Source organism: Lathyrus oleraceus, chromosome 4 (assembly GCF_024323335.1).
Source record: "Lathyrus oleraceus cultivar Zhongwan6 chromosome 4, CAAS_Psat_ZW6_1.0, whole genome shotgun sequence".
NCBI classification, from domain to species: Eukaryota; Viridiplantae; Streptophyta; class Magnoliopsida; order Fabales; family Fabaceae; genus Lathyrus; species Lathyrus oleraceus.
The window spans coordinates 16,237,837-16,382,015 of NC_066582.1; the positions used below are offsets into that span (position 1 = coordinate 16,237,837).

Genomic DNA, 144,179 nt, shown 5'->3' on the forward strand with positions numbered 1-144,179 from the left:
GGAGAGGGCATGATGTCATTGTGTTCAACGGGTTTAAGTAACCTGTACAAACAATTGTTTTTAGAGGACTGACCATGCCATGCAAAAATGTGTTCTTTTTAAGGTTTTTTTGTGTTACCATTTTCCGAAAAAGCTGAAAAGATAAAAGGACACAAGTGTATAGGAACACAAAAGATCTTTTTCATGGATAGTACGTTTTTGACAAAAGTGCCCCTTTTACAAAATTAATGCTTCGCGCTTTGGGCTAAAGCGGAAGGTTTTTGAAAACTGAAAAGCTTAATTACTTTGATATGTGGACACAATGTGGGATGTCAACTGCGGTCCAGTTCTTCATAACTACTCCAGTCGCCATTCTGTCTTTCCCTCGAATAACTTTTATCTCTTTTTGTAATTCCGCAAACTGATCCTGGAATTCATCCATTCTATCATTGAGACCAGGATCCTCACTTGGGGTAGGGCCGTGATAGACAGGTTCTCCTAGGTGAGGAGTATAGTGAACAACGGGAGGCACATTAGTGAAGACAGGAGCATTTGGTGGAACGAACTCTTGTTGATATCTATCTTGATTAAGATCCCTGGGTATTGCCCAAGGACGGGATGCTGTGATGGTAACAGAAGTGACTGGGACAACGTTGATTTCTGAAGCGATGACTGTAGTGACGGGTGCTGCTGTTGTCTGATTCTGAAATTGAGGTTGATTTTGTGCCGAAGTCTGTCCTGAATTATGAACTTGAGCCCTAGCCTGGGCTTCCTCTGCTTGTAGACGGGCGGTTAACATTTGGTTGCGCATCTCTGTTGCCTGTGCTTGCGCCTGGATCTGTGCATCTTGTGCTTCGGCAACCCGAGCTTGTGCTGTTTGAAGTTGAGCAGCTTGGGCTGCTTGGTTTGCTATTAATGTCTCGACCATAGCAGAAAGGCGGTCAACCTGAGCTTTAATTCTCGGTTCTCGTTATCTGTCATCTCCATTCTTCTTTTGTAGTTGGCTCTTGTGTTGTAATTATGCGTCAGCTTGAAATGGATCTGCTGGCGGGAAGCAACTGTTAGAAGATTGGACCAAGACAGACAACCTGTATGCACGTGATGCATGGATATGCAAAATGAATGATTTTCCAAGGAACTCTAAGTGAAGGAAAAGATAGAATTGCAAACACTTTTGATAACATAACAAAAATTTTCATTTTAAGCATTTTTATCAAAATATACAAAGTTATCAACCCAAAATACAACCAAGAAAACCATTTAAGGACATGTGTCATCAGGACGAGCATAAACAAGTAGGAGTTGTCCTTCAAGTCTCTCAATTCTTTCTTCATAGGCCTTCTGCATAAAAGCTTTCTCCTTCACCAAACTGTCTACAAGACCTTTCCATGCACCTGAGGACTGTGGAATCTGGGAGTAATCTGTTGTGCCTGAGGAAAATAAATCCTCTTGCACCCTTGGACGTTTACCTGCACGATCTTCTCCACTCTGCTCCTTTAACTGTCTCTGAAGTTCTTCATTTTCCGTTTCGAGCACCTGGGCCTTATCCTTCCAAGCGTCTCTCTCTTTCTTGACCCTCTCCAAGGTGGCTTGGAGTTCTTCTTTGTCATCTAGCGGAAGGTAGGGGGTCTTCAACGGAGCGGGTTTGATAGGATCATGATGTGGGTATGGCATTTTCAACTGTATAGCTCTGGCTCTGATCCACTGGAGGTACGGCTCATAGGAGGTACAATCTTTCTTACCCAATTCAAGTCTCCCTTTGTGACAAACACGATGCCAAGCTCTTACTACTCTCTCTTTCAGGGTAGGGTCCTCCTCGTTATCCCTCAAGAAAATACCTTCTAAAAGAATGTTAGGAGGCTTGTCCTTCATAGGGTAACCGAGTTGTCTCCTAGCAAGTACTGGATTATAAGAAATGATTCCCTTTGTGCCCATGAGGGGCACATTGGGGAACTCCCCGCAACTATCAATGATCTTCACATCGTCTAAAACTCTACTATACCATGCAATATCTGACTGGGTAAGAGACATAATCCTCTGTGACCACTGAAGTCCTGACTTGCGATCCCAAAAAGTAGTTGACTTAGGAAGATGAGAGACAAACCATTTGTAGAGTAACGGTATACAGCAGACTATGGTTCCTCCTCCTTTCAAAGTACGGTAATGGATGGAATGATAGGTGTCTCCGAGCAAAGTTGGAACAGGATTACCACTTAGGAAGATGCGTATAGCATATGAATCCACAAAACCTTCAATATTAGGAAATAGTAACAAACCATAGATCAACAAGGCGAACAGATGCTACACAATAATATCACAACCTTGACTGGCAAAATAAGAAACCTTCCCCATTAAGAACTTGGCAGTGAAACCTGGAAGTCCTCCTTTGGTGGTGAAGTTATTCTTGAATTCTGACTTCTTCATGTACAACACTTTTGCAAGAGAACTGTGCTCGGGTAACTTTTCTGAACCAGAGAAAGGTACTGTATCAGCAACTGGGATGTGAAGCAACTGGGCATACTCTTCCAATGTAGGCATGAGTTGATAGTCTGGGAATGTGAAACAGTGATAGACTGGATCATAGAACTGTACTAATGTCTGCAATAACCCTTCTTCCATCCTAAGTGTCAATAAAGACATAAGTGCCCCATATCTGTCTCTGAAACCAATAGGATCTGCGATCAAAGAAACCAGTTTCTTTAGTTCATCTATCTTTGGATTGATGAGATTGTACTTTTTCACACTTCTCCGTCCAAAATCCATGTTTCCTGCAATATTTGCAATCCTCACTTTAAGTTCCTTGGAAAAGGTTGAAATGATGGGAATGAATGCATGTCATGCATGAATGCAACAAACACAAACATGGTCAAACAATACAAGGCTCAAAGTTCATCACCAGCATGGAGTTTAGGACAAAGCCCCAAGATAAGTTCTAAGGTTCACCTGCCAAACGGGTTCTAAAAGTTCCCAAGGTTATGGATCCTTCTTCGGATAATACCGGGTTAAGCAACTGCTCGCTTTCCAATATTATTCTCAAAAGAATCTCGCTTGAGTGTGATATCGCGTATCAACCAAACCAGACTTTTGGTCCGAAGTGGTCACCGCATCACATCCTAAGTAAGGCCAAGATGGGGTAAAGGTAAACTAAGGTCCTTGGCTTCACGGGTCCGTCGAAAGCAACAATGCCTCACAAATGACTTGTTTTAGCACTATCACCCTCAAAGAGGCCTCCACCAAGCGGACAAAGGCTCAAGTCAACTCGGTAAGGATTGTCTCCTATCAAGTCAACCTGAATTATCATCCATCCTATCTCAAATGTGCCCCAAATCCGGGTATAGGATTTATCACAAGTATCCCCCAAAACCCAAAATAACAAACATTACAAACAATACAATTTAGCAAATATTCACAAAGCAAACATATAAACAAGCAAAGGTAGGCTAAACCCTCAAATAAGTTTAAGCATTGTTATCCCCAGCAGAGTCGCCATTCTGTCGCGGCGGGATTTTTCACGAGATTAAGTATTGATTGAACTTAACCCGTTTGAAAAATATTTTAAATGCAAGAGTCGCCACCGTCTTTTATTTTATCCAAAAAGAGGAAGGGAAAAATAAAGATAAATCCCTTTAGAGTTACGGGTTCGGGGGTTGGTTATGCAAAGGGAAGGTATTAGCACCCTCTACATCTGTGGTACTCCACAGGAACCTTTTTGCTTATGTTTATGTGAATGCTTTGCTTTTTTCGCTTTGATCGTTTGATTGGGGAGATGAGAAAAGAACTTGATTTTATTGTTTTTGGACTCGATAAAGTCGTAGACTTCATGCCTATGTATCTCCAAGGCGCAATGGAGAAATCAGAATCCACGTAGTTCTCCCAAAAGAAAAGGGGAAAGTCTGTTTTGTTGATTTTAGATTGGCGTGTCTTGCCATCTCTTGCTCGACCTAGGCGGGAGGCTTCGAGACTGACACGTCCTTTTGAAAATGTTTTTAAACTGAAAAGCCAAAGCTGGCAAAAGATTTGAATGAGCCTAAAACCTGAAACAATACATAAATGGGCTCATTATAAGGAAGCCCAAGAGTAAGCTTGTGAGTGTGTGAAAAGGGTTTCTTAAACGGCGACCGTTGGAATCGCATCGGGTTTCTCTTTTTTGGATTTTTCGATTTTTTAACATAAAACGTGAACAATACGATTAAACACACAATACAGAACATAAAAATGCGAGAAAGTAAATTATTACAACACAGTTAGCTATGAATAGTTAGTATTACGAATAGTTAGCGGAGTTAATCGAGCTGAAACTTGTGTGAAGAGGATGAACTTCTGATCGTCCAAATGAACGACCGAAAGCTGGAAACCGTCACCGACGCAGTGCTGGCTGCCTTCGTGAGTACCTGACTTCAACGTCGCTTTTGATCGGTGAAACGACGCCGGAATGAAATAAACCTTGGATATTTGTGACCTGGACTCAACGAACTTCAAAGATATGAAATCGGTTTTGTGTTTCGGTGAATAATCGGGACGATTTTGGGTTACCGAAAATGAAGAACAAGTGAAATATGGTAATACTTTTGGAAAAATATTTCTTTTCAATTCTCTGTTTCTCTCACCACACGTTTTTCCTTACTGATACACTTCCTTCCTCTTCTTACTAACCACACATATATATATATATATATATATATATATATATATATATATATAATATATATATATATTATATATATATATATATATATATATATATATATATATATATATATATATATTTAGATTACTTAAACAATAAGAAACCTAAAAAATATCTAACATAAATTAACAATATATATTTAGATTACTTAAACAATAAGAAACCTAAAAAATATCTAACATAAATTAATAATATATATTTAGATTACTTAAACAATAAGAAACCTAAAAAATATCTAACATAAATTAATAATATATATTTAGATTACTTAAACAATAAGAAACCTAAAAAAATATCTAACATAAATTAATAATATAATTTATATATTATATAATAATAATAATAATAAACTAATATAATATTAATCCTAATTAAATAAACTAATTAACAACTAAACACAATTAATATTAAGCACAAATAATATTAAACGGCACACGATTAAAATACGATAAAATCGAGCGACACGAACGCGATAAAAACGATGACAATTTGCACAACAAAACAGACAAATTGATAAAACCAATAAACCAGTAAAATCAACAACACGACTCAAACAGACTCGATTAAATCACACGGCACAACACGTAATTAAATAAACAACCCTAGGCAATAATAAAATCAACACGACATCACGAAAACGCTGACAAACACAACCACAAATAATCGGACAATACGAAAACTCTAATGTATTCGAAATACAGTCAAAATACCGACAAACAAACAATTAAATAGATAAAAACGCACAAAACCTAATCGAAGCGATGCCACGCACAACAGAGATAAGCGAGATAAATACGAGGCAACGATATCGGCCAGGTTTTGCTAAAACAACGAAATACAACACGGTAAGCAACGAAAACACACAAAACCTAATCAAACCAGTTGTCACGCGAAGTTTAAGAAATTGAGATGAATACGAGACAACGAGATTAATCAAGATGTGGTCAACAAAGCCAAAGTCAAATTTTGAGGTGCGACACACACCAAGGACCCAAAGCACTATAAGCAAGCTCCATATCCATTTATCCAAAGTGGCTAGACTAACCATCTGGAGATCCCTAACTCCTACCCACCCCCCCCCCCCCCCCCCCACCCCAATTTAATATTAGGCTTACAAATATTTTCCCATTTAATCAAGGAAATCTTAGATTTCCCATTCACCCTCCCCTAAAGAAACCTTCTCTGTAACATAACAAGCTTCTTCCATACCTTTATATGCACCTTCAAAAAGGACTAAAAGAAAACAAGAATATCATTAAGCATTAAATTAAGATGAACAACCCTACCTCCTAAAATAACATATTTATGCCTTCAAGAATGGAGTCTTATAGCCATCAAATTGACTAAAGGTCCCAAGTAGACTAAAACCTAAGAATATCCCTTGTCGGAAATCACTTGTGTAGGTTAAAAAGACAGGTCCATGTTAACTCCTATACAAGTGCTCTTATGGAAACTTACCTGAAACCCCGAAGTAAGCTCAAATCTCTTAGAATTGCCTTAATACTCAACGTATTTACTAAAGTAGGATCCGCCACTAGGAATGTATCATTTGCGCACTGAAGATAAGATAACACCAAGTTAGACGATCCTTCCCTAAACCTAGAGTAAAGACCAATCTCCTTGGCCCTAGGTTTAATAAAAAGTTGAATGACGCGCTTGTTCAATTTTATAGTAAAACCCCTAAATAATTTTACCATGGTTGTTAAGGGAAATCATGGTAATATGTATAATATATCACTATGGTTAATTTTGTCAACCATGGTAAAAAGTGTTTCTAAAAAATTAAAACATAACATGTTTTAGTTTATTTCATTCATAACACAAGTGCCTTAACGAAATAACAGAAGAAAGTGATAGTAAAGACCAAGCAGACTCCATAATTTTAGGTTCGAATCAAGAAGTGGAAAGACGAAACTTCAAGAAGCGTACATGAAAATAATTTCTATGCCTCTTACTCTTATCCACAATTATGGTACGTTATCTACTTCATCACCATTCATGTTGAGTTTTAGGTTTTTTCTATTTGTTGAGATGATTATAGATTTTTGCTCTTTAATGTTATATGTTGTTGTGATTGAGTGAGATTGAGATCGTTTTTGTGTTATTGAGAATGTTATATATTATTGTTGTAGTTGTTTCATTCTTATTGTATTGTTGTATTGAGTTTGCTAAGGTGTTTTTGACAATGTTGTTGTTGTATTGTTGTATTATGGTATATATTGTTGTTGTAGTTGTTGACATTTTATTTAGTGAGTTGTTCTATTGAGAATGTTTTCCTTGTGTTGTTGTATTGTAAATAATTTTACAAGCTTTTGATATAAAATTTATAATTTATTATGTATCATAGTTGCATGAAAGCTGATAGATTATGTATGGTGTATGAGAAATGAGTTATTGAATTCCTTGAATACACGGAACAAAATCTTCCTGAGAATAATGGTATCTTTTGTTGTCCTTGTGTTATATGCGGAAACATTAAAAAAAATTCAAAGAATAAAATATTCCATCACCTATCTTGTGATGGAATTTGTCAAAATTATATAATATGGATGTGGCATGGTGAAGTAGATAAAAAAAACTGCGACATCGGAAAGACATGAAGTTGATGTATAGATATGGGTGATTGACTAGAAGATATGATATGTGATATTGGAGAATCTTATTTTAGGAAAACTTATATTTATGATACTTTATGTAGTGACAAGGATGCACCGTTATATAAGGGGTGCACAAGTTTTACATGATTGCCTGCATTGTTAAAATTGTTTAATGTGAAGGAAAAAAGCGGGTGGACGGATAAATATTTTAAGAAATTGCTTGAGTTACTGAAACAAATACTACCAGAAGATAACAATTTGTCAAACCATAGTTATAAGGGCAAGAAGATATTGTATCCAATGGATTTGGAGTATATAAAAATATATGTGTGCTATAATGATTGCATATTATACAGGAAAGAATATGAAAAATTGAATCAATGTCCAAAATATGGTGAGTTATGCTACAAGGTGAAAGACAAAATTGGTGATGACGATGACGATGATAGAAAAAAGCGTCTTCCTGCCAAAGTGTTATGGTACCTACCAATAATACCAAGGTTCAAGATATATTTTGATAATGCAAATAACGCAAAGAACATTAGATGACATGCAAACGAACAAAAATGCGATGGAAAAATTTGCCATGAAGTTGATTATTTGCAATGAAAAAAAAATGATTCGTTGTTTCCAGATTTTGGCCATGAGCTAAGAAACTTTAGGCTTTGACTTGGTACAATTAAATGTAACCCTTTGATAATCTGAGTAATAACCATATTTCATATTTTTTTTCTTCTCACGATTTACAACCTATCTCCTAGGTTGTTCATGAACACAAATATATGTTGTTATCTATGATGATTTCGTGGCCAAAAAACCTGGAAACGACATAAATAGTCATCTATGTCCATTAATTGAATATTTAAAAGTTTGGTGGGAGGAAGGCGTTGACGTTGATGATGCGTATTCAGGTAAAAAATTTAAGATATATGCAATGTTATTTTGTACAATCAATTACTTTCAAGCATATGGTAATTTGGATGGATACAATGTCAAGGGCATAAAGTGTGTCCTGTATGTGAATATAATACGTGTTTCCACCAACTTCAATTTGGAAAAAAGAATGTTTACCTTGTGCATCAAAAATTTCTAAAACTAAATAATCCATATTGTAGATTGTGGAAGGCTTCTAACAGAGAGTAAAAGTTTGCTATCGCTCCTAAGCCTTTAACTAGTGATGGAGTTTATAAACGATAAGAACGCATTAGTTTTGTCTTTGGAAAGAATCAAAAAGGTCCCGTTGTGAAAAATATTTGAAAAAAGAGGCTAGTGTTCTTTGATCTTCCATATTGGTCTAGCATCGATGTAAGACATTATCTTAATGTGGTACATGTAGAGAAAAATGTGTGTGATAGTTTGATTGGAACACTTCTAACTATTCAAGGAAAGACTAAAGATAGTAAGAATTCTTGTGTAGATATGGTAGAAATGGGTATACAATAACAGTTGGCTCTAGAAGAATTAGGAAAAATAACTTATTTTCCTTCGGCATGTCACACTTTATCTAAAAAGTAAAAAAAGTTTTTGCGAGTATTTTCATAGTATCAAAGTTTCCCAAGAGTACTTATCAAACATCAGGAAACTTGTATCAACGAAAGATCTCAAGTTAATTGACTTAAAATCTCATGATTTTCATGTCTTGATTCAACAACTTGTATCAGTGCCTATCTGTGACAACTTACCCAAAAATGTAAGGGTAACTATAACTAGATTGTCCTTATTCTTTAATGCAATGTGTAATAAATTATTTGATTTCAAAAAATTAGATGAATTGAAAGATGGGGCTACAATAATCTTGTGTCGATTGAAGATGTATTTTCCTACATCATTTTTTAACATTATGGTTTCACTTAATTGTTCATCTAGTCAAAGAAATCAAATTTTGTGGTCTAGTTTATTTAATGTGGATGTATCTAATAAAGTAATACATGAAGATCTTTAAAGGATGTATGAAGAATCATCATTGTCTGAATGCTTCGATTATTGAAAGGTACATCACAAAAGAGATTGTTGAGTTCAATTATTGCCAGAAGCAGAATCTATGGGAATTCCAAAGTCTCGTCATGATGACATATATGAAAGTAAAGGTACCTTAAGGTTTAAATGTTAATTCAATGGCTCGGAATACAGTTCTTCAAGTACATTTGTATATATTGATTAATGTTTATGAAGTCCAATCTTATTTATCTACTCAAAAAAGACTTATCAAGAAAAAAAATCTCCGAATGAGTGACAAGTGGTTGTTGAAAGAGCATAACAAGAATGTCATAAGTTGGTCTAATGAAAAGATTTCTAATGATGGTAGTGCATCCGAGATAATTAAATGGATGTCATACATGCATAAATTTAATGTTGTAACTTGGACTGCATACGACATTAGTAAGTTTTTCATTGATACAAAATCAAAAGATGATTGTAGTAATAGTGGGGTTATGGTTGAGGCTGAATCCATGTACTTCTCTAGTTCAAAAGATAAGAATCCTATAATAGCATTTAGTGTGTACTTTGGGATCATTGAGGAGATTTGAGAGATTGATTATGTTTTATTCATAATTCCTTTATTTAAATTCAAGTGGGTTGACAATAACATTGGTGTACAAACTGATGGGTTATGATTCACGCAGATTGACCTTGGCAATGTAACTTATATGACCGAACTAGTCATCATGGCATCCCAAACAAAATAAGTGTTTTATGTCACTGACCTTTCTGGCAAAAGATAGTCAATTATTCTCTAAGGAAAACACATTCCTCATAGTGATGAAAACCATGATTTAAATTTTGATATTACTAGGACTCATTCTTACGTAACACATGTGCCTACTTCATATGAAGAAGTTGATACAAATGATGTGCATATGATCATGAATAAGGCATATAAAAAAATTAATAAGTAAATATTTTTTATTGGTTATTCATAATTTATTGTATGCTATAATTTCCAAGTATTATATGCTAACAAGTATTATTATTTGAATTTATAAATGTTTAAAGACAAGACACCAAAAGACATCCCCACTCACGTTATGGATCTTATTTGATGAATCTATTGCATAATGAATGTATTGCATAATATTTATATATGTTGATTAGTTTCTTATTTGATGTAATAATGTGTAAATTATATGTTGTTTTGGTGTCATTTTAATATTGATGTAATATAATTTTTCATTTTTAATAGTTGTATTTTTTATGCACAAATATATTGTATTACTATTTTTTATTCATAAATATATATATTAAAAAATTGAGAATTCTATAAAATAAAAACTATATATATTTAAAGAAAAAAAGTATTTCACAATGGCGGTTGATAATGCATGAGAGTCACTTGGCAATTAGAGTTTTTTTATTGAAAGAGTCACTTGGCAATTTGGAGCAAGTGAGCAACAAAATGTTTTGGTGAAGTGGTGAGCCATAACCATCATCATGCATTACTTTTAAGCAAATTAAGCAAATTTCACCTTTTCGTATTCCTTTGAATGTAACAACTTATACTCAATTGGAAACAAAATTAACTTACACTTTTTTGTAGGTTATATTCATAATCAGTTCAGTTAATATAAAATTTCACCATGTCCAAAACAATTAGAGGATATATTATACATATATCCCTTCATTTTTCTCAGAAGTTAAAAAAATTAGAGGATATATTATACGTATATCCATTCATTTTCTCAGAAGTTACTCTTGCTACAAAAGGGCCACCTGCATATATTATTGAAATCTTAATTTATTTTTTTATTCAATATAGTATTAATACTTAAAGAAAAGAATCTTATAATTTTTCTTAAATTTATTCATGAAATGCTTTCATCATTCTTAATGTATTGCATGTGCTAAGAAGCTTTTTTGATTAAAGATTCAATTCATTGGAATTCATAAAAATAGTCTATACTAAAACTTTGTTGATAAATAACTCTAAAAGAGGATTCTGACATTGGTAAGAGCATTGTGCAATTTATTTGAGTTATTTTGTGGGTTTCATTAAAGTATATAACTTAATCAGTTTTAATTTTAATAATGTAACTCAAAAAAGTTCACATCGTTGACACTTTTACTTTATTACTTATATAGTTAATAATGTAACTCAAACATTAAAGTATATAACTTGAAAAGAATCAGTTTTAATTTATTTCTTATATAGTTACTCAATCTATTTTAAAATAAATATTATAGTAGACACTTTTACACAAATTAAAAAAATATGATAAATAAAATTAAGAAAGATAATTTTATTAAATTATTCTTATTTGTTATTAATGTATTCTTCTTATAATTAATGCAATATAAGAGAAATAATAAATTAAAAGTATTAATTAGATAATAAAATTAAGAGATAAAAAGTAAAATTGCACTTGAGACAAATAATTTTTGCAAATGTAACAATTAGAAAATAATATTTTATTTAAAACACATTAAATTAAATTTAGTAAATATTAGTATATTTTATTCAAGGACTCATTAAATTGGATGTCTTATTGAAGTAACCGTAATGATGTTGAATTGTAATTCCTTGTGTCGAAGTAGGTTGCTCGACAGAATAAGGAATGTCGAATCACCTAGTGTGTCGAGTTGTATTAGTGTGTCGAAGTGTCGAACTATGTTGTTTTACAGAGGATTTCGACTTAAGTCTATTTTAGTAGTATTATCTATTTTGTGCTTTTATAGTTTTGGGTTTTGGCTTAGTGAGTAAGCTAACCCAAATCTATAAATAGAGGGAGTAACCTTTATTCTTGTATGAAGAGAAGAAAGAACTCATAACACTGTATTCACATAATTTTGCAGTTACAAAGTGAATAAAGAAGTTTTCCACAGGTTGTGGACAGAGAGAAAACTCAGCAAAAATATTCTTCTTCCTGTTCAACGCTTTTTCTTTTCTTTCTCAATTATTCTTTTCTTTTCATTGTCATTGTGTGGTTGATAACAATCTTGTTCATCAAGATTGATAGGAATTCTCCATAGATTGTGGTGGATTTCCAACATCTGGTATCAGAGCCTAGTTTAAGCGATTCGTGGGAAGAAAATCATGATGGCAATGAATCATCAAAACACGTATTTTCCTGAGAATCTACCGATTCTCAAGAACAATAATTATGAGAATTGATGCAAGTAAATGAAGGTTGTGTTCGTTATCAAGATCTTTGAGATCTTGTGAAGGAAAGAGTAACAACGCTTGCAGAAAACGCGACGAATCAAGAAAGGGTTGCACATAAAGAATTGAAAAAGAAAGATTATAAAGCTCTCTTTATAATCCATCAATGTGTTGATTCAGATAACTTTGAAAAGGTTAGTGATGTAGAGTTAGCGAAAGAAGCATGGAAAATTATGGAGAAGTCGTTTGGAGACACGAAGAAGGTTAAAGATGTGAGGTTATAAACTCACAAAAGGACGTATGAATTACTTTATACGGAAGACAATGGAAGCATAATTGATTTCTTCACTAAGGTTACGAAAATGGTGAATCAAATCAAGGTATATGGAGAAGTGTTGACATCAAGATCTGTTGTTCGAAAGATCTTGAGGTCGTTGACTCCAAAGTTCGACCACGTGGTAGTAGCCATAAAATAGTCAAAAGATTTGTCAAAATTGACAAAAGAAGAGCTTCAAGGGACGCTTGAATCTCATGAACAAAGAATGGCTGAAAGAGTTATAGGAAAGTCGAAGAGTGATATGGCTTTGCAAGTGCAATCAACAAAAGAAAGGAAAGGCAAAGGAAGATGGAATGGCAACAAAGGCAGAGGAGGCTACAACAATTCGACCGGTTGAAATCATCAAGAAGGAAACTGGTCGAATAAGAGAAAACTCTGGAACCAAGGAAACCAAAGAGGTGGTGGTTAAAATCCAAACAAGAGTCACATGCAGTGTTACAATTGTCAAAAGCATGGTCATTATTCTAGTGATTGTCCAGAAAAACAGAAGAATTAAGAAACTTATGCAAAGCTGGTGAAACATGAAGAAGAAAAGATGGTACAGATGGTTACAATGAGAGATAAAGAGAGATTCAAGGACCAGTGATACTTGGACTCAGGATACTCATCACACATGTCTGAAAGGAAAGATTGGTTTGTCAACATAAAGCCCACAATGAAGAACATGGTGAAATTTTCAAATGACAATACTCTAGAAGTTAAAGGTGTTGGTGATGTTCTGATTATGAGAAAAGATGGCAAGAGGTCACTAATTTCAAATATGTTGTACATACCAGCCATGAAGAGCAATTTCCTCAACATAGGGCAGTTAGTCGAAAAGAACTATTAGGTGTCGATCAAAGACAAGATGATGAGAGTTCTCGACTCAAATGGAAGATTGATCTTGAAGGCTTCAATGTCTCAGAATAGAACCTTCAAGATTGAGCTTAATGTGATGGAGCATAAGTGCCTTGCAACAGCGGCCAGTAGAGATGAATGAATATGGCATTATAGAATTGGCCATCTCAATTTCAAAGACATCAGAGATTTGAAGAGAAGAAATATGGTTTTAGGGTTACCAAAAATCGACATTTCAAATGAGGTGTGTGAAGAATGTGTGCAAGCGAAGCAGCACAACAACAACTTCAGTAAGGATGCAAGAAGTAGGTTGAAGGCAATTCTTGAAGTCATATACTCTGATGTATGTGGGCCTATCTAGGTGGATTCTATTGGAGGTAACATATACTTTGTTACATTCATAGATGATTTCAGTCAAAAATTATGGACTTACCTGATCAAGAAGAAAAGTGAAGTGATCGAGGTATTTGCCAAGTTTAAATCTATGGTCAAAAGGTAAAACGGTTGAAAGATCAGGATTCTAAGGACTGATGATGGTGAAGAATATGTGTCTAAAGACTTTGATGCATTATGTGTGAAATAAGGGATTATGCATGAGATGGTGCCACCCTACACTCCACAGTAGAATTGAGCTGCAGAAAGGAAGAATATAACCATCATGAATACGGTGAGAAGTATGTTGAAAGGAAACTATCTATCCAAAGAATTATGGGGAGAAGATGTATAGACTGCAACATATATCCTGAACAGATGTCCGGAAAAGAAGCTAGAAGGAATAACGCCAGAAGAATGTTCCAGATCAGTAGCACATAAACATGTTCCAGATCAGTTGAGAAGAAAACTTGATGACAAGTCGAGTCAGATGATCCTGATAGAATATCATTCGACTGGAGGATACAAGTTGTTCGACCTAGTGAACAAGTAAGTGGTGATCAGGAGGGACGTGATGATAGATGAGCTTAAGGAATGGGATTGGACTGAGAATGTTATGAAGGATTCAATGAGAATCTTATGTGATTAACCAGTTAGCGAAGTTGAAAGAGAAGTTCGAACAAGACATGTTGCTGCAAGGTTGCAAGAATGTGTGATTACATCAGATGATGTGGTCAATGAAGAAGGTGAGCTGGTAGACTATGCTTTCTACACAGATGTTGAACCAGTCAATGCAACTGGGGCATTGAAAGATTTGAAGTGGGTGAAAGTAATGAATGAAGAACTGAAGTCAATCGAAGTCAATAACACTTGGTCACTTATCTAATTACCCCAAGACAAGAAGGCAATCGATGTGAAGTGGGTATACAAAGATGAAGTTGAATCCCAAAGGATAAGTGTCTCGACACAAGGCGAGACTTGTGGCGAAAGGATTTCTTCAAAAAGAAGGAATCGACTTCGACGAAGTTTTTGCACCTGCTGCTAGGATCGAAACAATCCGGTTGGTTGTTGGTCTAGCAAACATGAACAACTAGCAGATGTGTCAGATGAATGTGAAATGTGCATTCCTGAATGGCCCATTAGAAGAAGAAGTTTATGTTGCATAACCAGCTGGGTTTGTGAAACAAGGCGAAGATAGAAAGGTGTACAGGCTGCATAAAGCCCTGTACGGACTTAAACAAGCTCAACAAGAAGATATATGGATTTCTAAGGGAGAAGGAATTTATAAAGTACAAAACTGAACATGGAGTATATGCAAGAAGAAGAAAGACTAAATTGATTATATTATGTCTCTATGCCAATGGCTTGTTGATAACAGGTAGCTGCAAGAAGGAGATCGAAGACTTCAAAGATGGTCTCAACAAGGAATTCGAAATGTCAGATCTGGGTGACATTTCATATTTCCTTGGAATCTAATTCTACAAGAGTAGTAGAGGTTTGATGATGCATCAAAGAAGGTATGCATGCGAAATACTCAAGAGATTTGAGATGCAAGATTGCAACCTAACTTCGACTCCAACTGAGCCCAGATTACAACTATCGAAAGATTCAGATGAAGATGATGTCGACCCAATCCAATATAGAAGACTTATTGGATCAATTTGATACCTTTGTCACATAAGGCCTGACTTAGCATACAGTGTAGGTATGGTGAGTAGATTCATGTAGAAGCCAAAGGTATCACATCTAGTAGCGGCGAAGAGGATACTAAGATATTTGAAAGGAACTTTCGACTATGGCATTTTGTTTCCTGCAACTGATGAAGGAAAAGAATGCAAACTAGTAGGATACACCGACTCAAGTTGGTGTATCCCACTAGCTTGCATTCTTTTCCTTCATCAACTATAGGAAACAAAATGCCATAATCGAGAGTTCCTTTCAAATACCTTAGTATCCTCTTCATCGTTGTTAGGTGTGATACATTTGGCTTCTGCATGAATCTACTCACCATGCCTACAATGTATGCTAGATCAGTAATTGTGTGACAAAGGTATCGAAGTGATCTAATGGGTCTTTTGTATTGCATTGGATCGACATCATCTTCATATGTGTCTTTCGACAGTTGCAATTTGGGCTCAATTGGAGTCAAAATTAGGTTATAATCTTGCATATCAAATATCTTGAGTATTTCGCCTGCGTATCTTCTTTGGTGCATCATCAAGCCTCTACTACTCTTGCAGAATTCGATGCCAAGGAAATATGAGAGATTTCCCAAGTCTAATATTTCAAACTCCTCACTTTGATCATGTTTGAAATCTTCGATCTCCTTCTTGTAACTTCCTGTTATCAACATATCATTGACATAGAGACATAGTATAAGCAAATCACTATTGCTTCTTCTTACATATACTTCATGCTCAGTTGTGTACTTCACAAATTCATTCTCCCTTAGGAAACTGTCTATCTTTTTATTCCAAGCTCTTGGAGCTTGCTTAAGTCCATACAGGGCTTTATGCATCCTATATACCATGCTTTATTCGCCATGTTTTACAAACCCAACTGATTGTACAACAAAAACTTCTTCATCTAATGGGCCATTCAGGAATGCACATTTCACATCCATCTGACATGTGTCAGTTGTTCATGTTTGCTAGACCAACAACCAACCTAATTGTTTCGATTCTAGCAACATGTGTGAAAACTTCATCGAAGTCGATTCCTTCCTTCTGATGAAATTCTTTTTCCACAAGCCTTGCCTTATGTCGAGTTACTTCACCTTTGATGCAAGTTCACCTTGTATACCCATTTCACATTGATTTTCTTCTTACTTTAAGGAAATTCGACAAATGGCCAAGTGTTGTTCTCTTCGATGGACTTCAGTTCCTTTTTCATTCCTTTCACCGACTTTGAATCCTGCAATGTTTCAGCTACATTGACTGGTTCAACATCTGCATAGAAAGCATAGTGTACCAGACCACCTTTATCATCAACTACATTATCTGATGTAATCACATATTCTTGCAACCTTGCAGCCGTGTATCTGGTCTTTTGAGGTCTGCTTGTGCTTGTTTGACCTCTGACTTCTTGTCGAACTTCTCTTTCGACTTCACTTATTGATTCTTCACATAAGATTCTCACTGAGCCCTTATTGACATTCTCAGTCCAACCCCATTCCTTAAGCTTATCTATGATCATGTCCCTATTGATCATAACTTGCTTGTTCACTGGGTCGAACAACTTGTAACCTCCAATCGAATGATATCCTATTAGGATCATCTGACTCGACTTGTCATCAAGTTTTCTTCTCAACTGATATGGCATATGTTTGTGTGATATATATCCAAATACTCTCAGATGACTCAAGCTAGGCTTGACACCAAACCAATATTCTTCTGGCATGGTTCCATTTAGTTTCTTCATTGTACATCTATTCAAAATATATGTTGCAGTCGATATAGCTTCTCCCCATAATTATATGTGTAGATGCTTACCTTTCAACATACTTCTCACCATATTTACGATGGTTCTATTCTTTCTTTCTGCAATTCTATTCTGCTGTGGAGTGTAGCGTGGCACCAGCTCATGTATAATCCCTTCTTTCTCGTATAACATGTCGAAGTCTTTCGACACATATTCTCCTCCACCAACAACCCTCAGAATCTTGAGCTTTTGATCACTTTGTCTTTCGACCATAGATTTAAACTTTCCTCGATCACTTCACTTTTCTTCTTGATCAAGTAGCTCCACAATTTTCGACTGAAATCATCTATTAACGTGAAAAAGTATATGTTACCTCCAATTGAGTCTACCTGGATATGACCATACACATCAGAGTATATGACTTCAAGGATTGCTTTTGACTTGCTTCCTGCATCATTGTTGAAGTTGTTCTTGTGTTGCTTCGCCTGCACACACTCCTCACATACTTCATTTGGAATGTCAATTTCTGGTAACCGGAAACCATATTTCTTCTCTTCAAGTATATGATGTCTTTGTGGTTGAGATGGCTAAGTCTATAGTTCCATATCCATTCATCCCTACTAGTTGTAGTGACAAGGTCCTAGTGCTCCATCACATTAAGTTCAATCCTGAAGGTTCTATTCTGACACATAGGTGCCTTCAAGATTAACCTTCCACCTGAGTCGAGAACTCTCATCATCTTGTCTTTAATCGACACTTTATAGTTCTTTTTGACCAACAACCCTATACTGAGAAAATTACTTTTCATGCATGGTATATACAATACATTGGAAATTACTGACCTCTTGCCATCAACTGGTAGAGTATTATCATTTTCAAATTTTACAATGTTCTTCATTGAGGTTTTCATGTTAGCAAAGCAATCTTTCCTACCAGTCATGTGTGATGAGCATCCTGAGTCAAAGTACCATTGGTCCTATAATCGTTCTTCATATCTTATTGTGACCATCAACAACATCTCTTCTTCTTCATACTTTGCAAACGTTGCATCATTGTCTTGACTTTTTTGTTTTTCAGGACAATTACTAGAGTAGTGACTGCACTTCTAATAGTTAAAACACTGAATGTGACTTTTGTCAGGTTTTGTACCACTACCTCTTCCTCTACCTGCAGTGTCACCTTTTTGGTTACTTTGGTATAAGGGCTTTCTCTGATTCAACCAACCTCCTTCTTGCTGATTTTGATCAGTCAAGTTATTATAGCCTCCGCAACCTTTGTTGTCAAACCACTTCACTTTACCTTTCTTTTCTCTTGTTGATTGTGCCTACAAAGCCACATCACTCTTCGACTTGCCTGCAGCTCTTTCAACCATTCTTTGTTCATGAGATTCAAGCGTCCCTTAAAGCTCTTCCTTTGTCAATATTGATAAATATTTCAACTCTTCTATGGCTACTACCATGTGGTCGAACTTTGGAGTCAACGACCTCAAGATCTTTCCAACAACAGATCTTGATGTCAACACTTATCCATATACCTTGATTTGATTCACCATTTTCATAACCTTAGTGAAGAAATCAATTAAGCTTCCATTGTCTTCCGTCTAAAGTAATTCATACGTCCTTTTGTGAGTTTATAACCTTACTTCTTTCACTTTTTCTGCGCCTCCAAATGATTTTTCCAGAATTTCCCATGCTTCTTTCACTGATTCAACATCACTAACCTTTTCGAAATTGTCTGCATCAACACATTGATGGATTATAAAGAGAGATTTATAGTCTTTCTTCTTCCATTATTTGTGTGCATTTTTTTATTCATTCGACGCGGTTGCTGAAAGTGATGTCACTCCCTCCTTCACAAGATCCCAAAGATCTTGATAGAAAAAGACAACCTTTATCTGCTTGGACCGATTCTCATAATTTTTATTCTTCAGAATTGGGAGACTCACTGGAAAATGCATGTTCAGATGATTCACCATCATCTTGTTTTGCTTCCCACGAATCGCTCAGTCAGTGCTCTATATACCATATGTTGGAAATTCACCAATTTCCCATCAAGAAATTGACAAAAACCTATGGAGAATTCCGAACCAAATATTGATAAGCAAGAATCAATTTTTCTGATTGATTACTCCTCTTGTTCTTCATTCTTCAGTAGAGTGAATCAACCAACCTTAGTTGCAAGATTTTGGTTCACAATGGTAATGAAAAGAAACAAAATTGAATTGGGGAAGAAAAAAAGATTAGGGTTTTCGAATAAGGAAGAAGAAGAAGAAGAATAAATTTTTGCAGAGTAACTTTCTGCTCTGAAATTGAGAATTTTATTTTTTGCAACTACAATTATGTGTTATATTACAATGATATGGATTACTCCTTATTTATAGATTTTTGGCTTGCTTGCTCCTCAAGCAAAACCCAAATACCTAATTCTGTTAACACTGCAAATTTGGGCCTAAGTAAATGTAGGAGAAGAGCGATCCAAAATGCAGCGGAATTTAAAAATATCTCCTTTAGTGATCCTTACGAATGGGCATGACCAGTGATAGAATCGTTACCTCTTGTGGAGATTGTAACCTTTGATGCAGATCTATGGAGGGATCACGAACATTGAACGATGACAACGCCTCTACTCAGTCCATACGAACGAATTCCTTCAATCTCAGTGTTAGCTTCTATGAATGAAGGCTTTGAGTGAGAGAGAGAGAGAGAGAGAGAGAGAGAGAGAGAGAAACGAAATTGTAACTGCACAAATGCTTTTCCACAATGGTTCTATTTATTGAACCACTTGCGTGGGCTACAAACTAAAAAGCCCACTTAAGTGTATGTGGCCCATATCTTATAATATGCCAAAATCATTTAAGCGCGTGGTACCTTACCATATTTCGTATTCTACTTAAGTACACCGTACCTTACGATGCTCTACAATTCACTTAAGTGCACCGTACCTTACGATGTTCCTTAGTTACTCTATCTCTCATCAATTCGTCATTTTGTGTATGACCCTGTAGGTTTTCGCGACATTGGCAATTATATTAAATCACGTATTTAACATAATAAATAGTGAGCGGTATCTAGCAACACATCACTCCTACCCAAGACACGAAAATGTCATGTGATCTGACAAATCCTTTTGTGATAATACTTATGTGTACAATTACCCTTTTGCCCTTATGTCTATATTGAACACAAGGCATAGACCGTGTCATCCTTGTCCAGTTCAATATTCGGCCCATAGACATTTATCTTGTTACGCAGGATGGGAAAATTCCATCTAGGTCACTCATGTCCCTTAGCATGCTTCGTGGAGTACCCATCAACTGTCTTTATGGTCATCCAGTTACGAATAACGTTTGATCAGCAATAAGGCACTCGACTCTACATCTAGGGTCCATAGTGGTTTCAGGTCGAAGGGTGGTATACACCATTATCACCATGAGAATAACTTATGACACTTTGCATAACATTCTATATAGTATTCTCATGGCGGGTCAATCTAGTATAAATATTACTCTTAATATTCATACCTATGTTTAAGACTTGATAACTCCTTATCCATGATCCATGAGATGTGATCATCAGTCTATATATATAATAGTCTTAATGCTTTAATGTTATCCCACTTCACAATAAATCTCGACTACGGATACTTAAAGAATATTGTCTTTATGTTTAATGTGATCTCATGATTAAGTCACACTTAAATACATTAAATGGACTAGCTATTCTAGGGACTTTATTAAACAAACATAATAAAGAAAAATCCTTTTATTATTAATAAATAATTCAATACAAGTACCAAAAGTATTGGCCTCTAGGGCTTACACCAACAGTAAAAACCCATGTTTAGGTTAACTTCCCAACACTTCGACACCTAGGTGTTTCGACAGCAACATGCTTCAACACCATGAATTACATTCTCAACAATTTGTACATGTAAGATACACTAATCGATAATTTTGCTAGCACGGAGTCAGTCAAAATTGCAAGTATAAGTCTAAGTCGTATAAAATATGTGTTTCTCTTTCCTTTGATGGTTGCTAGTCTATATATGATCCAACATATTGTGTCTATAAAACCAATTGATTGGCCATTCAAACTTATGTGTCCTTGTCTTCATGAGACTAATTAATGGGACTTAAGTCCCACACTTCTTTGTATGAAACTCCTCACTTATAACTATTAATACACCTTGAATGATCTTTCAGCGTGTTAGAGTGCATTAGTCAGTAGTAAGATATGTTGGCTTTGGGCCGACCTGCTCAACTTGACCCATTAAGTTGAACTAGCTTATCTTTCCTCGTGGGATAACTTAAGATTAGGGCGGGATTTGTGAGTCTGGGTTTGAATCCGACTCAACTTATTGAATATGTACACACTCTCTCAAGCATGAGGCGTGTAAGAGAAAAATGCGTTAAATGAGAGACAATATTCTACTTGGAGACTTGAATGTACATATTCCTTGAAGCATGAGGTCTGTAATATCAAACTACTTTAGGCGGGATACCAGAATGTACATAGACTCTCAAGTATGAGGTTTGTAAGAGTGATATGTTTATTCTTATACGAGGGTGAGATGTTTAGTGTGGCTACTTTCTTGTCAGCAACTTGTGTCTTTAAATAGACAAAACCCTTTCTTCTTCAAAATCATTTCAACTTCCACTCCTCGATAGAAGTCTTATACGCTCTCTGCTCAATTCTCTTACTCTTCTCTCATTCTCCAATTTATAAAAATCACAGGTAATACCTCAAACCTTTTTACTTTTCTTTTATCATTTTATTAGTTTATTTTGGTGGTGTAATGCGTTCGAGGGAGCCATAGAACCCCAAACCATTTGTGAGAAATATAAGTTGTGGAATCAATGTTTGCAAGCTTCAAAACATGGAATGGCGAAAGTGGAATGTAAATTTATAAGGGGAATATGTTCATGTTTTTCAATATCTGTCTAGTGATAGTGACACTGATTTGGTGTCTTCTTCCTCAAGTTCTGGTGAACTATGGCATGCGTCAATCGTTCAATTATTTGAGGAGTAGTGAGGAAAACGCCTCCCTTTCCCTTTTCGTCCAATTTGATATTTTAAATTTTTTTGCGGAAGACAAATATTCGCGGTAGTGACGCAAACGCCTCCCACTTGCTTATTCAAGGAATAATGTGGCGTACGCCACCCTTTTCTTTATCCAAGTTTATTTATAGTGTTTTAATCGGGAGACGAAAATTCGAGCAATATGGTGAGCGTCATTCATTCAATTATTTGAGGAATAGTGAGGTGAATGCCTCCCTTGCCTTTTTAATTAAGGTTTAATTAAGAAAAATAAAAGAAAGATTTACATCGATTCGGGGAAATGCAATCGATGTTGATCTAGGTTTGACTCTTATTTTTCAAAAAAAGGTACTTGACATCGGATCAAGCACTCTTGTTGGTTAAATGGTTTGATTTGTGAAAATTGCTATACGTTGGATCAAGCTTATTTTTGTTCTCATTTTTTGAAATAGTTCATTTTACGTTATTCATGATTAATTCTAAATTGATAGATGATAAGAGAAAGTGATAACATTATGTACACGTCATGGGAACGGAGGTATATTTTGTTGAATGGGGATATAACAAGATGATTAAAATACAATCCCATTAAACAAGTAAATGTAAACAACAAGTAGCTCATTGTAAGAAGGCTCAAGAGAAAGTCAAGGGACCAAAAGTAAATCAAAATCGAGAGCAATGAATTTAGCTCTAAACTAACTTAAAGTGGATTCATGTAGCAATCACTCTATAAGAAGCCGAGCAAAAATGATATTACAAAATTGAATTTGCCACTCAATGAGAAATCCAACAACCTGATAAATTATATACAATATTTACAACAGCAAAGTAAACGGACACTTAAAGTATTGAATTTAGCTTTAAGATAACTTAAGATGGATTCATGTAGGAATCCCTTTATAAGAAGCCGAGCAAAGGAATTTATGCGTCCAAATGATGTTCAAAAACTAAATTAAATTTAAACTTTGAAATTATAACGCAATAAAATCGATGCAATCATTAATCAAATTAACAATTAAAAGAGTAATTAATTCATTAACATCTAATTAACTAATCAATTAAACAGCTAATCAATTAGTTAATTAATAGTTTAAACTAAACAACAACAAAAAATAAAAATAGAAATTAAAAGAATAAAACTAAAAAAAACATGAGAGGATTGCATATATAAATATGGGGGTGTAAAAAAATCAACCATGGGCCTAAAGTCCAATTCTATAAATAAAAAACAAACCTAATTTGATAAAATAGGAAAACTAAATAGCAAATTAGGGATAATGGCAGCACATCTCTTTCATGTTCATCAATCTATTTTTCTTTTAAAAAATTAGCACCTAATTGTATAATGACACATGGCATGGCTATAGACAATAGGAAAACAATAATTAACAAGCCAAAACTAAAAAAGGAGAAGCATAGATAGGAGAAGACCAGGCCAGGCTACAGGGGTCTATAAGACCTGACCTGACCTAGCTTATTTAATTAAAAGGCTATGTTTAGCCTTTTTAAAAAGCCTATTTAGTTAAATATGTCAGGCTTAGACTATTAAAAAAGCATATAAAGCTTGATAGGCCGACCTGATATACATTAATAAATACTAATATTATTTGTGATTATTATTAAATTAATGAATAATATTAATTAATTAATTAATTAATTAATATTTTTAAACTTAAAAGTAAATATTTATAGATTAATGTTTAAGAAAAAGGCCCAGAAAAGGTTACGATTTTGGGAGATTGAAACACGATTTTGAGGGCACAAATGGAGATTTTTGGAGCATTTGAAGTCATTGGAGTCCACCTCTTCAAGGGGCTTCTTATGTTATCTTTGTCTATCAATTATTATATTTTTAATTGTATTATGAGTATCTAAATTCTTCTAGGTTAGGTTGTGTTAGGATGAACCTAATTCTTTATTGTTGGACTTTATGTTGATTTGACCATTATATGAACCTATTGATCTATAATCTTATTTAGTTGCTTCTTATTCGTAATTCTTTTTATGTGAGATACTATTTTAATCTGATTTTGGGTACATATGGAATACTGACCATTAGTCTATGTGTTGGACTTATGGTAATTGTTGTACTTACATTGGTTGAATAGGGATATGAGACCCTGAGTAGTGGCATAGAGGATTAGCATTACATACACCGCCTAACCCTACTTACGCTGGCGAACTAGGGATAGAAAGTTCCGAGTAGTGGCTAGTGAGTTATTTCGTGAGGGATCAACTATAACGGTTTTGTTAATTTGCCGTGAGGTTATAGTGATTAGATCATTCATACAGGGCATCAAACATCAACAATAGAGGAAAGGGGAATTCTAGAACATAACCTGGCCGCTTTTGTGACATTGTTTACTCATTTATTTACTTTTTGCACTAAAACTTGAAACCTCCCCCCCCCCCTACTAGTTTTTATACGTTGCACACATTTTATCTTACTTGGAGGCAGTCCCCGTGGATTCGATCTTTTTATTACTTCGACATTATCAGTACACTTGTCGAGAAGTCATCAGAAGGAATTATGACGAACGCATGCAAAATAAGTTGCATAAGTCTACCGAAAAGAGACAAATTACCATTTCGTTTAAGCCTTCAAATTCAGGTAGTCCCTTTCTTACTCCCGGTGCTAGATACTCTAACGAAAAGTTGAGGGAAATAATTGTAACTGCTATCATGTTTCATGAATATCCTTTTATTATTGTTGATGATGATGTTTGGGTGTGGGGTTTCCAATATGCAAACCCAGATTTTCATAAGGTTGAGTATATGGTTATCAAGTAGTTGAGTATATGGTTATCACATGACATTTTATTGATGCATAATGGAATCTTCAAAAAAGAGTTTTGAATTTTGTGAAAGTCCCCGCACCAAGGCGTGGTATTGATGTGGCTGATTCTATTTATAAATGTTTGAAAACTTTGGGAATTAAAAATAAGATTTTTTCAGTATCTGTCGATAATGCTTCTTATAATGATTCATGTTTAAGATATCTCAAAGATGATTTGTCTCTAAGTAGTGAGTTAATCCTTGATGGCTCTTTGTTTCATGTAAGATGTTGTGCTCATATATTGAATTTGTTGGTGCAAGACGATCTTAGTAAAATTAAGGACATCATTTTCAATATCCGTGAAAGGTTTAAATATGTTAACCATAATGATGCAAGACTAAAGGCATTTTGTGATGTGGTTGAGCAGAAAGGTTCAAAAGAAAGAAAACTCATTGTTGATTGTTCAACAAGATGGAATTCGACCTTTAATATGTTGTCAATTGATTTGTACTTTAAGCTTGCATTTGCATCCTACAAAAAAAAAGAGAATAATCATGATTATGCCCATTCACTTAAAGAATGGAACAAAGTTGAGAAAGTTGGTAAATTTATAGAAGTGTTTTATCATGCTACTCATGTGACCTCAGGTAGTTTATAAACTTTTTTGTACTTTATTATTCTTATAATTGTTTACTATAACTACTATTATAAATGTAGATAGTGAGTATCCGACTACAAATTTATATTTATCAGAAGTTTGGAAGGTGGAAGAAATATTTGATAAGGCGAATGAAGATGAAGATCTCTTTATGAGAGAAATGGCAAGTCCAATGAAAATAAAATTTGACAAATATTGGGGGGATGTAATATGTTGATGGCTGTAGCTAGTGTTTTGGATCCTAGGTGAAAAGTTCATATGGTGGGTATATGTTTTCCCAAAATATATAAGTCTAAAGAAGTTGTTGCTGAGAATATAAAGAAGGTCAAGTGTTCATTGGAAAAGTTATATGATGAGTATGTAGTTCTATCTTTTGTAGAGTTTTCTTCTTCTTCTATTGTTAATTTGGATAATAATAATCCATCATCATCCCAAATGAATGTTGCACGTATCAGAACTGGATTTAATGGAATTATGAGCATTACTCAGGAAAATGAAGTCATTCCTCTTATAAAATAAGAATTGAAATATTATCTTGAAGAAGGTATTTACATTCCTAAGAGTGCCTCTTTTTGTGTTTTGGACTGGGGGAGGAACAATAGCATGAAATATAAGATCTTGTTTAAGATGGTTGCTGATATACTAGTTATTTCAATCTCAATTGTGGCATCTGAGCCCACATTCAGTGCTTGAGGTAGAGTTATATATGATTTCTCTCTAAACTAAATGAAGAATCTGTTGAAGCTCTCATTTATGGTGGAGATTGGTCCCGTCATAAGTATAACGTGAAGAAGAAAATCAAAGGTTAATATTCTTTATTTGATATGATATGATATGTTATTAAGTAATCTTTATTCATTTTTATAATATTTCATTCATTTATATATATAGTATTTATATTTTTTTCTTCTTATTTTGAAGGTTGAAAAAGAGGAGATACATATCACCTTGAAGATCTGATATCACTTTTGTTTAGATACTAGAATGAAAGAGTTTGTGTTTGAGAAATTATTCTACTCAATATATAAGTTATCAACCTTTTTAGAGTTTTGGTTTTTTTTTAATGTTCTTTTAGTAACTTTGTAATGTTGAAGTGTAACATATATATTATTATCTTGCTACAATGGTACGAAGGTCTACAATTTTTAAGTGTTGGGTTGTTTATTTATCATGTCAATTATATTGTTGCAATGTTATGTTTAGTCTTGCTTCTAATTGCAAGGTGGTGGACTTGTAATCTTAATTTGTTTAGTGGTATATCTTTAAGTAAAGGAATGTTGTTAGTAATTTTTTTTTCTCTTTTTAAGAGATTTTTTATAAAATAAAGTAGGTCATGTAGCCTATTTAAAAACATGTAAAATACAATATTTGAATAGGCTTTTAACTAGCCTTTAAGGCCATGTTTGACTTTCAAAAAGGCCTGGCCATGCCAAAAAAAAGGCCTATAATAAGCCATAGGCCAGGCTCAGGCCTTAAAAATTTATCATAGGCCTGACTTAGGCATTCTAAAGTCTGGTCTGGCCTGACCTGACCTATTTGCATCCCTAGAAGCAACAAAAACATCACCTTTTCTTGCTTTAGCTTTTTTTCATTTTTCATTTTTTTCAGATTCTCTTATTTCTCTCAGGCTTGAATGCAACAAAAAAACTCAACTTTACTAACATGGAAAAAGTAAACAAATTGTTGCTTTAAAATGTGTAACATGCAAATATACATGTATGTTTAAAAGTGGCAAGTGATAAAAAGTAAGGATATCATACCCATAGGGAGCGAATGTTACTTAGGTTGATTTTGTAATAAACTATCTTTTTAACTTAAGCATGAGCAAAGATAAAAAAAAATATATGAATGTCACAAGTTCAGTTTTTCTCCTTTAGATAAGATCTCATTCGTGCAAGATGAGAGTGAAAAGATATCAAGAGAGTATATGTTGAGGTAAGGTCAATTAATGTTAAAGAAGTACCTATTTGTTCATGATGTGCAGTGTTGTGCCAAGAAAGGTCAGAGTGATCTGAAGGTGTATTTCTACAACATCAAAGCATGTATTTTTAGGGTAAGAAAATGAATCTCTAAGTCACACTTATAACCCTAAAATAGGTCTGTTATATTCTGAAATCCCTTATAGTTGTAGTTCCTTATTTCTAAGTGAAATAGTCAAATGAATATCTCTATCCTACTCTTTTCAACTACTTCTATTATGAAATCCACTTGTTGTTAGATATCTCATAACAACAAGCTTTTATATTTTTCTAAGTTGATCACTCAAATAATTAGATTTGTAAACAAGTTAACACATAATAAAACAAGGCACTAAATAACACATCACTTAACATAAAATTATCATAACATTAACTTCCCATTGCTCAATATACAAAAGGTTTAGCTCGTGATGAGCTGAGTAAAAACTACATACATAGTTCTCAAAAGATACATTCTTAAACAAGTACTGAAGAAGAAATGTAAACCTAAGAGTAACATGAAGACTTCTTGAGATGGACAATTAGCAAGAGATATGTGATTGTGAGTAATGTTGAACTCTCTTCTCAATCTTCAGCATGATCTATTTATAAGCCTTCATTATGGTTTCCTGCGATGTCTTGGATCATGGGCCAAAAATAAGGAAATCAAATCAAGCCCATTACATGAATCAGCGCCTTCTCATTATTATATTTGCTTAGTAAGCAATGAATCAGGTACAAGGGAACAATTGTGAGAGACAAGGCGTCTTATGACAGACTACCACAACAGGGTGCAGGCGGCGCTGTCCTTTCTTGCATAGCGTGCAGAGTAGTGGTTGTACTATTGTACCATATTTTGTCTTCTAGCATCCATTGATCTTATCCACTTGATTCAAATTAATTTCCTTCAATACATAGCAGAGACTCCCTCAAATACATCAAACCTTCTGCATTTTCCCTAGGAACTCAACTACTTTTTCCATTTTCCCTCTTTGGATAAGTTTATCTTTTTGTTTCAGCTTACGTTCCCAGTTGCTGATCAATGTAGGCTTGCCTTAGCTCGACAATGTTAACCTTATATTAAGCAACAAACATATCAAACCAACAAAAGGGAGCACTTATTATGCTCAACGCTAATTACTATAAAACAACCAAAATAAACTAAAAGTAACAACTTAAGATGCAATAAACTAGCAATAAAGAAAAATTAAGGTATGTAGTAACTCACAATTTATGGGTTATCACAAATAGAAATAACATACAAGCTCATCTCTCTCATCTTTTATCTCAAACTCAAAGAAACAACAAAGAACAATACTCTCTCTCAATCCCATAAATAATCAACACAACAAGCAAAATGATGGAAAACGAATATAAAGCAATTTGGAGAAAGCAATATACCAACTGCAATATGGTGGTTATGACGGTAGAGTTACGAACACTTTTCCGGCGGTGCGGAGAGATGTTTGACAGCAACGCAGTGGTTGTTGAAGTGGTGGCTGCATTAGGTGATGTCATATGGCATTCGATTTCAGTTCATCCTCGTCTTCACCTTGTCCAGATTTTGTTTCCTCTTCTCTTTTATTTTATTTTTACAGATCTTGATTATTGTGGTTGAGAGAGTTATGTTTTGTTATGATGGTCTTTTGTTATGAGTTGAAGGAGGTTTAAGGGGTGGTTTATATGGAAGATCGACGGAGGGAGTTTGAGAGTTAAGAACAAGGTGGTGACGCTGATAGATCTCTAGAAAGGGGGGTTACAGCTAAAGCATTCCTGTGATGATAAAAGGTGACAATATGTGTTTGGTTGTGGTGAGCTCATAGTGAAGAAGGTTTGGTTTTTGTTCAGTGGAGAGCTAGATGGAGTGGTGTTGATTTTGAATTGGAGTGTATTTTTATAGTGGTTTTGGGGTTAATGAGTAATGAAGGTTAAAGGTTTTTGTGTGAGGTGGTTGTAAGTAGTGTCCCGGCAGGTGTATGGGTGGCGCAGCCGAAGTCGTTTGGTGAAGGAGGGATGAATGAGTGGCAATGTATATGAGAGGAAGAGTGGTAGAGTGGGTTTTGTTTGTGTATTGTAGTAAGTTTTTGTTATAGAAGGAGGAGGAATATATGTATTAAGATCTTTTGGGTGAGAGTCGCATTATTTTGATGAAAGAATATTATAGGTTGTGACACCCTATTGGCTGAGAGAGAGGAATCTTATTTTTGTCAAGCCCACTGTCAGTTCACATGAATCCACCCTTTCCATTATTTGCTGAATTTTGGAATTGGAGAGAGAGAGAGAGAGAGAGAGAGAGAGAATCTATTAGCAAATGACGTGAGGGATTTAGGGGACGTGTGACGCCTTCTTGTTGGAGGGTGATTATTATTTTTCGTTGCAGCAAATCAATGGAATGAGATAAGAGAGGGTAGTTGTTGTACTAGCTGTTCGCCTGACATATAGGAGTATTTTTTTCAACAATTCTTTTTCTCTCTTTTTATTTTTTTTATTTTTTTATTGGTGGATAGAAATACACATAGGTTGCAGATGTGAATTATTGATCAATCTCGATTTAGTAGTCAGGATTAAAATAAAGAAACACACATTGACCAATTAAAATTAAAATGTCCATAATACCCCTTCTAGATGCTTTAAGAGATTTAAATGAAATTAAATCAATTAAACTAAATAAAATTCAAATATTTCTATATAAACACAATAAAATGAAAATGAAAATATGGGTAATTCTAATTAATTTTACCGATTAGTTTGATAAAAAGACAAAAACAAAAGGGATTGAAATGAATAAAAATTGGGCGTCAAAATACCCAAAAAATTAAACTGAATGCACCAAAATGATCATCTTGAAATAAACTTCTCGGAAACATACATGTTTTGATCAAATTTTGAAGTAAAAAATAAACGGTTAAAAAGGTTCGGGATGATCAAAATGCAACTAAAAAAGTAGTCAAAAAATAAAAAGAGCACGTCAAGTTAAACTACGCGAACCGAAGATTAATAACATTGACGTCTATAGCTCGATTTTAAAAATTTGCACCCATTAATTTTATGAGCATTTAAAAATTGATTCAATCGGTCTATCTGTACATTCGAAAATTTATTATGGCCGACTTTTTAAGCATTATGCGTGGTGAAAAGCATGGTATGCTAAGTTGATGATGCAAAGTAAAGTAAATTCAGATGTATAAAAGTTTTAAAATGCTCGAACAAAATTGGGGTATGATAGTACCCACATATTTTTAGGTCATTTCTGGTTAGTTCTCTCGAGTTCTTTGCGAACATGGGTCTTTGTGCAGAATAATCATTTTGTGTATGTGCACAAGAGAAATGGGAATAAAGAGCTTTTGGTTTTGCCTTTTATTTTAAAAAATGTTTTTCTTTAGGCACATAATCAATTACTCTTCTTCCATTTTCACTAACTCCATAGATCATTGAAGCCATTTTACTTCTATCTATGTTTCTAGCCAAAAATGTCTGAAAAGATTTGTCATATTTCTTTATGACATTTTCAGAACCCATAGAATTCTTACTTTGAAAGAATCCTCAAGTTTAGAACTCTTACTTTGAAGGGCAGAGTTATCATTTTCAAGAATAAAATTTTCTTCCTTCAGAGTGGAGAATTCTTTCTTAAGCTTTTTATGTGCTTCATATTCATATACACGGGCTTGTTTCATATCCTTGTATTTGTTCTAAAGCTTCTGATACTTTTCTAAAATTTCAGATAAGCAAGATTCTACTTCAGAACAAGATAGATCAGGAAATACCTCTTTAGAGTATGGCTCAGATTTTGATTTTGAATGTGTCTTAATATCAGATGCTTTTATGCATTCCATCAGCGCCACATTTTCTTTTTATCCCTCTTAGTCATCTTCTGACGATTCAGAGTCATCCCAAGTAGCCATCATATCTTTCTTCTTCCTTTTCAAGACTTTCTTATTTGGTTTGTCTTTTCTCAGCTCGGGGCATTCATTTTTGTAGTCACCTGGATCCTTGCACTTAAAATAGGTAATTTCTTTGCTAGCATATGACTTCTTTAATCCAGATGTAGACTATAAGCGACCACATGTCCTTCTTGATCTTCTGAACTTGCTTTTTCTATTCTTCTAGAGTTGGTTAATTCTTCTGGAAAGAAGAGATAACTCATCTTCTTCTTCAGATTCCTCTTCTTCTTCAGCTTGAAAGGCTTTAGTCTTTTCAGACTTTCCCATAGATTTCAAAGCCACAAACTTAACTTTTCTTTGAGGCTCATCCTCTTCAAGCTCTATCTCGTGACTTCTTAAAGAACTTACAAGTTCTTCAAGAATGGTGTTTTTTAGATCATTAGACAGCTTCAACATAGTTACCATATGCCTTCAACTCTTGGGTAAGCTTCTGATAATCTTCTTAACATGATCTGCAGTAGAGTAAGATTTATTTAGAACCTTCAGTCTTGCAACTAGAGTCTGAAACCTTGAGAACATGTTCTCAACTATTTCACCATCCTCCATTTTAAAGGCTTCATATTTTTGTATCAAGGCAAGCGCATTGGTTTCTTTCAATTGAGAATTTCCTTCATGTGTCATCTTTAAGGAGTTAAATATAGACTTAGTTGTGTCTCTATTTGTGATATTCTCATACTCAGAATATGATATAGCATTCAATAGAATGGTTCTAGCTTTCTGATGATTTCTATAATTTTTCTTTTGTTGATCAGTCATCACTCTTGTTTCTAACTTGTTGCCACTATCATCAATAGAATGAATGTAGCCATGAACTACCATATCCCATAGATCCACATCATGAGCAGGAAGAAACTTTCAATTCTATTTTTCCAATAGTTAAAATTTTCTCCATCAAAAACCCGGGGGGGGGGGGGGGGGGGGGGGGGGCACTATAGTGATCTTTGTCATTGTCAGCAACGCGTGCAGCTGGTGGAGGAACTCCTGCCATTTTATTTCAAAAATCTAGACCTTTATCTGGCACGGTGAAGTGTTTAATAAACAATCAATACTAGAACCGGAGCTCTAATGCCAATTGAAGGTTACACAAACACAAGAAGAGGGGTTTGAATTGGGTTTCTAGAATGAAAATCTTTTGCTACCCAAAACAACAAGGAGAGAACTTAGAATAAAAATAATGAACACAAATATCATTATCCTGGTTCACTGTTAACGAAGTTACCCCTAGTCCACCCGCCAAGATGATTTCGCCTTATCACAAGGACTTAATCCACTGTAACTAAACTTGATTACAACCACAAAGACAAATTGTCAATGTTTTCTTGAGAAATTCTGACTATACCCTAGTCTCTCAAGGAAATACAACTCAAAAGTTTAGAAACAAAGTGTGTTACAATGATGATTCTATGAAAGCAGATTACACAAATGTATTACAAAGATTTACACACACAAAATGTTTTCTATGAAAGTGTATGAACAAAAGTTCCTTGTGTGTATGCTTTTCTTTCTCTCAAAATTTTCACATTATTGCAATGTTCACATAGTTATGGTTATTTTTTTTTGTTCCATTCTTCCAAGACTCTTTTATATAAGCAATAGAAAGATTTATTGGAGGGCATACATGTAATTCCATAAGTAGTTGTATCCTTGCATAACGGTTTGTTAAAATGGGAGATATGATGGTACAATAGTACAGTCATTTTCCCATGATATCATTGTAGTGGAAAAAATATTGATCTTGTGTTGTGTAATATTTTCTCACATAATTTTTTTATCTTATCTTCTAATATTCAGATGCTTCAGAAAGAGAGTTGATGAAGCATGCATAGAAGAATCAAAGTCTGTATGAGAGAGTCTTTAGAACCTGGTCTTCAAAGTCTTGATCCAGAGTCTTGTGACACAGTTCATCAGAGTTATTGAGCGTAAGACTTCAGAGCTTGATAAAGTTAGAGGTTTCTCTATCAGAGTCATAAACCGAAGCTTTCTGGATGAGTGACAATCAGAAGCTTTAAGCAGAGTAATCCATAGGTTGATTATCTTTGTAGAACACACATAGTTTTACTTCTTTGAATCAGAGTGCACTAGGTTCAGAGTTTGACAATATCACATATCACTTTCACATAGTCAAAACTTGTTTCTAGTAGTTGCACACTTAACAAAGCCATTAGGGTACAAAATTGGTCTTTAAGAACTTGTGTATTGTTATCATCAAAACTTAAGGCCAGATGTAGAACCAAATCTTATTCTTACACAAGAAAATACTAGTCTCTAAGAAGTTAGAGAACTTGGAATAATGGTTTCAGCGGTTCCAAAGTCTTGACGACGTACAAGATGTTGAAACAAGAGGTGCATATATTTGAATGACGTGTCAATTTCTATATATGTAAATTGTCGAAGGTAGTTATTCCTAGTTTAGTGTATATAGAAGACTCATATATTGTAAAAATGATTCCCAAATTTTCACATACATTCTCTATAGAACTGGAGTACCTAAGTCAAAGAGTGAAACAGTTTGTGAGCAATTATGTGAGTCTGCGTCCCTTTTTCTTTGTACCTTTTGATGTTTCCTTAATTGACACACCTTTTTATTCTTGTCATTTACTGCATTTTATTTAATGTTGTTTATTTCAAGTTCTTTTAATTTAATTTAAGAATTGTTGTCTTTAAAGTCTACTTTCACACTGTCTGCAACCAGACATTTGTAGTTACGTCTTACACTTACGTCATAGTAAAAGTTTTCGCACAAAACCGATCCCTAGATTTTTTGAGTTAATCTCAAAAACTTTCAAACTCGAGAAAATCATCATACGACTATTCTCTATGCTATAATCATCACATCTAGATTTGGAGGGAAAATTAGTACTCCCTTAGTTTCAAACTGACTGTCATTTTAAAGAAAAAAAAATTGTTTCAAAATGAATGTCATTCTCACTTTTCAATGTAGAAATGATTTTTATTTTTCCAATTTTGTCATTTAATTATTATTCTATACACTGCTTCCAACACATTAATAAGTCTAATTGAATAAAAGTGAAATATCTTATGATAACATTATTATATTCCTTAATATGTGTACAAAAATCTTAAACGACTGTGATTTTGAAACGGAGAGTATTTACGCTCTAAACCTAGAATTTCTAGCTCCATACCTATTAATCGTGTGGTGACGCAAAAGGACACCAAGACTCAAAACAAGATTGATGGTATGCCTTTTGTTGCAGCATGAGACATAAGGTACGTGACGACTATCTCGCTAAAGTAAAACATCAACCAGCCTATCTAATCCTCTAAGAAATCTGGCAAAATCAATTGACTAAAGCTCACTAGTACTGGAAATAAATCACATTAAGTTCACAACCCTATAGGTGGTCCAATCCTAAAAAGACTCAAAACAAACCATGACTAGAGAAATTTGATCCACAAATGATATGAGACCTAATAGGAACATGGGATGAAGGTCGTCATATCTATTTAATGGACCCTATAAGGATCTTCTAGAAATATCTCCAACCTTTGCCAACTAAGAAAATCTAGGGATCTTGATATGATCCAATTCCAGTAACACTCATGAGCAATATCGTCTAAGGTCCTATGAACCGTTATGTTGGAAGTAGCAGATTAATTGCATCCTCCCACTGATGACTGGTCAATGTCATCATTCCTTTGGATTAATTATTCACAAAGAGTGTTCTAGTACTGTAAATCTAAGACGAGACTTACCCTTGAAGGATACATGATCAGAGTTATTAAACAGCTTAGAACCGTTTATCTCATTTCACTATTACAAAATATATCTTTGGTAACGCCATCTTACAACGGCCGTGTAAAAAACTATAGTAATATCTCATTTTCGCTTGCCTGAATTTTTTATTATTTTATTGAAAGACATTTCATCACAGTCCATAATAACAGTTGTTGAGATATATGAAATGCTACTTTCTTCGATTCCCAACACCAACATTTGTTATATTTTTCTTTACAAAAAGGGCTTGTTCGTATAATCTAATAAATATATTAAAATAGTACTTAAATTTTACTACGGATTTTTTCAACAGTCGTGGTGATAAGTTTTACACACATATATAACCTTTTGCACATGATAGTCGTCATGTCAAAACAAAACCCTAACATCTCTCTCTTCCACATGCAAAGAATTCGTCCTCATAGGCTTCTTCCTCTAAACATGAATCAAAATTCTGAAGATTTATCTAACCAATCTAGTGGAAATGTGCCTATCAAAGAAATTAAGGTTCCTAAGGATGTTGGTGATATGATTGAGTATAGGTTAAATAAGGCCAAGGAAGCAGAAGATGTTAGGAATAACATCACCATTGTTAAACCATCTAGTAGGACACCTGTAACTAAGAAGATAAGGATCACCAATTTGAATCCTAAGAAGATAAGAAATATAGAAGTTTCTATTGAAGAGAAAATGGAATCAAGTGACTCTGAGTCAGATGAAGATTGGGATAACTTCTTGGATTCAATTGGGCATGAAGTTTGAAGGCATTATTGGTAAAGGGAGCTTTTGATCTTGAAGATTTTAGTTTTTCTTTCAGTTTAATTACCCTTGTATCTGGGGATATTTTATTTCTATTTATAAAGGCTTTATAGCCTCATTCAACTTATGTACAATAACATATCTAATACTAGTTGTTCTTCTCATGTTTTGGTTATGTATGTGTTAAGATACAAAGGACTTGATAACAATTGTCTGAATTTTTTTTATTAAAAGACATTTCATCACGGTTCTTTATAACAACCATTGTGAAATACATTTTTTATACGTTATTGAAATATATTAATATTGAAATACCTATTACCACGGTTATTACAAGAAATGGTTGTGAATAGTACTTACATGTTATTAGGGGTTTTGTTAACAATTGTGGTGATATGTTTTACGCACACACACATATGTGTGTGTGCGTGTGTGTCTGTGTGTCTGTGTGTCTGTGTGTCTATATATATATATATATATATATATATATATATATATATATATATATATATATATATATATATATATATATATATATATATATATATAGGGTCTAAATCAAATGACATCAATGTGTCAATCTTAGTAAAATGACATCTCTGATAACTCTTCACCACACATTTGTATAATAAAATCTATCGTTAAATTGAAAGGTATTATCATATAGATAATCTTTATAAAACTTAACATCAATAAAAAATAATTTTATATGCTAAAGAGAAGGATCAACATTAACGGTTTTGTTAAAATTTTGTAAGACGTTAATTTTTATGCATTTCGTTGACATATCAAATGATTTTCGATTGGTGTTAAATTTTATATAGTTGATTTATTTGATAATAGTTTTAAATCCAATGGTGGATTTTGTTATACACATTTATGGTGAAGAGTTATGAGAGGTGTTAAGTTGCTAAGTTTGACACCTTGGTATCATTTGATCCTGACTCTCATATATATATATATATATATATATATATATATATATAAGCAAAGTTATTAAACTTTCGCACAAAGTAGTTGTCACTCTCAAAACAAAACCCTAGCATCTCTCTCTTTCACATGCAGCGAACTCGCCCTCAAAAGCTTTTTCATACTAAAAGGTAGTCAACTTCATATGCTTTATCATTCTTCTTATTCTTCATAAGTTTAGGGTTTAGGATTTTCATTTGGCATGATTTTCGTGTTTTTTGGGTTATCTCTACTTGAACTCTGTTATTGAAATGGATCATGAAGCTAGCGAAAATATACCTGAATGCATCGCACGCTCAAAGGTACAACAGAGTCGACATCGAACTTTATTCATTCCCGAAGAAAAGGGAAAACATCAGTAAAACTCGGGGGAATAGAAACTGGGTAAGGAAGTCGATTATGCAAGGGAGAGGTATTAGCACCCCTCACATTCGTTGTACTCAACGGGAACCGTTTTTATTGTTCTATGCTCATATGGGTGTTACATCTAAGGTTTACTCACGAAAGAATAAAGGGAAAAATAATGGAATAGTTAAAGTGTTCGGTGAGGATTAGGGCTCTCATTCTTATGTATCCTTATAGTGCAATAAGGAATTCAGAGCTCCGTAGTTGATAGAACTAAAGGTGGGAGATGAAAGAAGATGTGAATGAGATGGAAATGAAAGTGGAGAAAGGTGCTCGCCAAGGATTCGCATCCTCGTGCCTACGTGCTTTCATAGTGCAATGAGAAAGTCAGAGCTTTGTAGTTCATGAAACTAATGCGGAACAAAGAAAAGAGATTTGATGGGGTTGCCAAGAGGCAAAGCAAATTGCTTGAATGATTGGAGTGTGGCATTAACCAATGAGTGGTGTTTAGCCAAGGTGACAAAAGAGATATGATTGGCTTAAACACGAGAGGGTTTACAAGGCAACAGGGATTCGTCTAAGCACGAGAGGTCTTATAAAATGAATAAGAGATGATTTGTTAACACACTTGAGGGTTTATAAGGCAAAGGAATTTGTCTAAGCACGAGAGGTCTTATAAGACGAACAATGAATAAGAGATGATTTGCCAAGACACGATAGGGTTTAAAAGGAAAGGGGATTTGTCTATGCACGAGAGGTCTTATAAAAAGAACAATGAATAAGAGATGATTTGCCAAGACACGACAGGGTTTACAAGGCAAAGGAGCTCAAAGGGGTTAGCCTAAGCACGAGAGGTCTTAAAAGGAGAATGGTGATTGAATAGAGTGGCCCTAAGAACAAGAGGGTTGATAAGGCTCGTAATGAATAAGGGTTTGCCAAAGTACAAAAGGACTGACAGGGCAGACAACTAATGATTGATTGATTAGGATTCAAAGACTTGACCACAAGGGGATTAATCCAAAGGATATTTGCATGTCAAAGAGAGTATGATTAGTGATCCAAAGAGGAGAGAGTGATTGATGCTTAAATAATACCTTATCAATTACTAGATTCAACTTACACTAAAGTCTATGAACAAAGGTGAATGCTTTTAGTAGCTAAGGCATACGCCCCGTACACAAAGGCACTCTAGAAAAGGGTAGGAGAAAGTACATTTCATCATTCTTCATTACTTAAGGCTCATGGTGTGTAACTTTCATCATGATTAACAAGTGTTGATAGAAGATCCTGATTGTTGATTCTGATGATGCAGTGTTGCTTGTTGTTGGAGGAGACTTGACAATCATTTGACTCAAATTGTGCTAAAGTATATGAATAGAGTTGAATACGATGAGCAACTTGATCATTTGTCCCGTACCCAAAGATATTCAGAATGAGGATAGAAATTCTCCACTCTCACCCTTTCTCTATTGCTTAAGGCTCATGGCACACAACTTGAATTAGGATTGACAAGTATTGACCTTTGTTGTGCTTGAACAATGTTCCAGCCTCCATGTCCAGAGTCTTCAGAGTCTTGAATGTGAAACTTGACTTGACTATGACTTGAAGAATCAAGTGCAGGTGTAAAGGTCTCAATTCAATCAAGTGATCAAGGGACTTATGATCACTCAATTGAATATGAGTTATAAGGGGATCAGGAAATTTTTCAGGACAAAGTCTAATATCAATTGTAATTAATTGATCAAGGGTGAACTTGATCAACTAATCAAGGGGAAAAGATCATGTTAAAAACATATTAAGCACATGGAATTATGGAAAAGAAGTAAGAGATTAAAAATTGAAATTTAATCATGTCAATTATAATGTCTAAGTAAACATGAAATGGAATTAAAAAGAAATTAGCAATTAAACTTAATTAAAAGCTAATCCTAATTAATTAAATTCTACCAAAATTAAATCCAATTAAAATGAAATTTATCTATTAAAATTTTCTATTTAAATGTGTATTTTTAATATTAGAAAAAATAGAGATTAAAAGAGAAAATTAGAAACAAAGCAACATATGTCTATTTAAATTCTGCATTTTCATTTTCTTCATTTTACATTCCCAACCGATCATGTTCAAAGCATCATAAAATGCTCATTTCTTAATGAAAATGGACAAATAAATATGCGTTGAAAATGTCACATGGCATACCAAAAGATTCTATCAAGAAAAAACTAAAACAGACAAAAAAACCATGCTAAACAGAGCCATAACGTTTACGAAAAAAACGGTGTTCTTCATTTTCTGCATTTTGCATTTCCAACTAGTCATCTTTAGAGCATCATACAATGCTCATTTCTTAACAAAAATGGACAAATAAATATGTGTTGGAAAGGTCGCATGGCATAGAACAAGGTGCAATCAAGAAAAAAAAACTCAAACAGAAACAAAATCCATGCTAAACAGAGCCATAAAGTTTACGAAAAAAATGGTTTTCTTCATTTTCTACATTTTGTATTTCCAACTAGCCCTCTTTAGAGCATTATAAAACGTTCATTTCTTAACGAAAATGGATAAATAAATATGTGTTAGAAAAGTCTCATGACATACAACAAGATGATATTAAGAAAAAACACAAAAAGAAAAAAATGCATGCTAAACAGAGTCATAAAATTTACGGAAAAAAACAGTGTTCTTCATTTTCTGCATTTTCCATTTTCAACTAGCCATCTTTAGAGCATCATAAAATACTCATTTCTTAACGAAAATGGACAAATAAATATGAGTTGTAAAGGTCTCATGACATACAACAAGATGATATTAAGAAAAAACACAAACATAAATAAAATTCATGATAAATAGAGCCATAATGTTTATGAAAAAAAAGTGTTGTATTTTCTACTTTTTTGCGGTTTCGGCATAATTACGGTTTGTATTGTGGTTTGATTATAACTCAACTTTGGTACAAGTTTTGAGTTAAATTACAACTAAAATAAGCACATCACATCAAAGAATAATAATGGATGAAAGATTGTTGATAAAAGTGAAGAAAAATGTGGAATTCGCTATTGCATGCAAGGTGCTCGATAAAATATTTCAACCAAGTTTCTTTTCTTTTTGGCTTCAAATAAGTGATTATCCTATCAAGTTATTCATAACAGTGGCTTAAATTAATCAACAAGAAAATATACAATAATTCATTGCAAGACTGTGGAAAAGATGAAGAATCACCGACAAAGCGGAGGTTTGCTCCGGTTAGTATTGAAATTCGGAATATCAAGAGAAACCTGGAATACTTCAAGAATAAGCTCATTTAATCCAATTAAATTTCAAGTTTGATGATTATTTTTTATGATAAATGAATGTAAAAGATGAATCTTGAATGTAGAATATTGATGAGTAAGCTTAAATTGATGAGCTTTGCATGATGATTGTGGTTGAATCTTGATAAACTTTAGATGATCATTATTGATGATAATATAGAAATTATTGATTGATGATTTGTGGAAATTGAATTGTGGCTAAGTTCCACCATTTTAGAACTTCAATATGAAGTTCTAAATGGTGATGAATATGACCTTTGGTGATGGTGGGAGAGAAGATGAGTTGAGAGAGAGAATTTGAGAAAAAATAGTGGGAAAAAAGATGGTTTAATTAGTTATGTTAGTTAACCCCTAAAATTGTGAGAAATAACATGTTTATATAGACTTTGCAAGTGAATGAACGCCATTAGATTGTGATCCATATAATGGTTTTATCAATGGTTGGAAGTTAATTTAGGTCTAAGTTACGGATCACTAATTTCAACCATATGATTAATTGTTAAGAGTGGCTAGGATTGAATGAAAAAAATAGAAGTTGAAATTTGTGTTTGTTTGGAAGTTTTGTGTTAGTTTGGAGGTTAAGGTAGTTAAGGGTTAATTGGGTAATTGAATGATTGTGACAAATGAGGTAGTTAAAGATCATTGGTGATGGAGTTTAGCAAAAGGACCAAGTTAGGATGTAAGGCAAATGGTCACTATTAAATAACTTGGATTTTAATGTCTTTGCCTTTGGTTTTTCACCACTTTTGTCTTGAATTTTGAGTGACTTTATCCATGACTTTTAGTGCATTTAATAAATGATTTTGTGTTAAAAATAAGCACCCTTGAATCAAATTTTGAATTTTTGGGCTTGAAATAATGTTGGAAAGTGTTGAAAAACAAGTGTAGAATTTGCTGGAAATTAACATTTGACATAATCATGACACAAGTCATTTGTAATGATTGATGGTGAATCCCTTGATCAAATGCTTGTAGACAGTTAACCAAAAGTCAACAGTTGACCAAAAAGTCAATTGTGCCAAGAAGATGTAGTTTTTTTATCCTTTTTTCTTGTAATCCATTATTTTTCAATAAATGAATGAAATCTTCTTTTTATTTCAACTTTGTCATTTTCTTTGAATTCAAGCAATCTTTCGAATTGAGTAATAATCATTTTAACCCCCCAGTTAACCATGAATCTCAAATAAATACATGATCTGCACCACGAGTAATACGGGAAATAAGCCCGAATAATCATCAAATAATATTCACCTCGAAAATCCACTTAAACCGATTAAATCCATTATCATCGATCATTTGGCCTAAATTTGTTACCATATGCAAATGTCGATGAATGCATGATCAAATAGGAAAAAGCATGCAAATGAACAAAACCATAAGTCAGACGAATTGAATAAAAAAAGCAGGGCAAATTTTGGGGGATGACAGATCCCACTTACCATGTTTGTTCCATGTATGAAACTAGTTCTTAAATCTATGTTATTGAAATGGATCTCACTTGAATCTTTGTTATTGAAATGGATCTCACTTCAATATAGTTCTTCTTACCATATTTTGTTTATGTTAACATGTTATTAATGTCATGCTAGTTTATGTTTCCAAATCTAGTTATCATGTTGTTTGTAGGACTATAATATCATACTAGTTTATGTTTCCAAATCAGGCTGATAATATACATTTTGATTTGTAGGTGTGGTTCACAAATTGTTTGTGATACAATGAAGAAAAAATACAAGGAGGATGAAGCTAATGTGAAAGCGGCATGCTTGAGCTTCATCCTCCTTTCAAGGAGCACAAGTTTGTCGCTCAGCTTCATCTTCCTTTCATTGTGGATTCTTTTCTGAGACAAGTAGGTCATTGCTTCATCTTCATTCGCCGCGAATATTTTCAATAAAATATACGTTTCTAAAAAAATTTATGAGTTGGTGTGTTATTTGTTGTTCAAAATGTTTGTGTCTTTTTTAATTTCAATTGAGTTTATTATATCGTATGTAGTTTGTTTGTTTCACTAACCCCTCACTAAACATGCATTCATTTAAATTGATTTAGAAAATGATAATCTGAAAATTAGGTTATATTTGAAATTCAACTTAGATGAACCAATGTTTTTCGAATTACATTCATCTTGTAATTCATCCCTGATTCATTAATATATATAGTTTAGTTCAATGCCCCAAGTTCTTTCAAAGTAACGGATCATTTTCTTCTATTTTATATTGCAAAACTTCAAATTTCTTGAGAAATTTTGAATCATCTTCATCGTTGTCGTCATAATAATCATAATCATTGATTAAAATAATGATAATGATAGTGATGATGATGACTCGAAATTAGTCAACAAATTGATGTTTTTCAAAATAAGCTATAAGAGAATGAACTTTGCTTTGAAGAACTTGGGACAATGAACCAAATACTATATGTTAAAGAGAGAGATACAAATTACAAGATGCATGCAATTTGTAAAATAGTGGAGCGTTTTATGTTGTTTTTCAATAACAATTTAATTTTTTAGATTATTATATTATAAATCAATTTGAATTGCTGTATATGTTTATTGAGGGGTAAGAAAAATAAGCAATCCACATATCTTATAACAAACTCATATATATACCACAACGGTTGAATATATAACCATCGTGAAATATTAAATTTATTCACGCTTCAATTAAATTATTGTTGTTAGGTTTCGAACCCATGACCTATATATATCACAATGTTTATTTAATATAACTGTTGTGATAGGTAGCGAGTTACCTAGTTTATCACAGTGGTCAGACGCCTGTGATGGAAAGACCATACATAGAACCACCCATTACCTCACAATGATTGGTAAGGCATGGTGGTATCATTTTTCCAACAGCTGTGAGAGGGTTTTTCGTAGTAGTGTTTGTAAGGATCTTCTGACAATTATCTACTCGTAGAAGGGTAAAAATAGGAATGTTTCAAGTCTTTGAAATCCTTAGAAACCTTAATATAAAAGGCTAACGAATATCACATTCGAGTACACGCTATTCTAATTCTAAATACATTTTAATTTCAATTGTCGTTGACTTGAATGTCGAAGTGTTTGTAGCTACCTCCATTGTCGAACTGAAATATCAAGACATTAAGTTAGCAAAATTTGTCATCTAATCAGGGACGGAGCTATTTGTCTCAAAGAGTGGGTTCATTCCCCACCATAATTACCATAATTTTAGTAGTATAAGTAATAATAATATATTTATATATTAAATGTGATAAAAATTAGGAAGAAGTTTCTCTAATAGCCTCCACTTAATTAATAAATATTAAATAATTTAATTTCTCCCACATCATCCCATTACATTTAAAATGTAATCACTAGGTACACCTTTTTTTTAAATGATTAGTTTTGTATATTAAATAAAATAAAAACTAAAAAAATATTGACTCTTCATTTCCTATTTCTATTAACTTTCTTTGACTCTTTCCAACCACACAGAGGAATCAATTTCGTATTCCTCTTTCTCTCACTTCAAAGTGCTTATCTGTTATTAGTTTTTTCTCAATTGTTAATCTTTTAAAAAGTAGATTTTTTAATTTTAATCTTATGAATTTATAATTTATTTCTATTATTGTAATAAGAGTAAAAATATATTATTATTTTATTATTATTATTATTTATTTATTTATTTGAAAATTAAATATTATATTTATTTATTAATATATATAATCTATACCCCTCCATCCCAAAATATAAGAGAAAAAATCAAAATCACATTTATTAAAAAAGGTAAAAAAACATAATAAATTGGCTAAAATTTTGTTGAAATAAATTGCTTTGAAATATGTAAAAACAATTTTAATTGACGGTTGGTTATAGAATTTTTAGCTTCGTCCATGCATATAATCATGGACGGACCTATTCATAGGTTGGGCACACCAGATTTTTCATTTTTACTTTCTTTTATATATATACATATATATATATATATATATATATATATATATATATATATATATATATATATATATATATATATATATATATATATATATATATATATAAAAGGATTAATTACTATGCACTATCAGTGTAAAAAGATTTACATTGTCGATACATCACCATCATCCATTTGTATTATTTATAGGTTTTCAAAATAAAAGTCAAACTTATTTTAATATTCAACGTCTAAGATTAACTGACGGTGTAAAATCATTTTGCATCGTTAGTGTATATATATATATATATATATATATATATATATATATATATATATATATATATATATATATATATATATATATATAATTTTATTATTATAATTTTATTATTATTAACTCAATTAATAAATAAAAAATCACCAACCGCCACTCATTTTTCTTTCTCTTACAATATCTTTTCCTTTCACTTTTTTTTCTCTCTATCTCTTACAACACATTAACTTCTTTTTCTCTTCTTCTCAAACTCCACCACCATCTCTTGCTCTCATTTTTATTAATTCAATAATCTCTCATTTTTTCTCCAATTTTTCATTTATCTTGGTTGCGTTTATTTGTGGAAGATTGAAAATCAAAGGTAAAGTGAGTATTTATATTTTCTAATTCTTTTCTCCTTTTTGAGTTGAACCCTAAAATCCAAATTTATTAAAAATATCAACAAAAACTTAATTTTTTATAAATTGTTTTCTTTATAATCAATTCGTTTCACTGTTCTCTTTATAGGACGAAGAAATTTTTTTCGGTACTTTTTAGAGACAAAGCTACTTCTTCGGCTAATCTAGGAGTATCGGAAACTCAACATCAAAGTGGGAGTAGCAAAGTTGTTGATTATGAATTGTTGGAAACAGATCCAGGAATTAGGCCTCGAATTTCAAGTTATCACCCTAACATCTAAAATGAGGTAAGAAAAGCTTATTTAAAATGGGTTGTCATCGACCTCCTCACAATTTTGTTTACCCTTGGTTTGTTCAAGGTAAACAAAAACGTCGATTTTGTAAAAATTGGTTTGATTTATATGATTGGATTGATTATGGTGAATCTAAGGACCTAGCATTTTGTTTGCCATGTTTTTTGTTTTAAAATGTCTCTAAATATGGGGGATCACTTTGTGGGAGACGGTTTTGGTGATTGGAAGAATGCCCAAATATTGGCTAATCATGTTACTTCTTCCAATAGTCATGTTGATTGTGTGCATATGGATTATGTCATTTAGAGGGAGTGACGAGTCCCTTAACTATTTACTTAAGGGGTCATTTCTTGAGTTGGTGGACACTTTAAAGGAACTTAACTCAGAGATAGCTAGTGCAATAGATTGTCCTCCGAGAAATAACCTTATGATTGCCTCTAAGATTCAAAGGAATATTGTTGTTGCTTGTGATTGTGAAATAACTCAACAAATTATATGTGATATTGCAGATGATGTGTTTTGTGTTTTGATTGATGAATCTGGTGATGTTGCTGGTAAAGAACAAATGGCTATTGTTATTCGCTATGTTAATAATGAAGGTTGGATAAAGGAAAGATTTATTGACATTGAAAATGTTAAAAAAACAAGTGGTAAGTCACTTAAGAAGGCACTTGAGAAGTTGTTGTCTATTAATAGTTTGAGTATATCTAGCATTGTGAGACAGGGGTATGACGGAGCTAGCAATATGAGAGGTAAGTTTGGTGGTTTGAGAACTTTAATCCAAAATGAGAATCCATCTGCATATTATGGGCATTATTTTGCCCATCAATTTCAACTGGCACTTGTTGCATGTGCTAAGACTCACAAAGATATTAGTGATTTTTTCGATAAGGTCAATATGTTCGTTGACTCCATACGATCTTCTAACAAGAGAGAACAATTACTTCTGGACAAACAAGTAACTCAGTTTGCTAAATTGATTGAAGAGGATGGTTGAACTTTATCCAAATAATTTTATAGATGTGTCGAAAGTGGTGTTAAGACATCAACTTCAGATTTATGTTAGAAATGTTCGATGTGACCCAAAATTTAAAAAGTTAAAAGGACTTTCAGATCTTTGTGCAAAACTTGTGGAAACAAATAAGTGCAACACATTTGATATGGTTTATAAGCTTATGAAATTGGCTTTAGTCTTACCGGTAGCAACTGCAAGTGTGAAACATGTTTTTTCAACTATGAAATTTGTGAAGAGTCAATTATGTAACAAGATGAGTGATCACTGATTAAATGATTCTTGTAACTTTTTTAGAAAGAGATATTTTTGGAACAATTAACGATGATGTTATTTTAACTCATTTTCATTATAACGTATTGCATTAAACAATATTATTTTTTATTTTTAATATGATTTAATTTATAATTTTAACCACATCAAAATATAATTTCTAGTTCCGCCCTTGGATATAATCACTATTCATCGTTCATTCACATCTACTAGATATGTCTTTTCCATACAAATACTTTTTTGTTAGTAATTTTGTCTTTTGTGTGTCAAATTATTATATCCACTGTTGTGAAAATCTTTCTTATTATTTGGTTTTTCACTCAATGTTTTCGATATTTTATTAATCTTCGGGGTGCTAGTAGAAAGACTTTTGATTTACTCTAGTGAAAATTTGTTAGTGTATTAGTTCACGAAATTGTTATCATCTTATATTGAAAAGTAGTTTTCCACTTCAAAATTTGATGCGTCCTTCCACGAGAAAGAGAATTAAACTAGGTTAATGTTTCGTTAACATATATGGTCATCAAAAGTTGAAAACATAAAAACAAAATAAGAGTGTAACTGACCTTCACCACACACACAAAACTAACAACAACCTTTTATTGTCCATAAAAATAAAAATGAAGGAAACTTAAACACAAAATAAGACTGTAATTGACCTTCACCACACACACAAAAATTGCATATGTTTGTTTATGTATGTAGTCACAAAGCTTCTATAGCCAAATTAAGAACATCAACATAGGTAACGAAGCTCCCAACCACACGATGAATCCATGGCCAGCCGCAGCGCCGGACAAACTCGGTGCCGGTGCGGGTGAAGGTGACAGTGGCAATGTAATAAGAGGTGGAAGAACCAGAGGCCTCTTTGTAACAACGAAATCACCACCTAGCTTGGAACGAATCTCTGTATTACAGTCATCCTCATCCACTACATCTACATGCATGCATGCATACATACATTACACATTATCCAATAGTAATCAAATTTTTAAGTAAAATAATTATTACTTACCGATAGTATCGTGGATTGTGAGTTGGTGTCTAGTGACCCAACGGTTGAGTGCATCTCGTGATGGAAAATTAACCTTCCATGAATTCTCACTATCTCTAACAAGATATTCTGTGGATTCTGAGTAGGAAAATAGAAGCCACATTGAGAAAATGATCATCAAAAATATTGGAGAAGAAGAAGAAGCCATATTGATGACTTTGTTAGAATTGAGGAGCTTTTGGTAATAAATATAGTAAATAGATTTGAAGTTTTAGTAATTATATTATTATTATTATAGCTGTTGATTTTCTGAGAGGTTAACTGTTTCTTCATTCTAGAGTAGAGGCAGGGCATTACATCTCATCTTTGTCACACCAGTTCAATCATTTGTGAGTTTCTTTATGTGACTTATGGCAATTGTAAATGGCGCATTTTTTTGTTTAATATTTGACATGTTATAGATTCTTAGTATAATAATCTTTTGGTCCTCTAAATGTTTAAATTAGTAAGATTCTTAATTACGTTATGTGAGTTGCGTTTACGTACTTGTTATAATCTTGTTAATATTTAAAGTAAAGAATCTAAGTGATTTGTATTTTTATTTTTTCAATAACTTAGAACTACAACTCAAGTAAAAACCATTATCTGATTATATTAGAATGAGAACTTTTCATTTCAAACTACAGCCACGTTTTGTTTTGTCTTTTTTTAAATAATTTTTATACTATTAACATGATTTTAAATAAATGAAATTTATAAAAAAACTTTTTGTAAAATTTTTGAATGAGATTTAATTTAAATAATTATTCTTAAAATATTATTTAAATATTTATCATTTTATTAAAAATATTTAGACATCAAAATTTTAAAAAATTATTTAATTTAAAAACTATTTCATATAGTTTTTTATAAAAATTACTTTTGAGAATGCAACTTTTTGAGAAATGTGATTCCGACATCTTCAATGTCTTATAATGTCAAAATTAACCTTTCAATTTTAAAAAAATAAATTTAAAAAAAATTATAATATTATGAAACTATTATAAAATCCACTTATCAAATTAAATATTAAAAATAAAAGAAAAAATTGAAACAAACATTTGTTTCAGCTATAAAAAAATAGATTTTTTTATATTTTCAAAAATAAATTTTATAAACTCATTTTTTAAAATATTACAATTTATTTTATATTCGTTTATTCTAAATTAAAAGATTAATTTTGACATCCTATATGATAAACCTATTGATGGTCAAAAGATAGTCGAAATTAAATTTTTTTTAAAAAAATCAATAAAATATCCAAATTAGAATTTAAAAAATATATATTCAAACCAAAATTTTATTTAAAATTTTTATAAATTGTTTCTAAACAAAATTATGTTAATTATAAAAATCATTTTAAAAAAGTTTACCCAGAAGTGCAATTCAAAGACTTAATTGAGTCATGAGAGAAGCGCAACCCAAGGACGTTGGGTTGCCCAAATTAGACTCATGATTTATATCATATATTTTCGCCCCACTATCGTATCCCTATTTATTAACTTTTATTAACTTTCATTTTATGTAATCATTTTTTTAATTATAATTAATAAAAAAATTTAGTAAATATATTAGTTTTATCATCAAAACCAACACATAAAATCATTTCTGTAAGAACCATTAATGATGATCGCCCAAATTAGACTCATAATTTACATTATAACATTAATGATAGCCCAAATTAGACTCATGATTTACATTATAACATTAATGATGTAGCACCAATTGAAAATTTGTGATTACAATTAATTTTTTTTAATTATTATCACCATGTCAATATCGAGCTCATATTATTTGTGAAGCAATATACTAAATATAACTTCGAATATGAAAATGAAACCCAAACAAACTATTTTTATTTAGGGATACATTAAGTTTTCCAAAATAGATATAAAGGGAGGAAGAAAAGTTTCCAAAATAAACAAACCAAACTGCATCCAAAGTCATAGCCACATAGTTTGGCCTACAGAGTATTGGCCTAACCAGGATCATCAAGGTAATTGCAAACTAAAAACATTTGTGACAGATCACAGGTGAAGAGAAGAGTTTTGCAACTTATTTGAGGAGCGTCTTCACAATCGACTTGACGTTGAGTTTCTTGAGGTCGGTATAAGACTGTCCGCATCCCACAAACATGACTGGAGCTCCAGATATGTAAACCATTGAAAGTGCAGCTCCCACCTGACAAAACAAAACATAATTAACAAACCATTTCAAGATCCTCTACTGTTCGAAACAAAGTGCAGTTCTTGATCATACTTTTCATTTATAATATATTATAATAAATTATATGGAGATTTATTGAATTTAATAAATGTGTATCAAGGAGACCCAAATGCTTGCCCATAAATTTTCCTTGCAATTCCAGAACTTGCTTACCTTATCATCAATAGTGTCAAACTTTGTGAGCAAGATCCCATCTATCAATCTGGGTGTAGGAGATGAGGCGAGATCGGCCAGTTTCTGTAACAAAATAGATGGTTCAATAAATGACATATAAGGAAAACTGAACCGAAAACCCAATTGTAGTTGGACAAGAATACTAGTAAAAATATTGAACCGGACCTGGTTGAACTTTGAAAGTTGATCAACCGCATCATTGCCAACAAGTGCTTCTCCAACAAATAAGACCAGGTCGGGATTGTTAAGGTAGATCAGCTTTGACAGTGCTCTCATCAACGGTTCATTATCCTGAAAACCAGCAGTGACAAGATAAAGTGATGAATAATGGCAACTAAATATCGTCAAAACCATTCAACCATGACGAAATTCCTCTGTTCCAGTTTTACATAAATAAATGCAATGTTCATTTTCAGTAATTTCTCTTAACTGCTTCATAAAATCAATAAACTCTCACTACAACAACATCTTCTGCAATAATTACCTGCATACGACCAGCTGTATCAACGAGAACCACATCCGAACCATTACGAGAAGCTTCCTGAATGGCTTCTTTTGCCACAATAGCAGGATCCTTTTCATAACCCTTCTCAAATATAGGGATCTGAAAGGTGAAATTATAGATGAATTAATCTTTAAGCACTAAAATCAATGTATTAATCTTTAAGCACTAAAACCAATGCATTAATCTTTAAGCACTAAAATCAATGTAAACCTGAAGTCTACGAGCATGAGTCCGCAACTGCTCAACAGCTCCTGATCGAAATGTATCACAAGCAGCCATCATAACATTAACGTTGTGTTGCTGAAGCCAGTAAGCAACCTGCACAATTACACGTAAAATTGAATATCTCCTCCCAGCCAAAAAGCAAGCCCGACATATGGAATCTTATATAAATAGGAGAAGTAATATGTGGATTTCCTTCACCTTAGCAAGATTAGTAGATTTTCCAACTCCATTAACTCCAACAAATACAACAACATATGGTTTCCTTTGCTCTTTGGCAGCATGAACATCCCTCAATATGTCAATAGAACGCCTAGGAGTTAAAATACGAACAAGTGCTTCTTCCATTGCCGTCTACGTTATTTTTTGAAACATAGAATAAGTGTAAGTGATATGAAATTGTATATAAAGGAAAAAAAAAACAGCTTCAAATGTCAATAGGGAAGAAGATAGAAACAAACATGCACTGTCGAAGATATCCTTGTAAATGAAGCCAGTTTTTTGCCTTCAAGACTTGCTGCCACTGATTCACATAGCTTCTCAGCTATTTCTTCAGCCTAAAAGTGATACAGAATATAAAAAATATTAGCTAGATGATAAGAGCAAACAGTAGCCAACAGACAAAATTTTAGATATTGAAGCCACCACTTTTAATGTTGTTAAGGATAAATACATACCACATTCTTGGTCATGAGTCTATCCTTCAGAGCTTTCAAAGCTGGTTCCAAGTCCGATTTCTCCAAATTGGCCTTCCCAGCAATACTGAGCTCAAGAATGTCAATAAACATTATTAGTATTCATTTCAGTGAAATGATGAAAATTGAAATGAAGTAGAAATTGTAGTTTCAAAGTGAAGTTATAAAGTTAGCCAATCAATGTGGCGGGTAGGTTAATTGAATCTATATAACAAAATAAACCTCACTTCGGCAGATACCGACAAAAGCAATTCGAAACATGACATCAGAAACAGAAATCAAAGCAACATACGAGCAAACGCATTTTTGACCAAGATTAACAGTTTAATTATTCATTCCTTTATCCTTTTCTCACATCCATATAAAGCCCCGATCTACCTTTCCTAATTGTCAAACAATAGTATTACATGTTAAATAAGCTTAACATCTCGATGATGCCCGAATTACTGATGGTATAGGCTTCATGCAAAAGGAAATATCAATAAAGGTTTCAATCCAAGGAAGCTCACTATGATATTCCTGTTACTACCATCAAATTGCAGTAAATCATTACAATTAGAACAATTGAAGTCTCACGGATCAGAAACAATGAAACAGACAACAAAATCTTAACATGATCCAATTCACAGCTATACATCAATTTTCATTATTTTGAGCCACAATATAATTACCTCTGAAACATAGATGAAAACCAACCCTTCTTTTTAGCATCAGGCTTGTTGCTATTCTTCCCAGCATCATCCCCATCCTCCTCTTCGTCCTCACTGTCACTACTAAGAATCTCATCTTTATCCATCATACTCTCCCCTTGTTCCTTAGCCAAATAATCAACTTTTCTATCCAAATCTGCATCCCGATCAACATCCACCTTATCGGTAAAATCCAATTTAGTTTCCTTGGGTTTTTCATCCCAAACCCTATTTTTCTTAACCAATTTTTTCGGCTCAGCCTTGGATACAACACTGTCAGTTTTCTTTCCATTCCCACCTTTATTCCTAACCTTCTTCTGAAGCCTATTTACATCAAAAGCTCCATTATTCAAACTATCATTATCTTTATCATTTACACTAACATTACCACCATTACTCTTCAAGTTAGAACCGTTATTATTATTACCATTAGCACTATTACCATTAGCAACAACAAAACGGTCACTCTCAGATTTAATCCCATTTTTCCCATCACCATCATTTTTCAAACCACCACCACCTCCGCCACCAGCACCATTCTTCTTCCCTTCAGATCCATCTCCCTTCCACGTAACCTGACTCTTCCTATTCCCATTCACAACCACCGGATTCGATTTCTTCAAATCCTCAGCCCGCGCCTCAGCTTCAATCTTAAGCTGCTTAAAAACCTCATCAAAATCCCGATACACCATTCGCGAAGGATCATAAACCTGCGAGAATTCACGCTTAACAGCAGCTAACAAATCCTCAACATACAACAGATGCAGAATCCGCTGATAAACCGCAACGAAAACCAAACCGAGATCGTTATGGAAGATCCATTTCAGCGAATACGAAGCTCCAGGTGCATCGTAGTTGTACGAAGCCGCACCGGATCGCTCCTCGAGAAGACATGATCGAATCAATGTATCGATCGGTGAACCTTTCAAAGCGTTACCTAATTCTTTGCATGACCAGAGAATTAAACCTCCTCTTGTGAAAATCAGTAACTGCTCTAACATCTTCAATATGATACCTAGATTGAATAAAACAATTGAAATAATCAATTCAGCAATTTAATCAGATTATAATTAATTGATTAACTCGAAATTAGGTTAATCGTATGAATCAAGAATTAGGGTATAGTATAGGTGTTATTGGGAATGAAAAATCGCGTACCTGGGTTTTGTGCGTTTAGAGTTGAGAAAAATAAAAATAAAATGAAAATGAAAATTAAGAATTGCGAATGAAATTGGTGTTTTTATTTAGTTTTAGATTCAGATTTGGTTAGCGGTGGAAAATAAGAAAATCACAAGGATCTATTAATAAGATGACACGTGTTATATTCCAATGACGGTTTAACTTTTAACCGCGTACGCCGTCGTTGACTAGGAGACATTAATACGACGCCGTTAGTTAGTCAGAAAACCTGATTTTTTTACTTTTATTTTTTTACTCAGTAATTTTCGGTCTGAGAAAATCGCTTGTTTTTCTTTTTTTTAGATTTAAAACAAATTTGATCTTTTTCTTTTTTTTATACTTAAAACAAATCTGATCTCTTCTATTTAAAAAAAACAAAATCATTTGTAACTAGGAAACTGGTCTATTGCTCAAAATTTATTTATTAGTAAATAGGTAAGGATTTTAATTAGGAAATTCATACTGGTCAAAAAAATGTTTATATTAGATAATAGTATCAAATTCAATAGTATCTACTTTTAATAATTTTATTCTTTCTAGTCAAAAGTAATAATTGGATTTTATATTTTTTTATTTTTAGTATTTTTTATTAACAACTTTTTTCATATTAAGCTAGCTAGCTTTGGTCTAGTTTTTAGAAGCTTTTCATTTTTTCAAACATAGAGGTCTAGTTTTTAGAAACTTTTCATTTTTATATTTTATTTTAATTTTTAAATTGTTTTTTATCAGTTATAAATAAGAGTGAGAATAGACTGAATTAAATTAATTTTGTATTAGATTAAGTTTGTACTATTCAAAAAAATCAAATATTAAACCTAATACATAATTTAGTATAATCTTAATTTTAGTTGGACCTTTTCGAATAGGTGTTAACCAATTTATAAAATATATTTTATATCGACATATAAATAAGTAATTTAATTTAAAAATTAATAAAACTAAAAATTTATTTACACTTTTAAAACTGAATTGGACTTTTTGGAATATTTGTTAACTAACTTATAAGTTTATTACATGTTGACATATAAATAAGCAATTTAATATGAAAAACCAATAAATTAAAAGTTTGTTTATATTTACTTACTTGAGTTTATTTAATTGTATAAATGTTTTCAGATTATTTATTTATTAGGTCTTGAAAAAATAACTTATAATATTTTTTATTTATAATATTGTTTATTAGGTGTTTATAACTTATTTTTATTATTTTTTTAAAAATATTCAGTTTTTATTTCTATTTAAAATATAAAGTGTTCCTATTTATTTAAACAAACAAATTTGATAAAATTTAAAAAAAAAATATTATGCATGGTCAAAAATGTTAAAAAGTTTTATAAACATTATGAACATTTTAAATTTTTTATCTAAATAACTCAATTTTTCAAAGAAAATTCTAAAATAACTCATATTTCATATTAAATCTCAAACTATCCCACTTTTCAAAAAAAAATCAAAGCACAGGTGTCAGATCAATTGGCGTTTGCTCTCTAATTTAAAGAGATGGCCAATTGAATTGACTTTTGCACCTAGTGTTGTCAATCCAATTGCGTTTATGTGTTATTTTTGAATGCAGTCGCCAATTGGATTAACAACAATATATATTATGTAATTTTTAGTATAAATAGAGGTGTAGTGGGATTCATTTTTATCACATCTCTTTCTTGTTATCTTGTAATATTCAAAATATGATTTGTCTTCGTCGCCGCCAAGGAAAAGTGATTTATTCGAGAGAGAAGTCTCTGACGGAGATGTTCTTCTGGAACATCTGTAGTTTTGAGAAACTACAAAGGGAGTTGATTCGTCGGTTAGACAGAGACATACTTGAAGGCGAAAAATTAAAATTATTGAGAGACACGATAAACTACATGGGTGAGTGCAAGTTAAAAATGGAAGCACCGAAATGATCATGTCTTAACTAACGATGTGATCCCAAACCCGAAATGACCAAGAGCATACTTTGTATCACCGTCAAAAGAAGATCATTATCAAGACATCCAACATCATTATGCCCCTAAGACATCATCCTACCGTAGTCGTCGTAGCCAAAACACTCAGCGATCATTTAACACCAATCGTGTCTCCTACTATAGCCAAGAAACCCAAACATCACAAAAGCAAAACATGCAACAATCAGATGCTTATCAAACACCACTACCCCTATTTTAAAATTTCTTCAACGAATCATTCACACCAATGTCACCCTTCAGTCGACCCAATCGCACCCTAATTACTCAAACACACCCCAACTACTCTGGCATGGGTCACGAACTCAGCTATGGCGGTAGCCCTTCATTGCATACACAGGCCTACGTGGAATTGTCTGAACTTCTTAGGGAATCTGTTGCAGGTGGTGGTGGTGTTCCTTAAACACCTGGGATGAATCAACAATGTGGGTTAGGGTCACACGTTAGGGTAGCTAGGAAATGTGGAACTGAAGGTCGGTTGGGTCATCTAGGTCAACGACAATAGTATTTTTGGTCTTCGTATGTAAATGAAACCTAATATTGATATTACTATTTCCGATTTCTACTTTTATATAACATGTCAAGTATTAACCCAAAAAAATTACATAATACATACTAGTGTCAATCCAATTGACGAATGCATTTAAAAATAACACATAGGTGTCAATTGGATTGGCAATACTATGTGCATAAGTCAATCTAATTGATGTCACCTCTTTAACTTAAAGAGCAGACGCTAATCCATCTGACACCAATTCTTCAAAGTGAATTATTTTGGGAAATTATCTGAAATGTGGATTATTTTAGGATTATTTTTTTAAATGTGGGTTATTTTAATAAAAAAAATATTCATTAATTTAACATATTAAATATTTTTATTCATAAATAATCAAACATAAATTAAATCTTTTTTATGAGTAACAATAGCAGATTTACATGAAAAAGATAAGACACTAATTTATAGTGTTTTAAAATTTAAAAAAAAAATAAGTTAACTTTTTTAATATAATATATATTCTCATTAAATAACTATAAGAATGAGAATGAATCTGAATCATTGGATTTAATATAAATGGGTGAGATTATGAAATTTTTTTAAAAATAACCACCTTTTTAATTTAAATTCTAAAATAACTTATTTTTCAAATTAATTACGGAAATAACCATCATTCATTACTTATGCGTCAATTGAACTGGCACATCTAATTGTCAATCAAAGGAGACGCTCTAGTCGTTGACGCATGCATGCATTGCAAATGAGCATAGACGTCATAGGGATGGGTGCATGCATGCCTTGAAGTCACATGCATTGGTGCATGCATATATTACATCAGTGTATGCGCCAATGCATGTGGCGCATGCACTATGCATGTTTTTTTTTTAATTTTATATTTTATATTTATAAATAATTAAAGTAAATACTTAAATGAAAAATAATATTATAATATAAAGTTAAAATACATAACAATTGATAAAAAAATCAGTGACCCGTCTGATTGAAACGCCCCCATATTCCACATCTATGTGCGTTAGCCTGTCTTCGAGGTCTCCCACGATTTTCCTGAGGTGTTTGGGGTCTTTGAGTGCTGACATGATGCGATGGTGGCTGGTGTGAAGGTTTGGTGGAAGGTCCAACAGTATTTGATAGATTTGTCATCATTTCTCCCCAATAGTTGGGGGTTGTCGCCAACGATGATTCCGTAATTGAGTTCGGTGCCCATTTTGTCGTAGTTGGATCGTTGTAGTTGGGTGGATAGTGGACGGTATGATTGCCTGAATTGGGACATTGAATCATTTTGGAAACAAAGCAATGGTTCATGTGGTGTACTAAAGTCAAATAATGGTTGGGTGTTGTGGCGATGAGATGTTTGGGTATTCATTGGTGGGGGGCTACGATGACATGGCGTTGAATCGTATGAATCATCTGAGTTATAGACTGTTGTGGTGGTTGTGTATGGTTGTTGCTGATTAGGGTTTGATTCCTGGTTTTGAGTTTGGGTGTGTGGCATGAATTGGTTGTGAGGTTGGGTGTTTAGTGGTTGGATGTATATGGTAGGGTGATGGTGTGAGGTTGGTCGTTGGGTTTGGGTCGGTTGACATTGTTCTTGGCGAGAATTTGTTGTTAGACGTTTAATGACGAAGCTCATTGGCGTGGATCAATCAAATACCTTGGCTCAGACACAAACGGTGACGTTGTAACCGACCTAAACCATGCCATATAATGTTGAGTTGGTCTAGCACCATGTATGACTGATTTGTTTAAGATTAGTTGCCATGATTCCTCCAATGACGACATGTCTCTTTTGTGAAGTCTCTCCAATCAGAATAATCCCATTGGCCATCGACTCTTTGTTGGTGTCAATCTCCCAAACACGTCGGAGGTTCTGAAATTTGTTGTTGCATGTCGAACTGCAGTTTTACACGGTCACTCTGGTGCATCTCCATAGTAGTGAATCGGATAATTGGTGTTTTTGATGTCCAAACTGCATCATCATCATGGTTAACTTGATGATCAAGACCCAAATACGACCTCCAGATAAACTATACAAGAATATGACATGATTAGAGGATATGTAATTGGATATTTTTTTTTAAATCAAATGTAGAGTTGTTTAGTAGTAATATATCGTCTGGTCCAATGTGGTCTAAAAGATTTCGATAGACTACTACAGTTTGTTTGGGACACTTGTTGTAGTTCATCCCTTTAACTGACCACCTAGATCAAAAAGATTGAAAATATATTAGTTATAGTTAGTTGTATTATAAAGTCTAATAAATTAGAAGATTAAATATAAACTTACTTTGTTGCATATGAAAATGTGAATGGCTTGTCGTTGACCGGGGCGAGTGGCGGCAGTCTTGACCAACCCATGCTTGTAGCAAATAGGCGCAGGAATAAAACATACAAGTATTTTTTTGGGGGCATTTTTAAATAACGAACTATATAGATGGGATAAAACAATTGAGCCCCAACTATATGTGCTTACCTTATTTATGTTTTGTAACAACGGCAAATACATAATATTTACCGTATTACCAGTACTTTCAGGAAATAAAAAATTACCAAATAAAATCATAATATAACACCGAGCTTTAATTATCTTTTCATAATCTATAGATTTTTCGTTAATGTTATACTTGAATAATATTGTTTAAGATATTTTAAATTAATATCTTGACCCCTAGGTTGACTAGAAGTATTTCCCGTAGTTGTGTCTTCACACAAAGGGACACCTAACAATTCATCGCATATAAAGTTATCTTGGTTAACTCTACCATTTACGGTCTTATCATCAATACGTCGACCTAACAACATGTAGACGTCCTCAAGTGTGACGGTACACTCATCGAAAGGAAGGTGAAATGTGCGTGTTTCGGGTCTTCATCTTTCTAACAAAGTAAGAATAAATTTGTAGTCAACTGAGTATGAGACTATGTTGAGTATATTTCCAAAACTGCATCCTCGAATATATGGTTCTACCAAAGGATCGTGTGGTACATATTCATATACACGACATTGAAATCTCTTTAGGTCCTAATAAGACATAAGTAAGAAATAAGTAAGAAGAAGTAATAAATAATAGATACATTTTGTTAGGAAATAAGAATAAGAATAAGTAATAAACAATATAGTTTAAGTAATAACATACAAATGTCGCAATATTATCGATTGTTCCTTGATGTTCATCACCCATAAATAGATACGGCGAACAAAATGGTTAGATTATGTAGTTCATGTCGCCATCCGGTGATAATCATACTAACTGTCTCAGTGTTAGAACAAGCACAACAAGATAATTTTAATTGTAACTCTTTTGATTTATATTAAAAACAACATTCATTTCATATGATAACTTTGTGAGAAAATATCATCACAAACAAATACAACACATAAACAACAACACAACAAAATACAACAAATAAAATAGCATCACTAACAAATACAACACATAAGCAACATAACTATGCGATTACAATCATCAAAACAATTTTGTACATAGTATACACCACCCTGTGAACGTCTCTGTCAGTCTTAATATCCATCCATAAACGAACTTCTCCATTTTGGTTGAACGTGGTATCAAGCCATTGAATTCTTCTGATCCTTTCACCCTCTGCAATTTCTTCATCTAACCAACGGTTCAAGGTCCTATTAAGACGTTTGAACGTTTCTATATTCCAAAGTCAGATCTTTATCGGAGACTGCACTGTTGAAAAGATTAAGTTGACATTTCTCTTGTGAATATATGAATATTCAGACATTTTAAAGAAAAGAAAATTGAAGGAGATTGAAGGAGATTGAAGGAAAATGGAAGGAAGGTAAGAAGTTGTGTGAAAAATTATGGGTGTATTTATAGACCAGAGCACACATGCATGCGCCATTGGCTTTAGCGCACGCACACATGACTACATGCATGCGCCAATGCATGTCGCACCTTCACATGCACGTGTCTTTGCATGTGGCGCCTTCACATGCATGGCACAATGCATGTGTCAATGGCTAGGACACCTCCTTTGATTGGATAATAGATGTGTCAGTTCAACTGGCGCATACGTAATGAAATGTGGTCATTTTCGTAATTAATTTGAAAAATAGGTTATTTTAGAATTTAAACTGAAAAAGGTGGTTATTTAAAAAATCGAGATTATGTGTTATTTTTATTTTTCAATTAATTTCTCTCCTCTTCATTATTAAAATAAATGACTTAAATTAAAATATTATATTTTTTACTATCAAAATTTTCTATCATCTCATCCATTTATTTTAAATCTAATAATTGAGATTCATTCTTATATTCTCTCATAAAATTATCAATTATATATATATATATATATATATATATATATATATATATATATATATATATATATATATATATATATATATATATATATATATATATATATATATATATATATAGTGGGGATCAACTTACTTTTAAAAGTACATTTTTTTTAATTTACTCCAAATCATATTTGAATTGAATCTAATATAATGGTTAAACTATTTTTCTTATACTTAATTAACCATTACTTTATATTATATTATATTCAAAATCTATGATTCAGATTAAGTTTAAAAAAATTTACTCTCGAAGTAAGTTGAACCACACTTTTATATATATCACTCTTATCCTTGTGTTGTCATTTTCTGGAATATGCTTCTCATGGACATCCTTTCTTACATATCACTCTTATCCTTTATCGATCCCTAATGAATGTAGTGATTCTTGCACAATATGCCTCTCATGGACATCCTTTCTTACATATCACTCTTATCCTTGTGTTGTCATTTTCTGGAATTTCAAGTTCCTACCAGAGTGTATGGCATATGTCATAATACCATCTTTGAAATCTTGTTTAGTAGCAAAGTATGTCCCTAATTCCCACTTGTAGTCATCCATCCTTTTAAGTATTTTGAAAGTTTACCAATTTGTCGTACCAACACAATCATCTTACTATAATATTCTTCAAATTTTCATCCTCAATATCACTAACCTTTCAAATTTACATTTGTTTCCTCTTCATCAACACAATCATCCAAAATACTTACTTCACCACTTCCTTCACACTACTTTAGTTGCCTAGGTGATCTTCCCACTTTACCTTTGTCATTCCCTTTACCTTTACCTTTACTCTTCCCTTTACCTTTACCCTTCCCATTTGTCTTCTCTTTTTCATTCCTTTACGCCTCAACCTCATCCTTTTCAGGAACCACATCTTCATCAACTGCGATGTCTTGATTCATACCCACATCATCATCAAAATCTTCAAAATTAATATCCAAAGCATCATCCTCTATCACCATCAACCAAATTAGTCTCAACACCTAGACCCTCATCTTCCTCCATGTTAGAATTCAGTCCAACATCCATAATAGTTTCAGCTTTAGTGGTCCCCTTATTCAAAATCTCTCATTCATCCACAACAGTTTCAGCTTCAGTGGTTCCCTTGTCCAAAATATCTCATTCATCCACCACAATTTCAACTTCAGTGGTCCCCTTATCCAAAATGTCTCCTTCATCAACCACATTTTCAACTTTAGTGGTCCCCTCTACATTATTCTTTCCTAATTTAGTGTTAGTGATGTCATCTTCAATAACATTGGGACCTACAACATTGTATTCTTGTGAGAGTATTGGTTTTTTAATAATGTCAGATTGTAATATATGATGGATAAGATATAAATGCACTTCCAGTCAGTAGTGTAATTGTCTTCATCCTCATAGTTCCATTGTCATCTTTCAACAAAACCATGCTATTAAACTCCATTTGACTGTAATATCAAAGACTATCTACATTAGGATAACCTAAATCCTTTAACCCACTCAGAACCTCAAAGTAACTCCAAAAATTAGGATCAACATGCCTACTTTCCTCTAATCCTTTATAACCAATTTCGTGAACTCAAGAAACGCACCCCCATGATGCACAATGCATTGAAAACGACTATCCATGACCTAAACAAACAACATAAATGAGAAATAGCATTAAGACAGATGATAAAACCTAAAAAGTTTTCATTTTTAGTAGCAAATCTATAACTATTTGTACTTTGTGATTGTATGTGAATGAAGTTCTTCTTCCACTCCGTATTTTGGATAAACAAGTTTCGATGACCCAAATCTGGTACCTGAATGAGAAGTAGCAGTAAGGATATGATACGTGTTAAGATCGAATAATATATGGTTTGAACATGTGCTTATAAGTGAGGGCAATCCTCACCTTATAAGTCAGTTTTGTAGGATTGAGTTAGGTCAAACTCTAATTCTATCATGGTATCAGAGTCAAGTTTATGATCCGGTGGCCGGCCTGCTATCAGATTTCCGCTATATCGGGCACCCACCATTTATTTTTTCGCTCTAGATGTCCGATCCTGGGCGTGAGGGTCTGTGTTAAGAATCTCACATCGGACAATATATGATCTGAACATGTGCTTATAAGTGGGGACAATCCTCACCTTATAAACCAGTTTTGTATGGTTAAGTTAGGTCAAACTCTAGTTCTATCAGTACGAAAATGAAGTAAACTAAAAGAGTTGGATAATGGATGATATAACCTAAGAAATACTTACGATGATGGATGAAGCTTCGTCTTTAAAAATGAAAAACAAAGTGAAAATTAACCAACAAAATACAAAGAAAGAGTTGCATAAATTGAAATGGATTTCTAAGATTTCTGATGAGACAAAGTGAAATTGAAATAGGTGAAGTGAAAATGAAAATCTAAAACGTTTCAACTTGCATTTTTTTAATTTTACACATTTAAATTAAAATATAATATAATAATTTCATGTCATCTAATAAACACCCACCTAACGTGTCAACATTCACGGACGGATAAAATTCACAAAATTTAACATATAGGATCAGAGTGGCTAACAAAAATACACTTTAAGAGATTTAAAACGAATAACAGACTAAATTGAATTCTAAAATTAAATTAAGGAAACAAATAATACATCAAACCTTTAATCTTTTATGGTATAATACTTATAATAATAAAAGATATATTTTACCAATTAAATTTTAGCTTTTAAAAATTACTAATAATTAACAAATTGGAAAAGATTAATTTTGTTAATTAACCTTTTTATAAATTTAACTTTAAAATATTTGTAAGCTTAAAAAGGGAATGACTCGGGTAACTTTGTGGCGAGGACAAAGGCATGGTTGTAACTTTAGTGTAAAGTCACCCAAACCTATCCCAAAAAGAGCATCCATACTAACATCATTCTAATAACATTAACTTCAAAAAAAAAAAGAAAACGGCATTGATGTGGCTGATGCATTAACAAAAATATGCTCATAATAAACAATGAAAATATTGCAAATTTGATAAATAAATGCAGAAAAAAAACCATTCCTCAATATTACAATTTGAAAGCTTGAACCACTTATTAAAGCTTCCATTAGAAAAAAGTATCAAACCCTTAATCACAGTAAAGGAGAGAAAATATGAATTCATGAAATGGTTTTCTATGCAAAATTGATGTTCCATTCTCCACTGTCATCATTTCATTGCGTCACCAAAACCCGGTGGCATTCCTAAGCTCTGAGCAATATCACTCATCCTTTCCTTCATGGCCTGAAAACGTAACCAACACCGCGTTTAAACAAATAACATCTGACAAGTGCAGATGAATTTTCATTCTTACTATTGAAATGTTATTTTCACCTTGACACTCTTCTGGTGTGCATCCTTGTAAGCCTCTGTGACTAAAAGTGAAACTTTCTGCAACAAAGATATTTATTATCATGGATATGTATGTAATATGAAGTTATGAGAGATCACTTGAATGTTGCATATACTCACTTCGGATCCCAATTCCATAGCAGCCTCGGTGATTTGTGTTCTTACTGGTTGTTGATTGCCTGATAGTGTCACCTGAAAAATAAATTTAATCAGAATCAAGTTAACAAATGAAAGAGAGAAACCGAGAGAATGGTAATACGGTATAAAGCTCGGCCAAGCAGGCTCCAATGAAAGGGTCGGATCCATTTGAGATTCGAGAAGAGCAAGAAAATGTCATACCTTTATTAACTCACCCTCACAGTAGCCATCAAACTCTGCTCTGCATAGTTAAACAAAGACAAAAACTCTATCGTGAATAACTCGTAAAACTGGGAAAGGAAAAAGAAATTAATGCAATAATTGTTAAGCAAGTATGTAAGTATGTTATACGCTGCAAGTTCTTTCTGTATTCTGCCTGATTCAACTTGGACAACCGCTTGCGCCTTCTTCACAGCCTCAAACAGATTTAGCATGTTTCCGGGCATTCCTGCCTAAATTCATTCAATGCACAGACCAGCAAATTAATACAAATACACTTGTCTACCAAAATATATAATGTAAAAACAACTAAAATGTATGATATATTTTTCGTTTTAGTGATATCTTACGATTTTTGTTGCGACTTTATGTTTTACGATCTTGTTATCCCCTCTCGATTTTACAAAAATAATTGGGTAGGATCTTCCAATCTTAGTTACGATCTTATGCTTTAAGATCTTACTATCCTCTCCAATCTTATGCAAGATCCTGATCTTGACAAACTAGTATACACATTAAAATCAAGAAGTTCACATGTCCGAGAAAGCTGCTAAATGGCAGTGTTATCTATGGTGATCCATTGCGGAGAGCCAAAATACTGTGTCATAGCAGATTATGGCAGAAAAGACTGCAATATCGGCCGATATAAATCATTACGGAGAGCCCAAAAACCGCCACTGATATCTGCCATGGCCGATATTCGATAACACTGCTAAATACTTGTGTAATTATTCATGCCATTAATCATTTACCTTGTGTACTTATTAAATGGTTAACTTTGGGAGCAGAACTTGTGAACATCAATACCAATTACCAATCAATCCACTTCCAAGTAAAACATAAACATGGCATAGAGGTCTATCATGGATCCAGTGTTAATAATATTAGAGAAAGATAAAGGAAGCATAGAAGATGAGTAAAGTGTGTTTGTATTGATAAAACTCATCAAGAGAGTATCTACAGATTGATTGATGTATATATAGAAAGCTGCACTAGAGACAGCTCAGCATAACAAACTGAGTTTAGCACTGAGAGCTGTATTACTCTAATATTTTTCCCTCAAATGGAAGAGTCTTCTGCCTAACTGCTGAAGCTCATTAGTGAAGAGTAGTCTTGTCCACCACTCTAAGATGATCTCTAAGAGCAAGGAATCTCAGAGCAGAAAGAGGTTTGGTCAGAATATCTGCATTTTGCAACTCAGCAGGAATGTGCTCAACACAAAATGCGTTGTTGAGAACTTTTTCTCTAAGAAAGAAAAATATCTAACTCCATGTGTTTGGTCTTGGCATAAAGTACAGGATTGTGAGATAGAGATACAAGGCTAAGATTATCACAATAGAGAGTGGGAGATAGAGTGATGACTTGGAGTTCTGAGAGGAGAGATTGAACCCAAAGAACCTCTGAAGCAATGCTAGCCAAACTTCTGTACTCTGCCTCAGTACTTGACCTGGCTACCAAAGTTTGTTTCTTGGACCACCAAGAAACCAGATTGGGCCCAAGATAAATGCAAGATCCTGATGTAGACTTTCTATCACCAGGGTCAGAACCTCAGTCAGCATTAAAAAAGGCTGTAATTGGCATTGGTTTGGTAGGATTGGCAAGCATAAAGTGCAGTCCATGATGCAAATTGCCTCTGAGATATCTCTGAATTCTCTTTACAGCAACCCAATGACTTTGCAGAGGTTGAGACAGGAACTAACAGCCTTTTTAACTGAGAAGCTGATCTCTGGTCTAGTGATGGTGGCATACTGCAATGCCCCAACAACAGACCTAAAGTAGGAAGGATCAGGTAAATAGTCTGAACCTTGTCTTGGCCAAGAGATCTTTGACATATTTAGTTTGAGATAAGAATAGGCCTCCATGGGAAACCTTTGAGACCTCAATGCCAAAGAAATAATTGAGAGAATCAAGTTGTTTGAGAGAAAACTGAGCATGTAGCTAAGTGATGATATTTTGGATATGACTTGGGGAGTTACCTGTAACAACGATATCATCTACATATACCAACATGAAAATGGTATAGGTAGGTTTGCTTAGAGTGAATAATGAGGGATCACACTTGCTGGTGAGAAAGCCAAAGTTGTGAAGTGCAAAGGTGAGCCTTTCAAACCAGGCCCTAGGGGCCTGTTTTAGACCATAGATTGCTCTATTTAGTTTGCAGACAGAGTGGTATTTGAGGTGACAAAACCAGGAGGATGTTGCATGTAAACTCCTTCAGCCAAAATACCATTTAAGAAGGCATTGTTCACATCAAGTTGAGCTATATGCCATTGCCTAGAAATTGCAAGTGTCAAGACAATCCTGACAGTGACGGGTTTGACCACAGGAGAGAAGGTTTCTTGAAAATCAAACCTTGGACTTGGTGAAACCCTTTTGCCACAAGCCTGGCCTTGTATTTCAAAATGGAGCCATCAGGATTTTGCTTGATCCTAAAGACCCATTTACACCTAATAGCCCTTCTATTAGGAGGAAGGTTAGTGAGAGTCCATGTGTTGTTTTGCAGCAGTGCAGTATGTTCAGCCTGCATGGCTGCAAGCCACTAACGGTGTTTGAGTGCTATCTTATAGGAAGTGGGTTCCACTTCAGTTAGAAGGAGAGTAAGATGCAGCCTGGGTCGGACAATACCATCCTTGGCTCTAGTGACCATAGGATGAATATTTTGAGGATGAATGTTTGGTGTAGGAGGTTGTAAGTGAGAATTAGATGAAGTTTGAGAGGAAGAGTGTGAGGGAGACACTTGAGTCATGTTCATGCAATTGAGAGTTAGAGGGAGATGAGGAAGGAAGGGGAGAAGTATGAGGCAATATAGGTCTGATAGATGCAGATGAGTTCTGCTGTTGGAGAGATTGTTGTGGGGAAGAAGCAGATTCTAAGCTATTTTAAGAGGAAGATGAAACAGTAAAATTGGAGTGATGATTCTGGTTGAGAGTAGTAGGATTGGATTGAAATGATGCAAATGTGAAAGGGAACAGTGATGTGGGTTTGAGTGTGAGTAGGAGATGTCATGGAGGTAGAGCCAAACATAGAGGAGTAAGGGAACCTGATCTCATTGAAAATCACATCCTTTGAGATGTAGATTTTGCCATCAGGTGCTAAGCACTTATAACCCTTGTGTTGAGAAGAATAGCCCAAGAACAAACATTCCTTGGAATGATATGCAAATTTGTTAGGGTTGTAGGGTCTGAGGTGTGGATAGCAAAAGCACACCCAAACACCTTAAGGAACTTATAGTCTGACTCAGTGTAATGAAGATTCAGATGACGGGAGTTCATGCCTAAGACAGATGTAGGCATTCTATTGATAAGATATGTAGCTGCCTGAAAAGCATGATCCCAGAACTTTAAAGAGTGAGGCATGTGACAGTAAGGTGAGACTTGTTTCCACAACATGTATGAGCTTTCTTTCCACAAAGCCATTTTGGTGATGAGTATGTGGACAGGTAAGTCTGTGGAGAGTGCCTTGCTTAGTGAGTAAAGGAGTAAGGGGTTGAAAATTCACCACCTCCATCAGTTTGAACTGTTTTAATCTTATGGTTAAACTGAGTGTTAACATATGCCATGAAGTTAGTAAATGCTTAGGTGACTTCAGATTTTAGTTTGAGTAGAAAAATCCAAGTGAATTTTGTAAATGCATCCACACATGTTAGGAGATATTTGAAATTAGAGAGGACACCATAGGTGCAGGCACCCACACATCAACAAAAACTAAATCAAAGGGAGCACTATACACAATAGTAGAGTGAGTGGAAGGCAATCTATAAACTTTGCCTAAGCAGCAAACAGTGCAAAAATCAAGCTTAGATTGATGAGGAACAGGAATATTACATCTGGTGAGTACATTTTTGAGGACCTCATGATGAGGGTGCCCCAGCCTATTGTGCCACTGAGCATACAAAGAAGGACCTAGTATGGTGGCATCTTTATTTGTACTGGATTTGAAATCAACAGAATGTAGAGTTACTAGTGAGTGTGTGAACATTAGGTGATGTAGAATTAAGAGATGAAGGAGAAGTGGCATGTAGAGCACCAAAGGAATAGAGTCCATCCTTTCCAAGAGAACCTTGTAACACAACTTCAAATTTAGCATGAGATTTGACAAAACACATATCAGGATGAAACTCAAAATAAACTTGATTATCTCTAGCAAATTGGCTCACTCAAATGAGATTCTTGGTGATTTTAGGCACAAGTAATAGATTATTTAGTGAGTGTAACATGTGGTTTGTGTGTGGACTGAAATGAAGTATGACCAAAAGATTTAATGGACAGACCTTGACCATTACCAAGTAGCACCTGGTCAGATCCCAATTGTGGAGATGCTGTCTAGAAAATGATCTGCTGATTTTATCACATGATGTGTTGTCCCTGAGTATGGATACCACTGAGCTGTGGCAGAAGGACCAGGACAAGTGTCTGAACCTACTAGATAAGCTTGAGGTTGTTTAGTTGAAAATGAGGGATAGGATGGAGTTACTGATCCAGGAGCAAATCCAGGTGAAGGTGCACGCCATTGTGGACCAGAGGAGGGAGCACGCCATTGGTTTGGAAATTGTTGTTGATGACTGGATTGCTGCCAAGGAGTCACAGTTTGAGGGAGGTTAGTGAGCAATGACTGGATTGCGCCATTGATTGAAGCTTGGTTGTTGCACTGAGAGCCTGTAGTAGCATACTTTAGCATCATGTCCAGTTTTGTAACAAATTTGACACTGTACGCAAGACCTACTACCATTAGACCACCACCTCTAGAGTTGAAAGAACGACCACCACGATTATTGTGAGAAGCATCAAACTGTGGTAGAGATTCATGACTAGATAGGGGCGAAGTAGAATCAAGAATATCGGTGACTATCAATTGTGAAGTTGGTGTAAGATTACCTTGAGTAAGATTAACAGTGAGAGATTCTAGAGAGGAATTTCGAGGAGTACGATCCAGACGAGCCTCATATGATAACAACATTGTTTCAGCAACAACAATTTCACATGGTTGATCACGATACTGGATGATCGACGCAAGCGCCTGATACTCCGGCGGTAATCCATCAACATCGTTTCAAGCTGATCGCGATGCGACACCGGATCACCGATCGATTCCAGAATATCAAAGATCTGTTGAATGCGATCTAGATACTGCGCGATGGCGCCATCACGTTTCTCCATACTTCGAAGTTCATAGCGAAGTTGTCTGGATTTCGCGTAGATCTGAGTTCGTTGAAACTGATCGATCACGGTCCAGACTTCGTGCGCGTGAATGCATTTGAATACAGGAGGAAGCACGGATTCAGAGAGTGTAGTGAGAAGCCAGGTGAAGAGCAGCGAATCTTCTTGATGCCATAGCAGATACACTGGATTCTCGAAATCAGAAGCACGATCTTCAGTTGTAAGGTATCGTGGAGGAATCACCGGATTCACAAGATGACAATGCAGTTTGTGAATTCGAATAATACCTTCAACTTGTTGCTTCCATGAAAGGAAGTTGTTGTTATCGAGTTTGATATTGATCTGTTACGCAAAAGGTTTTGAAAGCATTTTTCAGTGAAGAAGCTTCAGTGTTCTTCAGCGATGCAAATTCCATCTGATGCGAAGAGTTTCCATCTGGTGATGATGGAGGAGATTGACGAGATCTAGAAGAAGTCATTGTTGGTGTGGATCACAAGCTCATGATACCATATTAGAGAAAGATAAAGGAAGCATAATAGATGAGTAAAGTGTGTTTGTATTGATAAAACTCATCAAGAGAGTATCTTCAAATTGATTGATGTATATATAGAAAATTGCACTAGAGACAGCTCAGCATAACAAACTGAGCTGTTTACGGCTAAGCATAACAAACTAATGCCAGATCAGCATAACAAATTGTGCTTAGCACTGACAGATGTATTACGGTAATAAATAATAGTGGATCGCAGGGAATAGGAGATCGCCAAAAAATTGGATATAAGAAATAGTGGATAGTGTAGCAGGCATATAGCAGAAGCCGCAACAGCTATCATCGATATGCAAAAAGTCACCGCTAAATCGCAATATCTATCAGTTTTCGTCGGGGTTGCTCAAAATCCTGATATGTAATGGTAGTATAGCGGTTCTACACCGGTTATTTAACCACGCTGCATGGATTGATATCATGAATACATGTCCTAATTAGGAACCATATAAAATATGTCGTGCATTAGAAATCTCTAAGAGTGTCCTTGTGAGTGCAAGAAAACTAAAAAGTCTTACTAGTGCTTCTACAGATTAAGTCTCTTGGTGGATCGAAGCCTATCATCATAATTTGTAACTCACACAAAACATACAGTTAGGAAGAAATATGGATACTAGTGATGTCAAATGCAAATCACGCAAAACTGTTATAGCGCCGCAATGACTGGTATTTTATAAAATTTTGTATTTAATAGGGTGTCACGAAACAAAGCTGTTTGTTCAAACTCCGCTATATAACAAAACTCATGGATCCACAATGCAAATTTGTTGCCTGTGTAAATAAATACTCATATGTAAGATTGATGGAAAAACTCACTGGACCCTCATTATCTTTTTTCCCTCCGAAAAGAGCATGGACTCGGAAACATCTATGACCAGATCCAACTTTTTGTAGTCCACGCCGGGATACTAATCTCATGTCAACTACATTGACACTGGAGCTTAGTTTACCTGTAGAATTAAAGCCAACAAGAAACAAATCAGCGTGATAACCAAATCATGTACAAATCCACACGAGTAAATAACAAAAACACATTCATAATTACTTTTATTATAAGTTTGATACATTCAAGGACTACCGTGACTGCTTCTGAAACAACTCAATAACAAAAACGATTATTTACTTATTATTTCACCATACCAGGTATTTTACCTCTTAATTTCCTGGCTATATTTCAAAAGCTAAACTTATTTTCAAATTTACTAATCAAACTTGAAAGTAAAAGTGCAAAAATGAAGGAAATTTTGAATCGCTGGAATATATCGTCATAAATTGAGGAATGAATAGGAAAAAAACAGAAACATAAATTGACTTACATAGAGATGACGAAGGTGGGAGGATGTTTTTGCATTGAGTGGCTCCATGGATGTGGCCTGCGAGAGAAACCGTAAACGCCATTGGTTAGGTTCTTCTTTCAAGTGGTGTGGAAGATAGATATAGATAATTGGATATTTTTAACCGAACCAACACGACTACATTAACTTTAACGAAACTTGTTTCAGATTACTGTTACCACCGACCGGTTAACAAAAGTACCGCCCCGGCCCAAAAGGCTAAAAAAATATAGGTTTCCACAACAAACTAAGCATGTGTGTCTATAGTGAAAAATTTTAAAATTGATTTTAATATAAAATAATTTGTATTTGGATATATTATGACAAAAGTGATTTAAATGAAAATATCCAATTATCTATATCTATCTTCCACACCACTTTTTTAGTCATTACATTTTGGGTATGATATCCCTTCTAATAAATTTAGTTTGATCGCCAACACTAACCACATATGGAATGTGTGTACCATCAATTGCTCCTATGACATTTTTATAAAATAGCTAATATTGTTAATCATTTCTAATTTTTAATGACTATCATGGAACAAAGGATCTTCAGGCTTAATATATTCCATATAGACAAATGGGTGGCTGATTGATACAGTACCATAAGAGTGAGAAAGAAGAAGAAAGATGTAATTCTCATATATTGATCATCAATAGAAAGGGTACAGAGGCACTTATATATAGAAATCTCAAGACTAATAAATTGTACAACTGGCATACAACTGTAACAGCACTACACAATAACAAACTAATAGTGAACTAATCTACTCTCTATTAGTCCCCCTTAGAAACTGAGGGTGTGTCAACTAAACTAAGTTTATTGAACACTTTCAGTTTGTCACGCAGTGGTAGGAACTTGATGGCTAAGAGAGGTTTGGTCAACAAGTTTGCCCACTGATCTTGAGCAGGAACATGCTCCACAATTAGGTTCTTAGAGATCATTTTATCCCTTACAAAAAATATGTCCAATTCCATATGTTTTGTCCTATTGTGCAAAACAGGGTTATGTGCAAGAGTTACGGTGCTTAGGTTATCACAAAGCAGTTTAGGAGTGTGAAATCTGCAGTGAAGTTCCTGCAGTAGAGACTGCACCCAGATGATTTCAGATGCTAGTTGAGCCATGCTCCTGTACTCAGCTTCAGCACTTGACCTTGCCACCAACTGCTGTTTCTTGGACCACCAAGAAATAAGATTAGGACCTAAAAATAAGCAAGCTCTTGAGGTTGACCTCCTGTCATCAGGATCTGATGCCCAGTCAGCATCACAGAAACCAAGTAAAGACAGAGGTTGATGAGACACAGCAGGTTGAATCAATAAACCATAGTGCAGAGTCCCACTGAGATATCTCAGTATTCTTTTAACTGCTTTCCAATGCTCCTCCAAAGGGTTTGACAGAAATTGGCACACTTTACTAACAGAGAACGAGATCTCAGGCCTGGTGAGTGTAGCATATTGAAGAGCACCCACCACAGACCTGAACTGTGTGGGATCAGAGACTGGTTCAAACCCAAACCTAGAAAGTTTACTAGTAGACACCATGGGAGTGGGCATGCCATTGGCATTGAGCATGTTTACTTTGGCTAGCAGATCAGTCAAGTATTTGGCTTGGGAAAGAAGCAAGGAACCATTGGGCAGATGAGTCACTTCTATGCCAAGGAAATAGTCCAAACTCCCAAGCTGTTTGAGGGAGAAATCAGAATTTAACTTAGTAATTAAGCCACTGATAAAGGCAGAAGAATTGCCAGTGATGATTATATCATCAACATACACCAAAACCATAATGCTTAGGTTGCCAGTATGAAGGAGAAAGAGGCTAGGATCACACTTGCTAGCATGAAACCCATGACTTAGGAGAGAACCCTTGAGTTTATCAAACCAGGCTCTTGGAGCCTGCTTGAGGCCATAAATGACTTTGTTTAATTTGCAAACCAGAGTCTTGTCTGCAGCTTCAAAACCAGGAGGCTGCTGCATGTAAACTTCCTCTTCAAGTGTGCCATTTAAGAAGGCATTATTCACATCAATTTGCTGTATAGACCACCTGTGAGTCACAGCAAGAGTGAGAACAGTTCTGACAGTTACAGGCTTGACCACATGAGAGAAAGTTTCTGTAAAATCACAGCCAGCCTGTTGATGGAAACCTTTGGCCACTAATCTAGCCTTGTATTTGTTGATGGTTCCATCAGGGTTCTCCTTGACCCAAAAAACCCACTTGCAGCCAATTGGCTTCCTAGAAACAGTTGGAGACACCGAGGTCCAGGTCTGATTCTTCAACAGTGCATTATACTCATCTTTCATGGCCTGAAGCCAATGAGAAGAAGACAAGGCTTGTCCAACAGAGCTAGGTTCCATGTGAGTAAGTAAGAGAGTAGGATGAAGTTTAGGCTTAGTGATGCCACTCTTAGCTCTTGTTTGCATGGAGTGAACATTGTTAGGATGAATAGAAGGGTTAGGAAGTGTGGGAACAGAATTCTTGGATGGCTCAGAGAGAGGGGTAGAAGAAGAGGAAATAGTGGCAGCCTCAACAATGTCAGAATGCAAAGGAGTAACAGACAGAGAATTGGTTGGTGTAGCAGATATAGAAGAAGAATTAACAGAGTCTGCAGGCATAGAAGGTAGGGCAGAAACAGGGGAAGCAGCAGAATTAGCATGAGTAGGACTGAAACTGCTAAGAGCTGCAGAGTGAGCATGAGAAGGAGTGGTGGGAACAGAGGGAATCTGAGTAATAGGCACAACAGAAACGACCCTAGTAGCAGAAGCAGGGATGGTAGAAGCAAGAGGAAAAGACCAGTCATAAGAGGTAGAAGAGGATGATGAGGGTTGCATAGTGACAGAAGATGGGAAAATAGTAGAGTAAGGAAACTTAGACTCATTGAAAATAACATCCCTAGAGACATAAATTTTTCCAGAAGCAGATAGACACTTGTAGCCCTTATGAATGGTGGAGTAACCAAGGAAAACACACTCTTGAGATCTAAAATCCAATTTGTGAGCGTTATAAGGGCGTAGGAAGGGAAAACAAGCACATCCAAAAACTCTTAAGTGAGCATAATCAGGAAACTTGTGAAACAACTTGAAATATGGAGTTTTATTCTCAAGAGACACACTAGGAAGTCTGTTAATGAGATAAGTGGCTGTAATAAAGGCATGATCCCACATTTGAAAAGGCAAGTGAGAGTGAGCTAACAGGGTCAAGCCTGTTTCAACAATGTGTCTGTGCTTGCGCTCAACAATATCATTCTGATGGTGGGTATGGGGACAGGTAAATCTATGAACAATTCCAAGATCATTGAGGTATTTGGTGAGAGGCCTAAACTCACCACCTCCATCAGTTTGAACTACTTTGATCTTATGGTTAAATTGAAGTTCTACCATAGTTTTGAATTGAACAAATTGGGAAAAGGTTTCAGACTTTAGCCTAAGAGGGAAGATCCAGGTAAACCTAGAGAAAGCATCTACACAAGTCAGAAAATAGGTGTAATCACCTGAAGATTTGATAGGTGCAGGGCCCCATAAATCACAGACCACTAATTCCAAGGGATGAGTGTAGACTGTGGTAGAGAGGGAAGTAGGAAGTCTGTGAGATTTGCCTAAGCAACAAGCAGAACAAAACTCTGCTGCAAACTTAGAAGGAAGAGAAATGCAGCAGGTTTTGAGCACTTCAGCAAGGACTTGATGATGGGGATGACCCAACCTGGTATGCCACAAAGCATACTTGCTGAGAGGGTGAACAGAATTGGCAGTAGAATAAACCATAGGCAAATTAACAGCAGAAACATCACTTTTATTCACAGAAAATGAAGTATTACAATCAGTAACAATATGACTATTGTCATTAGAATGAGAAACAGTGTTACATGAAACCCTATGATTACAATTATTCAAGTCTAAAGTTGTGCTAGAGTTGAGACTAGACAAAGACTTGGACACTTGAGAAGAGGGAAGCTGAAACTTGTAAAGACCATCATCTCCAACAATACCATGAAGAAGCACCTCAGAAGAACCCTGAGATTTTACAAGACAAAAATAGGGGTGAAATTCAAAGAAAACCTGGTTATCTTGTGCAAATTTACTCACACTAATGAGATTTTGGTGATGTGAGGAACAAGAAGTAAGTTGTGAAGTGTGAGTGGTTTGTGAGACTAGATGAGAAGAGGGAAATTTCATGGAACCTATGGAGTTGATGGACAAACCTTGTCCATTTCCCATGAAGACTTGTTCAGAACCAGTCACAAATTGAGCATCAGGCGCATTAGAAGAATCAGGTGTAACATGATATGACGCACCTGAGTCTGGATACCACCATTGGTTGCTGAAGTTGGAATCAGAACTAGCCACAAAGGCTTGAGGTAGAGAAGGTCGTGGTGCAGCTGATCTAGGCGAAGGATAACCAAACGCAGGAGCATAAACAGGAAGAGCATTCACCAGAAATGGATTGAAGGGAGCACGTTGCGGTGGAAACGACATTGAAGAAGACTGGGAGTACCTGTAGTAACAGACAGATGCATCGTGTCCACCTTTGTGACAGATTTGACATTGAGTCTTGCCAAAACGACCACCGTTACGACCAAAACGACCACCACCACGCCCTGAACGGCCTCCTCTTGAGTTGTAACCATTGTTTTCAGCGTGAGCAGTGACGTGACTAGTACCAGTGGGAAACGAGTCAGAAGTCTGAGAAACAAAATCAGCCGGAGAAGATGATTCAGACGACGGAACCTGCGTTAAATTAACAGATGCAGGTTCAGTAAGAATCACTTTCCTGTGTTTCTCCAATCGCGACTCATGAGCAAGAAGACTTGACTCAAGATCCTCTAACATACTGAGATCTTCCTTGCTATTGACAGCAGCAACAATAGAATCATACTCCTCAGGAAGTGCATCCAGCACAATCTCAATTAGGTTACGAAGCGGAACATGATCGCCAACTGAAATCAACGATTCATTGATTTCGCGAACACGCGCCATGAACGCATCAATCGTGAGATTGCCTTTGGAGAGACGACGTAGTTCGGAGCGTAATTGACGAGCCTTCATCGTGAGTTGCGCGGCGAAGTAACGGTGAACTTCCGTCCAGACTTGCCACGTGTGAGTACAGTCAACGAGTTTGGGAAGAAGAGGGTCAGAAATCGTGGAGAGAAGCCACGTGCAGACGAGAGCATCCTGCTGCTCCCAATCGAGATACGCATCCATGACTTCACCAAGATTCGGATCAGAAGTCACCGGAGATCGCCGCGGAATCATCAGAACAGTGACAAAGCGTTGAAGCTTATGGCCACGCACAACTCCATCGATTTGCTGCTTCCATTGCTTGAAATTTTTATCACCAAGCTTAACAGAGAGCTTGACGTGAGCGGAAGGAAAAGCGTCGTCGCTGCGAAACGGTGACGCCATGGATGAAGATCACTGGATCGGAAAACTAGAAGTTCTAGATACCATGATACAGTACCATAAGAGTGAGAAAGAAGAAGAAAGATGTAATTCTCATATATTGATCATCAATAGAAAGGGTACAGAGGCACTTATATATAGAAACCTCAAGACTAACAAACTGTACAGCTGGCATACAGCTGTAACAGCACTACACAATAACAAACTAATAGTGAACTAATCTACTCTCTATTACTGATCCATAAACTTTTAATATTGGGAAAAAATTATAATATTTTTTAATTAAGTTTTAAATTTTACAAAATAGAATAATTTATCAATAAAAAATTTAAAAATAATTTATAATATTTAAGATGATATTTTTTATTTAAAATATAATTTATTACATAAAAAACTATGTGGTTAAAGTCAAAGAGTTGGTAAAATTAAAATATTAAAATAATTTATTTTCTACACTTTTTATATTTATTTCATCAAAAATTAATTATGGTTGTATGTATGAGAATAAAAAACCTAAGATTTTTTTAGATTTTTTTTAAAATAATCATTTTTTAAATTTAAATATCAATTTAAAATTTTCAAAATGATTATCAAAATAACCATTTTTTCCTACTGATGCGTCAGTTGAATTGGCGCATCCAATAACCATTCAATGGAGGCGCCACTAGAGTTGGCGCATGCTTGCAATGTCATTGCATTTAGGCGTCATTGGAGATGATGCATGTATGTGTGGTTGAGTGTGTGCGTCCATGCATCTAGTGTATGCATGTGTGCTTGTGCCATGTGTGTGTGACGCCTAGGGTATCGGCGCATGCATTCATGGCATCATCTATAAATATCATGCGCATCTCCCATATTTTTTCATACAATTTCTTACCCTCCTTCCATTTTTCTTCATTTTCCTCCAATCTCATTCAATTTTATGTTCTTTAACCATGTCTAAATACATTCACAAGAGAAATGCCGATTTAATCTTTTCAGCAATGCAACCTCCTATAAAGATTCGACTTTGGAATATAGAATCGTTCGAACGTCTTAATAAGACGTTGAACCGTTTGTTAGATGGAGAAATTGCAGAGGGTGAAAGGATTAGAAGAATTCAATATCTAGAGTCCACGTTCAACCAAAATGGAGAAGTGTGTGCATCGGTGGATATTAAGGCTGACAAAGATGTTCACAAGATGATGTATAATATGTTCAAAATTGTTTTGATGGTTGTAATTGCATAGTTATAGTAATGACGTTCTATTTGTTGTAATTTATTGTGTTATTGCTTATGTGTTGCTTGTGTGTTGAATGTGTTGTATTTGTTTGTGATGGTATTTCCTCACAAAGTTATCATATGAAATAAATGTTGTTTTTAATATAAAGCAAAAGATGTACAATTAAAATGATCTTGTTGTGCTTGTTCTAACACTATGACAGTTAGTACGATTGTGGCCGGGTTGGGGAGAGTTAATGGCTCAACCACAACCATAGATACAGGTCTTTCACAAGGATAAGGCATCTTCAACTCCAAAGCTCTCTTCTTCACCCAAAGAGTATAAGCTTCAAAAGCAACACAATTGCACGGACCAAGCTCGGATCTTCCTTTCCTATGCACATTATGTCAAGCATGCACAATCTTCTGCTTCAAATGGTGGGGATCTTTACCCTCTTGATAGAAAAGACCTTCTAACAAAGTGTTATTAGGTTTGTCTCTCAAGGGGAACCCAAGGTGACGATGAGCCAAAGTAGGGTTGTAGTTAATTCCTCCTTGTGTACCAATGAGAGGCACATTAGAGAATTCACCACAACTGTCAATAATCTCCAAACTGCTCAAAGAAGGATCATATCAAACTATATCATCATTAGTGAGAGACATAAGTCTCTAAGACCACCGTAGACATTGTTTGTTCTCCACAAAAGCAGGTGTCTGAGGCAAGTGCGAAATAAACCACTTGTACAGAAGAGGAATGCAACAGACAATAGTTCCACCACCCTTAGAATTCCTTAGATGCAAAGAGAAGTATATATCATCCAACAGAGTAGGCATAGGATTCCCAATCAAGAAAAGTCTGATGGCGCTAACATCAACAAGATCAGACATGTTTGTATTACAAGGATCCAAACACCCTAAGATGATTAACACTAGGCTTTAATCCTGACTAAACCTCCTCAAGAATGTTTTGTTCATAAAATTCTTTATGGGACACTTGTTTAGAATGTATGATGCTGTTGTTACAACCTCGTTGCAAAATTCATGTGATAATTTCTTCTATTTTATCATGCTTATAACCATACTAATAATGCTTTTATTCCTTTTATCAATTTTTTCCTTTGGTTCTTGACAAACCCTCCTCCATTCTTGCTTGATGATCCGGTCTTATCTTCAACCTTTTGTTTTTCTTTATGTTGATTCTTGCCTTTGTTCTTCTTCCATATTTTTGCTAGCTTCATAATTCTTGAATGTTTCCAAGAGTTCTTACTCATATTTCTTCTCATTTCCCCTTTCTCCTACCTTTACTTCATGAGCTTCAAGGGTACTTTGCACGTTGTCAATCTTCATGTTATCCAAATCATTTGTCTATTCTATGGTCACCATTATGTGATCAAAGAAGGGAGGCAGAGTTCTCAAGATTTTCTTAATCTTATTCAATTCACTAAGAGATTGATCACACAACTTCATTTGGTTTGTAGGAGTTAGTAATATTGACATGTGATCATATATTTTGTCATTATTATTCATCTACAACAAATCAAGTCACATTTTCAAATATTTCAACTTTAACCTTCTTGACTTTGGCATCACCACCATAGTTTTTTCCCAACTTATCCCATGCGGCCTTTGAGTTGGTTTTAGCATAGTCCTTTTCAAAGACCTTTGAATCCACACATTGATGAATAAGGAACAAGGAATTTCAGTCTCTCTTCTTATTTTCTTTAAAGGCTTTTCTTTGTGCTTCACTTGTAGTTTAAGGCAAAGTTTCCAAACTAGTTTCCACCATATCACAAACAACATGTGCACCAAAAATTACTTTCATCTCAGTCACCAACTTATCCCAATTCTTTCCTTCAAGAACTAGTAAATATGTTGTGAAATTTCTATGACCCACCATGATGGAACTCACTTACAATCACTTGAATCCTTATGACCTTTCTTGCTTTTGATACAAATTTTTTAGGGATAAATTATTATGAGATGGAGAAGATAGAGAATTAAGTAGAAAATAGATATTAAAAAGAAATGAGAGAAGTAATAATATTATTATTTATTCACATAAACATTTTATATAGCTATATGTACTATGATAATTTTATTGGGCCATTAAGGCAGCCCATGGTAAAACTAAGCTAAGTACAATAATGGTAGACTCAATCACCCGACTAGGTTCGGTCGCCCATTTGGACTTGGTTGCCCGAATCTGGCCTTGGGCGCTCGATCTGGTATCTACAATTTGTTTCCCTTGTTAAACATGGATTCTTAGGTGTTATTCATAAGAAAAACTTTCCCCCACCCTTTAGGGAAGAATGAGTCTTCCACTACTCCCACACTCCTGGTCATGGAATGAGGAAAACTACCGCTTGACTTCCAAGGCCAAACCCAATAAGTCATATATAAATACCTCAATTCATGATTGAGGAAGACATTCACTAATTCCATACAAGATATATAAATAGTCTCTTGCAACCCTAAGCAAGCAAGTTTTTGCCTCGTTGTAATTTTTAGCAAGTACACTATAGTTAGTCGTTACATGCACAAGAACTAATTGTTTTACACAACAATCTTAAAACATAAAAGTTTTAATATCCTTTTTTGTCCTGTATCTTTCTGCCAGGGTTCATGTTGGTCCCATAACTTTAAAAATATCTATTTTTCTCCCTCAACTTTACTAACTAACTCAAGTTTTTCCTTTTCACACATTTTCCTAAAAATGGTGTTAAATATTTTAATGTTTCGTCATGGTCATCAATAATTGGCATCCAGGTCATATTCATATGTTATAAACCTACACATCTTCTTGAAATTAGGGATTCGTTTTTAATATGTTTCCTCATGAAATTAGAGATTCATTATCTTCTTCTTCAACCTTATGTTGTCTTTCATTGTCATGTTTTTTCAGAGAATAACCATTCCCAAAACAATGAACAACAATGTGTTCTATAAACCCGTCTCACTCTCATAAAGTATTTGGTAATGGGGGAAACGACATTAACAATTATGAATCAATGGCTTACTCTACTTTGAATAAGCTATGAAAACCTAATTGTTGGTGTGGTAGCTTAGTCGTGCTTATAAGGCCTACAACGATTAATAATTTTGGGAGAAATTATGGGGATGTCCATACCATATGTTAAGATGTCTATACTTTTCACCAATTTGATTTTGGAATGTGGGTGATGTTTTCCTGGATTTATGTAGGGGACTACTCAAATTGAGTGCGACTATTTTGATTGATTAATTATGAAGTGTGAGATGAGAATGGAATTTCTATCACGAAGCAAAAAGGGAGGTTACAAATTTCACCTTGCTCAAGACTCCTTTTCTTTTTTGGTTTTTCTGTCATCTTTCTATAGAGTGGTGGTTGCACATCATGGTAGTTATCTTTACCCATGAATTATATCCATTAACGGGATAAATAACAGGGTTGTACACTTCTCGATACTTGGATTTTTTTGCAAGTATCAGGAATATACTCTTTTGTCTTGTAGTTCCTACTCTTCATGGAAGAAATTGCATGAACACATAGAAAGATTGTGAGCTTCCATTTCCTGCATAAGCATTTACATTCCTCCAAGTTGACTAAAAATTTATTTCAAGAGTTTTCAATGTTTCTAACATCAAAAATATGCTTAACTGACATCCTATAACATGAATAAAAGTGTGTTATGTCTATAACATCAAAAAGTACATTATGCATCTAACAACAAAAATGTGGTTATTATAGTTACAATATCTTACAATCCATATGTTGGTGTAGTCATTAATTTCCTCAATTCTAAGTAACTGTCAAAGAGTACATTATGTATTAGTAAATATATTACCAAACATATTAAGCCAACTATTAGTAAACTACATTATTTCTTTCTAGTGTTTGGCAAGATATCTTCATCATCATAATTTACAAATCACATCCTATTTGATATCCACCTTCCCATCATGTATGTTATGATTTCTTCTAACATAATAACTATTGACTTAGCTCTTAATATTCAACAATAATAATGTTAAAGACCTCTAACATGTTGTTCAATAAGATATCACACTTAATTTTTGTCCTAAATTATGATTTGCTCCAAAACTTAGAAGGTGTTTTCATAATATGCTTAAATTTTTCTTCATTGCACCTCTCATTTCTCTAATCTCCCTTTCCTAAACTTGTGGATAAGTTGACTTAGTAGCCTTCCAAATATATTTCTTTCTTCAATTTTTTCTTGGACACTTCTTCGTAAAGTTGTTGTACATGTGACATACACAAAATATTTGCTCGACACCAAATAGAAGCTCATTTATAGCCGACAATTGACCCTACAAATCAAAATAACCAAGTTGTTAATAATACTACATAAACACACTACATGCATTAAAAGTTACAAAAAAAACATTCAAATACATTTTGTTGATCTGATAAGAATGTATAGGTAGAACATTGAGTCCTACCTCAAAGATCATCAATTAATAGTTCTAACCTTCATTAATTTCATCATCATTCACCTCAACTTCATTCATCTCACCATCGTTAACCCTAACATAATTGGCTCCACCTCCATTCACCTCAATCTCATCTTTTGCAGGATCTTTGACAATTTCTTCATACAACTCCCAATCTCACATTCTTCATGAAGGATTACAACATCATATATGTTTATAGCTTCATCCTTTACAAGACCATCATAAAAGTCATCTATTTTTAACCTTAAAAATGGTACAAAGTAATACACAATTATATATAATCATATTACACAAACATGTAAAGAAATCCTTAACACTCTAAAACCTATAGAAAACCCTAAAATTTAGAGAAAACCATTAAACCCCACATTAAAATTCAAAACCTAAAAGACAACATGTAAAGAAATCTTACACATATAGAACATGAGAACCCAACAAAATCAAAATTAAAAAGGGATGAAAAATGAGACTTACCATGATATATATATATAAGAAACAAAAATATTTAATGATGAAAATAGGGCGTTATGAATGGGATTCACTTTATGAAAAAACGCCCTACTCCTTTCTCTCTCTATATCTGTGATATGTTTTTATAGTAAAAAGCAGAAACGCTTTCTCATATATTAGAACGTTTTTTTCCTTTTCTTTCGTAATTTTCAAACAACTCCCTTTACCTTTCTGCTCTGATATTTCCTTAAATACACATAAAACAGAATCAGATTCTCTGCCCTCTCCAAACCACAATCCTTTTTCTTGCCGTCGATAATGGAGTTCAAATTTCGTGCCGTCGACAATGTCAAACCACCACCAACCTCGCCGCAGTCTCTTTCCCCGGTCACATATCTCCCTCCTGATCATCCATCACTTCAAAGTAAGTCAATCAAAACCAGAGAAAATAAATCTATTTTTTTTATTTCCGATATTTATAGTTGTTGTTTTTCCAGTGGACGGAAGCTTTTCTGGCTTGCGAATGCCGTTATCCGGCGAGGCGGCACTGAGACGGGAGATTGAGAAGGAGCTAATCCGTCGAGAAATTTTGCGGCGAAGTGAGTTGGAGGAGGAAGTGAGAAGGGAGCTTGCAATGGAGAAAGAATTGGGGATTTCAATACAGAGGCCGCTCATGAATATTCAGGGACTAATGTCTCATTGGTCGAACTCAACCGTGATGAACCCTGTTTCTCTTGCTCATATCCGTGCTTCACAACCACCGTCGATTTTGCCCCCTTCTCCGGAGATCAGTGACAAGGACAAAGTTATAGTGCTGGTCAGTTTCATAACCAACATAGATGATTTATTGGTTGTTTTGTTGAATAACACTGTTCCATTCACACACAAATGTCTAATGTAGTTTAATATCGGATTAACGAGTATATCAAGATTAGATAAGTTATCAATCGTGAATTGAGCTTGATTAACTACAAATCTAGATATTATTAACTACGATTGCAAGTGTTTGAACACTTAAAAATCAAGGTTAATGGCATTTAAATTTTTAGTTAATAAAGTTCTGTAAACGATTAATGAGTTACAATACTTGATATATTTATTAACCCAAGTTAACACTTCATTAGTTTTGTCAACTGTTTTAACCATTTATAAAACTGTCAAATTTTATTGTCTCAAATTGATGTTAGATAACATTTTTTTGTGTATACAACTAAGTATTAAAATCATGTGTTGTTTTATGTAAAGGAACAATGAAACAATCAATTGGTAAACACAAGTAAGTAACCTTTGTTGTGTTGAGTCAAAGAGAAATACACATCATTTTAGAATGTTCATATGTATTCTACAATGAGAAAGGAAACAGGTAGAGATGTGAACACAATTGAATTCATGTTTTATTTGAGTATCTCAATGCAGGCTAAGCCAGATCCCGATCTCTTTAATGCAAAGCGAAAAGCAACGGCACCTCCTGTTTCTGAAAATGAACCTTTTGCGTTTAGTTTGAAGAAAAAATCGAAGGAGGAGTGGAGCTGTGCACTCTGTGAAGTTAAAGCTACAAGTGAGAGTGGTTTGAATGCTCATTTGAACGGTAAGAAACACAAGGCCAGAGAAGCAGGACAGAAGAGGAAGATTGCCAGGAGAAACAAAAAAAGTGGGAAAAATGTGAAGGCTACTCAAACTGTTGTTGATACCACAGAGTTAGGTATTGATGCTGAAAAAGATCAACAGCTTCTTCAACCTTGCACAGCCTTGGAAGCCATGAATGAGACTGTTGTTGATAAGGGTGTTGAAGAAAGTAAAAAAGAGGAGCAGCTTGTGAAGACAGTGGCTGATAATGATACAAGTGCAACAGAATCAAAAAATGACAAGTTTGTGGCGATGAGGGTTGGTAAAAATGAGGAGCAACTTGGGGAAACAGTTGCTGATAATGGTGGAAGTGTAATAAAATCCACAAATGAGGATAAGCTCGTGGAGATGATGATCGGTAATGATATTATAAAATTTGAAAACGGGGGGCTGGTTGCGGAGAAAAGCCAAAATGTAGGCTCTTTGGAGAGTATAAAAGATGCTGCAATCGAGAAAGCGGAGAAGAGAAGTGCATTAACAAAAAGGAGAAAGGTTGAACCTTTGTGGTGTGAAATTTGTGAAATTAGCACTTTCTCAAAAGCTGTGATGGAAGGTCATGTGAAAGGGAAAAAGCACATAAAGAAAATGAACAAGTTTGGACAAAACAATGCAAGTCCCCCATCCACATCTTCTGTATCACAAAAAGCTCCTAGGTTGATCAAAGATGCATAAACTGTCAACAACTAAACAAGTTAAAGGGAGAACCAACACTAAGAAAGAAGTGATTTTTTTTTCTAATTTAGATTAAGTACATCATCTAGTAGGTGAATTAATGAAGGATTATTAGCATATGCAAAGTGTTATGTTAATTTCCTGCAACTACATATTTCTAAAATTAACCTGCAAACATTTTGAAGTGTTTTATTATTAATGTAATGTAATGGAGATCATTACCTCATGAACTCATTTGACTTGTTATGCTACATCTCTCAATACATATCACATATATTTACTTATTAGGAGTATTATATCAAGTTAATGCTCCAAAATGTTTATTTTCTTGAGTTATCAGACACTGTCTTTTTTGAGCTACTAATGAAGGAAGCAACTCCAATGGATGTTTTATTTTGTAGGAATAAGCTTGTACTGCGCTAGCTTATCTAGGCCATTTTTTGATACAATAAATAAAACCAACGTAAAAATCTATGTGTTTACTGGCTTGAGGAGCCATGAAGCCACCTGCAAAAAGGGGTGGTCATCACGGATGACAATTAAATCTACATTTCAATGGATGGCCTAAGCGACAGCGTTAGCCGTCAAAACGTCAAATGGTGAAACTCATTTTATTTTTTGTCAATCATTTTATAATAGTAATAAGGTGGGATTCTACTATGTGCATAATAAGGACTTTTTTTTATTAAAACAAAAATATGAAATTGAATTGGGCTCATAATTTTTATTGGGCTAAAATAAATGACATAATTTAATTAAAGGGATGATTCAATATACCTCATGAGTTACTGATACACCTAGATAAAAAAAAAATTGCACGCACTTAACCCACAACAAGCCATCTCTGAACATGCTAAAATTAGAGTTAAAAAAAATCCGGACTTTGGAATCAGTATAGTAAATTATGGAGATTGAATTTCTGACTCATCTAACCTCAAAACTACACAATTTTTTTGGTATAAACTGGCGGCAAAGCTCTTCCTCAAAAGGTTTAACATTGCTCCATGCCTAAAGCTAGATTCAAACCCATAATCTCTAGTTAAGAGAAAGAGACCCTTACCATCATAAGCAAGTGCTCTTGGGTAAAACCACACAATTTAAAAATACTTATTACATACTTGATAGATATAAGTTATTTTCATAGAGATTCTCGCTAACATGGACATGAATGTAAATTACAGAGAAAATTAAATAATGTAAAATCCAAATTATAAAAAGTGTTTCTTGTTTCTCTCTAAATTCTAGCCATTTATACGCATTAATACACGATTACAACACTCATTTCTCATTATTTGCCTTCATGAAGCCTTTCCATTCATAAAACAACTAGAATAGGAAGAGGTGGAAGAAAAACGACTAAAAAAAAGAAACATGAGACCACCTATAAGGGCTGCTATGGCCTGTAGGACTGACTACAGGTGGGTAGTAGTCGTTGCTAGGGTTTATAGCGGCTGCTACGGGTCACCCGTAGCAGCTTTCAGGTTTTGTATGAGGCAAGAGGCAGGGGCTACTACGGCCCATAACAGATGCTACGAGTCACCTATAGTGGGCTCTTATTTTGTACTAGAGATTCCTCTTTTCAATGGTCTTTGTGCATTTGATCCATGACGGCTCTCACTTTGCTACGGTTGGCCCTTTCACCTGAAATGCATAAACAACACATAAACAAGCATAAAAGTGCACAATTACAAGGATTAAACAACATAAATTTGAATATAAAACACACTTGAAAGCAGTCTAAAAGTTACCGATCAAATCCCCCATACTTAAATCATTTCTTGTCATCAAGCAATTTTGCTTGCACTGAAAGAATTTTTAACAAAGATAATGTCTTAAAAGAAAAGTTCATGAAAGCATTAATATGAATACTCATATGGGAACCTAGATCAAATCATCTAAGAGTCAATTCATCTGGTACTCATTCAACATTAAGGATATTGTTAGAACATAGTAAAGTCTCCCTAAAACATATTAACTCTACCATATATTTGACTGTACTTCTCCGCACTTTAATTTTCTTTTCCTTTCAAACTACTAAAATCAATCAATTTAAGACATTTAGAATAAAGATTATCATCACAAAAAGACTTCGGTTGGACAAAGGGGAGATTTAACTTATTCACATTCGAGAAACAACCTAATGTTTGGGAAGGGTAACCTTTTTAGGGTAAATCAGACTTACTCCTATTAGTTGTTTCTTTATTTGTAGATACATATACAAAATTTCACATATTTTTGTGGTATTGGGGTCAACCGCTGTTGGATTGAATAACCAAGTGAGGGTTACCAAATTTAATAGGCGTATTTGCCTTTTAGTGCCTATTTTTATTTTTTTAATTTTTTTTTCTTTTTATTTACCTCAGCCAAACAACATACAGTGCACAATTCAAAATAATGTCAGATTCAGTCAATGTGGATACTTAGAAAATACTTCTCAATTAGCAAAAACTACAAGCAAAATTAAGTTAAATTGACATATAATTGGGAAACTTTAGGTGTTCTAAATGGAAGACTTTAGGTGTTTTGACAAGACCGATTTTATCAAATATTTCTCGATGTTCTCAACCTTAGCCTTTCTTCACATAGCTTAAATATATTTTCTCAGTGAAAACATAATTAAAATTTTAAAAAATAATGATAATTTATGATTCAAGGGTACATATGGATTTTTCACAATAACATGACTAACACGCAACATAAAATTAGCACCAAATGAAACAAACAGACAAAAACTAGAAAGCACACATGCAACGTATCATCAGGTAAGTGATGGTGGTGTTTTTTGTGTAACTTTCTTTTTATTCCTGCAAAAATAAACACACAAGCAACATAAAACACACAACTCCACGGGTGGTCTCCAACGCAGTGCTTCTTTAAGGTCATTAACTTAATTATTTGTCCATCATGATCAAGAGGATGCTTCTTTTAAACTTGAGTCATTAACACTTTGCTCAATAAGTTTAGGGCTCAATTTTAACATATACATCCATTTCCCAGCTTCTTTACCCTTTTCTTTCTTTCTCTTGTGAGGGGATTCATATCTAAGGTTTGATGGTAAAGGTTTCTTTTTCAATTTTAGGGATTCCCCATGAGCTAACACTTTATTTTGAGGGTATGTTTTCTATCTAACAATTTTCCCTAGGCCTTAGCTTCCCCATTTTCACCTTCATGCTTTGTGAATTTTCCTTATTTGACATTTTGATCATTTATACTAAGGCTGAAACAATAGTCTTTAAAGGAAGTGTTTTTTCATTAATTTGGCCAGAACAAACTCAATCTTTTCATCCCTTTTACTTCAAATGTGAGATTTCCTTGTTTTACATTTAGTATAGTGCCAGTTGTGGCTAGGAAAGGTATACCTAAAATAATAGGGATTTGAAAATCTTCCTCTATCTTTGTGATCACAAAATCGGTGGGTATAAACAACTGCCCAATCCTTATGGGGACATCCTCTAATACTCCAAATGGGTATTTAATTGACCTATATATCAGCTGCATATAAATATTGATGGACTTCATCTCACTAAGGCAAGTTTTTGGCAAACAGATAAGGGCATTAGGCTAATGCTGGCCCTTAAATCACATAACACCCTCTCTAAACTCATCATCCCGATAACAAAAGGAACTAAAAAACTCCTTGGATCCTTAAGATTGGGCGGATATTTGATATGAATTATAGATATGGTATCAATATTCAGTGTTATAGTCTAATGATCTTCTAGTTTATGCTTTTATATAGGTTTTCTTTCAAAAACTTTGCATAGGAAGGCATATGAGATAAAACTTATGTGAAACAAATATTTATGTAGAGTTTTTCTCAGCAACTCCATAAACTTCTTAAATTGGGCTTCCATCTTGGCCTTAACAAGCCTCTACGAAAACAAAATGGATGGTTTATAGGCGAATTGGCAACATAAGGTTCATCCTTCTCTTCCTTTTCAACAACCTCTTTCGTAGGAGATGTTGCCTCACTTTCCTTCACTTCACCCCCTTACTAGTATCCTCTAGTTGATTACCACTTGTAAGTGTAATAAGATTCAAGCATCCCTTGGGATTAGATTCAGATTGTCTTGAAAAGACTCTGGGAGGAATAAATGATTATGCATATTATTGTGCTACTTGGGAGATCTGAGTCTCCATCATCTTGTTGTGGGTATTTATGGAATTTACTTTGAATGCTAGCTTATTTATAACATCATTCATATGCATATTATGAGTTTTTAAATTTATTATTCTACTTGGTCTGACATATGATGAAGTTTTCCATCATTACTTCCAAATTAGACTTCATATGGGTGTTACCAAACCATAAGGATTAGGATTTTCTACAAACTAAACAGATTTATTTTATAAGAAAAATTGGGATGATTTCTCCATCTGGGTTTATAGGTATTAGAGTATGGATTATTACGTTGATTGTTGCTAACATAATTAATTTTATCCTGGTCAGTTCCTCTGACGAGGACCATATGGAAATCAGTTATGGAATATCCATTCACTCAAGAAGTTTCATAGGAAAGAACTGTAAGAGTAACAGTGGTGATGCTTTGATTTTCATAAGGGCTCATTATGTCGCTGCATAAAGGGTCATTCTTGTAGAGTAAAGTATGTTAGAACAAGATTTGGTTCTGCATCTATATCTTGAGTTTTAATGATAACAATATAATATTTATGTGAGAATAATTTTTGCACCCTAATGGTTTGTTATTGTGTAGCTTTAATAATTAGTTCTGATTCTGAGTTTAGGACTTGCAACGTCATCAGTTTCTATACATTTTTTCTGAATTTCGCTTCTGCGCTAATCACTCATGAGAATTTCTGAAAGATGTTGGGTTGCTGCTGCAATCTTCTTTCTGATTCTGCGTTGATTCAATCCTGAGAAGTTCCGGAAAGACGTTATGTTGCTGCTGCAATGTTCTCTCCGCTTCTGCTTCTAGATGTAACTCTGGTTGTCAAGCTTATGAATAATGGCAAGCTTATGAAGTTTTTTTACTTAATTGAAGACTATGAAGATCTCAAGCCATACGCTGATGTGGTCAAGGTTCTGATTAAAGATTCTGAAGTTTTGTTACTTAGCTGAAGACTCTGAAGATCTCAAGTCAGACGCTGACGTGGTCAAGGTTCTGACTAAAGATTCTGAAGATTCTGATTTCAGCTTTTTATTTTTATTTTCATGCTTCATCAACTATTTCTCAGAAGCCAATGAATTTGAAGATAAGATCAAAGTGGATACATGATCAAATAATACATGGTAAAAATCAAATATTCCTTCCACTACCTGAAATCATGGGTGAATGACAGTTCTATTATTCACATCTGTCACTAATCCATTAGTAGACAACTGTATTTTTGGTATCCCTGAATTTCCCTATTACGATACCTTTCTTATTCTATATAAATGGGACTTGGAGACTTGAATAAATTTGTTAATGCTAACGCTATTGCTACAACAATTTAAAAAGTTTGTTTCTACGTGAAAATTTATCAACTTTGTGCATAACTTTTCTTTAAGTGTTTGTATTTCATTTGTGTAAGATCTGCTTGTGTAGAAGCAAATTGTAACACAAAAAGCTTTATTCAAACTTGTTTGTTTGATTTCCTTAAGAAGACTATGTTATAGTCGGATCCTTGAAAAGACAAAGAAAGTTATTCTTTGTGATTTTCTGTAATCTGTTTCATTATATTGGATTAAGTTCTTGTGTATAAGGCGAAATCACTTTGGCAGGTGGACTGGAGTAACTTTGATTTCATACGAACCAGGATAAAAATTATTGTGTCTTTATCTTTTTGTTCTCTTGTTTGTGTGGAGTTTTTGAGTTGGTAAAAAGCTTTTGTTTTTAAAACCTAATTTAACCCCGCCCCTTTCTTGTGTTTTTCACACCTTCAAAGGAGACCATTGTAAAAGGAGTGAACTATAATCCTCAATAAGCCATTTAATCGCTCCTAAGCCTGAAAGAGTGACTCACCCTATTCTTTAACGATTCTTTAAGATCTTAGTTGCGTTCTTTAAGTTTGTCATTATCTTTCACTAACTGCGCATTCATCCTAAACAATTGTCCTTGAGAGGGTTTAGTTACCTTAGTAGTATCTTCCTCGTAGGATACCTTTAAGCATATTTCGTCTTCTTCGTCAGAAGATGGTTCTTTCATATTTCCCCCTGAGGTTGAATCTTACAAAGATTGTTCACATGCTAAGTATGTGTTGGAACAAAATTGGTTGATACCATACCCTTTGGATTTTGATGATAATAAAGTATTTAAATAACAATTGGGTATTCTAACATCTATTCAAGTATGCAGGATCATATGATTAAGAACAGACAAAGAGAAGCTTAAGGAATCTACATCTGAAGATCAGAATTTGGCTCTGAAGATCACTTTTGAAGACTCTGGCTCTGATGGAAGAGCCAGACTCTTAAGAAAATTATCCTCTAGTGGTTCAGACTCTGAAGCTTCAGAAGCCAAGAGATGGACTCTGAAGTGATCAACCTCTGAAAAGTGAAGTTTGAAGAAAGTCAACCTCTGAAGCATAGTCTCTTTAATCGAGGAAACTCTGATAGACTCAGAGACCTTTTGATCAAGTAAAGGCTTAAGGAAAAATCTCTCCTTTGATGGCTGAGCTTAAACGGATAATTCCTCTTGCATCAAGTCATTTTCTTTATGTATCTAATCAAGTACAAAGGTTATCACACCTTTTGGTGAAAGTCTTCAACATCTCTTTCTCCCCTCTCTATTTAAGGAGCAACATACCTGAAGATGAACACCCAACAGTACACTAACTCACAAGACTCTAAAACTCAACATTTAAAGAGAAGCTATTATGTCAAAATTGTTAGACTATAACATCTTTAAATTATGTATATTTTAGAAGTTCTTAAGTATTAAAGTCTTTCTAAATTGTATTATGTCTACACCTCTGATTGTATATCAAGTGTAGTTGTTACCCAAATCTCTTAGCAGATTGTTATAGAGTTAGAAGTCTCTTGCAATAGTGCTTTAGCATTTGATGTTTCTTACTTATATGTTTGAGCAAAGGAAGTCTCTTTCTTGTATGCTTGAGCAAAGAAATCTCTTACTTGTATGTTTGAGCAAATGAAGTCTCTTGCTTGTGTGCTTGAGCATTGGAAGTCTCTTGCTTGTGTGCTTGAGAATTTGTATTAAATTTGGTTATATTGGAAAACCCATGGAAGTACAATGAGACTGGACTACTTTTAAGTTGTAAGAGAAACCAGGATAAATTGCTTATGTCTTTGCTTTTATTTTCCTTGCTTCTACACTTAATATTCTGATGTTGTCAACTCTGATCTCTAATTCAGATTCTGGTTCGGAATCTGATAAGGTCTTTCAGAAGTAAAACAAGTTTTCTATGTTAGACTCTGAACCAAGTGTTTAGACCCTAGTTAACAAACATCAGAAGTAGAAGATAAAAAAATCTTCAAGAAGAAAAAAGCTAACACAATTCATCCCTTTTTATGTTTTTCTCACCTTTAGTTGGCATCAGAGCAAGGTCTGTGCTAAACACTTAACAATGGTGCATAAAAGATCCTGAGAAAAATATAGATTCTTTCATGGCTGGTGAATCTGGAATACTGGTTCTAGTAGAGAAAAATAATTATACAGCTAGACCTCATACTTTTAGTGGATATTCCACTAGGTTTGAATGGTGGAAGGACAAAATGTATACTCATATCATAGGTCTTGTGATGAGTTGTGGGATATTTTGGAATATGGCATTGATATCCAAGTCAATGGTGTTAGAATGGTGTATGATAGAAACTCTCTCATACTTGGGCAGAAAAAGATTTACACAAATCATCATAGAGTTAAAGGCATCTTGGTTGATGCTCTACCTCATTCAAAGTACATAAAAGCCATTGATAATCTACTGTTAAAACCATTTCCAAATCCCTATGTGCTACATATGAAGGGAATCAACAAGTTAAGGAAGCTAAGGCTAACCTTCTGGTTCAACAATATGAGTTATTCATAATGAAGGTGAAGGTGTGAAAAACATAAGAAACAAGGGTTTGGTTTGAGTTTTAAAAACAAAAGCTTTTACTCAACTCAAGAACACCATTCAAATGTTAATAACAAAGAGATAAAAACACAAGTATTTGTATCTTGGTTCGCTTAAAACTCAAGGTTACTCCAGTTCATCCGCCAAGGTGATTTTTCCTTATAAACAAGAACTTAAGCCACTACAATCAACTGGTTACAATAATCACAAAGAATACCCTTCTTTGTCTTCTCAAGGATCCGACTATACCCTAGTTTCCTTAAGGAAAATCAAACAAACAGTTTGAATAAAAGTTTGTATGTTTATAAGATGCTTCTACACAAGCAGATTTTACACAAAGGAATTACAAACACTTAAAGAAAAATTGTGTACAAAAATTGATATCTTTTCACAAAGAAAATATACTTGTCAAATGATGTAGCGCTTCAGCAATTCTTCAAGCCTCTAAGTCCCACTTATATAGCACAAGAAAAGAGACAGTTGGAGGAAAAAATGGGGATACCAAATAGAGAGGTTGTCCACTGTTGGATAGGTGAAAGGAATGATACTACGTATTGTCATTTGCCCACAAATTCAGTGGCAGATGTGACGAATAGTATTGTCCTTACTCACGATATCAGGTAGTGGAAAGAATATTTGATTTGTACTATGTATTATTTGATCATGTACCCATTTCATCTTATCTCCAATTTCATTGGCTTATGATGAAATTTGATGAAGCATAAAATGAAGAAACATATAGTTGGATTCAGAAACTTTAGAATCTTCAGTCAGAACCTTGACAATGTCAGCAGTCTGGCTTGAGATCTTCAGTATCTTCAGAATCTATAGTTAGAATCTTCTACCCTAAAATGTGTCCTCCCTTTTTATCTTTTCATCTAACCTATGACTTGAGATTCATCTATACTTATTCATGTCTCATTCATATGCATCCTTCATTCATGTTTAATACTTGCTAACAAGCATCATGGATTCAAGGTTTATGGTTGATAAAAATGAGGTTTTTGCTTGAATATTATGGTTTTCCTCATCATATGGGTTGAAACCCTAATTTCTTGATTCTTTGGGGCCTTGACTCTTGAAGTCTATATCACGACATCCATCTAGGCATCCAAACCCTAATTCCAGATTTTTGTACCCTTGATCTTTGTGCATTACATTTAGGTTGAGAATTGATCAAGATCCTCAAATCAACTATGAAGACTTCATTTGCTTGATCAAATTCATTCAGGTAGTGATCATATTAGCCAGTGCATTTGCTTGATTAAGTCTCTTTTGTTTGGTTATTGCATTTGTTTTGTTTGATTAAGGTTCATTTAAAATTTTGCATACTTAGTCAAGGAATTTGGATTAAGACTCTTTCATTCATGGCCATGGTCTTGTATTCCTGATTAAAAGGTGTCTCATTCTAATCCAAAGTCTACTTTATTGTTCAAATTCCATTTCAATGACATGGCCATGTTAATTGCAAGTTCATTATTCAATTTTAAGGGGGGAGTTATTACTTGCTACTTAAAGTCACATTTTCGTCATTTGTATTTGCATTCAAATCCATGTGAATTTAAGTCCATATCCATTTGCATTAAAACCAAGCTCATTTTCATATCAAAGTTCATTTCATTACATCACCATGAATCATAACAAAGTCCTAACCATACAAAACCATTTGCAAAAGGAAGTTATAGGTTGACTTTCGGCCAACTATTGACTTTTTGGTCAAACAGTTGACCAAAGTCAACCCACCTATTTCTAAACCTAACCATAATTCCACTTTTGTTTCTCCATTCTTCCATTTTCTCCCTTAACTTCAATTCCAAATTTCCTTCATGTGCAAGAAAACCAAGTTTCCAAGTCATCACCTTTGAACCTTCATGATGCCTTCATGTCATATCTTGAACTCTTCCAAGCATAAGTTGGCATTTGTGCATCACTAAAAATCAGCATTTCAATGAACAAGCATCATTAAATAAGATACATGTTATGAGATGTTCAAGCAAGTGGCAAGGCAAACTAACATCAATACATAGTATAATAGGATCACACAATAACACAGCTCAAATCCACATTTTATATAACATTAGATAACATCATAAGTAGAAATTAACAACCAATTCACATTGCATAATCTAACAATAACCATTCAAATCCAATTAACCTAATCACTAACCATTCATTACACTTCCAACTGACAGAAACAGGGTTATCACCTAGCAGGAATTTTACCAACAAATATTAACATTGCATATTCATCGATTTACTCTAATTGTAACTAACAATTCCACAAACTCACTGAAAATTCTCATCCTTTTGATTTCTCTCTCCCTATTTGAACTCTCTGCAACAATTGATCATCAATCACCATTCTCAAGCACTCTCCTCTCACTCACATGTATAACATACAACAACATCAGTAATCACAACCCTAAGGACTAGAGTTTGAGAAGAAGAAGAAGAAGAACTGCAGCAAAGAGGTTTGGAAGAGTTTGAAACAAGCACCTAAATATCTTTGGGTTTCTGTGATTTGTACCTCCATCATATTCGTCTTCAACAGAGCACCAAGGCTCGCCTCTGCCTTGTAGGTCGGTCGTCCTAACTTCTCTTCCTTATCCTAATTGTGTTAATGCCATGTAGCCACTCTGTAGAGGAGACAAACCCCTAAGGTTTGAGCTTTGTTCGAGCCTTTGTTTCAATTTAATTTCAGTTTCAATAGTTAATGTTCTTGAAGGTTTAGCTCGTTTCGAATGAAATTGAGGTGATATTGAGGGAGAGGATGTTGTGACAAGTAATATGAGGAGGTTATTTGGTGGTTGGGATCAACTCTTCCACCTTTGGCGCGACGGAGTAGAGCGCCAGTGAGAGGTCTGATTGAGAGAAAGAGGTCTGAACAAGTGAAACAAAGGAATGCTTTGATTTGATGCCTGCACTCCCATCAATCTTGGTCTATTGCATGGTGGGCCTGGCTGATTGAAACACATAGAACCATATGCCCATGCACCCATAGTTTGCTCAACATACCCCCTCTTGAACCAGGCTACTTCAACAACATTTCTTTGGGCTTCTGGCTAAGCCCAACGCCTCAATGGCCAGGGCCACACCCCCAGTTTATTGCATACCCCCTGCAGGACTTGTGTTTTCAATAATCAATTATTTTTTAACTAATTCTAGTTTTGTCATCCTAAATGCATTTTAATTCACAAGTACATATGTTTTCCACACTTTAAAAATACTTGAAAATATATTTAAAACAAAAACAACTTCGTACATGTTTAGGTTTAATTAGGAATTAATTGAATTTTTTAGCTCTTTATTTTCCTTCTAATTTTCAATTAGGATATTCATGATTTTTATTCAAATAAAATTCATGTGCTTATCATATACCTAGCTTGATCTTTACCCTTAATTAGTTGATCAAAGGTATCTTTGATCAATTGATTACACTTGTCTATAACTTTCCTGCTTCGCTTATTCAGTCAAGTGATCATAAGTCTTCTCATCACTTGGTAGGGCTAGACCTCTATACTTGCACTGTATTTGATCTCAAGTCAGTTTAATGCTTCATATGCAAGACTCTGGAGAATATGGACATCAAGACATGATCATGTTGGACTTCGTCATTCAATCACCTTGCTTCAAGCACACAAAAAGAATCTTCTACCTCTACAGACACTTGTCAGTTATGATGCGAATTGCGCGCCACGAGCCTTAAGCAACAGAGAAGAATGAGAGGGATTCTTCATATCCTTATTCTGAATACCCTTTTGTTCAACAAATATCCACTTTTGTTCAATCCACCCTCATATCCTCTCAATTCACAAGTATCAAGCATGAACATGTATATAATTCTCTAAAAACAATTGCATCAGATCAAGTTGTATGAAATTATTCAATCGGGTGGTGCGGTTATACTAATTTAAATACATCAAACTTTCTAATCTGTATATTAACCAATAGTTGAAATGATAATTTCCTTAAATATATACGAAAATACCAACCATTAAATAAACTTTTTTACTTGTTAAAGCATGATACATTAATACCCAGTCAAGTAACTACATATACAATTAATTCTATATATGCAGGAAGATATTTCAAAATTTGATACAAAAGCATGATTTGATTTTAAAGATATCTATTTAGCTTAAACAAACCAGCAAAAACGACTACGGTATTAGCAGGTAATTATATCTTATATATGTAACAGAGATCTACTCTTCTCACCAATCTCAAAACAGAATTATGAAACAGATTAAAAAACCAACATTGATTCCTCCTGCTACTACTACTAGCACCCATAGAGCTATGTGATGAATAGCATCACAACATCTTATAGTAACAAAGCTAATCGCAGTATGACCAACAGAGCTTCAAAAAACCACGCTCCATCAGAGACACCTAATAAAGCACATAAAAACACGGAGAAAACACAATTTGCCATCCCCTAAATCCAAATACCCTAAACCCTAAAACCCTAAACATTAACATAGGTGCATATAAAATGATACTCAGCGGGAGTAGAGTTTTGGGAATGAATTACCTTTGTGGGATTCGAAATCAACGTAACCCTAAAATGAATTACCTTATAACAAATTTTTCATAATTATAATTAAATATATAATTTTGGGATATATTATTTTATTAATTTCTTCTAAACCGATTATTTTATATTAATTTATAACAAATTTTTATGACAACTCATCATAAATTAAATAAATATAATTTATCTCACAAAAAAAATATCATTGATTATTTATTATTTGAGATATTAATAACAATAAAATGATAATTATATCGAATAATTCATTATTTTTTTATTTTATTAATATCGATATTTGAAAATAGAATATTTCAGAGAGTAAACTATCTTTAAAACATTTAAGGTAAAAAAAATTGTTAATATATTAATAGTATTTTAAGTATAACTGATATTTTTAATTTATTTCATAATTAATATAAGACTAATATAACATGTATCCTAAAGACATAAATTAAAAGTTAAATATAAAAAATAAATTATTAGAAATTATGGATTAATTTTATTAACATTTGATAATTAATTTTTTCGCTTTTTTTAACACACTTTTTATTTATAGGTTTCTTATAGTGGGCTCTTAGGACATAAGTTAGAATTACTCTTAATATAAATATTATATATTATTTGTTTAATAATAAAAGTTAAATTGTGGATTTTTTTATATTTGTTTCTTATCTTTTAAGTTGTGACTTTGTGATCGAGAATTTCTTCTGTCACTCTCAAATCTAACCTAGGACTCTCATATATTTTTGTAATGACAAAGATCTTTTTTCTATTATTTATCTTTCAAATTTTTATATTCGGTAAAAAAATATTCACTTTTGAGGACCCGATAAAAAATTAAAAAAATCTGATAGTTGTAAAAAAATCAAGTAAGAAAGTTTTTGGAAAAGGAGAAATTTATGCAATTTTACCGAATATTTTAAAAAAATGGATATGAGTTTTTATCGGGTTTTCTAAAAAGTTCTGTATTTTTTGCATTTTCACCGTATATTTTCAAAAAATCCAATATTTTACTGCATTTATCGGTATTTTCTATAAATTTATTGTATTTTTACCGCATATTTTAAAAAATTCAGTACATTTATATCAGATTTTTTGAAAAAAACTGGTATTTTGGGGGAAATCTATATCTCTTACTGATATAGATAAAAACTTGCAGATATCTTGAAAATTCCAATATATCAATTTTTTTTGCAATAATGTAAAAAATCAGGTAGTTCAAAATGCTTCATTTGTGTGGTCCAGATCCTGATGGTTCTACTACAAATTTTACACAATCTTTCACCACATACGTTGTATGTTTTACTTTCATATTTTATTTTTAACTTGTTCAATACTTAATAGGCTTTCGGCATTTCTGACATTGATAATTTATTTTGTAAATGTTGTAAATGACAGATATTTCCCTTTCGATATTATGTGTTAGCATGGGCACAATCCTTTGGTAAACAACATGATATTATTATTGTATTATTCATTTTGATACCGCAAATGGGATCAGAGAGAGGAAAGATAAATTGAATATAGGTTGTGAGAAAGGAGGGAACTACAAAAGGAAGGATTCATTTGAAGACAGTTATAATATGAAAGCTAAATGTTCATTTATGTTGAGACTTGTGCCATGTGGTAGCGGTTGGAATGTTATGGTTAGTTGTGGGTTTAACAATCATAAACTAGCTAAGGACTTAGATGACCATGATATATTAGGTCGTTTCAAAGATGATGAAAGACAGTTTGTGAATGACATGACAAAATACTATATGGCTCTCAAGTACATAATAGTTGTTTTAAAATATAGATATCCAGAAGACCTCACGAGTGTTACCCTGGTGTACAAGGAAATATATACATACAAGACGACATCCATATAAGTGGCACTATTGCCCACAAAAATGGCAATGGCAACCAAATATAACAAGTAGGCTCGCATAACATGTGCTCTATGCAGTCACACCAGCTCGTCATCACATCTATCCTGCTCTGCTCTAAGGAGCATATGTATATAACTTTTTCAAGAATTCGAACCTAGCATGAGCCCATCTAGGTTTTCTATCTCCCTTAAGGCATACTTAGGGTTAACTCCCAGATAGTCTACCATCAACTTGAGTGTCTCATCTTTACTAATCCTCGTATGATCTATAAGTTTCCTCCTAATCGGAAGATGCAGCAAACACGACACATCATCGAGTATGATAGACATCCCACCAAGTAGTAAATGAAATGATGAGTTATTAATGTGCCATCTCTCCATGAATGCATTAAGCATCCCATGATTGAACGTAATATATCTGGTCTTGCACAAGACCTTCACCTAGATTGGGACAAAGCAGCCTAAAACCACTCGTCATTAGGCTGAGGTAAGCCATTAATCTTACGCCCATGGTTAATGAATTTCAACGGATCATGAACCTGCAGAAAAATAAATCTATGCCAGAAACTTGTAAGATGATCAAAAAAGTAATTTAAAAAGGATGAATCCAACTAATTTTACCTCTCCGTCCCATATATATCTGGCAGTATGGTATGTGTAATGAGGTAGTATTGATAACTCTATAGGCCCTACTCCAAATACCTAAGGTGGCACTGGCTCATCAACCTCATTAGTCTAAGGTAGCACTGGCTCATCAGTATGAGGTCCCTTCGGTGCCTGAGGTGACACTGGTGCCTCAGGTACCTCTGGTGACCCGAGTACCTCTAGCGCCTGAATAGGTGAAACCTATCGCCTACTGGAAGATGGAGATAGTGATGCGTCAGTAGGTGCTACCCATCTCCTACGGGAAGAAAAAGGTGGAGATATATGAGCCCCAGAAGTCAATGCCTATATATGAACCGGGCTAGAGGGAACAAGAGCCTCCAAAAATATGACTCTTTTCCCTCTAGATAGTAGCATGTCGTGCAATCCTCATGTGCCTCAATTTTTCGTGTCTATCATCCATATTGCCTATAAGTAAACCAGAAAATTATCACACAATTACTATAGGCAACCCTGCAAGCAAGAAAAATATTTTTAAAAATAGACAGATAAATTACGGAGATGCATCTCCAGTTACTTGGAATCCAAACATTGGAAATTTCAGAGATGTATCTCCGAAATTTCCTGCAACTTTTAGCTACTTCAATGGTGGTAATGCATACCACTAAACCCCAAAAAATAATGCATTGATCATTATTTTTAACCATCAAACACGTTTCTCGTTATGTATAAACTATCAATCATGCAAAATCTATCTATTTCTTAACCTAATCATTAATTTCTACTAATTTATACAAAAACTCAAAAAAGTTTACAAAAATAAAAAAATTATAAATTGAGATTTTACTTCAGTGTTGAATGATCTCTTTGATGTACTTGATGTTGATGGAAGAAGCTTTGAACTTGGTTGATTGATTTTGAGAGAATGTGAATTGAGAGGGATTGAGAGATATTTAGAGTTATTTTTTTAGAAGTGAGGAAGGAGAAGGGGTTCTAACGCGTTTTAGAACAAATATCGTCTGAAGATGCATCTCTGGAATGTACACAAAGATGCATCTGCATAGTTTTTTTTACAGAAAGTCGGAATTCTATTTTCTCAGGGTACGTTCAGAGGGGGAATTTTGTATTATCACGCGGTGCCCTATTAATACATAGGGTTCATTAAGAAATTCCCAAGCTCTATCCACATGATGGATTTTAGATATAGGAAACCCGTTTAAAGCTTTGTTTATGTCCCTAATCAAAACTCCCAAATGAGTTATATTTGTATCTTGCTCTTCTCCCTATTTATCCAATGGCTCAACAACATTTCAAATAGAGAATTACAATCAGTGTGCACCATGATGCGATTGAGCTTCATATCCTTAGTCAATTTCGTAGAATTTAACATACCTTGCGCTTCTACTAAGGTTGGATTTTCCATACCTCTATTGAGTCGAAGTTGCTTCAGCTATCGAGTCATCGTCCATGGTTAAGATTTCTCCCATGTGTCACTTCCCTTCTATCTCCAAGTTAGCATCAGTATTGATGATTACAATTCCATTATTTTCATGTTGAGTAACATTGTCTTTGCTGACTATCCCCTTGCAATTAGGTGTTTTTATATGATAATTCTTTTGGTTCTTCACTATGTTTCTGGTTTGGTCCAAAACAAAGTAATATTGATTAATCGTTGTTTTGTAGGTTGTATCTTCATCCTTCTCAATTTGCTTGGTGGAATTGTCGTTCACGATGGTTCATATAAGAATTCCTTCATTAGGTTCAGTTCTTCTTCTTTTTAGTCGTTATGGTTTGATCGAACTTTCAATTTTCTCGAAGATAAGTGAAATTCCTTCTAATCTCATTGTCTTCACTAGGATTACTATGATTGACCTTTATAGTACCATTATTAATGTTAATCTCAGATTTGTTCTTTAATCGAGGAATCTCGTCTTGCTTATTTTGCCAGCTAATCTTCACCTCTTTTGGCCAGGTACCATTACCTTTTTTATCCTTTTAGACCAGGTTATTAGCTTTGTTGTTTCTCATAGAGGCTTTACTAATTTCCTCCTCTTTAACATTATGGTTATGTTCTTGGTGACTGTGAGTTCCCTCCCTTCCAGTTACATATGTCTTGGTTCTAGAACTCTCAACATTGTATCGGGAAATTTGTTTGCTCCTACTATTTCTTTATGTCTGAAATTTAGAGAAGCACACCTGTCATACCCCAAAATTTGCCCTGCTTTTTTTCATTTCATTTGGCCCATGGCTCATTGTATCTGCATATTCACATGACATAATCATCCATCATAAGACATTCATCCATAATTGCATTTTTTGGTCTCTATCATCCATATTGCCTATAAGTAAACCAGAAAATTATCACACAATTACTATAGGCAACCCTGCAAGCAAGAAAAATATTTTAAAAAATAGACAGATAAATTACGGAGATGCATCTCCAGTTACTTGGAATCCAAACGTTGGAAAATTCCAGAGATGTATCTCCGAAATTTCCTGCAACTTTTAGCTACTTCAATGGTGGTAATGCATACCACAAAACCCCCAAAAATAATGCATTGATCGTTATTTTTAACCATCAAACACGTTTCTCATTATGTATAAACTATAAATCATGCAAAATCTATCTATTTCTTAACCTAATCATTAATTTCTACTAATTTATACAAAAACTCAAAAAAGTTTACAAAAATAAAAAATTTATAAATTGAGATTTTACTTCAGTGTTGAATGATCTCTTTGATGTACTTGATATTGATGGAAGAAGCTTTGAACTTGGTTGATTGATTTTGAGAGAATGTGAATTGAGAGGGATTGAGAGTATTTAGAGTTATTTTTTTAGAAGTGAGGAAGGAGAAGGTGTTCTGGCGCGTTTTAGAACAAATATCGTCTGAAGATACATCTCTGGAATGTACACAAAGATGCATCTGTATAGTTTTTTTTACATAAAGTCGGAATTGTATTTTCTCAGGGTGCGTTCAGAGGGGGAATTTTGTATTATCACGCGGTGCCCTATTATTACATAGGGTTCATTAAGAAATTCCCAAGCTCTATCCACATGATGGATTTTAGCTATAGGAAACCCGTTTAGGGCTTTGTTTATGTCCCTAATCAAAACTCCCAAATGAGATATATTTGTATCTTGCTCTTCTCCCTATTTATCTGATGGCTCTATAACATTTCAAATAGAGAATTACAATCAGTGTCCACCATGATGCGATTGAGCTTCATATCCTTAGTCAATTTCGTAGAATTTAACATACCTTGCGCTTCTACTAAGGTTGGATTTTCCATACCTCTATTGAGAAGTTGCTTCAGCTATCGAGTCATCGTCCATGGTTAAGATTTCTCCCATGTGTCACTTCCCTTCTATCTCCAAGTTAGCATCAATATTGATGATTACAATTCCATTATTTTCATGTTGAGTAACATTGTCTTTGTTGACTATCCCCTTGCAATTAGGTGTTTTTATATGATAATTCTTTTGGTTCTTCACTATGTTTCTGGTTTACGCCAAAACAAAGTAATATTGATTAATCGTTGTTTTGTAGGTTGTATCTTCATCCTTCTCAATTTGCTTGGTGGAATTGTCGTTCACGATGGTTCGTATAAGAATTCCTTCATTAGGTTCAGTTCTTCTTCTTTTTAGTCGTTATGGTTTGGTCGAACTTTCAATTTTCTCGAAGATAAGTGAAATTCCTTCTAATCTCATTGTCTTCACTATGATTACTATGATTGACCTTTATAGTACCATTATTAATGTTAATCTCAAATTTGTTCTTTAATCGAGGAATCTCGTCTTGCTTATTTTGCCAGCTAATCTTCACCTCTTTTGGCCAGGTACCATTACCTTTTTTATCCATTTAGACCAGGTTATTAGCTTTGTTGTTTCTCATAGAGGCTTTACTAAATGCCTCCTCTTTAACATTATGGTTATGTTCTTGGTGACTGTGAGTACCCTTCCTTCCAGTTGCATATGTCTTGGTTCTAGAACTCACAACATTGTATCGGGTAATTTGTTTGCTCCTACTATTTCTTTATGTCTGAAATTTAGAGAAGCACACCTGTCATACCTCAAAATTTGCCCTGCTTTTTTTCATTTCATTTGGCCCATGGCTCATTGTATCTGCATATTCACATGACATAATCATTCATCATAAGACATTCATCCATAATTGCATTTTTTGGTCTCTATCATCCATATTGCCTTTAAGTAAACCAGAAAATTATCACACAATTACTATAGGCAACCCTGCAAGCAAGAAAAATATTTTAAAAAATAGACAGATAAATTACGGAGATGCATCTCCAGTTACTTGGAATCCAAACGTTGGAAAATTCCAGAGATGTATCTCCGAAATTTCCTGCAACTTTTAGCTACTTCAATGGTGGTAATGCATACCACAAAACCCCCAAAAATAATGCATTGATCGTTATTTTTAACCATCAAACACGTTTCTCATTATGTATAAACTATAAATCATGCAAAATCTATCTATTTCTTAACCTAATCATTAATTTCTACTAATTTATACAAAAACTCAAAAAAGTTTACAAAAATAAAAAATTTATAAATTGAGATTTTACTTCAGTGTTGAATGATCTCTTTGATGTACTTGATATTGATGGAAGAAGCTTTGAACTTGGTTGATTGATTTTGAGAGAATGTGAATTGAGAGGGATTGAGAGTATTTAGAGTTATTTTTTTAGAAGTGAGGAAGGAGAAGGTGTTCTGGCGCGTTTTAGAACAAATATCGTCTGAAGATACATCTCTGGAATGTACACAAAGATGCATCTGTATAGTTTTTTTTACATAAAGTCTGAATTGTATTTTCTCAGTGTGCGTTCAGAGGGGGAATTTTGTATTATCACGCGGTGCCCTATTATTACATAGGGTTCATTAAGAAATTCCCAAGCTCTATCCACATGATGGATTTTAGCTATAGGAAACCCGTTTAGGGCTTTGTTTATGTCCCTAATCAAAACTCCCAAATGAGATATATTTGTATCTTGCTCTTCTCCCTATTTATCTGATGGCTCTATAACATTTCAAATAGAGAATTACAATCAGTGTCCACCATGATGCGATTGAGCTTCATATCCTTAGTCAATTTCGTAGAATTTAACATACCTTGCGCTTCTACTAAGGTTGGATTTTCCATACCTCTATTGAGAAGTTGCTTCAGCTATCGAGTCATCGTCCATGGTTAAGATTTCTCCCATGTGTCACTTCCCTTCTATCTCCAAGTTAGCATCAATATTGATGATTACAATTCCATTATTTTCATGTTGAGTAACATTGTCTTTGTTGACTATCCCCTTGCAATTAGGTGTTTTTATATGATAATTCTTTTGGTTCTTCACTATGTTTCTGGTTTACGCCAAAACAAAGTAATATTGATTAATCGTTGTTTTGTAGGTTGTATCTTCATCCTTCTCAATTTGCTTGGTGGAATTGTCGTTCACGATGGTTCGTATAAGAATTCCTTCATTAGGTTCAGTTCTTCTTCTTTTTAGTCGTTATGGTTTGGTCGAACTTTCAATTTTCTCGAAGATAAGTGAAATTCCTTCTAATCTCATTGTCTTCACTATGATTACTATGATTGACCTTTATAGTACCATTATTAATGTTAATCTCAAATTTGTTCTTTAATCGAGGAATCTCGTCTTGCTTATTTTGCCAGCTAATCTTCACCTCTTTTGGCCAGGTACCATTACCTTTTTTATCCATTTAGACCAGGTTATTAGCTTTGTTGTTTCTCATAGAGGCTTTACTAAATGCCTCCTCTTTAACATTATGGTTATGTTCTTGGTGATTGTGAGTACCCTTCCTTCCAGTTGCATATGTCTTGGTTCTAGAACTCACAACATTGTATCGGGTAATTTGTTTGCTCCTACTATTTCTTTATGTCTGAAATTTAGAGAAGCACACCTGTCATACCTCAAAATTTGCCCTGCTTTTTTTCATTTCATTTGGCCCATGGCTCATTGTATCTGCATATTCACATGACATAATCATTCATCATAAGACATTCATCCATAATTGCATTTTTTGGTCTCTATCATCCATATTGCCTTTAAGTAAACCAGAAAATTATCACACAATTACTATAGGCAACCCTGCAAGCAAGAAAAATATTTTAAAAAATAGACAGATAAATTACGGAGATGCATCTCCAGTTACTTGGAATCCAAACGTTGGAAAATTCCAGAGATGTATCTCCGAAATTTCCTGCAACTTTTAGCTACTTCAATGGTGGTAATGCATACCACTAAACCCCCAAAAATAATGCATTGATCGTTATTTTTAACCATCAAACACGTTTCTCGTTATGTATAAACTATAAATCATGCAAAATCTATCTATTTCTTAACCTAATCATTAATTTCTACTAATTTATACAAAAACTCAAAAAAGTTTACAAAAATAAAAAATTTATAAATTGAGATTTTACTTCAGTGTTGAATGATCTCTTTGATGTACTTGATATTGATGGAAGAAGCTTTGAACTTGGTTGATTGATTTTGAGAGAATGTGAATTGAGAGGGATTGAGAGTATTTAGAGTTATTTTTTTAGAAGTGAGGAAGGAGAAGGTGTTCTGGCGCGTTTTAGAACAAATATCGTCTGAAGATACATCTCTGGAATGTACACAAAGATGCATCTGTATAGTTTTTTTTACATAAAGTCGGAATTGTATTTTCTCAGGGTGCGTTCAGAGGGGGAATTTTGTATTATCACGCGGTGCCCTATTATTACATAGGGTTCATTAAGAAATTCCCAAGCTCTATCCACATGATGGATTTTAGCTATAGGAAACCCGTTTAGGGCTTTGTTTATGTCCCTAATCAAAACTCCCAAATGAGATATATTTGTATCTTGCTCTTCTCCCTATTTATCTGATGGCTCTATAACATTTCAAATAGAGAATTACAATCAGTGTCCACCATGATGCGATTGAGCTTCATATCCTTAGTCAATTTCGTAGAATTTAACATACCTTGCGCTTCTACTAAGGTTGGATTTTCCATACCTCTATTGAGAAGTTGCTTCAGCTATCGAGTCATCGTCCATGGTTAAGATTTCTCCCATGTGTCACTTCCCTTCTATCTCCAAGTTAGCATCAATATTGATGATTACAATTCCATTATTTTCATGTTGAGTAACATTGTCTTTGTTGACTATCCCCTTGCAATTAGGTGTTTTTATATGATAATTCTTTTGGTTCTTCACTATGTTTCTGGTTTACGCCAAAACAAAGTAATATTGATTAATCGTTGTTTTGTAGGTTGTATCTTCATCCTTCTCAATTTGCTTGGTGGAATTGTCGTTCACGATGGTTCGTATAAGAATTCCTTCATTAGGTTCAGTTCTTCTTCTTTTTAGTCGTTATGGTTTGGTCGAACTTTCAATTTTCTCGAAGATAAGTGAAATTCCTTCTAATCTCATTGTCTTCACTATGATTACTATGATTGACCTTTATAGTACCATTATTAATGTTAATCTCAAATTTGTTCTTTAATCGAGGAATCTCGTCTTGCTTATTTTGCCAGCTAATCTTCACCTCTTTTGGCCAGGTACCATTACCTTTTTTATCCATTTAGACCAGGTTATTAGCTTTGTTGTTTCTCATAGAGGCTTTACTAAATGCCTCCTCTTTAACATTATGGTTATGTTCTTGGTGACTGTGAGTACCCTTCCTTCCAGTTGCATATGTCTTGGTTCTAGAACTCACAACATTGTATCGGGTAATTTGTTTGCTCCTACTATTTCTTTATGTCTGAAATTTAGAGAAGCACACCTGTCATACCCCAAAATTTGCCCTGCTTTTTTTCATTTCATTTGGCCCATGGCTCATTGTATCTGCATATTCACATGACATAATCATTCATCATAAGACATTCATCCATAATTGCATTTTTTGGTCTCTATCATCCATATTGCCTTTAAGTAAACCAGAAAATTATCACACAATTACTATAGGCAACCCTGCAAGCAAGAAAAATATTTTAAAAAATAGACAGATAAATTACGGAGATGCATCTCCAGTTACTTGGAATCCAAACGTTGGAAAATTCCAGAGATGTATCTCCGAAATTTCCTGCAACTTTTAGCTACTTCAATGGTGGTAATGCATACCACTAAACCCCCAAAAATAATGCATTGATGGTTATTTTTAACCATCAAACACGTTTCTCGTTATGTATAAACTATCAATCATGCAAAATCTATCTATTTCTTAACCTAATCATTAATTTCTACTAATTTATACAAAAACTAAAAAAAGTTTACAAAAATAAAAAATTTTATAAATTGAGATTTTACTTCAGTGTTGAATGATCTCTTTGATGTACTTGATGTTGATGGAAGAAGCTTTGAACTTGGTTGATTGATTTTGAGAGAATGTGAATTGAGAGGGATTGAGAGTATTTAGAGTTATTTTTTTAGAAGTGAGGAAGGAGAAGGTGTTCTTGCGCGTTTTAGAACAAATCTCGTCTGAAGATGCATCTCTGGCATGTACACAAAGATGCATCTGCATAGTTTTTTTACATAAAGTCGGAATTCTATTTTCTCAGGGTGCGTTCAGAGGGGGAATTTTGTATTATCACGCGGTGCCCTATTAATACATAGGGTTCATTAAGAAATTCCCAAGCTCTATCCACATGATGGATTTTGGCTATAGGAAATCCGTTTAGGGCTTTGTTTATGTCCCTAATCAAAACTCCCAAATGAGTTATATTTGTATCTTGCTCTTCTCTCTATTTATCCGATGGCTCTATAACATTTCGAATAGAGAATTACAATCAGTGTCCACCATGATGCGATTGAGCTTCATATCCTTAGTCAATTTCGTAGAATTTAACATACCTTGCGCTTCTACTAAGGTTGGATTTTCCATACCTCTATTGAGTCGAAGTTGCTTCAGCTATCGAGTCATCGTCCATGGTTAAGATTTCTCCCATGTGTCACTTCCCTTCTATCTCCAAGTTAGCATCAATATTGATGATTACAATTCCATTGTTTTCATGTTGAGTAACATTGTCTTTGCTGACTATCCCCTTGCAATTAGGTGTTTTTATATGATAATTCTTTTGGTTCTTCACTATGTTTCTGGTTTACGCCAAAACAAAGTAATATTGATTAATCGTTGTTTTGTAGGTTGTATCTTCATCCTTCTCAATTTGCTTGGTGGAATTGTCGTTCACGATGGTTCGTATAAGAATTCCTTCATTAGGTTCAGTTCTTCTTCTTTTTAGTCGTTATGGTTTGATCGAACTATCAATTTTCTCGAAGTTAAGTGAAATTCCTTCTAATCTCATTGTCTTCACTATGATTACTATGAGTGACCTTTATAGTACCATTATTAATGTTAATCTCAAATTTGTTCTTTAATCGAGGAATCTCGTCTTGCTTATTTTGCCAGCTAATCTTCACCTCTTTTGGCCAGGTACCATTACCTTTTTTATCCTTTTAGACCAGGTTATTAGCTTTGTTGTTTCTCATAGAGGCTTTACTAATTGCCTCCTCTTTAACATTATGGTTATGTTTTTGGTGACTGTGAGTACCCTTCCTTCCAGTTGCATATGTCTTGGTTCTAGAACTCTCAACATTGTAACGGGTAATTTGTTTGCTCCTACTATTTCTTTATGTCTGAAATTTAGAGAAGCACACCTGTCATACCCCAAAATTTGCCCTGCTTTTTTTCATTTCATTTGGCCCATGGCTCATTGTATCTGCATATTCACATGACATAATCATCCATCATAAGACATTCATCCATAATTGCATTTTTTGGTCTCTATCATCCATATTACCTATAAGTAAACCAAAAAATTATCACACAATTACTATAGGCAACCCTGCAATCAAGAAAAATATTTTAAAAAATAGACAGATAAATTACGGAGATGCATCTCCAGTTACTTGGAATCAAAACGTTGGAAAATTCCAGAGATGTATCTCCGAAATTTCCTGCAACTTTTAGCTACTTCAATGGTGGTAATGCATACCACTAAACCCCCAAAAATAATGCATTTCTCGTTATTTTTAACCATCAAACACGTTTCTCGTTATGTATAAACTATCAATCATGCAAAATCTATCTATTTCTTAACCTAATCATTAATTTCTACTAATTTATACAAAAACTCAAAAAAGTTTACAAAAATAAAAAATTTATAAATTGAGATTTTACTTCAGTGTTGAATGATCTCTTTGATGTACTTGTTGTTCATGAAGAAGCTTTGAACTTGGTTGATTGATTTTGAGAGAATGTGAGTTGAGAGGGATTGAGAGATATTTAGAGTTATTTTTTTAGAAGTGAGGAAGGAGAAGGGGTTCTGGCGCGTTTTAGAACAAATATCGTCTCAAGATGCATCTCTGGAATGTACACAAAGATGCATCTGCATAGTTTTTTTACGTAAAGACGGAATTCTATTTTCTCAGGGTGCGTTCAGAGGGGGAATTTTGTATTATCACGCGGTGCCCTATTAATACATAGGGTTCATTAAGAAATTCCCAAGCTCTATCCACATGATGGATTTTAGCTATAGGAAGCCCGTTTAGGGCTTTGTTTATGTCCCTAATCAAAACTCTCAAGGGAGTTATATTTGTATCTTGCTCTTCTCCCTATTTATCCGATGGCTCTATAACATTTCAAGTAGAGAATTACAATCAGTGTGCACCATGATGCGATTGAGCTTCATATCCTTAGTCAATTTCGTAGAATTTAACATACCTTGCGCTTCTACTAAGGTTGGAATTTCCATACCTCTATTGAGTCGAAGTTGCTTCAGCTATCGAGTCATCGGTCATGGTTAAGATTTCTCCCATGTGTCACTTCCCTTCTATCTCCAAGTTAGCATAAGTATTGATGATTACAATTCCATTGTTTTCATGTTGAGTAACATTGTCTTTGCTGACTATCCCCTTGCAATTAGGTGTTTTTATATGATAATTCTTTTGGTTCTTCACTATGTTTCTGGTTTGGTCCAAAACAAAGTAATATTGATTAATCACTACGCCAAATAAGGGAAAAGAGGGCGCTTATTTTGGCCTATAACAGCGCTTTTAAGCGCCCTCTAATCTGGCGCTGGCATAGGTAAAGACAGCACTTTGTTTTCCTGGAGAAAGCGTTGTCTAAAGTGGCCACAGTATAGTGCGCTTTAAGACAAAAGCGCCCTCTGGAGTGGTCCATAAAGGGACACCTTAGAGGGCGCTTTCTGGAGAAGCGCCCTCTAAAGTTGTCAATGTAAAGTGTTTAGAGGGCGCTTTCAGGAAAAAGCGCCCTCTAAAGTTGTCAATGTAAAGTGTTTAGAGGGCGCTTTCAGGAAAAAGCGCCCTCTAAAGTTGTCAATGTAAAGTGTTTAGAGGGCGCTTTCAGGAAAAAGCGCCCTCTAAAGTTGTCAATGTAAAGTGTTTAGAGGGCGCTTTCAGGACAAAACGCCCTCTAAAGTGTTAGTTATTTTTAAAAAAATTGTTTGAAAAACAGTGGATATATATTTAATTGGTAACCTGTTCGCATGCTGCAAAAGTGTAAAATTCATATTGATTTTATCCTTTAATCCAATGTTATACACCATTAATCCATTGATATATACAACATGAATCCATTTATATACAACATTAATCCTCCATATATACAACATTAATATATGATTCTTTGATCAACAATATACAACAACATATTCTCAAAGTACTACAATTAAGAGAATAAAACATAGCAACCAACACCCAGTGACCACTGTATCCAAAAGCTGTCTAGTAGTTCTAACCAATACTAAACAAAAACGCCCATCCACCCATGGTGGCAAACATGTTCTGTATATCCAAAAGCTGTCTAGTAGTTCTATCGCACATCCATACAAAATAAGGCTCAACCAAAACAACAGATGGCAGCATAAGTAGTCCCCTGCAAAAAGAACACGTCCAAATGCGAATAACACAGAACTGTCAAAAGGCGATTGAGCAACAAATAGTAAACAATGGCATAAAGTTAAATGACATAGCTAATATTACCTGAATTCCTGCATGGCTGTTAAGGTAAAAATCAAATTCCCTAGGGTGACAAATGCTGGTGTCTACCACGGTTCCTTTGACAATTTAGAACAACAAAATCAGCAAAAAGTGATAAATTCAAATGATAATATATACCAGCTGCGTTGAGAAATATATTGAAAAAACCTGGCATAATATTTCCACTTCTATCGGTCTCTTTGGGGTTGACAGGAAAGAGACGGGTGCGATGTCTCTTTTGGACCACTACAAAAGTAACTTTAGGTAGATACCCATCCTCTATTGAGACACAAGCCTGATGAAAAAAAATTAAAAATTAAACGCAGAGAATTTAGTGGTGTATTTTATGAACGACAAAGTAACAAGAAATCAACTTTGAGAAGTCCTAAATTCTGCCTACAATACAGTGTTGCAAAGTTGATGCAACAAAAAACATATAACAATATATGGTAAGTACCTGTATCTCCGACCATATTTTTTCTTTGCCAACCTTCAAGTCCGGACTTCTCCAATTATCACATGTAATCGGAATATGTTGTCGAACAAGGAAACCAATGTAACTTGCCAACATTGAACCCTTATCTTTTGAAGATAGAATTGATATATGTTTAGATGGACATGTTCCATTGTCGTAGAGGGATACTTTCAAATATCCAGCATCATCATCTACGCGAGTGAGGCTTGACGACAATAGAGCATCTCCATCTAAACAAATATCCAGCATCATCATTTTACCTGTAAAAAAGAAAACAATTAAAATCAGATGACAAATGTAAAAACAATTAAAATCATAAAAGTCATTTTACCTGTAATAAAGAAAACAATTAAAATCATTTGACCTGTACCTTTTTCACTAAGTTCTCTTTCTTTTCTTGGTTGGAATATGTTCTACATGTCTCTTAACAACACGGACGGTTGGATTGATCCAAATACCCTCATTATGATCATTTCTAATATATGAATCATTTGATATAATATTCTCATCTTGATCATTTCTGGTAAACGATTCAATCTCAACATCAATATCACCTTGATCTCCAGTGTTTTCATCAATTACTTTGTTGGAAAAAAGAACTATAGACCATTTCGTACTTTTCGGATCATTGACATAGAACACTTGTCTAGCTTGAGAGGCTAGAATAAAAGACTCATCTTTGTATCCCACCCTATTAAGATCCACTTGCAAAAATCCTGACTTATCCATTCGAATGCCGTTATTATTTTCAACCCACTTGCAACCAAATATAGGAATCTGAAACTTCTCATAATCAAACACCCAAATGCGCTCGATAACACCAAAATACGACAGATTTGCAAATTTGGGGTTTAAGTCCTTCACACTTGATATGTGCATTGCTTCAGCTACCACGGTGACACCACTATTCTGCATAGTACTTTTATCATCTTGTTCTTTGGTATAAAATGTGTATCCATTAATCGCGTATGCGCTATAAGAAAAAACATGGAAACTTGGACCATATGCTAAGCATCTCAACCTTTCTGTTATTGAAGCGGGATTTGAATAATACTTTGAATAAATATGATCCTTAAACCAAGGTATAAAACATCGATTGTGCTCTCGTACTATCCAATTTTCATTTCTATTGGGATTTAAACCTCGGAGAACATCCTTGTGAATTTCAACATACGGCTCAACCTCATTCTCATTGTGCAGAACATACAAATGCACTTGATCCCGTTCGACCCTTGATACTGCCACGATTTTATTTCCAATTAGATTTTTTCCTTCTTTCTTTTCGACAAGCTGAGACTTGGGGAGTCCGATTGACTGAACATTAGACAAATATTCAGTACAAAACTCAATCGCTTCTTTAACAATGTATCTTTCAACCATACAACCTTCTGGTCGACTTCGGTTCTTCACGTACCCTTTTAATATTTTCATATAACGTTCAACAGGGTACATCCATCTCATATAAGCTGGTCCACACAATTGTGTCTCTTTCACAAGATGAACAACTAGATCTACCATTATGTCAAAAAATGATGGAGGAAAAAACATTTCAAGCTCACACAAAGTAATAACGATTTCTTTTTGCAACATTGGTAAGATCGCAGGATTGATCACCTTACTGCAAATTGACTTGAAGAAAGAACACAACTTAGTTATAGAGCTTCTTACTTTTTCTGGAAGAATAGAACGTATACCTATTGGGAGAAAATGTTCCATTATAACATGGCAATCATGGGTCTTTAAACTCTTTAACTTGAGGTCTTTCATAGACACAAGTCTTCTAATATCTGAAGAGTACCCTTCTGGAACTTTAACTTCACTTAGAAACTTACACAATGTTTTTTTCTCCTTTCTAGATAGAGTATAAGCAGCAGGCGGTAGATATGTTCGTTTTCCTTTCTTCAAGGGTCCTAATTCAGTTCTTATTCCCATCGCTATCAAGTCCTTTCTTGCCTTAAGGCCATCCTTAGACTTTCCTTGTATATTGAGTAACGTGCCAATAACACTTTCAAATACATTTTTTTCAATATGCATAACATCAAGAAAATGTCTCACATACAAGGACTTCCAATACGACAATTCAAAAAAAACTGACCTCTTCTTCCACCCACTTTTGACAAGTGTGTGGGCAAAAGGCTTGCCAAACTGAGTATCCAAATCTTTCACCTTTTCAAAAATTTGATCACCCGTCAATATAGGTGGAGCTCTGCCTTGTTCTGTCTCTCCATTGAACGCCTTTCTCCATCCACGGTAGTGATGATTTGAATTTAAGAATCTCCGATGACCGAGAAAGACATTCTTCTGACCAAACTCCAAGCGCTTCCAATCTGTTTTATCTTCACAAACAGGACACGCACATTGACCTTTTATGCTATACCCTGATAGATTTCCGTATGCTGGAAAATCATTAATTGTGCCAAACAACATCGCCCTCAAGTTGAAACTTTCTTTCCTATATCCATCATAAACCTCCACACCGGTCTCCCACAAAATCTTTAAATCTTCGATTAAGGGCTTCAAGTACACGTCTATGTCATTCCCTGGTTGTTTAGGTCCAGAAATCAACATAGACAACATCATGTACTTAGGCTTCATACATAGCCATGGAGGTAGGTTATAAATCATAATAATCACAGGCCATGTACTGTGTGAGATACTCTGGATACCGTGTGGGTTCATTCCATCAGTAGATAATGCCAAGCGAAGGTTTCTTGATTCTTCTCCAAATTCAGGATAATCATTATCAATTTTCAACCACTGTGGTGAATCTGCCGGATGTCGATACTTTCCATCTATAATTCTTTCATCTGCATGCCAGGTCAAGTGTCTTGAATCGGTTTCACTACGAAACATGCGTCTAAATCTCGGAATAACAGGAAAATACCACAAGACCTTTGCTGGAGACAACTTGTTCTTATATCGCGAGACACCGCATTTAGGACACTCATTTAACGATGCATACTCATTTCGAAACAAAACGCAATCGTTTGGACATGCATGTATCTTATCATAGCTCATGCCAATAGAGCACAACATCTTTTTGGTCTCATATGTTCGATTGGGAAGAACATTATCCTCAGGAAGCATATCTTTCAAAAGGGCTAATAACTCTATGAAACTTTTATCCGACCACCCATTGCCCGCCTTTAAGTTGTACAACTTTAATACCGCAGACAATCTTGTGAATTTAGTGCAACCATCATACAAAGGTTTCTCTGCATCACTTACCAACCTCTCAAACATTTCGGGACAATCCTTAAGATCTCCTTCAAGTGCTTCTGCAATCTCTTCAACTCGATCACAATCGTATGTATCTGCGCCACTATAGTTTGAGGCATAGGTCGTACTATCCCCCGGTTCAACATTCTCGTTACTTTTCTCACCATGCAAATTCCAACATGTATAACTTCGATCAATTCCATGCCTCATTAGATGCGATGTCAACTGAACTGCGTCAACCCGTTTCCCATAACAACAACCCAAGCAAGGACATATCATTCTACTGGGGTCTTCGGCGTGCGCAACGGTAAACTTAACGAATTCTGATACCCCATTCTCGTACTCTCTCGACAATCGATTGGAAGACATCCATGTATTATCCATTACTAATTAGAATAAATAAAAAACAATTTCAGAAGAGTTCAAACACATTCGGACCTAGGTTTCTAATGATACTGGTGTTGACACAAAATCAGATGTTTCATAGGTCGTATAACCCATTGCATCCGCAATCATGGTCACTAAAAACCAACCGTCAATTTCCTAGTGCATCCGCTATCATGGTCGAAACAAACGTAGAAGGAGGAAACGCGCAGTAATAAGGTAAAACAGAAATTGGGCAAAGCTAAAACAAAGCAATAACATAAAACAGTAATTGGGAAAAGCGTGTACCTTTGATTGGTAGAAGGAGGAAACGCGCATGTAGATCTAACAGAGGTGGAAGGAAAACGCCTCAGAACCCTAACGTGAAAAAGAACGCTAATAACAGATAGTGAAATAACAAAACGCGCAGTATGTTATAATTTTAATGTTTACTAAAGGGGACATTAGAGGGCGCTTGTGGAAAAAAAGCGCCCTCTAAAGGGGGCCTAAGAGGGTGCTTATGGAAGCGCTCTCTAAGGCTTTCCAGAAGCGCTTTATAAGCTGGAAATGCACGTGGACTTATAACAGCGCTTTATTAAAAGCGCCCTCTAAGGGTAACCTTAGAGGGCGCTTTCTAAAAAGCGCCATGTATTGTTGTCCCTCTATCTCCTCCTTATTTTTTCGTTTCACCTTAGAGGGCGCTTGTGGAAACAAAGCGCCCTCTAAAGGGGGCCTAAGAGGGCGCTTAAGAAAGCGCTCTCTAAGGCTTTCCAGAAGCGCTCTATAAGCTGGAAATGCACATGGACTTATAACAGCGCTTTATTAAAAGCGCCCTCTAAGGGTAACCTTAGAGGGCGCTTTCTAAAAAGCGCCATGTATTGTTGTCCCTCTATCTCCTCCTTATTTTTTCGCTTCACCTTAGAGGGCGCTTTATTACAAAAGCGCCCTCTAAAGTGCGCTGTCTATTGCTCCTTATTTTTCGCTTCACTTTAGAGGGCGCTTTTGTAATAAAGCGCCCTCTAAGGTGCGCTGTCTATTCCAGTTTTTGGCGTAGTGAATCGTTGTTTTGTAGGTTGTATCTTCATCCTTCTCAATTTGCTTGGTGGAATTGTCGTTCACGATGGTTCGTATAAGAATTCCGTCATTAGGTTCAGTTCTTCTTCTTTTTAGTCGTTATGGTTTGATCGAACTTTCAATTTTCTCGAAGATAAGTGAAATTCCTTCTAATCTCATTGTCTTCACTATGATTACTATGAGTGACCTTTATAGTACCATTATTAATGTTAATCTCAAATTTGTTCTTTAATCGAGGAATCTCGTCTTGCTTATTTTGCCAGCTAATCTTCACCTCTTTTGCCCAGGTACCATTACCTTTTTTATCCTTTTAGACCAGGTTATTAGCTTTGTTGTTTCTCATAAAGGCTTTACTAATTGCCTCCTCTTTAACATTATGGTTATGTTCTTGGTGACTGTGAGTACCCTCTCTTCCAGTTGCATATGTCTTGGTTCTTGAACTCTCAACATTGTATCGGGTAATTTATTTGCTCCTACTATTTCTTTATGTCTGAAATTTAGAGAAGCACACCTGTCATACCCCAAAATTTGCCCTGCTTTTTTTCATTTCATTTGGCCCATGGCTCATTGTATCTGCATATTCACATGACATAATCATCCAACATAAGACATTCATCCATAATTGCATTTTTTGGTCTCTATCATCCATATTGCCTATAAGTAAACCAGAAAATTATCACACAATTACTATAGGCAACCCTGCAAGCAAGAAAAATATTTTAAAAAATAGACAGATAAATTACGGAGATGCATCTCCAGTTACTTGGAATCCAAACGTTGGAAAATTCCAGAGATGTATCTCCGAAATTTCCTGCAACTTTTAGCTACTTCAATGGTGGTAATGCATACCACTAAACCCCCAAAAATAATGCATTGATCATTATTTTTAACCATCAAACACGTTTCTCGTTATGTATAAACTATCAATCATGCAAAATCTATCTATTTCTTAACCTAATCATTAATTTCTACTAATTTATACAAAAACTCAAAAAAGTTTACAAAAATAAAAAATTTATAAATTGAGATTTTACTTCAGTGTTGAATGATCTCTTTGATGTACTTGATGTTGATGGAAGAAGCTTTGAACTTGGTTGATTGATTTTGAGAGAATGTGAATTGAGAGGGATTGAGAGATATTTAGAGTTATTTTTTTAGAAGTGAGGAAGGAGAAGGGGTTCTGGCGCGTTTTAGAACAAATATCGTCTCAAGATGCATCTCTGGAATGTACACAAAGATGCATCTGCATAGTTTTTTTACATAAAGTCGGAATTCTATTTTCTCAGGGTGCGTTCAGAGGGGGAATTTTGTATTATCACGCGGTGCCCTATTAATACATAGGGTTCATTAAGAAATTCCCAAGCTCTATCCACATGATGGATTTTAGCTATAGGAAACCCGTTTAGGGCTTTGTTTATGTACCTAATCAAAACTACCAAATGAGTTATATTTGTATCTTGCTCTTCTCCCTATTTATCCGATGGCTCTACAACATTTCAAATAGAGAATTACAATCAGTGTGCACCATGATGCGATTGAGCTTCATATCCTTAGTCAATTTCATAGAATTTAACATACCTTGCGCTTCTACTAAGGTTGGATTTTCCATACCTCTATTGAGTCGAAGTTGCTTCAGCTATCGAGTCATCGTCCATGGTTATGATTTCTCCCATGTGTCACTTCCCTTCTATCTCCAAGTTAGCATCAATATTGATGATTACAATTCCATTGTTTTCATGTTGAGTAACATTGTCTTTGCTGACTATCCCCTTGCAATTAGGTGTTTTTATATGATAATTCTTTTGGTTCTTCACTATGTTTCTGGTTTGGTCCAAAACAAAGTAATATTGATTAATCGTTGTTTTGTAGGTTGTATCTTCATCCTTCTCAATTTGCTTGGTGGAATTGTCGATCACGATGGTTCGTATAAGAATTCCATCCTTAGGTTAAGTTCTTCTTCTTTTTAGTCGTTATGGTTTGATCGAACTTTCAATTTCCTCGAAGATAAGTGAAATTCCTTCTAATCTCATTGTCTTCACTATGATTACTATGATTGACCTTTATAGTACCATTATTAATGTTAATCTCAAATTTGTTCTTTAATCGAGGAATCTCGTCTTGCTTATTTTGCCAGCTAATCTTCACCTCTTTTGGCCAGGTACCATTACCTTTTTTTATCCTTTTAGACCAGGTTATTAGCTTTGTTGTTTCTCATAGAGGCTTTACTAATTGCCTCCTCTTTAACATTATGGTTATGTTCTTGGTGACTGTGAGTACCCTCCCTTCGAGTTGCATATGTCTTGGTTCTAGAACTCTCAACATTGTATCGGGTAATTTGTTTGCTCCTACTATTTCTTTATGTCTGAAATTTAGAGAAGCACACTTGTCATACCCCAAAGTTTGCCCTGCTTTTTTCATTTCATTTGGCCCATGGCTCATTGTATCTGCATATTCACATGACATAATCTTCCATCATAAGACATTCATCCATAATTGCATTTTTTGGTCTCTATCATCCATATTGCCTATAAGTAAACCAGAAAATTATCACACAATTACTATAGGCAACCCTGCAAGCAAGAAAAATATTTTAAAAAATAGACAGATAAATTACGGAGATGCATCTCCAGTTACTTGGAATCAAAACGTTGGAAAATTCCAGAGATGTATCTCCGAAATTTCCTGCAACTTTTAGCTACTTCAATGGTGGTAATGCATACCACTAAACCCCCAAAAATAATGCATTGCTCGTTATTTTTAACCATCAAACACGTTTCTCGTTATGTATAAACTATCAATCATGCAAAATCTATCTATTTCTTAACCTAATCATTAATTTCTACTAATTTATACAAAAACTCAAAAGAGTTTACAAAAATAAAAAATTTATAAATTGAGATTTTACTTCAGTGTTGAATGATCTCTTTGATGTACTTGATGTTGATGAAGAAGCTTTGAACTTGGTTGATTGATTTTGAGAGAATGTGAATTGAGAGGGATTGAGAGATATTTAGAGTTATTTTTTTAGAAGTGAGGAAGGAGAAGGGGTTCTGGCGCGTTTTAGAACAAATATCGTCTCAAGATGCATCTCTGGAATGTACACAAAGATGCATCTGTATAGTTTTTTTACATAAAGACGGAATTCTATTTTCTCAGGGTGCGTTCAGAGGGGGAATTTTGTATTATCACACGGTGCCCTATTAATACATAGGGTTCATTAAGAAATTCCCAAGCTCTATCCACATGATGGATTTTAGCTATAGGAAACCCGTTTAGGGCTTTGTTTATGTCCCTAATCAAAACTCCCAAGGGAGTTATATTTGTATCTTGCTCTTCTCCCTATTTATCTGATGGCTCTATAACATTTCAAATAGAGAATTACAATCAGTGTGCACCATGATGCGATTGAGCTTCATATCCTTAGTCAATTTCGTAGAATTTAACATACCTTGCGCTTCTACTAAGGTTGGAATTTCCATACCTCTATTGAGTCGAAGTTGCTTCAGCTATCGAGTCATCGTCCATGGTTAAGATTTCTCCCATGTGTCACTTCCCTTCTATCTCCAAGTTAGCATCAGTATTGATGATTACAATTCCATTGTTTTCATGTTGAGTAACATTGTCTTTGCTGACTATCCCCTTGCAATTAGGTGTTTTTATATGATAATTCTTTTGGTTCTTCACCATGTTTCTGGTTTGGGCCAAAACAAAGTAATATTGATTAATCGTTGTTTTGTAGGTTGTATCTTCATCCTTCTCAATTTGCTTGGTGGAATTGTCGTTAACGATGGTTCGTATAAGAATTCCTTCATTAGGTTCAGTTCTTCTTCTTTTTAGTCGTTATGGTTTGATCGAACTTTCAAATTTCTCGAAGATAAGTGAAATTCCTTCTAATCTCATTGTCTTCACTATGATTACTATGATTGACCTTTATAGTACCATTATTAATGTTAATCTCAAATTTGTTCTTTAATCGAGGAATCTCGTCTTGCTTATTTTGCCAGCTAATCTTCACCTCTTTTGGCCAGGTACCATTACCTTTTTTATCCTTTTAGACCAGGTTATTAGCTTTGTTGTTTCTCATAGAGGCTTTACTAATTGCCTCCTCTTTAACATTATGGTTATGTTATTGGTGACTGTGAGTACCCTCCCTTCCAGTTGCATATGTCTTGGTTCTAGAACTCTCAACATTGTATCGGGTAATTTGTTTGCTCCTACTATTTCTTTATGTCTGAAATTTATAGAAGCACACCTGTCATACCCCAAAGTTTGCCCTGCTTTTTTCATTTCATTTGGCCCATGGCTCATTGTATCTGCATATTCACATGACATAATCATCCATCATAAGACATTCATCCATAATTGCATTTTTTGGTCTCTATCATCCATATTGCCTATAAGTAAACCAGAAAATTATCACACAATTACTATAGGCAACCCTGCAAGCAAGAAAAATATTTTAAAAAATAGACAGATAAATTACGGAGATGCATCTCCAGTTACTTGGAATCGAAATGTTGGAAAATTCAAGAGATGTATCTCCGAAATTTCCTCCAACTTTTAGCTACTTCAATGGTGGTAATGCATACCACTAAACCCCCCAAAATAATGCATTGGTCGTTATTTTTAACCATCAAACACGTTTCTCGTTATGTATAAACTATCAATCATGCAAAATCTATCTATTTCTTAACCTAATCATTAATTTCTACTAATTTATACAAAAATTTAAAAAAGTTTACAAAAATAAAAAAACTTATAAATTGAGATTTTACTTCAGTGTTGAATGATATCTTTAATGTACTTGATGTTGATGGAAGAAACTTTGAACTTGGTTGGTTGATTGTTGGCAAAGTCAATCATGTGTAAACATAAAATCAAGAACTACTTAATTTCTTTATATATTTATATTATGGAACCTTAGAAGTATGTTTCATATTATTTAGATTCCATTTTATTCACAAGTCATGAACCATAATGTTTCCTATTTCAAGTTATTACATGTACTAGATCTTTTTAGTAACAATTTTTAAAAAAGATAAATTATCAACTATGTCATATAAAAAATACAATTTTGCCACTATTCTTTTTTCATGTACAACACAATGTGAATGATCTATCTTCATCAATATCAATAACAAGTGAATCATGCAGACATGAAACAAATGATTAATTATTTTGATACTATCTAAAAGTAGATAATCTAATAACTTTATATTCATTAAAGTATAATTGCTTTTGAATTTAATACTTTTATATTTATTTGCTACGTGTTGAAAGTAAGAGATGCTGATATGAAGCACAGTAGAGAATTATTTATCATTTTAAACAAAAATTATATCTCATAAATTAAAGTTTTCTCTATTTTTGAGGCCTAATATCTCCTTCCAGAACCAAGTGTTCTCTTTCCCTCCTAAATCGCAAAGAAAGCTTTAAACGAATTTAGAATAGTGTCTCAATCTAAGACAGCAGTAGCGATATTAGGCCTCAAAAACTTATAACAAAATTTACAATTTCTTTTATAAAAGAACACTAGGCCCAAACTTAACTTTCAGACTCAAAGTTTGTTTTTCTCTTTTACCAAGAGAGAAAATCCTTAAAGTTGAAACAATAATTGATCATTATATATAGTATCTATCCATATCATAGTAAAAAAGTGAATGTTGATTTTGCTCAAACTGAGAAAAGCTCAACCATCTTTAACTCCTCTACTTCTCCACTAAATGTTGCTTGGGAGAGCACAAGTTTTTGAAAGCTAAGTATCCAATAAACTAATGTAAACTCTGAACAGTTAAGTTCAACAAGCATGTTCTATCAATTACATTGTTAACTTCATCAACTAGTGTAACAATCTTGCAAAAATATATAAATCAACTGAGTGAAAACAGATAGCATACATGTGCAGTTGCAGGACATTCAACATAAACAAATAACTGGAAAATTTATATCCTCTTGACTAAAAATCGATAAATCAGTCCGAGTTGATTCAACAGCAAGCTTTGTCAAATTTCATGATATCCTTATTGTCAACATTGATGTAAGTAACTGCAGAGTATAAACTATCCATAAAACCAATTTCATGAAGAAGAAAAAAATCACTTCTTTTTCTTGAGTTGTTTCACTTTGGCATTAGGTTGGTCTCTAGATTTGCGTTTCCTGGTGAGAGCAAACTCGCCAAACTTATGACCGACTTTTCCCTCTGTGATCTTACAACGAATCATGGTTTTCCCGTTGTAAATCTTGACTTGGGAATCAACGAATTCTGGCAAGATAGTGGATCTTCGTGACCAAATGGATTTGTTCTTCAGAAGTTCTGGATTCTTTTTCATCTTGTACAGAAATGCATCTATAAACGCTGGTTTGCGGGACACAAGAGGAGGAGGAGGCGACGTCAGCTTCTTAGCAACAGCATTTGCGGTGTCACCGGCAAGTCCAAGAAACTGCTTGTTCAGAACCCTAAGCAAGTCTGTCGGCCTCATTCTTCCTATACAAACACAGAAATCAATCAAATTCAAAATCTTAAAATTTAACATTGGAAAATCAACCCAAAATGATGTACTTCACTTGAAAATCACAGTGGGACAGAAACTACACATAGCATCTTCTCAAAACCACCGTAAAAAAGGCCTTAGACGTGCGGCAGCAGTGGCCCGCCATGTTACCAAACATAGGCTTAATGACATAACTAATACACAAACAAAAACACCTCACTCATACAAAAACTACAGCACAAAAACACTTCACACAAATTGGTAGCCACAAGTATGAAGACCGACACTAAAACCATATGAATATTCATGCCAATTTTAATTCAAAATATCGACTAAAACCGGCCTCACAACAGGCAACTCTATGTTGTGAATTGCGGGGATTTAACGTGCAATTGCAGAATCACAGGGCGGAATGGGGCTGTGCTCTGCTACGGCGTTTCATTTTGCAGGGGCTGCTTTCGCAGCAACAAATTGTGCTGGAATTGCATTCGTAAAATGTTTAAAGGAAAACCTGGACAATTACTCATTGTTTTTGGCTTCGCTTTTCCAGGCAGCTTTTTTTTTCACAGGAACTTACTTGAGTTTGATGCGACTCCAATCAGCCTTGTTTCTGATACAAGGCCAAAGCGGAAGCTGATGCATGTGTAAATGAAATGCAACAAAACCTCTAGAAATGTACTGGAAATATTGTGTACAAAAACTACAAGAGAATATAATCTTTCCAGGAACACAATTTGCCATCCCCTAAATCCAAAATCCCTAAACCCTAAAACCCTAAACATTAACATAAGTGCATATAAAATGATACTCAGAGCGAGTAGAGTTTTGGGAATGAATTACCTTTGTGGGATTCGAAATCAAAGTAACCTAGCGCGAATCGGAAGAGGAAACGGAGGGTGCGAATCGAAAGAGGAAACGGAGGGTGCGAATCGGAAGAGGAAACGGAGGGTGTGAGTGTAGCGCGAGTGGGAAGAGGAAACGGAGGGTGTGAGTGATCGATACTGAAACGGGTCTGCACGAGTCACAACCCGGATTCAACAAACTGGTGCACTATTAACAACTAGGCTAAATTTTAATGTTGAATATGTATTAAGTATTAGTTAATCATTTTGGTTGAATATTCAAAAATATTTAATGTTGGCCTAACAATTAAACTCTTCATTTTATTTTATTTTATATTTTCATTTTAATCATTTAAATTATAAATATTATACATTAAGAAAGTTACAATTAGGTAAACTATCTGTGTAGATTTAAATTGTTTTTATAAATGAAAAATATAAAACCTTAATTTAATGGTTAATTTTTTTTTTAAATTGTTATATTTTGTAAATTAATATCTATAAGAAAATATTTAAAAGCATGAAAATTTGTATTTGTTCCGTTTGTAAAATATATTTCTTATAACAAATTTTTCATAATTATAATTAAATATATAATTTTGGGATATATTATTTTATTAATTTCTTCTAAACCGATTATTTTATATTAATTTATAACAAATTTTTATGACAACTCATCATAAATTAAATAAATATAATTTATCTCACAAAAAAAAATATCATTGATTGTTTATTATTTGAGATATTAATAACAATAAAATGATAATTATATCGAATAATTCATTATTTTTTTATTTTATTAATATTGATATTTGAAAATAGAATATTTCAGAGAGTAAACTATCTTTAAAACATTTAAGGTAAAAAAAATTGTTAATATATTAATAGTATTTTAAATATAACTGATATTTTTAATTTATTTTATAATTAATATAAGACCAATATAACATGTATCCTAAAGACATAAATTAAAAGTTAAATATAAAAAATAAATTATTAAAAATTATGGATTGATTTTATTAAAATTTGATAATTAAGTTTTTCGCTTTTTTTAACACACCTTTTATTTATAGGTTTCTTATCGTGGGCTCTTAGGACATAAGTTAGAATTACTCTTAATATAAATATTATTTATTATTTGTTTAATAATAAAAATTAAATTGTGGATTTTTTTTATTTGTTTCTTACCTTTTAAGTTGTGACTTTGTGATTGAGAATTTATTCTGTCACTCTGAAATTTAATCTAGAACTCTCATATATTTTTATAATGGCAAAGATCTTTTTTCTATTATTTATCTTTCAAAATTTTATATTAGGTAAAAAATATTCACTTTTGAGAACGGATAAAAAATTAAAAAAATCTGGTAGTTGTAAAAAAATCAAGTAAGAAAGTTTTGGGAAAAGGAGAAATTTATGCAATTTTACCGAATATTTTAAAAAAATCGATATGAGTTTTTATCGGTTTTTCTAAAAAGTTCTGTATTTTTTGCATTTTCACCGTATATTTTCAAAAAATCCAATATTTTACTGCATTTATCGGTATTTTCTATAAATTTATTGTATTTTTACCGCATATTTTAAAAAATTCAGTACATTTATATCAGATTTTTTGAAAAAACTGGTATTTTGGGGGAAATCTATATCTCTTACTGATATAGATAAAAACTTGCAGATATCTTGAAAATTCCAATATATCAAATTTTTTGCAATAATGTAAAAAATCATGTAGTTCGAAATGCTTCATTTGTGTGGTCCAGATCCTGATGGTTCTACTACAAAATTTGCACAATCTTTCACCACATACGTTGTATGTTTTACTTTCATATTTTATTTTTAACTTGTTCAATACTTAATAGGCTTTCGGCATTTCAGACATTGATAATTTATTTTGTATATGTTGTAAATGACAGATATTTCCCTTTCGATATTACGTGTTAGCATGGGCGCAATTCTTTGGTAAACAACATGATATTATTATTGTATTATTCATTTTGATACCGCAAATGGGATCAGAGAGAGGAAAGATAAATTGATTATAGGTTGTGAGAAAGGAGGGAACTACAAAAGGAAGGATTCATTTGAAGACAGTTATAGTATGAAAGTTAAATGTTCATTTATGTTTAGACTTGTGCCATGTGGTAGCGGTTGGAATGTTATGGTTAGTTGTGGGTTTCACAATCATAAACTAGCTAAGGACTTAGATGACCATGACATATTAGGTCGTTTCACAGATGATGAAAGACAGTTTGTGAATGACATGACAAAATACTATATGGCTCTCAAGCACATAATAGCTGTTTTAAAATATAGATATCCAGAAGACCTCACGAGTGTTACCCAGATGTACAAGGAAATATATACATACAAGACGAGCAAGAGAGGTCTGTTGACTGAAATGCAACATATGTTGATCCTTATTCATGAAGAGAAATAAATATATTGGACCAGAACCATGGACGATACAAATGTTGTTTATGATATCTTTTGGGCAAATCCTGATTCAGAGAAGTTGCTAAACATGTTTCATTTGGTACTTACTTTTTATTGTAGATTCAAAGCAAGCAGGTATTGCATCCCTCGATAATGTAAATTTTCATTTATTTGATTCTAGGTTGGAAGTTGTTTATTATTTATTGTACATACAAAACAAACCGGTATCAACTACCGCTACTTGAGATTGTTGGTGTTACATCCACGAAGTTGATGTTTTCAGTTGGATTTGTCTATATGGAACATAAAAAGGAGGAAAACTTTACGTGGACAATATAGAAGTTAAAAGAGTTGTTCCCTTTCGAGAAATTTCTATCGAAGGTTTTAGTGACTGGTCGGGAACTGGCGTTGATGAATGTCATGGAAGTTTGTTCCCAAACTCAACTCATATGTTGTGTTTGTTCCATATTTCAAAAAATGTTAATATGAAGTGTAAGGAGTATGTTGAATCACACAGGCAAGATCATGTTATGGATATATGGAACAACATCATGTATTCGAATAGGGAGTATAAGTTTGTGGAACACCTAAAGAATTTTGAGGTTGTATGTTTTGATATTCCTTTATTTATCCAGTGTTTGCACGAAACATGGTTGACACCATATAAAGAAAGGTTTCTTACTACATGGACTAATAGAGTCACTCATTTAAGGATCACAACAATGAACAAATACGTCGATGTGAATTTGAATACATTACATTACTAATTATAAAACAATGACATCCTTTTCCATTTATGTATTTTAGGGTTAAGTCTACTCAGTGGAGACTAAAAAACATGTGGACTACCAGCAGGGGAGATTTATGCAGAAGTTGGGATGTTGTAATATCATGTTAAAGTTGCAACCAGGTTCAATCAAAATATCATTTCAAAAAAGTATTGCCAACATTGAGCATCACTATAACACTCCATTTTACACCCTAATGCATAGATTCATTGCAATACAATGTATACAACACATTAGAAATGAGCTAGAAAGGGTAAATTTTGTTGGTTCTAACAAAGATGTGTGTGGTTGCTTCATTAGAACAAAACATGTGTTACCTTGTGCATGCCAACTTCCAAGTCTTCAAATACAAGGTGAGACGGTTCTGTTAGAATCGATTCATGTGTTTTGGAAGAAATTATAAATTGAAGAGCATGAGGTCACTCAAGAAAATAGTGGGACACAATTGGATTTAGAAGAAAAGTGTAAAAAGTTGAAGAGGTATTTCAGTACACTAGATATTTTAGGCTAGAGGGTGATGAAGAAAAAAGGTTCGGGAACTAACACATCCTTCCACAACTTCCATGTGTCCACCATCAGTGAAGTACAAGCCAAATAAGGGGAATTAAGAAGAGTAAAAAGGGTCAAGAGAGTGATGTGCGTCGTGATCCTTCCTAGTGGGAGTATGTTGAGGGCTTGCAGGGAAGTCAGACTATGAAGATATCATTTACGAAACCAACTGGATTTCAACCATCTAGCCAATTTTCAAAACATCTTTACTTGTCTCAGTTTCCTATTTTATTACACCAGTACATTGGTGACATTGTTGATGTAGGTAAAGATGGAAATTGTGATTTCCGTGCTATTGCAACTTTACTTGGATGGGTGAAGAGTTCTAGCCTTTAGTTCGAACGCAGTTAGATGTTGAAGTTTATCAACACCATCAAATGTATTCTAATGTGTTCTATGACACGGTATCTAAAATCATGAGTTTGTTGCGAGTAGCTATCTTGGGTATATAGGTTCATGAGAAGTGGATAACGGTTCTTGATATGGGTTACCCTATTTCTTATTGATACTAGATACAGTGTTATATTGGTCTCGTTGTCCAGGAACCTTAACATCACTTTTTTTCCCATTAGTGACATTTCCATGCATAGTTGTGAGTAGACACAAAATTGTTGCAGTTGGTTTGTTACCAACAATCATTGTGTTCAGGTTAAGTTGAAACTTGATTGTCAGTTGCCTCCCGTCACTGACCAATGGAGACATAACTGATATTGTAGCATTTTTTGCAGTATATGCATATATTTTATCGGGTATATTTTGTTAAAAATGTCAAAAACTTAAGAACTTTTCAAAACTCACCACTGCTTACCGAATTTTTCATATATCCGGAAATTTGGTATATATCGGATTTTTTAAAATATCTATTACGTTTTAGAGGTTGCCGGATTTTTCAAAACATTCGGTATACATGCATCGGATATTTTAAAAAACTAATATTTCTTTATGCAATTACCATAAAACAAAGTTTTTTATTGGAAATTTCCGGTATTTCTTCAAAAAAATCTCAAAATATTCGGTATTTTTTTGCAATATCCGATATTTCTTCATATAAATGTAAAACATTCGGTAATCTTTTAAAACATCTGTAGTACTTTTAAAAATCCGGAATTATTAAAAAAGGGCATAAAGATAAAAACATTGCTAATGTGGAAGTGTCACGTTAAATTTGGGGGTGGCAAGATAAATTGTGATGACATAAACAGTTTAAACAGATCGAGTATTATGAAAAACAACTCATTATTGGATATATTTTCTTATTATTGGAGTTGTTATTAGCACCTCTATTTTACTCATACGACTTTAACAATTTAATTTCTTTTAAAATATCCTTTTTTTTACTTCAAGTAATTGTTAATAGAGATACAACTAGTGTTTGTGGGATTGTTGTGAAAATACACGGAGTTTCCAATAGTAATGGCCCTTCGGGTCAGATTATGAGCTTACTGATTTAAAACTCTATGGTAATTTTTTATCCCATCCTATGAGGTGGAAAAACACTTTATGGAAAACTCAAAATTCCCCTCAGATTTCGGAGATGCACCTTGTCTTAAGTCAAAATATTAATTGATCCGGATATGCATCTCCAAAATATTTTAAAATAATACCCCATGCATCCCTATTTGAAAGGGTCATTTTAAAAATTTATTGATTCGGAGATGCATCTCTGTAACCTATCATAACAATACAAGTTAAGTTAGTTTTATGGTTACTCAGATGAAAATGGCGATTTATAAATGTTAAGGACCATGTTATGTGATGAGCATTAAACCATACAATCAATGTGCAAAAAATTACATATATAAATCCATATGGTCGAAATAACTCAGAAGTCGATACACAATGAAGTCGAAATACACAATTAAGTCGAAATAAGTCAAAATAAAATACAATCGATAATAAATCCAAAGTACAAATACTATCAACTACTACGTATGTCGGACTACAACTCAGCTGGCGCATCGGCCTCCTTAGCCCCTCGTCCTCTGATGTTGTCTCTAATACATCAATGCCTCTCATGCCTCCGTTATAATGGCATCTAGGACCTTCCTCACCTCAGAACCATCAGGAAAAATACCTATGTTAATGCGTGTCTGCGCAATCTCCACAATACAATGACATTTAGGCAAGACATCATGAGCATAATCTAAATGTGTCTGCTTCTCCTCTAGTATCTCCTCATGAGTTGGCCTCGGTGGATCTCCTAGAGCAACCTTCACCATATATATATATATATATATATATATATATATATATATATATATATATATATATATATATATATATATATATATATGTGTGTGTGTGTGTGTGTGTGTGTGTGTGTGTGTGTGTATGTGTGTGTGTGCGCGCGTGTGTGTGTGTGTGCACGCGTGTGTGTATGCATGCGTGTGCGTGTGTGTGACATCCTAAAAAACCACCTGATATACTCGTCGACATAGCTCCAGTCGCTCTCAACTATGGTACTCCGTGCTTCCTCCGGTACCATATGCCTAAGATAACCATCAAACATGGCATCCATATCTCTACGTGTAATAGCAGGAGGAGCAGAGACTGTATCGTCAAATGGTCGCATCTCACTGTGATTGACATAGTTGTTAAAGTGCATGTCCTCATCTACCAAGTGGTCAAGATACACTTGAAACGACCATGTCACCTAGTTCCCTCTGAATGGATCAAATGCAGGAGCATGCAACATATCCTCAGTATAGGTCAGTACACACAACCAATCAGAGATGCGCAAGAAGTGCTGGAGGATCCAAGCCTGAAAAGTGTTGGAACACACAAATCATCAGTTATCATGTTGCAAAGATCTATGAAAATGACACACAAACACTAAAACACCAATAAATATTATCGTCAGAAGTGTGATGCTGCCTATCACCTACTTTTTCTTCCACCTATAACCATCAGATAACTTGGAGTACAAGTAGACCAAACATACGACCCCCCCAATTGTACTACTGGATCCGCTCAAAGTCCTCTAAGTACCGTAGATAGACGACATCCATATAAGTGGCACTATGTCCACAAAAATGGCAATGGCAACCAAATATAACAAGTAGGCTCGCATAACATTGCTCTATGCAGTCACACCAGCTCGTCATCACATCTAGCCTGCTCTGCTCTAAGGAGCATATGTATATAACTTTTTCAAGAATTTGAACCTAGCATGAGCCCCTCTGGGTTTTCTATCTCCCTTAAGGCATACTCAGGGTTAACTCCTATATAGTCTACCATCAATTTGAATGCCTCATCTTTACTAATCCTCGTATGATCTATAAGTTTCCTCCTAATCGGAAGATGCAGCAAACACGACACATCGTCGAGTATGATAGACATCCCACCAAGTAGTAATGAAATGATGAGTTATTAGAGTGCCATCTCTCCATGAATGCATTAAGCATCCCATGATTGAACGTAATATATCTGGTCTTGCACAAGACCTTCACCTAGATTGGGACAAAGCAGCCTAAAACCACTCGTCATTAGGCTGAGGTAAGCCATTAATCTTACGCCCATGGTTAATGAATTTCAGCGGATCATGAACCTGCAGAAAAATAAATCTATGCCAGAAACTTGTAAGATGATAATAAAAGTAATTTAAAAAGGATGAATCCAACTAATTTTACCTCTCTGTCCCATATATGTCTGGCAGTATGGTATGTGTAATGAGGTAGTAGTGATAACTCTATAGGGCCTACTCCAAATACCTGAGGTGGCACTGGCTTATCAACCTCATCAGTCTAAGGTAGCACTGTGTCGCAACCTGAAAAATACAGTGTGCAAAAAAACAACCGGCGAAAGAAAATGACAGAAGAGTCGCCACCGTGCGTTATTTATCCCAAAGGAGGGAAAGGAAACGCTCGAAGTAAACCTGAAAAGAGGAAAGGAAAAGACAAGGTCTCGCAACCAAATCTTGGGTTCGGGAGTCGGTTATGCGAAGGGAAGGTATTAGCACCCTTACGCATCCGTAGTACTCTACGGGATCCACTTTTGTAGTTCTTGTCTAAAGGGTGTGAGTTTATCTTGTGCTGTTTACTAAAAAAAAGGGTTTAAATGAAAATGACTCGCGCGGATGTCGCATCCACTGCATACGTATCTCATATGAATATGAGAATCAGAGTCTTCGTAGCTCGGCTGACCTATGGGTTGGGGGATGTGTGCTTGCTAAGACATCGCATTTTATGCCTACGTATCTCATCTGGAATGAGAATCAGAGCAAGTCGTAGTTCGGCTAACTACGGGGTTATGGATTGGGTTTTGGACGAACGACGTTACTACGCAATCTACCGGATGCTCGACCTTTGGAGACTTACTCACCTGTAGTAGAAGGAGTAAACGTGTCTTTAGGAGAAGAAATATCAATGAAGGGTTAGGGTTTGGGATGCTCATGCAAAAGGAGTCCTGGACGAAGGAACCTGTAAAAAAAAATAAACACACAAAAACATTGCCTCATATCGAGGTCTTCTAGCTAGGAAAGCGGTAAAATGTGGGAAAAATGTAAAAGTACCACGCGGATAAAGATCTGAAGTAACAACAATTAGAGGAATGGGAAACCCAGGGATCCTTCCCAGGTAAACACCATCAAAGAAAGTGAGTCAGTACAGGTAATCGGAATGAAACCTCCAGGCGGTATCCCACAAATAAAGTGGAAAACCACGCAAGTTATCCCTGCAAAAGTCATGTGAGCCCTCACAAAAACTCAACAAACAGGTTAGAGACAAAAAAAATAGAGTAATCAAGGGTTGCCCCAAAATCAAAATGTAACCACATGAATCATGCCATTAAAATTCACAAAAAAGACATGCATCAAAAGGGTATCAAATTCACTCATAATACCTCAAACATTCAGAGTATTCAAATTCAAAGCTCAAAGGTAATGGGAATAAGGGCAAACCTGATTGGAGAGCTTGGTTGAAATTGAGTTGCACCCGTGAGGTTTACAAAACAATCTTTAGGGTTTATGTGAGGCAGAGGTGATTCTGTGCAGTTGAGTTCCCTTCAGGGTTTGGAGGCTGCTCTGAACTCCATTAGCTCTTCTCTCACTATCTTTTTCTCAGACAGGGTAACAGGAATAGAATTCCTTTTGTTTCACTGAAACTCTGAATTTATAACCTGATTTTTGTGGACCTGTGGGCTCAAATGAGAGAGGTCCAAGTCCAAGATTTTTTATTTTATTTATTTATTTATTTATTTTTCGTTTTTTTTAAATGAATGCATGCATGAGGTGTAAAGCGTATGCTTCCAGGAAAAATGAAGGGTAAATTTTGGGGTATTACAGCTGCCCCTATTCAATCAACTGGAGACCTGGAAAGAAGATAGCAGCGGCTTTCGTGCTTTCGAGGTATCAAGGGATTGAATACAATAAAAGTCCGAAAATTTGCACTGAAGTGAAGTGAAGTAACAATGCCTGTCAGAATCGGCAAAGAGGTGGTCTTGAAAGAAGAATCCGTCTGGTACGGTGAGAGTCAGTCTGAATACCGAAAAAGAATGTTAACCTGGATACCAAAATAAATGGTAACACAGAAATAACCATGACCTGAATGTCGCTCATCAGTCTGAATACTGGAAATGACTTCGATCTGAACATCGGGAGATATGAGATTATTAATATCGGTCTGAACACTGAGAGGCTGGCCTGAATGCCACAAGTTGCGTCGACCTGAACGTCGGAAACTTCTTCGATCTGAACATCGGAAAACTGGCCTGAATGCCACAAGTTGCATCGACCCGAACGTCGGAAACTTCTTCGATCTGAACGTCGGAAAATTGACCTGAATGCCATAAGTTGCATCGACCTGAATGTCGGAAACTTCTTCGATCTGAACATCGGAAAACTGGCATGAACGCCACAAGTTGCACCGACCTGAACGTCGGAAACTTCTTCGATCTGAACATCGGAAAACTGGCCTGGACGCCACAAGTTGCATCGACCTGAACGTCGGAAACTTCTTCGATCTGAACATTGGAAAACTGGCTTGAACGCCACAAGTTGCATCGACCTGAACGTCGGAAACTTCTTCGATCTGAACATCGGAAAACTGGTATGAACGCCACTTCAGTCTGAATACCGAAAACTTCATGCCTGTCACCATCGGCAGAAATAGGGAACGATAATAGAGGCGGCGCATGGGCCAATGACACTTGCTGGGGATAACAAAGGTAAGTCATGAACAATCTTTAGTCTGAGTACTGGAAACAACTTCTGGCTTATCACTTGGGATACCGAGAATGTTTTATGCTTACATGCGTATGTTTGAATTTTTCAATGGCGTAATGCTCCATGAAAATGGAAATGCTACGCGATTTGGGAGGATGCAATGCAATATGATCCTACATGCAGGGATGCAAAATGCTGGGTAGAATGCCAAGCTGAGGCAAGGGGATCTGTTGGGGGAATGATCACTATCTTCTGGACCCTAGCAAGGCTGCTGGAGATGCACAGCGCAAAGAATTCTGTGGGGAAATGACCCGCCACACGGTGTTCTAGCAATGACGAAATACCGAGATTCTGACTGGGGAGAGAACGGCACTGAAAACCTACTGTTGGGGAAAGCGATAGTGGTTCTGGAAACCATAACCTACGAGAGAGACGACTCAGCAGGGGAAGCAAACACCGATACGGTACTGAGGTTCTGCTTCAAGGAAAGAAACCATGGATCTGGCATTGGGATTATCGATCTGGCATCGAACCCTGAGGAGCAACCGCTTCTGCTGGGAAGATACAGTCTGGCATTGTCAACTCCGTTGGGGGTATATAGTCTGACACTGTCAACTCTACTGGGGAGTGTATAATCTGAAACCACCGCTTGGCGGGGAGGTAGAGTGGTGAGAACCTGCTGGGGATTGAAGAATCCAACGCTCTGATCAGCTCTGCAGGGATAAGATACCGAATTCGTCTATTGAGGGAAAACATTCACGATCATCTGCAGGGGATTTTAAGGAAATGCCCCGAGGGTACCTGTTCTGAATAGACGATCCAAAGCACTTAAGGTTTACAACAATTTTGAATGTTTATTAAGCATGTACCTGTAAAGCTCTTATGTGTCATGATGCAATGTTTATAAAAAATTCGGACATCATTTTTGCAAACAAAACAGAAAAATGAAAATGAAAACAGAGATATACTGAATAACATGATTTTATTGATTGAACGGCCTCTGAATAGGCATTTACATCAGGAAGCAATCCCTGGAAAGAGGTAATCGCACAACAGATAAAAACAGACATTAATCTAATGGCAATGTGAAATGGATTTCTATTGGGTTCCAATTCTGTTATGACTTGCTCGTCTTCAAGATCCTCCAGATGATCAGCTTTCTGAAAAGAGTGATTGGACTGTTTCCTATCCTTCAAAAGTTTCCAATCATTGACACGAGATGAGATTCGGAACTACTCAGAACGCAGTCATTCGCTTAATCCCTAACTTTTGCCTGGATCGCCCTTTTCGGGTTTTCAATCCACCGGGATACCCATTTTTGCCTAAGTTGCCTTTTCAGATTTTCAACTTACCGGGTGTACAATCTTTTCACTTTTAATCCCTAATTTTTGCCCGAACCTTTTTCATTTTCTTGGTTCGCCGGGATGCCCATTTTTGCCTGGACTACTCTTTTTATTGTCCAGCGGGTCTATTTCATGCGAAGTATTTTTTAACTGCGTCTGAGTTCACCAGGGAAGTGAAGTTTTCACCATCCATCGTTGCAAGCATTAAGGCCCCACCATCAAAAACCTTGGTGACAATATACGGTCCATCATAGTTAGGAGTCCACTTGCCCCTGTGATCTGTATGAGGAAGAAGGATCCTTTTCAACACCAAATCTCCGACCTGGAAGCATCGAGGACGCACTTTCTGATCAAAGGCTCTCTTCATCCGACTTTGATACAACTGCCCATGACAAATGGATGCCATTCGCTTCTCTTCGATAAGACTCAACTCATTGAACCTTGTCCGAATCCATTCAGCTTCGTCTAACTTGACATCCAACAGGACTCTTAGAGAAGGAATCTCCATTTCAACAGGTAGGACTGCTTCCATACCATACACAAGGGAGTAAAGGGTTACCCCGGTCGATGTACGTACTGAAGTACGGTACCCATGCAAGGCAAAGGGTAGCATCTCATGCCAATCTCTGTACGTAACGACCATCTTCTGCACAATCTTCTTTATGTTCTTATTTACCGCTTCAACAACACCGTTCATCTTAGGGCGGTAAGGGGAAGAATTGTGATGCTGAATGTTGAAGTTCTGGCACAACTCCTTCATCATTTTGTTGTTGAGATTAGAACCATTATCAGTAATGATTCTTTCGGGAATCCCATAGCGACAAATGATTTCTTTCTTGATGAATCGGGCAACCACATGTCTGGTGACCTTCGCAAATGATGCTGCTTCGACCCACTTGGTGAAATAGTCGATGGCAACAAGGATGAAGCGATGCCCATTGGAGGCAGTTGGCTCAATCTTTCCAATCATATCGATTCCCCACATAGCAAAAGGCCACGGCGAAGACATCACATTCAAAGGATTCGGCGGCACATGCACCTTATCAGCATAAATCTGGCATTTATGGCACTTCCGAGCATATTTGAAACAATCAGATTCCATGGTCATCCAGTAATATCCCGCTCTCAACAATTTCTTAGCCATTGCATGTCCGCCGGCATGAGTACCGAAGGAGTTTTCATGAACTTCCTGCATTAACATGTCTGCTTCGTGTCTATCCACGCATCTGAGCAAAACCATGTCGAAGTTCCTCTTATACAGAACATCGTCTTTGTTCAAGAAGAAACTGCCTGTCAATCTTCTCAAAGTCTTTCTATCATTGTTGGATGCCCCTGCAGGGTACTCTTGATTCTTCAGAAAGCACTTGATGTCGTGATACCAGGGCTTGTCATCAACTACCAGTTCAGCAGCAAACACATACACGGCCCTATCAAGGCGTATCACGTCGATCTTGGGAGCATGGTTCCAACGGATCACCGTGATCATGGAGGATAGAGTAGCAAGAGCATCTGCCATCTGGTTCTCATCACGAGGTATATGGTACAACTTTACTGTTGTGAAGAAAGTCAACAGTCTTCTCGTGTAATCTCTGTAAGAGACCAGATTGGGCTGGAGAGTATTCCAATCACCATTCACTTGATTGATTACCAGAGCTGAATCTCCGAAGATGTCCAAAGTCTTGATTCTGAAATCAATGGCTTGCTCAATACCCAAGATACATGCTTCATACTCAGCTTCATTATTGGTGCACTCAAAAGTCAGACGAGCGGTGAAAGGCATGTGGGCACCTTTCGGAGTTGTAATGACAGCACCAATTCCACTTCCCCTGGCGTTGACGGCCCCATCAAACATTAAAGTCCACTTTTCGTCTGGATCAGGTCCCTCCTCAACAACTAGCTCTTCACAGTCTTTCATCTTGAGGAACATGATGTCTTCATCTGGAAAATCAAACTTCATTGGCTCATAATCTTCAACCGGCTGTTGAGCAAGATAGTCTGACAGAATACTCCCCTTGATGGCTTTCTGGGAAGTATACTGGATGTCGTACTCTGTCAGTACCATTTGCCAACGAGCAACCCTTCCGGTGAGAGCTGGCTTCTCGAATATGTATTTGACTGGATCCATCTTGGAGATCAGTAAGGTTGTGTGAGACAGGATGTATTGTCTCAATCGCTTAGCAGCCCATGCAAGTGCACAACATGTTTTTTCAAGCATTGAGTATCTCGACTCGTAATCTGTGAATTTCTTACTCAGGTAGTAGATGGCATGCTCTTTCCTACCTGTCTCATCGTGTTGACCGAGAACACAACCCATGGAATTGTCTAGTACTGTCAAATACATAATCAGCGGTCTCCCTGGGACCGGAGGCACAAGGATAGGAGGATTCTGCAAATACTCTTTTATCTTCTCGAACGCCCTTTGACAATCATCATTCCACCTGATAGCCTGATCTTTTCTCAACAATTTGAATATTGGCTCACACGTGGCTGTTAGGTGAGAGATGAACCTTGCAATGTAGTTCGACCTCCCTAAGAAACCACAGACTTGTTTCTCTGTTCTTGGCTCAGGCATTTCCTGTATCGCTTTCACTTTGGCCGGATCCACCTCAATCCCTTTTCCGCTAACAACAAAACCCAGTAGTTTTCTAGATCTCACCCCAAAAGTACACTTGTTCGGATTAAGCCTCAGCTTGAATTTCCTCAAACGCTCAAACAGTTTCTGCAAATTCACCAAATGTTCTTCTTCTGTCTGAGATTTGGCAATCATATCATCAATATAAACCTCGATTTCATGATGAATCATATCATGGAACAGAGTCACCATCGCTTGCTGATATGTTGCTCCGGAAAAGTCGTCCATGAAGGAGAATACCGAGAACTGAGTCGTGTTATCCACCAAAACGTCAATGTGAGGTAAGGGGAAATCATCTTTAGGACTAGCCCTGTTCAGATCCCGGTAGTCAACACACATCCGTACCTTTCCATCCTTCTTAGGTACCGGAACGATATTTGCAACCCATGGCGGATAATTTGTAACTGCTAAAAACCCTGCATCCAACTGTTTTTGCACTTCTTCCTTTATCTTGACAGCCATCTCTGGTCTTGTTCTTCTGAGCTTCTGCTTAATCGGAGGACAACCTTCTTTGAGCGACAAGCGATGTACCACAATGTTTGTGTCAAGCCCTGGCATGTCCTGATAAGACCAAGCGAAGATGTCAACATACTCTTGCAGAAATTCAATCAACCCCTTCTTCACATTATCTTCCAAAGCAGCCCCTATCTTGATTTCTCTCTTGGCGTCCTCGGCGCCGAGATTAATCACTTCAACAAACTCTTGATGCGGTTGAATGACCCTTTCCTCTTGTTTTAATAACCTGGTAAGTTCTTCAGGGAGTTCACAGTCTTCATCACCCTCTTCTTCAGCTTGAAAGATTGGATTTTCAAAGTCGAAGCGAGCCATAGCAGAATCGTTATCAATAGGATCCGGTGATGTGCATCTGCATGAGTGATGGTATGTGCTTATGAGTGTGAAAAAAAAAGTGGAAACTAAACAAAACATTGCCATTTTTTTTTTGAAAAACTGCAAAAATAGAAAGACAGGGAACGAAATATTTGAATGCAAAAAGACGTCCTTTATTTATGATAAAAAATACAAGTGTCACATAGATGAGCCCTATAATGAGTCATTACGCCCTGGCGGAACGTAAGACTTGGATATGCATGAATAAATAAATAAAATTACTCCTCCAGACAAGTGGCTTGGATAATCTCCTCAGAAGACCAATTATTGAGAACTTCACCCGGGATCCTCGGACGCACCCAGTTATCGATGTTGCAATCACTATCCCCATCTTCATTGTTGACCGCATAGACTAATTTGACTTCTCCTTCAACCATGTTAACGTTGGCTCCACCATGCTGGGGCATGGGATTGTTGACGACATTAGGAGCTGGTGCAAAGTTAACGGCCTTTGAATCAATGAGGTCCTGAACTACGTGCTTAAAAGCTTTGCAGTTCTCAATATTGTGGCCAGGTGCCCCAGAGTGGAAGCTACACCTAACGTTGGTGTCATAACCCACCGGAAGCCTACCAACGGGAGGAGCCAGAGTGTGCAACTGCACAAGTTGTAGTTGTTGAAGACTAGAAAGCAACTAAGCGTACGACATTGGAAGAGTGTCGAAACGCCGGTCCATCGTCCTTGGCCTTGGTTGATAGGCGGATCTGTTACCCGATTGTTGTGGTTGGTACTGAGTTGGTTGACGCTGTGGTTGTTGTTGTTGTAGTGGTGTTGCAGCTGGAATGGTCACAGCCGCAACATACGGTTGCTGATGATAGTTCTGAAAGTTATTCCTCCGATTATCCCTGTTCTGATAAGAAGATATGGCACTTGCATCCCCTTTGCTCCTCTTCTGTCCCTGAATGAACAGCTTCTTCACCCCTGATGAGGATCCATCTCCGCTCTGGGTCTTGTATGTCTTCAGGTAATTCTCCACCCTCTCTCCGGTAGAGACTACATCAGCAAAATTGGAGGCATTGCAACCCACCAGGCGCTCCAAATAAGGTCCTGGAAGAGTGTTCATGAACATGTTAGCCATTTCCTTCTCCAACATAGGAGGTTGAACACGGGAAGTTGTTTCTCTCCAGCGTTGAGCGTATTCTCTGAAGCACTCATTGCTTTTAAGAGACAGATTTTGAAGTTGAGTTCTGTCCGGAGCCATGTCTGCATTATACTGGTACTGCTTCACGAAAGCCTCAGCCAAATCCCTCTAGCAACGGATGTGGGCTCTGTCCAGCCTCATATACCATTCCAGGGATGCCCCAGCTAGGTTGTCCTGGAAAAAGTACATAAGTAACTTTTCGTCATCGAAGTATGCAACCATTTTACGGAAATAGGCTTGCACATGGGTCTTCGGGCAAGAGTTGCCATTGTATTTGTCAAATATCGGGACCTTGAATTTCGGTGGCACTCTCACACCTGGGACCAACCCCAAGTCAGCAACATTTACTCCCAGAGGATTTTGTCCTTTCACTGCCTTCAACCTCTCTTCCAATCTTCTAAACATGGGGTCCACACCATGACCCATACCAAAGTCTTCCTGCAGTAGGGGGAACTGATCGTCCTGATCATCATGAACGGGCTGTTGACCGGAGGTGACATGTAGGATTGGGATAGGCCCCGGTCCATTGGGTTCATTAGCCTCTCCAGCTGGAGGATCAATCACCGTCTCTGGTTAAGCAGGGGAATTCCTTTGTATCATCTGCCCGAGCTCTTGCTGTCCCTGAGCCACCCCTTGAACCACATCCATGAATTGATTCATGCGGATTTTCATCTCGGCGAACTCTTCCTGTAGGCTTTCCATTACTCTTTGTTGGTTTCTACGGGTACCGTACCGGTGAATGCATGGGTCAGCTATCCTGCTGATCGGAACACCAAACACACTGAGAACACTGTGGCGGTACCTGTTATGCAAGACATGCTAATGAATATGTAAATGCAATGACATGTTTATCAACTCCAAAGGTATTCTACCCCCTTGATTCCAGTCTCTCAATAGATAAACGATGTAAAAAAAAGACTAAGCCGTTGATGAGAACCAAGAAAATTCCGACTAGAATCAAGTAGAAGATATAAACCCCACAGAAATGGATAAACATGTGTGAATGATTATGAATGCAAAATGATGTGATGCAAAATGATGTGAATACAGTGCAGTGGCATGGGAATCAGGATCGTTGTATCTGCTTGAACATCTGTCAGGTTGCACTGTCTAGAGAGAAATTAAGAGCACACCAAACAAAGGTCATGGGATGGATCATGTTATCCTTAATATAAACCACCCATTTTGGTGGATTATGGTTTACACCTTATCAACACCCAAGTTTCATTGATATTAAGGATACCTGATCGGATCAACCATGAATCAAGGGTTTGTTGCAAGTCACGAGCATAGAGTTTAGGTTAAGAACCACCAAAAAGGAGTGTACTAAGGTTTAAACCTGCCAAACATGTTCTACAAAAGGTTCCCATAGTCATAATCCCATCTTTCGGATATTATCGGAGGAACGACTACTCGTATTCCAAAAATATTCTCAAGAGAGACTCTTATGAGTGTAGTATCGCGTAACAATCGTATCAAATCTTACACTTGAACGACTTTCGCACTACGTCCTACGAATAGGCCAAGATGGGTTTGGTAAACTAAGGTCCTCGGCTTCTAAGGTCTATATTGGAAAAAGTAATGTCTAACTACAACTTACTTGTGTGACATTATTGATCTCAACATGACCTCCATCAAGTGAATGGGCTTGCAAGTCAACTTGCTAAGGAATAACTCCACACAAGTCGACAAGACTATGCCATTCTCATGTCCTAAGTGCACTCGAGTTCGGGTATAGAACTCATCTCACAAAGATCACCAAGCAGCCATAGCCAGCCAGCAGATACAACAATGATATGTACATAATGCAATAAGGTAAAGCAGGTAAGTAAATAACTGTACAAAAGCATGAACACCCAATAAACAAACAAACTACAAAAGCTAGGAGGGACTCGCTTAGGGAAACAGGGTCCCCAGCAGAGTCGCCAGCTGTCGCAACCTGAAAAATACAGTGTGCGAAAAAACAACCGGCGAAAGAAAATGACAGAAGAGTCGCCATCGTGCGTTATTTATCCCAAAGGAGGGAAAGGAAACGCTCGAAGTAAACCTGAAAAGAGGAAAGGAAAAGACAAGGTCTCGCAACCAAATCTTGGGTTCGGGAGTCGGTTATGCGAAGGGAAGGTATTAGCACCCCTACGCATCCGTAGTACTCTACGGGATCCACTTTTGTAGTTCTTGTCTAAAGGGTGTGAGTTTATCTTGTGCTGTTTACTAAAAAAAGGGTTTAAATGAAAATGACTCGCGCGGATGTCGCATCCACTGCATACATATCTCATCTGAATATGAGAATCAGAGTCTTCGTAGCTCGGCTGACCTATGGGTTGGGGATGTGTGCTCGCTAAGACATCGCGTCTTATGCCTACGTATCTCATCTGAAATGAGAATCAGAGCAAGCCGTAGTTCGGCTAACTACGGGGTTATGGATTGGGTTTTGGACGAACGACGTTACTACGCAATCTACCGGATGCTCGACCTTTGGAGACTTACTCACCTGTAGTAGAAGGAGTAAACGTGTGTTTAGGAGAAGAAAAATCAATGAAGGGTTAGGGTTTGGGATGCTCATGCAAAAGGAGTCCTGGACGAAGGAACCTGTAAAAAAAAATAAACACACAAAAACATTGCCTCTTATCGAGGTCTTCCAGCTAGGAAAGCAGTAAAATGCGGGAAAAATGTAAAAGTACCACGCGGATAAAGATCCGAAGTAACAGCAATTAGAGGAATGGGAAACCCAGGGATCCTTCCCAGCTAAACACCATCAAAGAAAGTGAGTCAGTACAGGTAATCGGAATGAAACCTCCAGGCGGTATCCCACAAATAAAGTGGAAAACCACGCAAGTTATCCCTGCAAAAGTCATGTGAGCCCTCACAAAAACTCAACAAACAGGTTAGAGACAAGAGTAATCAAGGGTTGCCCCCAAATCAAAATGTAACCACATGAATCATGCCATTAAAATTCACAAAAAAGACATGCATCAAAAGGGTATCAAATTCACCCATAATACCTCAAACATTCAGAGTATTCAAATTCAAAGCTCAAAGGTAATGAGAATAAGGGAAAACCTGATTGGAGAGCTTGATTGAAATTGAGTTGCACCCGTGAGGTTTACAAAACAATCTTTAGGGTTTATGTGAGGCAGAGGTGATCCTGTGCAGTTGAGTTCCCTTCAGGGTTTGGAGGCTGCTCTGAACTTTGTTAGCTCTTCTCTCACTATCTTTTTCCCAGACAGGGTAACAGGAATAGAATTCCTTTTGTTTCACTGAAACTCTGAATTTATAACCTGATTTTTGTGGACCTGTGGGCTCAAATGAGAGAGGTCCAAGTCCAAGATTTTTTCTTCTATTTTTTTATTTTTTTATTTTTTTTTCGTTTTTTTTAAATGAATGCATGCATGAGGTGTAAAGCGTATGCTTCCAGGAAAAATGAAGGGTAAATTTTGGGGTATTACACACTGGCTCATCAGTATGAGGTCCCTTTGGTGCCTGGGGTGACACTGGTGCCTTAGGTACCTCTGGTGACCCGAGTACCTCTAGCGCCTGAATAGGTGAAACCTATCGCCTACTGGAAGATGGAGATAGTGATGCGTCAGTAGGTGCTACCCATCTCCCACGGGAAGAAAAAGATAGAGATATATGAGCCCCAGAAGTCAATGCCTATACATGAACCGAGCTAGAGGGAACAAGAGCCTCCAAAAATATGACTCTTTTCCCTCTGGAT

General features: G+C 35.1%; 5 protein-coding genes, 2 long non-coding RNA genes and 1 pseudogene across 8 annotated transcripts; 2 read left to right on the top strand and 6 right to left on the bottom strand.

Annotated features, from left to right (window-relative positions):
- Positions 1-28,120: 28,120 nt before the first annotated feature.
- On the bottom strand, positions 28,121-30,016 carry LOC127138437 (uncharacterized). The gene is made up of 2 exons (XR_007808772.1): positions 29,154-30,016; positions 28,121-28,826 (listed from the first exon to the last, which is right to left on the bottom strand). It is a non-coding gene; the product is annotated as an uncharacterized LOC127138437 (long non-coding RNA).
- Positions 30,017-40,510: 10,494 nt separating this feature from the next.
- On the top strand, positions 40,511-46,678 carry LOC127135772 (uncharacterized; annotated as a pseudogene).
- Positions 46,679-47,548: 870 nt separating this feature from the next.
- Positions 47,549-48,173, bottom strand: LOC127138438 (early nodulin-5). Its single transcript, NM_001427751.1, has 2 exons — positions 47,982-48,173; positions 47,549-47,903 (listed from the first exon to the last, which is right to left on the bottom strand). Exons 1-2 carry the CDS (start codon positions 48,166-48,168, stop codon positions 47,683-47,685), a joined length of 408 nt encoding a protein of 135 aa, NP_001414680.1. The 5' UTR covers positions 48,169-48,173; the 3' UTR covers positions 47,549-47,682.
- Positions 48,174-49,787: 1,614 nt separating this feature from the next.
- LOC127138439 (uncharacterized) lies at positions 49,788-53,771 on the bottom strand. The gene is made up of 10 exons (NM_001427750.1): positions 53,669-53,771; positions 52,493-53,525; positions 51,804-51,888; positions 51,588-51,683; positions 51,328-51,480; positions 51,115-51,222; positions 50,884-51,003; positions 50,565-50,690; positions 50,379-50,462; positions 49,788-50,180 (listed from the first exon to the last, which is right to left on the bottom strand). Exons 2-10 carry the CDS (start codon positions 53,509-53,511, stop codon positions 50,055-50,057), a joined length of 1,917 nt encoding a protein of 638 aa, NP_001414679.1. The 5' UTR covers positions 53,512-53,525; positions 53,669-53,771; the 3' UTR covers positions 49,788-50,054.
- Positions 53,772-63,444: 9,673 nt separating this feature from the next.
- Positions 63,445-71,390, bottom strand: LOC127138440 (nucleoid-associated protein At4g30620, chloroplastic). The gene is made up of 7 exons (XM_051064893.1): positions 71,223-71,390; positions 70,723-70,856; positions 64,339-64,439; positions 64,189-64,228; positions 63,970-64,041; positions 63,832-63,888; positions 63,445-63,741 (listed from the first exon to the last, which is right to left on the bottom strand). The coding sequence occupies exons 1-7, from the start codon at positions 71,302-71,304 to the stop codon at positions 63,667-63,669; spliced, it is 561 nt and encodes a 186-aa protein (XP_050920850.1). The 5' UTR covers positions 71,305-71,390; the 3' UTR covers positions 63,445-63,666.
- Positions 71,391-82,795: 11,405 nt separating this feature from the next.
- Positions 82,796-85,330, top strand: LOC127138441 (uncharacterized). Its single transcript, XM_051064894.1, has 3 exons — positions 82,796-83,160; positions 83,234-83,553; positions 84,153-85,330. The coding sequence occupies exons 1-3, from the start codon at positions 83,055-83,057 to the stop codon at positions 85,032-85,034; spliced, it is 1,308 nt and encodes a 435-aa protein (XP_050920851.1). The 5' UTR covers positions 82,796-83,054; the 3' UTR covers positions 85,035-85,330.
- A 9,276-nt stretch (positions 85,331-94,606) lies between these two features.
- On the bottom strand, positions 94,607-96,014 carry LOC127138442 (uncharacterized). Of its 2 annotated transcripts, none has more exons than XR_007808774.1 (2): positions 95,578-96,014; positions 94,607-94,980 (listed from the first exon to the last, which is right to left on the bottom strand). It is a non-coding gene; the product is annotated as an uncharacterized LOC127138442 (long non-coding RNA). The 2 variants fall into 2 exon arrangements; XR_007808773.1 differs by having other exon boundaries at positions 95,547-96,014.
- A 26,960-nt stretch (positions 96,015-122,974) lies between these two features.
- On the bottom strand, positions 122,975-124,766 carry LOC127138443 (ribosomal protein S19, mitochondrial). The gene is made up of 2 exons (XM_051064895.1): positions 124,534-124,766; positions 122,975-123,686 (listed from the first exon to the last, which is right to left on the bottom strand). Exon 2 carries the CDS (start codon positions 123,679-123,681, stop codon positions 123,298-123,300), a length of 384 nt encoding a protein of 127 aa, XP_050920852.1. The 5' UTR covers positions 123,682-123,686; positions 124,534-124,766; the 3' UTR covers positions 122,975-123,297.
- Between the last annotated feature and the right edge of the window lie 19,413 nt (positions 124,767-144,179).

Excerpts from the sequence above, each read along its gene's own strand:
- LOC127138438 (NM_001427751.1), bottom strand. The coding sequence starts at position 48,168 with ATGGCTTCTTCTTCTTCTCCAATATTTTTGATGATCATTTTCTCAATG. Across the intron at positions 47,904-47,981 it reads CACAATCCACGATACTATCG|ATGTAGTGGATGAGGATGAC; the intron begins GTAAGTAATAAT and ends GCATGCATGTAG.
- LOC127138439 (NM_001427750.1), bottom strand. The coding sequence starts at position 53,511 with ATGTTAGAGCAGTTACTGATTTTCACAAGAGGAGGTTTAATTCTCTGG. Across the intron at positions 51,004-51,114 it reads CTCATGCTCGTAGACTTCAG|ATCCCTATATTTGAGAAGGG; the intron begins GTTTACATTGAT and ends TTCACCTTTCAG. Across the intron at positions 50,463-50,564 it reads AACTTTCAAAGTTCAACCAG|AAACTGGCCGATCTCGCCTC; the intron begins GTCCGGTTCAAT and ends ATTTTGTTACAG.
- LOC127138440 (XM_051064893.1), bottom strand. The coding sequence starts at position 71,304 with ATGGCGTTTACGGTTTCTCTCGCAGGCCACATCCATGGAGCCACTCAA. Across the intron at positions 70,857-71,222 it reads CCCACCTTCGTCATCTCTAT|GTAAACTAAGCTCCAGTGTC; the intron begins GTAAGTCAATTT and ends TTAATTCTACAG. Across the intron at positions 63,889-63,969 it reads CTATGGAATTGGGATCCGAA|AAAGTTTCACTTTTAGTCAC; the intron begins GTGAGTATATGC and ends TCTTTGTTGCAG.
- LOC127138441 (XM_051064894.1), top strand. The coding sequence starts at position 83,055 with ATGGAGTTCAAATTTCGTGCCGTCGACAATGTCAAACCACCACCAACC. Across the intron at positions 83,161-83,233 it reads TGATCATCCATCACTTCAAA|TGGACGGAAGCTTTTCTGGC; the intron begins GTAAGTCAATCA and ends TTGTTTTTCCAG. Across the intron at positions 83,554-84,152 it reads AGGACAAAGTTATAGTGCTG|GCTAAGCCAGATCCCGATCT; the intron begins GTCAGTTTCATA and ends ATCTCAATGCAG.
- LOC127138443 (XM_051064895.1), bottom strand. The coding sequence starts at position 123,681 with ATGAGGCCGACAGACTTGCTTAGGGTTCTGAACAAGCAGTTTCTTGGA.